This window comes from Hipposideros armiger, unplaced genomic scaffold, assembly GCF_001890085.2.
Source record: "Hipposideros armiger isolate ML-2016 unplaced genomic scaffold, ASM189008v1 scaffold_459, whole genome shotgun sequence".
NCBI lineage: Eukaryota > Metazoa > Chordata > Mammalia > Chiroptera > Hipposideridae > Hipposideros > Hipposideros armiger.
This window is the reverse complement of record NW_017731809.1, coordinates 302,222-446,400: the sequence shown is the minus strand read 5'-3', so window position 1 is coordinate 446,400 and position 144,179 is coordinate 302,222. Positions and strand designations below refer to the sequence as shown.

The 144,179-nt window shown below is 40.6% G+C and overlaps 2 protein-coding genes across 8 annotated transcripts; one reads left to right on the top strand and one right to left on the bottom strand.

The window, feature by feature from the left end:
* Window positions 1–29,057: 29,057 nt before the first annotated feature.
* Window positions 29,058–30,818, bottom strand: POLR1D (RNA polymerase I and III subunit D). Its single transcript, XM_019666071.1, has 2 exons — window positions 30,595–30,818; window positions 29,058–29,626 (listed from the first exon to the last, which is right to left on the bottom strand). The coding sequence occupies exons 1-2, from the start codon at window positions 30,618–30,620 to the stop codon at window positions 29,251–29,253; spliced, it is 402 nt and encodes a 133-aa protein (XP_019521616.1). The 5' UTR covers window positions 30,621–30,818; the 3' UTR covers window positions 29,058–29,250.
* On the top strand, window positions 29,633–99,411 carry LNX2 (ligand of numb-protein X 2). 7 transcript variants are annotated; one of them, XM_019666066.1, is made up of 14 exons: window positions 29,633–30,239; window positions 31,704–31,791; window positions 32,072–32,211; window positions 43,762–43,825; window positions 59,542–59,658; window positions 63,637–64,148; window positions 76,826–77,073; window positions 78,618–78,817; window positions 81,943–82,311; window positions 85,142–85,282; window positions 88,047–88,224; window positions 91,171–91,402; window positions 94,651–94,809; window positions 97,074–99,411. In XM_019666066.1, exons 6-14 carry the CDS (start codon window positions 63,742–63,744, stop codon window positions 97,207–97,209), a joined length of 2,070 nt encoding a protein of 689 aa, XP_019521611.1. In that variant the 5' UTR covers window positions 29,633–30,239; window positions 31,704–31,791; window positions 32,072–32,211; window positions 43,762–43,825; window positions 59,542–59,658; window positions 63,637–63,741; the 3' UTR covers window positions 97,210–99,411. The 7 variants fall into 7 exon arrangements, with proteins under 7 accessions (XP_019521611.1, XP_019521612.1, XP_019521613.1 ...); XM_019666067.1 differs by lacking the exon at window positions 29,633–30,239 and adding an exon at window positions 30,851–30,915; XM_019666068.1 differs by lacking the exon at window positions 29,633–30,239 and having other exon boundaries at window positions 30,894–31,791; window positions 59,542–59,611.
* The last annotated feature ends 44,768 nt before the right edge of the window (window positions 99,412–144,179 follow it).

Sequence of the window (144,179 nt, the reverse complement as noted above, 5' to 3'; positions counted from 1 at the left end):
TCAGGACAGGTTGTTATCATTCGTTTTAACAAACAGGAATTGGTATAGTGGTTTTCAAATTTGTGTGCACTTTAGAATCACCTGGTATCGTTTTAAAACTCCAAAGCTCAGGCCATACGCCAAACTAATAATCTTTGATGGTAGGAACACAGTCACGTATTTGTGAAAGCTCCCCAGATGATTTCCAATGAGCAGATAAGTTTGGGAACCAATGGATTAGTGGTTAAAAGCTTTTATTCTCTCACACACACACATGCATGCACGCACGTTTGCGCCCATCTATTTAAATTGAGAGAAAACCAGGTATTCTCCCAGGATGAGCGTGATGGGAAAGGTGTTCTTTGTCCCAGCACCAGAGAGGAGAAGAAGCAAGTCATGGTTGTCTTTGGGCCACACCTTTCATCTGATAGACTTGGCAGCCATTGATGCTCTTTACCTAGATTCAGTTTGTCATTAGGGATGGTAAAATGGTGACATTCTTTTTTTAAAAAAATCAGGTTTAGAGAGATATAACTTATAAAGAATAAAATTTATCCTTTTAAGTAAATAGTGTTATGAGTCTTGACAAATGTATGAAGTCATGTAATTGTCACAAAAATTTAAGATATAGAACATTTCCACTACCCAAAAATGTCCTGTAATAAATCCCTTCCTTCCACCCCCACCTCCTGGCAACCCAATGATCTGTTTTCTGTCCTTATGGTTTTGGCTTTTAAAAAATGTCATAGATAGCAGAGTTGCGCAGCGGAAGCGTGCTGGGCCCATAAAAAATGTCATATACCGGATCTCCCCATGTATAAGACGCACCTTAATTTTGGGGCCCGAAATTTGAAAAAACATGTATTACTACATAAAGTTATTGAACTCAAGTTTTATTCATCATAAAATTCATACAACTCCTCATCACTGTCTTCATATATTGCCTCGTCCTCAGTTCCATCTATGGCATTTGAAATGCCACACTTCTTAAATGACTTGACAACGATCTACAACCACTGTGTAAGATGCACCCAGTTTTTAGACCCCAAATTTTTCGAAAAAGGGTGAGTCTTATACATGGGGAAATACAGCAAATGGAATTTTACACTGTGTAATGTTTTGTGTTTGGCTTCTTTCACTTAGCACAATGCTTCTGAGATTTATTCATACAGTGAGTACCAGCAGTTCTTTTTCCTATTATTGAGTAATTTTGAATGTGTGGATATAACACAGCTTGTTTATCCACTCATCAATTGATGGATATTTGGATTGTCTCCAGTCGCAAGCTATCATGAGTAAAACTGCTATGAATATTACTGTGCAGATTTTTGTGTGGGCTTAAGTTTTCAATTCTCTGGTAATTGGTTAGAGTAATTCTGTATGTATGCAAGAAACTGTCAACTGTTTTTCATAGTGGTTGTATGATTTCATATTTCCACCAACTAGTTGTTCCACATCTTCATCTTTATTTGGTACTGTCAGTTTTTAGTTTATTTTAAATATTCTAGTGCATGCGTAGTGGTAACTGTGGTTTTAATTTGCATCTTCCTGATAACTAATGATTTTGGCATCTTTTCATATGCTTACCAGCCAATCCCATGTCATTTTTTGATGAAGTGCTTATTCAAACATTTTGTCCATTTTAAATTACATTGTCTTCTTACTGAGTTAAGAATTAAATTATGATAATCTCAATTCTATAATCCCTCAACATGTGATTCTATAAGGAATTTTTCTTTTCTCTATTTTGTAACCTTGCAGTATAATTTGTACAGGGAACAGGATAAATGCTTGATTCTTCTTCAATATTTACCAGTTTTATGAATAATGATTTGGTTCCCTAGCATCACCCAAGAAGGGACCACTAAGTTCCTCATTGTGATTATCATTATGACCTTATGGAGGTTCATATTTTATGTATCTCAATAATTATAGCTTTATTCTTTTTCATGATCATATTATCCAATCTTTGACTAGTGGGAGGTTTTTCAAGTTGGTTCCTGAGTCCTTCACCACATTGACAATAGTCTTTGACAATGTGCTTTCTGGCATAACAAGATTTTTCTGCCTATGTAGTAAACAGTTGGGTCTTGCCCACAGAGAGGTCTGGCCTTTGCCCTCAGCTTCTGGGAGGTAATCTCAATTATGGGAGGCAATGTCATACCTGATAGAAATGTCCTTGTTAGGCATGGATCTTACAGTGGGGCTGGCCACATTTGATAGTTTCACAGGGAGGGCTGGCCATGCCAGAAAAACCAACATGTGATTCAGGGTAGGCGCTTTGGGTCATGTGGTCAACATGGAGACTGAGCTCAGCCATGTGAGTTATCCATCAATCAATCATGCCTATGTAATGACCCCAAGAAAAACTCTGAACACTGAGGTTGGCAATATGCCAAGCAAACTGTAACACACCAATGGGGGTTTGGCAATATGCCAAGTGAACTGTCACACACCAATGGGGGGAAGGCCCACAGGGAGAGCACAATAGAAGCTTCACGTTTGGAACCTTCCTGGACTATGCCCTTTGTATCTCTTATTTTGGCTGATTTTAATATGTATCCTTTCCCTGTAATAAACTGTTACTATTAAGTATAACAGTTTTCTGTGAATTGTATGAGTTCTTCTCACACATTACTGAAACTGAGGGTAGCTTTGGGAACCCCCTGAACTTGCAGTTGGTATAAGAAGTGAGGGCAGTCCTGGAGACTGTGACCTCTAACTTGAAAATCTTGGTATCTATTTACAAATATTTACATATTTGCTTTATCCTACTATGTAGTATTTTCAGAATAACAATATCAATAATATTACTAACAATATGATGACTGAAAACCATTTAAGATTTTTTTTTGTAGTTCTTCTTTTGTCTTTTGGAAATATAGTCAAATTTCAGTTTACCTGAAATAGTTCTTCTCTTTGTAGCTAAGCCATTCACTAAATGGCTTATTTAGGTCCATTTGTTTTATTTTGCTTGATTTTTAGGGATTGCCTTTTCCCTCTATTTACTTAACTTTGATTAAACTTTGTTTTATATAAACCATGTGCATGGTTCTAACAGTCAAATCTATAGAATGAGGCATATGCAGAAGTCCAGCTTCTACTCCAATCCTATTTTTATATTTTACTTTTTTTATGTCCCATAGTACTCCACTGTAGTAAAATTTAAGTTATAGATAAGAGATAAAAAATCAGAATACTTATTGAATGTGAATGCTATTGTTAAAGTAATGCTTAAAAGAGCAGGCTTGATGCTTAAGGTTAAATCTTCCTTTGTTTATATTACTAAGTAGTTTTTAAAAAAATTTTATTGGGGAACAGTGTGTTTTTCCAGGACCCATCAGCTCCAAGTCAAGTAGTTGTTTCAATCTAGTTGTGGAGGGCACAACTCAGTGGCCCATGTGGGAATCGAACCAGCAACCTTTGTGTTATGAGCACTGTGTTCTAACCAACTGAGCTAACCGGCTGCTCCTACATTACTGAGGTTTAACCAGAGCTATTTTGTATAGAAACTGCAAAGGTAAACTTTAGTTCTACATGGCTATGTTGTCACATAATCAAAATACATACAATTAGGATTAAAAAAAAATTATCTTACTAATGACTATAACTAAAACAGAATTCTTAAACAATGAACACTGATATAACAATACTCTCACACAGCTGTCTTTAGGCACAGTGGTATCTAAATATCTCTTGGGGATTTGTGAACCAAAGGGATGATAAAACCATGTCAGATATTCTGCATATATTCCCGCTGCCCATTTCTTCATGTTATTAGAGCTCCTCAACCTTCAGCCCTCAGCCATATCCTTCTCTACAACTTGTCTCGGGTGATTTCCTCTACATTCATGGTTTTACATCCCCTCTATAGCTAAAGAAGACTTTTCTCTTTAATATATTACTTTTAAATGTTACGGAAGATTACTCAAGTACTTACCAACCCATAGCTCCCATTGTTTCTGCTCTTGTTTTCCCACGTTTTGCCTCTTTAAGCAGTTCTTCTATTGCTTTCCTGATGGGAAAAAAGAAGACGTTTGAGAGGTAGTTACCCCACTAAAGTCTGAAAACCAATTATTTCCACATATATGATCTTGGGAAAGGAACAGCTTTTGAAACATAAAATTTCAAAATAGGGGAGAAATTTTAAAAACATTTTTTAAAATGGTTGATAGTTTTAAACACAGAAAAATTGAAAAGAAACTTTTTATAAGAAGGGGAAAAACACTGAAAAGAAAACTAAAAACAATATATATATCCATATTAAAAATGTTCAAATGGACCCACTAAGTGGCGCATTGGTTAAGAGCTGGCTTGGGACGCCATCTCTGAGCAGCAGGGCCCTGGTTTGGGATCCCACATGAGGGCCAGTGACACTGCCCTCTACAGCTAAAATGGTGAACAGCTCAACCTGGAGTTGGGCTGCCCTGAGTCGCCGGCAATGGCGTAGGCTGCAGTGGGGCTGCAATGGGCTGCCATAAGCTACTGTGAGTGGCTGGCAGCCGGCGTGAGCAGCCAAGAGCCGACGTGACTGCAGTCCAGTGGCTGACGACAGATCTGCCTCAGCCGGGAAGAGCGCAATGATAATACCAACATGGACCAGAGAAGCGACATCCTCCACAACTAGACTGAAGAACAAAAGGACGGCAAATTGTCTGTTCCCCTCCCCCAAGTCCCCAATAAAATCTTAAAAAAAAAAAAGGTCAAATGCACCATTATTCTAAGAAATACTGATTCACTAATACAATGATGAACCTATTTTTGCTCATCAGTTGGTGAGGGAGTAGAGAAATGGATATTCTTTTCTCTACTAATGAGGACTGAAGCTGATATTTTGACAACATGATAAAGAGCCTTAAAAATAATGCATACTTGTTGACCTAAACATTCCACTTTATCCTAACAAAATGTTTAAACAAGTATGTAAAAATATACATACAAGGATACTTGTTAACAACTGGAGAAAAAAATAAAAATATGTTTACTAAAAAAGGACTGGTTAAATAAATCATGGCATATCCACATAGCAGAGTAGGCAGTTATTAAAAATGAAGACAAATGAATACTTGGCACAAAAAGACATTTCCAACATATTTAGTATATAAAGCTAGATACAAAACAGTGTGTATAGGATAATTTTACTTTATACACGTGTATATATTGCCCAGGAAAACATTAGGAGGGATGTTATAAAAATGGTAAGATGAGCGTTTGGGTGATTTTTACTTTTTAGTTTGCTTCTCTGTTTTGTCAATTTTTTCTAAAGTGAATCTGCATTATTGGTGTAATTTTTAGACAGAGATTAAAAAACCCAGAAAACTTATTTATCAACCATATTCTGAGACTTTACTATGTCTGAGATACTGTGGCAAGGTGCTGTGTAGTATTAAAGGAAGGTGGTCATCTCTGACTTTAATGTTACTTCTGGCATCTATATAATAAGGCTAAGAAAAAAGAGGTATAAAAGTGCAAACAAATATAGCCCAAAGACAGAACTATAAATCTAATCAGAATTGTTCTGAAACTGGATAACTATATATTGATTCTATATAAAAACACTTAATTATACTGTTATAGTACTACTATAGATACTATTTAAACAATTCTCAAAAGATATTAACATTCCTTTAGTTTATAAGAAAGTTTTATTTTATACTGATTTCTATTTTATCAAAGCATGCACATAGCTTAAAAAGACAAATATTATTTCAATGTTTCTAATAAAATACAGCAGTCTTCCCTATAACAAAAGCATCACCCTTCCCTACCCACCAAAAAAACAATTTTCAACTCTTTATCTCTTTCTCCTGGAATTACTTCCATATTTCTTAAAGTACGCAAACTACCATATTTTGCCATGTATAATGCGCACTTTTTTGCCCAAATTTGTGAAAAAATAAGGATGCATATTATACATGGTAGTACTAATTCCGTATCTATATAAATGTTTTTAATTCTTTTATTTGTGCTTATGAGTTAAAGGTGTAACTCTAGAAATCAGTAACAAAATAATACCCTGGAATACGATAATTGGTTTTGTTGAACTTACGACAAACTTGCAGTGACGAAGAGTTCTTGGCCTTCTATAATGTGTAAATATCGTAAAGTTATTACCAGTACATAAAATTTCTTGTACCTTGTACCTGTTCTTGTGTTTTGTAATTATTTGTTACATAAACTTTCTTGCACCATGATACGTTTTAAAAAATGCTAAAATTCCTTTAATTATACAAAAAAAAGTACCTAAACAAATAAAAATTTGAATTAAAAAATTAAAACGAAAGATTCCTTTCCTAAAAGTTTGGGCCAAAAACTTGGTTGTGCGTTATACATGGGAGCGCATTATACATGGCAAAATACAGTATTTCATCACCCTCTTAATCTCAACACACATATCTGGCTATTTTTCTATAACGTATACATTTTTTTAATAAACTCCTATTAATTGGAAGATCTTTAAAAAATGCCTTTTCAGCTAACTTAGAAGGCTGAACCTTTCTGTTCCATCCTGGGAGGGCCCGCTGACAGGGTCAGTGAAGAACAGAAACATTGAGTAACCTGCGCCTCTTCCCCCTGGACGTGCTCAATCAGATTATGTTTCCCAGCCCGGCCTCACCGTATCATGAATAGATAAGTACACCCGATTACCAAGCATCCTTCTTCCACCTCTTTAAAATAGTAATACATCCTATTGATGGGATCTGAGAGCTTTGTCTCATACATTATTTCATGAAAAATTTATCGTATCCAGCTCCAAAACAGAGATCCTTTTTCAACGTTGTGTACTTCTTAAGTCCAAAAAAACCCAAAAGGTAAAAATATTCCAAATACACCTCCTGCTCATTCCCATCAATTAGTGTGGTGGTTTCCAAATAAATAAATAAAATCATACTTGGATCTATCCATATGCTCTCTCTCCTCCTGACAACAGAAACAGTTAAAAATCATCCGGGAAAATCTTGTTTGGGCAGTTCCCCAATATGAACAAACTACGTATCAGTTACAAATAAACTAGAATCCATTTCCCCATCAAAACTGTGTTAAAATGTTTGGCTACTTTCTAGACCAGCCTACAAAAGCCAGTTTGTGTCATCAGACAGCTGAAATGCTGCACATCTGCAGGAAGCCTGACTGCATGGTCCAGGTACCATCAGGAGCTATGAAGGTTGACACTGATTCTTGTGCAGTTTTGATTTCACTTCAAACTATCTCCAGCACTGTTATTACTTTCAACTGCCACGATTAAGGAGACCTTCTGATATACAACTACAAGGAAGCGAAAAGAAGGTATAGTATGAGAAAAGTTGCCTGGGGTGAAACCAATTCACCACTGTTGAAAGATGGTCAAAGACGCGGCTCAGACTGGGTGGAGATGGCAGTCAGTCAGCTGGGTCTTCTCATGGGTTAAGTCCACAGTAAACATGGGAAGCAGCGCCCCATTTGGATAGATGGGGTTGAACCCAAGCTGCAGATTTGTAATTGGTTTGACTAACTTGCCCAAGGTAATCTTGCTAATGATCAGAGGAGGAACAAAAACAAAAGGACCCATGTTTATGGCTACATATCTTCTGGTCTTTCTATTATACTTCCTATTATACTTCTATATGTATAATATTTCTATATTATACTTCCTATCTCCCCCACAAGCATGTCCTGAAGATCTTTTCTCTTTATCATTGAAAGGCATAAATAAAATAAATGAAAAAAAAAATAAAAAAGGCCTAACAGAGCTGCCACTCATTCAAAGAGAACTGAGTGACACGCTGACCCTGAGGGGCCGAAGGAATGAGGACTGCTCACTGTTCCGTCCTAAGGATGAAGAGAGTTTGCTGCCTCGCACCCCAAGTTCTCCTGCTTAGGCTCCTTCTGCCCGGCTTTACTTCCAAATAGGAAATCAACAATTCCCAGCAATCATGTATTCTCTCCTTGAAATAACAACATCATCTTCAAAATTAGGGGGGAAAAAAGAAAGTCAGGTAGTTTTCCTCACTATCGTAGCGTGGAACTCACGTTAATGAATTCTTGGGTAAGGAGACAGTAAATCCAGTTTTTATTGCACATTATGACAAGAGGATAAATTCTTAAATTAGTAAGATGACAAAACATCAACATCATGAAACAAGATGGTGTTCAATGGGATGATGAAACCGAAGTGCAAACTAAAATGAAAATATAGGAAAAGCAAACAGGAGGATATAATAAGAACTAAGAACACTTAAATATTAGTAGACATAAATTTAGTTCTAGGTACAGTAATTTTTATAGTAAGATCCTTTAAACATCTTGAAGGTTTCTTTGTAAAACAAATTCATTACCCTGGAATATAAAGTTCAATGCAAACAAGAAGTTCAAGAAAGCCATGTCATTAAGCAGATATTTTTCTGGGCACAGGAACAAACTACAATCCAATTTTCAATAATCCATGTGTGTATCATCTACGGCCAATTTTCCATCCCAGCCAGGCTTCCTGAGGCCTGCCTATTTGTTCCATTAGCCAGCTGGTACATGCTTAAGGAATGTAAATGGATCGTAATAGCAACTTAAATAAAACCCAGTGGGAAGGCAAATCTGGTGCAAAATCATCTTGAAATCCAGTCAAACAAATTAGTTTCAAGCTATCTGGCTCTGTGTTTTTTATTCACATAAATCAACTGAGAGTTAACTATATCAGTAATATAGAAAGGGTAGCAGGAAATTTATGTCAACTAAAGTGAAACACCAGAAATTGAAAGGCAAATAAAATAATGAACATAAGAAAATGAGATTTTTCAAAAAATAAAATCAGAGAAGCTAAATATTAAATGATTGCTGAAAAAAGACAGAAAGTTAGATGGATCTATGTATACGTTTTTGAGAAATGACGAAGGAAAGTGTTATGGACTGAATGTTTGTGTCCCCCCAAATTTATATACTGAAATCCTAACCCCCAATATGATGGTGTTAGGAGGTGGGGACTTTTGGGAGTTGCTTAGGTCATGAGGATGGAGCCCTCATGAATGGGATTAGTGCCCTTTTAGAGATCCCAGACAGCTCCCTGGCTTTTTTGGTCATGTGATGACACAGTGAGAAGACGGCTGTCCATGAACCAGGAAACGGGACGTCACCACACACTGAATCTGCTGACACCTTGGTCTCAGACTTCTAGCCTCCTGAACTGTCAGAAATAAATGTTTATTGTTTAAACCACCCAGTCTATGGTATCAGTCTAGCAGCCTGGATGGGCTAAGATAGAGAGCTAGGAACATAAGACTGAACATTAGATGCTTTCCACATTTTTTGCCTCCCTCAGTCTTTAAAAAGTCACCTTTTATCAACTAACTGTGAAATCTAGTATGTGTCACATGAGGGATGGGAAAAGAGGTTCAAATAAGCACTGAGTCGTATGAGGCTACTCTGAAGGTCTTGATGTGCTCAAACAAGCATGACTCGGTGACAAGCACACACACACTGAGAAAGGTGCTGGGGAACAGTGGCCGCTGGGGACTGGGAAGGAGTCTGCCCGGCCCAGTGCATCACCAATGCTGAAGCCACCGGTTCCAAGTACATTGCCCATCAAGGCAATGGGTAGAATTGAAGAGAAACTTTACTATGGCAATCTAAATTTCTTCCCAGAATGGAGTGATAAGGCTTGGAGAGAGAAATAGAACAACTGACTTGATCTTCAGTAAGGATTTGACGTCAGACCATAGGACATTCTGATGAAAAAATAATGGACATATGATTCGGACTGCTGCTGACATCTGCAAACAGCTGTCCAGAGGCTCACGGCCAGTCAGCAGTATTAGTGGTTGTGATGATGAGGACGGAACAAACCACAGGACACGTGTGGGTGCTGGATTGCTTAGTCATTCAAGGATAGGTGCAGATGAAGAAATTCAGGCCATCCTTATTTAATTCCAGAAAATATCAAATTGTCTGGGGCACCTATTAGCTATCAAGAAAGGTAAGAAAATTCAAACTGTGGGAAAGGTTTTTGAAGACAGGTAAGACACATAGGAACATTGAAGTCATTTGGGAAATGAAAAGAATTATTAATAGATAAAATATGGAGGTACAAGGAGTTAATTCTGTAAATTATGTTAAATGTAGTCAAGCATTTGCTCTATAAGGTACGATGATTTATACAGGGCTGTTCCCTGGAGAGGATCGCTATTAGGGATTATATATGTCAAATAAAGACCTGTATATGTGCTCTGGAAACAAATACTGTATTACTGAGGGAAAGTGGGAGGGAGTCCAATATTTCTCCATTTATAAGATAACAAACAGAGGAATTAGGAGACAGTTGCTTAATTTTTATTAAAAAACAACTTATGCAAATAAAACACTGAAGGACAATGGAGGAGCATGAATTTGAATAAAGGATTAAAGAGACTTTTTGATTTCATGCCAAAAGGGACCAAAGAGAAAGACGAAGGTGATATTTTAAGCAAGTCTGGAAAAATAAGTCAAAGATATAGCTTGCTTTTTATTATGATGATAATAACCTCACAGGGTTATGAGGATAAAATATTTGTTTGGATCCAGACATTCTGTATTTTATAGGAAGCACTAGAAACACGATAGGTATTTTTCACATGGTTAAACTGCTAGAGGTCAGGAACTTGTCTCTTTCACCTTAGTTTTTCCTCTGCCTGACATGTGGCAGGTACCAAATGAAGATCTCAGGAATGAACGGGTTCTGGGTGTGAGTGCAACATGACAAAAGTACAAGGATTCAAAAATAAAAACACTGTAGCCAGAAGAGGAGATGATGGAGGAGATGGAAGAGGCAAAAACAAAGAGGTGAAGAAAAAGGAGAAAAAGTAAGTTCATGTGTCACTGGACAAAGAAACGTCATAAAGGAATTGGTGGCCACAGGCTCCTTGCATGGTCTCCTGCAGTGGCCAGATTGGAACAGGAGCATGACAATCACACGCGGGCTCAGAAGCATCAAATATTAGGTCATAGCAGGACACTGCAGACACTGCCTAAAGACACTGAAATAGCTGTCGGAATGAGGCAGAGCTGGAATGTTTCCTGTCAGGATTGAGATCTTTAATCTTTTAGTGCTGCTTGAAAACCGCAGCAAGATTTCATAACTAGAAGATACTTATTCCTTAGTGCACTACCAATCAGAGATGAATGGCCTTTGTTTAGCTTTGAAATATCATTCTTTTGCTTCATTATGCAAATGGATAAAAGCCCACTTCATTCCTGTATGTTCACGTTCTCTAAACTCCATCTCTTAGTGAAGATGCTAATTGTGCTTTGAAATGAAAGTGCTTCAGTGTTGGAGGGGAAGAATGCTAATACAGAGGCCTTGCAATATCACAGTGGGGCCACTGGCCTGTCTCCGCAAAGCCTCAGCGGAAGATATATATGCCCTGTGGATCACCACATTCCCGGGACTTAGAAGCCATTTGGCTAGGACACCCAGCCCCACTGTGGTCCCAAAGCTGCCATTACAGGCATGGTGGAACTTTGCTTAGGCTACACTCTCCGTCCGAATGGCTGTCCCTGCAGCCACATCCTTCTCCTGGACAGAGATCAGATGCCACCTGTTCTACAGGCCTTTCCTGATCTCCCTATTTGTTCCACATCAACAGGTGTAACTGCTCCCTTCTTTCAGGCCCCCAAATGGCAAATAAAGTCCCACATACCATAGTTCTAAGTATTTAAAAGTTATAAGATAAGCTAAAAAATGTTAAATAAAATACATTCCTCCTACCATTACAAATATGCTTTCATTACAACAAAAATAATGTGTAAAGCTATGATTTTTTAAATGATTGAAAGTTAACAAATCAAAGATGACAGAATTAACTTACTGCACACCTTGATTATTCTGTAATGAGTTGGTAATATTTGGATGAATATGGAAATAAAGACACATAATTCATATATTATATATTCCATAAAACTTATTCTCTTAACTTGATTTCAGCAAAATCACCAATTATATTGTTATAATCAAGGTTTTCACATGAATTATGTTTTATGGACTATAGTAACCTAAAGCATTAAAAAAATGTAACTATTCAATGTGGACAAAATTCTAATATATTTGTCAAAATGTAAATTACCTTAAATGTAAAAAATTGAAAATCTAAATTTTATGTTTTAAAATTTCCCTGCAAAATAATAAAATGATTAATGAATCAGTATCAAACATCTTATCCATTCTATATAGACCTACGCATGGAGAAATATATGAATAATATGATTTAACATTGCAAATATCACTCAGCCTCCAAATATAACTATTCCTAATATTGTACTAAGTCATGAGAACCTCCAGAACCATGAACTGAACTCCTAAGACAAACAAGAAAATGGAAGCTTAGCACTACCAGAAAGCAGTATTTTCTTGTGGGACAATCTACTATGTTCATGTGAGGTTTTGTTTCTGCTCTTCTAAATACTTCTGCGGCTCAAATCCTTCCTGTACTCCAAAGCAGTATCTGCTCCAAAGTCAACAGTGGTACAACCCACCAATCTCCACGTATTCAAGTTTCCTTCCATTCAATGATGCAGGTCAAAACATGAGGAAGGTGTTTCCTGGGTTATGAATTGCACTGAGCGCCGGATCCCTAGTGACAGATCTATTCGTGTTTGTAATCTATGTCTGCTTGTGTTTGTATACCTGGGGCTGCCCTCCTTACCCAGGTTCAAGGCCGTTATCCTTTGAATATTGATATAATAAGTACTTAATATGCACCGCTAGGACTATGGTGAAAAATAATGCAACAGTGCCTATATTCCATGTATCTCACACTTAATCCTCACAACTCCTTTATGTAATTACTATTTCACAGATAAAGAGGTAAGGAGAAAAATAAGGAAAAGTCAAGAAATTTACACAGGCCACAATAGCCAGTAAGTGATGGGGCTGGGATGTGAATTCAGGGGTCGAGTCTAGGGCCCAGGATTTTAATTAACCTTTACACTACAGCTGTATTAAAAGGCATGATCCCAACCTTCCAGGAGCTCAGTCTAGTGAGAGAGGCAAGTAAAAGGATGGTAGCAATATTTTACTATGCTTATTTGTATTCATGACAAGAACTGAGTGGTGAAGATAACGCTCTAGTCCCTTCACCTCGACAATGACATTCTCAAATGTCCACGACTACCCTTTCTACGTGACCTCTGAGGGTGGATTTTTCTTATAGAGAGATGACTTCTTCAATTAATAGGTAGTATGTGGGCTGATTCTTACTAGTTTGGTCCTTAGAAGGAAGCTTTCCTTCTCAGTTCATAAGACACCTTGCTGTAGGAATGATCGCATAATGAAATGACCTCATGTTCAAAGTGTTTACTCTTAAATCCTAATTAAGAAGCCACACACAGAAAATACAGCTCATATTTTCAGTTCATATTATAAGATCTCATGAAATGTGTCATGGTAAATTTTATATAAATTATGAAGAAAAGCATCTCTAAAATAGCTTCATGGAGGTTGGGTGGCAAGGGTGGGGAATTAACTTAGAAATAATAAACTCTGAATAGAAAAGCCCATGAATTACACCATACCAGGAACAGCATTATGTTTGATAGGTCAAAATGTAAAGTTGAAAAAAAATAAATAAAAATCAATCAATCAATCAATCAATAAAAAATCCTACTGAAATATTAGTTGGGAGAAATAAACCCAAAGAATATAAGGTCCAAATAACTACTGAGTTCTTTCACTCAATGAAAGCATTTTGTGATCTCCTTAAAAGAACAGATGCTTTAAAGAACTAAAACTGATGAAAAGAAAACTGCAAAGAAAAAAGGGTTTAAAGTCTAGAAAGTCGGGTGTGGAAGGAAGCCAATATCAGAGCAGAGAAAAGCTAATATGGTGGCTGCTCGAATTTAGTAAAAGGCAGGAAAATACGATAGAAAGCCAAAAGAGCAGAAATATAAATTAAATTCAAACTCTCACCAGTCACTCAAAACTCAAAAAGGAAAAACCACCCACAATTGTACCAAAGAAAATAATACAATATGAAGCCTCTAAGTTTGCTTCTACAGCTTTCTTTAATGAGGGTTGAAGTTTGGCATCTTGTCCTTTGATAAACACACCACATACCAGAAAAACCACCGCACCAAAAGCGTGGTCTGTAAACCACTCTCTTACTCCTAAGAGTTTTATTTCATACAAATGATCTGCAGTTCTCTGCAGACTGTCCTAAACAATGCTTCAGAGTTCTTGGACCTCAGCCCCGAGGAATGGCCTATTCAGCACAAAGTCTGTCAGCCCGCTGAAGCTATTTCCTTCAGTTGTGTCAAGGCTGCAGTAATCCGCTAGAAGACAAGCTGTCCACCCTTTGTAGATTCCTCAAATGATTATAAAATATACTTGGACTAAGCACCGAGGAATGTAAAAAATGAAGATAGAATGTTCCAGAATGTGTAGGACTTCCTAATTAATTCATGCTCTTTAAAAGTGTTATTTTAAAACACGCACAGAAACTAGTCTCTTGAAGGTGCTATTTCAAGATCAATAATTTACCTGTCATCACCTGAATTAGGCAATTTTTAACTCATGAAGAAAATGTACTGATATATCTAATTTTTAGAAGTCCAGCAATCCACAATGAGAGGGGAGGAAGAGAGAGCCTGCACCCATAGCCACCAGCACAGCTCCAGTGATCCCTGGGGCTCAGGAGGTGAGAGGACAAAGAGCTCGTGAAACAGAGGGAACGACCCCCTCCGAGCAGTGTGCACCCTCCTGCCCTGTGGACGGCCAGCCCCCAGCCATCTTGACCACCAGCTGTTTTCTCTTTCATGCTCTAGGTTTCAGAGTCCTCTGAAAGGTATGGTAGTTTCCTCTACAAAACTAGCCGGGAGAGTTTGTAAAAAAAATAGCACAGCAACACACAGACAATACTGTCTACATCGGTACAATCAGTAATCAAGTACAAGAATCTACTATATTGAACTCAGTCGGTGAAAGCTTGACTCTTTATAGACCCTCCAGTGTCAAGTTTCAAGTTGTTTTTCGGGTGGTAATTTATATAAGAATGAATTTAAGTAACATAAGGCAATTTTCAACCCTATTTTACAATTTTTAAAAAAATCTTAGTTCATAGACATACAAGTGTCTTGGGAAAAAACTCTTCATTTCTATAATGTAGTAGTTAATGGAATTGAGCAGTTAAATACACACACAAAACTGACTTTGGGCGTAGCGGTCCTTTGGGGAAAACGTTTACAAAAGTTTAAAGTTTTGAACTTGGTTCATTGAACAAGTCAGCAAAAACTGTACAACTGTGCAAATAAGGTTTCACATTTACTTGTAAAGACCCCAGAGAGGCCTCCCCCACAGATGGCAGAAGTCATAGAGCTTGGTGCACTGAAACACATTCTCACAGATGCGGAATCCATGGGCACAGGCGGGACCACAGAGAGGCTGCGGAGATAACCAAAAGGAAGGAACCAGCACATAGGATCTCACTGCTACGGGAAAAAAGCCCAAAGCATGGAAAAGTCCATTACTGATTAATCCAACCCGTAAGTGTGTATCACAGCATACAAACACTGTAATAACTGCCAAAAGAAAGAAACCACCAAGAGTAACATGATTGGTGATTTGGGCATCAGAAACCAGATGCAAGACAGCCAAGATCCAGCAATTTATCATTCAGAGACTTATAAATTATTTACATGCGATGATATAACCAAGAGAGGAAATATAAACGCATGTTCCGGAGCAAATGTTTCACCATTCATTTTACAACATATCAAAAAACTTAAACACAGTCTTGTCCCTGTATTACTGCTATTCTTTAAGTCGCTGCACACGTTAGAAACATGTCACTTACTGCTGAAACACAACCATCCTCTGGGATGGAACGGCAGCTGGAGCAATACTAACGAGAGTTTAAAACTGTGTGAAAAACAGAACAGGAACCCAACTGAGACTGCAGGGGGAAATTCTGGGAGAGCCAGCTCATACTGATTATCCAAACAGCATATGTGGGCTTGCTCCCATGGTCTGACATACTCTTATGCTTCCAAAAAAGGGTACTGTGTTAATACAAATGTTTGGGGCCATACTTTCATAACTCATTTTAAATATCAAGCCCCTAAATTCAGAATTCTCCCTTAACATTTGCTTGACAGAAACTGGGCCATATATAAACTTCTATATTAATCCCTACACACTCAGTGTTTCCAGAGAGGCCCAAATCCAAGTATTTACAAGACTCTTTTTACTATTGTATGCAAAGCCAAAATGAACAGTGATTAACAATATGATATAATTATCTCATTGACCCTCAGAAAAACCCTTGAAGTTATCATTCCCCTTTTATTTGTTAGGTAGCTAAGGCTTAGGGAGGGTGAACCAGTAAGTCAACCAGTAAGTGGTACACCTGATTCTAACGTCTGACTCCTTATCCAGAGTCCTTCCAACTGACACATGCCCTTATTTTATTCTATCTTTGAAGATATTTTCTAACATTTTGAGAATGATAAAGTGCTGCTTTAGTACAATATAGAAAGTTAAAATTTATGTAAAGATAATGACAATGAAGTTTAATAATATGAAAACGGTTATCTTCATGAACCAAGTATTAGTAAACCCACATCTGGGTTCTTAACCAGATACTCTCTAACTCATTGACTCTTTTCATGGTTAAAATGTACAAAAAGCAGCCCCATTTCCAACATGGTTCAGCCTGAACTTACATATAAACAAGGATTACTGGTCAACTGTTTGGTTGACTCTGTGGAGCATATGCTCTGGCAAAGCTGTGGTATCTTCATATGTACCTGAGGCAGGTAACAGGCAAGATTGTGGACATTAAAAGCTGAGCCTATGGAGTCAGGCACTCTTGGGTGTGTGTCTCCTTACAAGCTGTATAACCTTAGGCTGGTTACCTAACTTCTGCAGACCTCCCTCAGTTTCCTTTCCTATAAATTGGAAAAACACCATCTACCTTGAAGGAGGATTAAACTGGTTTACCCACTTGGCTAGGTGAATCCGTCTTCTTATTTTACAGTCACAGCTACGTGTCTGTTAGGCCATCTGCTTTCGGCTAAGAATAAGCCTAGTTGGCTTCCTCATATTCTGGCTTGTTTGGAAGCAGTGCTCTCAGGGACCAACTTATCAGAACAAGAAAATAGAAAGGGAGCTCTTGGCTTGCTTGCTACAAGTCTGGGCAGCAGGCAGGGACACACCTGCAGGCTGATACTTCTAAAGACAGACATTTTCAGCAGAATAGTTCCTAATCATAAGGCCCTAGAATCCCCAATTTTCCCCATCCATTTAAGGACAAAGTGCAATCTTTGCCATGTAAGCAAATAAAACAAACAAAAAAACCCCAGGAAAAAAAATCTGTAGAGCCAAGTCTGGAAGGCTTCGATTACAAGGTCTGATGCAGAACATAATCCAATGCATTTACTTTGACAAAGAACACGATTATTATATGCTTTATTCTTCATCTTCAGGGAATGAAACGGTAATTGACGCTAACATCCCCAATTTTATATTAATTGCTTTTGAATAAAAACCCTGTGAAGTATTCCAAGTACTAGAATTCATGCTTAAGTATGCAGGACAGCCAGTAAACCAGAGTAAGCCAGTAAACCAGGATCCAAATAACTGTAGGCGAGCAATCTCAGTGACGTCTGATCTTAACTTGAAATCTGAGTCCCAATTAAAAGTTATTCTGAGATCCCATATAACTTACCAAATATGGCAGTGAGAAATTAAGAATTGTGGGCCAAATGCTCACAAAGATCTAAGGGAAAACTGGAAGAAATTGATTAGAGCGATAAAGGTGTCATTTGTTCTATTAATGGCAACTTTTGGAAAGCCCCTAGATAACCTAAGTGTGGGGACTGGTTGCCAAGGGAACCAACCAGGTGATAGGTGAGTTGAAACTTCCAGTCCTACGCCCTGACCTGCAGGGAGGGGTGAGGAGCTGGGGATTGAGTTTAATCACTTACGGCCAATGATTTAATCAGGCATGCCTATGTAATGAAGCCTCCACAGAAACCCCCATAGGACAGGGTGCAGAGAGCTTCCAGGTTGGTGAATGCGTGGAGGCTCGGTGAGGGAGGGCATGAAAACTCGATGCCCCGCCCCACGTACCCTGCACTATGCACCTCTTCATCTGGCTGTTTATCTGTATCCTTTATAATAAATTGATAAACCTAAGTAAATGCTTCTCAAGTTCTGTGAGCAGCTCTAGCAAATCAATTGAACCTGAAGAGGGGGTCATGGGAACCTGCAATTTACCTGGTCAGAAGCACAGGTAATTACCTGGTCTTGAAATTGGCATCTGAAGGGGGGTGCACAGTCTGTGGGACTGAACCTATAGACTGTGTTTTGTCTGCGTTATCTCCAGGCAGATCAAGTCACTGCTTGGTAGTGGTTGTGAACACACGCTGGAGACCTTCATGTGCTATCAGGCCATGTAAAGACGGATTTCTGACAATTTTCCACCAGAGCAGGGAAAGTTCATTTTCAAAGGCAAAATAAAGCCTAAGCCACTGCATATCAGTTCATCCTATTAGACTTTATTTTTTGCAGTATTATTGGCCTGTGAACTCCCCAAATCTGAAACTGAGCAGTAGGTATACAAAGTAGAGCAGGTGCTCACAAAACCAACAGTGGCTGCCTTGGGGGTCAGTTCTCTCTAATGTGAGATGTATTCAGGTGAAGCCAAATTTGGCTTTCCAGATCCAAAGTCCTGACCTCTTAGATGCATATAAACAACATGCTCAACTATTGTTATCTCAGGTGACCTCTCTGGATTCACCTACCACCTGGCAGGTCCAAGTGGAAACTCCACTCGGTTCCCACTGTGCCGGCTACTCGGCTGGACTCTATCTTTGCCTCCTCTGGTCATTACCACCTTTTGCCTAAATGAACTCCTAAGTCTGTCTCCTCGCTGACAGTCCCAGCCTGTTGTCATGTACATGTGACAGACTGTGGAGCTAAAGACATACAACCGCAAATTTGTGGTTTTCAACTCAGCTTATAGAATAGTTATTTCAGACTCTCAAATTCAAATCTTAGAATATTCAATGAAAAAAATACAGAGTCCATCTTCTATTCACTTATTGATAAATATTTGTTGAGTGTCTACTATGGGCCAGGCACTACTCCTCCAGGGGCTGTAGATACTACAAGGTAAAGGTGTCTGGGGAGTGGCTACAATTTTAAACAAGGTGAAGCATTAGAAGAAATGACACCTTTCCTTCAGGAGTTCAATAATCTACAGCTCTTCGGTCCAACATGATTGCAAACTCTGTGAAGGAATGAACCAAATGAGATTCATCTTTGCATGCCTAATACCTGGAAAATAGCAGGTACAAAACAGCTACTTAAAAAAAAAAGTACATATTCTTTATTTTTCCAAAGCAATGCTACTTGTAATAAATGGTATCATTTTATCAGACGCTGGTCAGGAAATGAATGTATTATTTGGCACTGATAAAACAGCAAACCTTAGAATCAACCCTTTGAATTCCACTTCATGGTACCCAAAACAATAATCCTACAATTTTTGCCCCACCGGAAATCTGTGGGGATGAGATCCCAAGGATACTCAGTACCACCATTTCATATTGCTGCTGCTGCAAAACAAAAACGGCCTTTTCTCAACTTCAAGAGGGAGCTATGCTACCTTTTATTTTAGACCAATCGGAGCAAAGGTAGTAAATGTAGCACAGGACAAAAGTGATAAGGGATGGCAGTATCAAAGGCGCCTTAGGGACTAGAGGACATGAATGAAATAGATTATAAGATCTAACTGCCTTTACTGAGGCTCTCTATGATGCTTATCCTCCCACTGTGGGAGCTCTTCCTCCCACTGAAGCCACAGGAGAGGCACACTTCCTTGCCTCACTCAAGAAATTTCTTCTCAAAGACAGTCCGAGGAATACAATCAATAATGTTGTATTTCTTAGGGGGCCAGATGGACCCATGTCCTTTTGGGGAGTCCACTTCATAGTTGATGTAGAGGCCTGACCACCGCATTGTATTTCTGAAGCTGATGTTGAATAATACTGTATGTCAACTATAATTATATATACATATAACCTCGGGACATGGAGTAGAGTGCGGGAACGGATTCAATGGAATTGTAATAGATCAGCATGATATCGGGGGTGGGAGGGCAATAATGGGGGGAGGGGGGTTGTTACTTTGTGAGGGTGAAAAGGGTAACTATTGCATTGTTCTGTACACCTGAAACTAACAATAAAAAAAAAAGAAATTTCTTCTCTTCTCAAAGCTTGTTACTGTGGTGGCTGAGTATGCAAGTGTCAGCTGATGAGTGTACAAAATAATATCATTACAAATCACCAGTCCTTCTCTGCAGTTTACCCTCCCTGTTGTGGCAGTCATACCCAGGCACTGACATTCAATCATGCATGCATTCATTCATTCATTGAATACTAATGAAACCCTCCTCTGTGCCTGGCAGTGTTAAGTGCTGGGCACACACAGGCAAACAAGGACAAAGCCCTTGCCCTCAAGGAGCCTATATTTAAATGGAGTCAGACAACAAACAGATAAATACATAATATCATGTTGGTTAATAAGTATTCTACAGGAATGAAGCAAGGTCAGGGATAGAAAATGATGGGTTTGTATGTAGGTGTACATGCTATTTGGAGAAGGCAGTTGTGGTCGGCAGCCTCCAAATGATCTGAAGGACCCCCTCCTGGTATTTGCACCCTTGTAAAAGCTGGACTTACTCACTTCTAACAAACAGAAAAGGGCAGAAGTGATGAGATGTCCTTCTGAGATTAGGGTATAAAAAGACTGTGGCTTCCATCTTGAGCTCTCTCTTTCCTGGATCCCTTGATCTGGGGGAAGCCAGATGCTGTGGCATGGGGCAGTCTCACGTGAGTGAGTTTGGAGGTGAATTATCCCCTATTCAAGCCCTGAAATGACTGCAGCCAAGATGACACCTTGATTGCAGCCTTGTAAGAGACCCTGAATCACAATCATCTACAATAGTTAAGCTTCAACCAGATTTCTGACCCACAGAAACCGAGAAATGGTTTTTGTTTTGTTTTGACAAGCTACTAAGTTTTAGGACAATTTGTTATGCAGCAATGGATAACTAATACAGTGGTCACAGACAGTCTCTCTGAGTAAATGACCTTGGAAAGAGACAAACCATGTGATGATGTAGGGAAGTCTAGGGCAAAAGCCAAGACTCTGAAATGGGAAGAAGCCAGGCATATATGAAAGAAGTGAGAAGGCCAGTGTGGCAGACAGTCACAGGTGATGACATGGACAGACAGACAGGGACCAGTTGGAGCAAGCCAGCCTTGAGGACTACCATGAATAATGAGGCATAACCAGTACTATGAAGGCCACTCTTCCAACCACCACTAACTAATATTTGCGTATTTAAGTGTACAGTATTAGGAACTGTGCTAAGTGCTTTATTCCATTCATTCTTCACACTAACCCTATAAAACGGGTGTTATTAGCCCAATTTTACAGATAAGGAAACTGAGGCTCAGAAAGTCTAAGTCTCTCTCCCACACTCACAAGTTAGGAAGTGGTGGAGCTGAGATTTAAACCAGAGTCTTAACCCTTCACCTTTATACAACACTGACTTGAAAGAGAGACCCTTAAGAAGAAAGCCTCTTTCAACCCTTGAAAAAGAAATAGAAAAAGAAAAAAAAAAACAAAAACCCAACCCCTAATGTTATTTAACCCTCTGCTGGGCACAACTGATCTCACAGGTTGTTTTGAATTTCTGTTGATTTTTATACTGAATTTATGTAATAAACATATATTGTTTTTGCTTTGTGGTAAATTAAAATTTCATTCTGAATAAATAATAAGCATGCTTACATGTTATTTTCATTCATTTTCAATTTAAATAAATAAATCATACACGCATCCAGTAGATGCACTGCGCCCAACGAAGGGTTAAGCCAGCTGGTCCAGTCTCTGTCTGATTAGATGCTCCAGGCAGTTTGATTTCTCTTGGAGCCCTTTTAATAGAATTGGTTGAGGAACTATGTACAATTTTTTTTTTTGAGGTTTAACCCAAGCCAGCATAGTAAACTTAGAAAAGCAAACAAGCAGCTTTTCTTTTTGACATATATTAAGTGCCTGGTAAAACAAATATGGAATTTACTGAGGATTAGTATTAGATAAAATATCAATATATTCTATCTTTGCAACTTTATGCTTCACTGACCTAGCTTGAACCCCACCTTCCTATCAAAATTCAGATATCTGGCACCAAACCAGGTACCCATCTGCTATACAACTTGCTTTTTCTTCCTGCTTAATCTTTGTCTTGAAGCTTGGGGAAGATTATGAATGTTCCATCAAAATTGTAATTTCTTTGTGGAAAAAAACCCCCCACAATCCATTTATCATTTTTTTTTTTTTTTTTAAGATTTTTATTGGGGGAATTGGGGGAATGGGAACAGTGCTGGGGAATTGGGGGAAGGGGAACAGACAAGTTGCTGTCGTCTTGTTCTTCAATCTAGTTGTGGAGGATGTTGCTTCACTGGCCCAAGTTGGCACCATCATTGCGCTCTTCTCTGGCGAGGCAGATCAGTCGCCGGCTTCTGGACAGCCGCTCACTGCGGCTGCTGGCCGCTCACGCTGGCTGCTGGCCGCTCACGCTGGCTGCTGGCTGCACACGGTAGCCCATGGCAACCCACTGCCACAGGGACTGCAGCCTACGCCTTCGCCCGCGACTCAGGGCAGCCCAGCTCCAGGTTGAGCTGTTGTTCAGCATCTTAGCTGTAGAGGGCAGTGTCACTGGCCCTCATATGTGGGATCCGAACCGGGGCCCTCTGGCATCCCAAGCGAGTTCTTAACTATCGCGCCACTCGGCAGGCCCCAATCCATTTATCTTTGATTTTTATCTATATTCTATTAATAGGTATGCTATTTTAAACTATCTTTCTTAAAAGCAATGGCCTTGGAATACAGACAACATTCCAAACTGAGGTTCACAAATTTATGTTAGTGTTGCTTGGGCTAGAGGAGACCCAAGGAAAAAAAAAAAAAAAAAGAGGTTACTAAGGTTTTTTTGTTTTGAAGTTTTCACATAGAAGAAAATGAACAAAACCAGCTTGTTCAACACAATCATTGATATCATAATAATGTTAATAGCTAACACTGATTGACAGCACGCTATGTGGGCCAGATAATACTCTAAGTACTTTGAATATATTATCTAAATTAATAGTTATAACATCCCTATATGGTAGGTATTGTTATCCCAGTCTTACTGATGAAGAAACTGAGGCACAAAGAGGTGAAACAGCTTGTTCAAGGTCACATAGCTAAAAAGTCTAGAGCCAAGACCCAGGCAGTGTGATTCTAAGGGTGCAATATCTTAGCTCCTATGCTACACCGCCTTAGTTATTTAGCTTGAAAATGTGCAGAATCCCTAGCACATCAACTTTTGCTTCTAAGAAAAATATACTTTTCTCAAAAAAGCCCCATTAAAAGCAACTCAACTCCCCTAATACATACATAACTCCTACAATACCCTACTGTCCCACACAATAACTCAATATTCTTTATTGAGTAACAATTATTGGGTAAATACATATACAGATTAAAAATCAGTGATATAAGTTTAGGTACTAATAAAAGCCACACATATACACGATGCTGAAAGTTTGTTCCTTTAAAAAGGTTCATGATTTTGCTTTTTCATTGCTGAATAATCTGAGTTCATCTTTTAGAAAATTCTGGACATATTCTCACTTACCCTTGGTCTCTTTTTCTTTCTCCGTAACGCCACCTCAGGAAGGCCCTCCGTAATGACTCAACCCCTCAGTGCCCTCTCACCCCATCATTCTTTCACTTCCCGTTTATACCGCTACCTTCAATTACATTCTATATTTATGTGTTTATTTTCTATCTCTGCCATTAGAAAATAAACTGCTTGTGGGCATCTTGTTCTTTGCTGTATCCCTAAATGTGCCTGAAAAAGAACTACATGCTCAATAATATTTATGGAATGGATGAACAAATGAGTGAAATGTTCTGTTTCAGGAGAGCAACTTGGTGAAGGCAGACAGCAGCAAAAGCTAGTCAGCTTACTGTCCTGATCTCCTCTCCCCATCTCCAATTTTTACATTTGTAACCCTGGATTCACATGGTGCGAATTCTTCTGACATGGGAGGAGGAAGAAGGCAAGGCTGGGTGCACCCACAGTCTCCTATTAGCAAGGATAAGTTGGAGAGGAGATGGTAAATCCTGCCATACTGGTTTTGGTTGTGAGGGAGTGGTAGGAAAACAAAAGGGTAAAAGACATGGGTATGGGGCCATTTTCAAACCTTCTGCTACCTTTACCCCATACAGAATCTGCCTCCAAGTTATTTTAATTTTTTTAGATTATTTTGGTGTTCATCCTATTACTTCCATTCCTTATATTACACCTGGACTGTTATAAATGACACTTAACTCATCGCTGTCTTCCATGTTTACTTCCACTCATTCATTCTGCACAGGCATGGGATGAAAAAAACAAAAAACTTTTATGGCTCAAGAACCTTTAATGGTTCCTTAACACTGGGTAAGAGCAAACCATTTATCCTAGAACACTAGATCTGTTTTACAGTCTGCCAAAGAGAATGCTCCACAAGTTACTGGAAGGCAGACTATGCCCGTCTTGTTTGCTATCTCTAGTGCCTAGAACAGTGTCTGGCAGAGGGGGTACTCATGAAACAACCACTGCTTCAACAGTGTCTCTCACTAATTTCCATTGTGTTCACCACATTATACTCCACACTGAACATTGGGGAACTTGATGGTAAGTAAAATTTGCTTCCTTTTTCATGGGTACAACTCTCTCCTCTCAGAAACCATGTAAGGCTTTTTAAAAGACAGACCCATACTATATTCTCTTATCTCCACCATCTCTCAGGACTGTGCCACTACTAGGTACATACTTCCTGTATGGAGAGCCAATAATCTAGGTTTGGAAGGAATTTCACTATGGAAAGAAAATGCACACCCAGTAACTGTATTGAGATATAAAGTTTCAAATGGTGAAAGAAAAACCAACATTTGGAATTTGAGCTCTAAAAGGATAGATTTGGGATCTTCGTTAAGCACTTGCAAGCAGACTGGTGGATTCGGGTAAATTTCCTAGGAGCTCAGTTGGAGGGATATTACAAAGTTAGTCTCTGACTCTAAAATTATGCTAACTGAAAATGATGAATTTTATTTAGTGACCTGGAGACTATCTATAATCTTAACATGTTTAAGGTAAACAAAAACAAGGATGGGGAATGGTGGACCAAAGAATTTAATATGCATATTTCCTGAGATGCAAGACACTCTTTGGGTCAAAATGGTATTGAATGGCCTTTTTACGTAGATACCTTTTCATCTTTACAGAGATTATGCAGGCACCTGTGGTGTTATGCCAATTAGAACACTTAGCTGTTATAGCTATATGCAATTTATAATTAGTTTATAAAGTGCTTTGAAAATGGAAAATACTAGGTAAGCACTCAAATTATTAAAAGCCTTTGGTATGTAATTGTTTTATTTAATAACTGGCTTTTAAAAGGCATAGTACTTTACAGCTAAACAGAATTTCTGGCCTTGAAGACTGAAATGCTATCAGAGATACTCATCAAGTTATTTTCAGTTTCTATAAATGAATACTATTCGTATCTACCTCCCTCACCCTTTTATAGGCTAATTCAGCTTTCCTTCAAGTTCCTGCAGACTATGCAAAGATTCCTTCCACGTGTACATGACTCCTGGTTATCCTGCCTGCCGTAGCCTCAGTTTTCCTTTCACCCATCTGCCTTTGGAAGGTGTTTTGTATGAACCTGTGACTACTCTAAACAGATTCAAGATATCATGCCACATGATCAGTGACAACAAATCCGTTTACGAGTAATGAAGCCATGGGATGCGGCAAATCGTCACCACTAGGCGCATTTCCCACATGTACTGTTTATTACTAATCACTTCAGTCTACTATCATCATTCTACACCTCTATGTCCACTAATTGAACTTTGTTTCCATCTCCAGACAGGTCTTGGTTCAGGGGTATTCAACTCCATGCAAATAATGCTATTTATCATGCCCATAGGACTACTCATAGGCAAAATTTTAGGAAAGGCACAGAAGTTTTTGATCCTTTCCCACTTACTCCTTTAGGACTTCCTTACATCTTCAAGGGTGACTCTCCTTACATTGACATTGGCTTTCTATAATCTCTTCCCATCACCCTAGGAGAATACTCTCTATTCTTGCCCTATAACTCTGATCTTTCCTCATTCCCACTGCCACTTAAATTTAGCTCTCCAAAAGTCCTCCAGTATATTTTCCTTACTGGAAAACCCAAACGAAGCCATTCTTCTGTACAGTGCATATTAATGTCTAGTCAGTCTCCTTAGGAACTAAACTAATGTCCACAGAGACCGACCACCGTTAACTCCAATCAACATTTTCCCATCCTCACATTCAACTCATTTGACATCATTCTTCCTCTTTGAAAGCCTTCGTTTCCGCAACTCTAACTTTCTACAGACTTTCATACCACCTGATTGGTTGCTTTTTTTTTTTTTAAAGATTTTATTGGGGAATTGTGGGAGGGGAACAGCGTTGGGGGAATCGGGGAAGGGGAACAGACAAGTTGCTGTCTTTTTGTTCTTCAGTCTAGTTGTGGAGGACGTCGCTTCACTGGCCCATGTTGGTGTTGTGATCATTGCACTATTCCCGGCTGAAGCAGATCAGTTGCCGGCCTCTGGATGGCCGCTCACGGCGGCTCTTGGCATCTCACACCAGCTGCCAGCCACACACGGTAGCTTATGGCAGCCCACTGCAGCAAGGGCTGCAGCCTACGCCATCACTGGCAACTCACAGCAGCCCAGCTCCAGGTCAAGCTGTTGCTCACCATCTTAGCTGTAGAGGGCAGTGTCACTGGCCCTCATGTGGGATCCGAACTGGGGCCCTGCTGCTCAGAGCTGGAGTCCCAAGCCAGCTCTTAACCAATGCGCCACTCAGCTGGCCCTGGTTGCTTTTTTTACCAAAACTTTAAACACGAAACTTGCCCAGGAGTTGGTCTTGGGCCCACTTCCTCACACTCATTTTTATGGATTTACATCACCTTTATGGCAAGAACTCAGTTGCTCTTTAGCTTAGGTAGATCTTTCATGGCATCCAACTCACATATCTACTATTTCTGTTCAATATGGCACTTTTAATTTCAGTCACCTTCTCTACCTCCCAACCGATTTTCCCTCTTAAGTTTCTCATTTCAGTAATTTGGCCCCACACCTAGGTAGGAGTCATCTTTCTGTTTCCTCACCTTCAACTTCCAATTCCGGAGGTCTATCAATTGTATACAAATTTGGTTCAAAAATGTATCTTAAATCCACCTCTTTTCTCCATCACTAGCTTACTGCCCCTCCAGGCCACTTCAACTCATGTTTTTCTGCTTCTACTTTGGCCTCACTACACAATTCATTTCCCTACACTGTAAGCAAAGTATTCAGGTGTCATTCCCATTGTACTTAAAATCCACCTCCTTACCATCCCAGCTCTTCTTCCCATTTAATCAGGATAGGTTCTTGTTCTCCTCCTTGCTTACCATGCCATAGATATGTAAATCTCCTGTCAATACATTTAATTCCTCAATCCACAAGTTTTATGCTTCAGGACCTCTGCACATACTATTCCCTTAAAATGCTTGTTTTTCTTTTTTGCTCAGCTAGCTCCTTCTCTTCCTGTAATCTCTGGAAGATCTTCCCTGACTTCCATACCAAAAGCAGGTTCCACTTGCATGTTTTCTATCTTGACTCTATTTTTTCCCCCACAGAAATACAACTTTAAATTTTTTCACTTATTATAACATATGCTTCATGAGAATAAGACCTATCTATCCTAGGGCCTGGTATATCCCAGGTGCTCAATACAGAATATATTTATCTAAAGAAATTGAGTGTAGAAAATGCAGGCTCTGTGGCAGGCCAGCAGGAGGTCTGATGTGAGTGAATAAAAGGCTACACGCCATAATTACTTACATGGATTAATCTGGTATTTACTAATGATCCACTCACTACCTATCAGGCTTTGTGCTGCAGGTTTAGTACAGTGGGGAGACAACATAAGCACACCAACAATCACATACTAATCCATGACCAGGAAACAAGAGTATAATGAAATTGCATATCCAAACTAGGGTGGGAGTCTAACATGTAAGTCCTTAAATTAGAGTATGGTGGAAGTAAGAGTGCTCTGGGAAGAGGAACTAGCATAAACAAAGGCCCCAAAGCACAGAGCACTGGGGGGTGTGGTACTCAGCTTCAAAGGTTGACAGATATTCAGGGTGAATTAAGAGTCAAGCTGGGGCAGGATAGGGATGAGACAAAGTTGAAGAGGTAAATAGGACAGCTCTTAGATAAGATTCACTTAATTTCACTTAGATGTGAAGCTTTTAGTATTTTAAAGTCCCCCCCCCAAAATAATTTTTCCCACATGGAATTTTCCTTCCCCTGTCCTTACTTTCTCTCAAATATTGCTTCTTTTATGAAACTTTGTTTATACTTAGATAACTACCTAAGGGCTGAAAATGTTATCTAGTCATCCTATAGCTATCCACCTCTATTATATAACTAAACTCTCCTGACCTACTTAGGTCATTTCTGACTAAGTATTTTATAGGTGTCCTGAAACTAAAGCAGTAAGCTGGTATCTAGCCTATAAATAATACCACAAAGATGGAGCCTGATATTACCTAAAATTCTCATGCGAAAACAGAATTCTCACTAATTCTTTTAAATTATTCCTACCCTTGCCATCTACCAATCATAGCAAAGAATGAATTCTCTCATGAATTACTAAAAAACATCCGTCAAGTCCTCCCCCCAACTCCCGCCTTTCTTTCCTTCCTTCTTTTTAAATCAACCAGTTTACCTGGAGTGATACTCTATTGCACCTCTCCTCTCCCCCAATCATAGCCATGAATGCATATTCCTTTTAATTCCCTTGATAGAAGTGCTTGTCTAGGTCCCTGACTTTCTCAATTTCCTCACTTTCAATGCTGACTCAATTAAAAATTAAAAAACAAAAACAAAAAGAAAACCCCTAAAACAGTCAACCTTTAGGACCAAGGAACAAAAACCACTCAAATTAGTTTAAAGAGGGAATTTATTAGAAGAATACAAAGATTCTTGGGGGATTCCAACAGCTATAATGGGTTAATAGCTAGAATCACACCTTTCTGGACAGATCATGTTGTAATCACAAACTTCTACTTCTGGGTTTTGCAAGATCACGAAGAGAATATCCTAGAAGACATTCCTTCCTGTATAGTGATAAGGGACTAGAGTGTGGATTCATTTCTGCATGCTTTCTGGTCCTTATATTCCTTTATGCTGGCCTCAAACTTGTCAAGCACATGTTGGCAGACATTCATGAGCTCATTCAGGCCTCTCTGAAATGGTTCAACAGCTGGAAGAGCACCTCGTGTCTGAATGCGTAAATTAATTTTATTCTCTGAAGGATGGGTTGTAGTGTAACCACAAAATTCCACTTCCGGGTTCTTCATGATCATGTAACGAAGAGAATTTCCTAGAGTATGGTCCTCCTCGTGTAGTACAAATGTTACACAGTGTCTATCTGTTCCAGCTGCCTGGACCATTTCCAGGGCTGTCTTCCTCTCGCCTTCAGCCATTGAAGTCTTCAATCCAGATATTTTTCTACACACATATTTTTTATAAAAATGAGATCATACTGAATATGGTTTTGTAACTAGCTTTTCATTTACTATTTCACAACTGCAACACTTCTAATGCACTTACAATTACATAGAACTATTAGCATTATCCCCTTATTCTCCTGCCTCTACATATTCTATCGATAATTTATTGCCTGCAGTTTCTCCCTACTCCATTTGACCGTCCACATGGCTGGGGAAGTGGAGGGGGGTGGGGGTGGGGTGGAGGTGGTTCTCTTTAAAACGGAAACTTAAATGTTTGCTAAATGTTCTTTTAGTAGAATCCAAAAAAAAGGGTAGTTAAAATAGGCTCTGCTGGAGGATGAAAAGGGAGTTGAAAGGTGTAGAAAAACACTGATTATTATAAAAACAGAGACTACAGATGATCACGTGCAGGCCCAACTACAGCTACCATTTGCAGGAGCTAAGGAAACTAGAACGGAAAGTCTAAGAGTCAATCAATCAGGAAGAAGGAAGAGAACTCAGCGCACAGAGTGGCTTTATTAGCAGTCTAAACAGAGGAGGGACTTGGGCCAGTTACAGGGACTTAGGCCTGACTGAACACACCAATACCATCACTCGGGAACAGTGACTTGGTACGTGATTTTACACGTTAGCTTGATTTACTCTTGCTGTTCTAATCGGGGATGGGCAGTTTGGGGACCTAACTCTGGTTTCACAACTTATCTTCCTTCCTTGGTTATCTAGTATCCTGAGCGTCTCTATTCAAACACATCCTTGTCTCCTCCCTTCTTTTCCAATCGGGGCCCCCTCTTCCGCCCAAGGCGCCCACTTCTCTCTCGTCCCCTGCCCTCCCACTCAGGCCCTCCATGCCAGGCTGGATCGCGGAGACAGGCCCCAGCCGGCGGCGGGCCCCTCGGCTACCGGCTCCGGTTCAGGGCGCGGCCCGCTCCTTCCGCCCGCCCGCCCACCCGCCTCCTCGGCCGTTACCTCTCCAGCTCCTGGTCCTCTTCCATCGCTGGGGGAGCTTCCGGGATTCTCAGGTGGTGCTGGCGGACGGGAGGCTCTGCGCCATATCGCGAAACGTGCGAACTAAGCAGGAAGGAAGGGACTACCGACGGAAGGAGCCGAGGACGGAAGGAGGGAGGAGGAGCCGCAGCGGCGCCGCAAGGCCCGTCCACTGGGCGGGGCGTGGAGGCTCCGCCCGGAGGCCCCGCCCACAAACTCCGCCCCCTGTGCGAGGAGGGCTGTGGCGAGGCCTGGGCCGCTCACCTGGCACTCCCCGAGCTAGTCGCCTTGCAGAGCTAGCGGGTAGATGTGGGGTCGGGCTCCCGCCCCACCCCGAGGCCCCGACGGGCCTGTGGGCGCCTGAGCTCAGCTCTTGGCACCTTACCTCAACCAGGTGGTGGAGGAGGGGGCGGGGCCTTCTCCTGCCTCTGCAAATCACCCTTCTTAGGGCCATAATTGGACCTCTTGACCTGCTGCTAGGCCCATGGGGAACGATGCTGTTCCCAGCAGGGACCCCAACCCTCGGGGGGCTTTTATGGGACGACAGACTTAAACCGTAGTTGATAAATACACCTTTAATTCGCAACTGAATAGGATGGGTTTAAGACGATATTTGTTTCACTGGGGATCTTTGCACATCTCAGCGGGGTCAAAAGACAAACGTTTGTCTTTATCTTTTGCGGGGAGTGAGAGTTTGGAAGGAAACTTTTCCCTCCCATCCTTCCTCTGCTAGGATCTTTTCTATTCCCAGAGTACGTTCTCCCTCGATTTGGACTTCCTTTTCCCTTTACCCTTTTGGCTTCAACTTACTCACCTGCAAAACTTCCCTCTCACCTTTGTTCTCAGGTGTCTCTGCCCCCGCCTCCGCAACCTTTCCACCCAGACTCGCTCTCCGCCCCCTTCTTCCTTTGTACCTCCGCTCTCTCCGTCTCCTCGGGTATTCTTCGCTAATAACTCTTTCTCCCTTCCTCGCTCCCCTGCTCCCCTCACCCCGGTCAACCCTGTCCCTACCACCCTACCCCAGCTGTCCTCTCGCCCAGCACATCTACGTTTCTGCTTTCCTGCCAACTGTTCTCCCCCGATTCCCCTAGGTGTTCACTGCCTCTCCCTTCTGTTCCACGCTCTTGGCGACTCTCGGCGGGGAGCCCAGAGACACTTCTGGAGCCTGTCTTCCGCGGGGTAATCTGGCGAACCCAGCAGAGACCGGGTGGGGGAGGGCAGGCGGCGCAGGGTGGAGTGGGCTCACTCTAACCCGGGAGTGACGGCCCCGGCCAGGCCCGCCCCCTGAGCCCTAGGATAGGCGGAGCCGCCCTCTAGCACGCCCCCTCCCCGCCCTGTGCCACTGCCGATTGGCCCAGGTGCGTGTCGGGTTGGACGGCTGGGCCTTGGCGCTCGCCCCCGGGAAGGCAGCAGGGGCGGTTGAGAAGTGAAGTCTTGGCTAGAGTTTGCTTCTTGCCAGGAAATCCGCGGCGGCGGCGATTCCCGGCGGAGCGGAGGCCGCCTCGCTCCCGGCTTCCTCAGCGGGCCGCAGAGAGAGGAGCTGGCGCTGGACTGCAGCGACGGGTGCCGCTGCACGACCCGGGCAGCCTCTCTTTCCCAGTGAGTAACTTTGTCTGACCCGCCTCGCTCCGCGCCTTCCCGCGGGGTCCGGGGCAGCTGCCTCAGGTGCGGACGTCGGTGGGGTGTGGGGCAGCGTCGAACCCCAGAGGCGGCGGGAGCGGTGCCACAGCCTTGCACCTCGCCTCTTCTCCTCGCTTGTTGGGGGCTGCGGGGGAACGTGAACCCGGGGTGTGGTGGGGCTGGCCGCGCTTGTCCGGGGAGGAAGGGACCCGCTGCTCTGCGCCCAGTGCTCGCCGCCCGGCAGGCGCCTAGGAGAGGCGAGCGGCCCCCGACTGTTACCATTTGGTGGTTCTGGCGGCGGTGTTGCTGATCTTTGCATCGTTTGATATTTTTTTTAGGGAAGGGAGAGGTGAGGATGAGTTGTTTTTATTTCCTGTGTGTATGTTGTCGTGAGAGTGTCACTAGCTGTCTTACGTTGGATCTTGTTCCCCTGGAAAAGAATGGAAACAGATCATACTCTCCATCCCAGCCTGTTGCCTGTATATCTCACTTTTCCCCTTAGACTAGAGACGGTAGGAGAGAGATTTGACTTTTTAGGGGGTGGGGATTTAAAATATGGAGCTTGATTTGGAAGCAGTTGCACACAAAGCACCATTCAGGAAATACATCACTTGCTTTGCGAAGCTTTATGTTATGTTTTAGGCGATGGACTTTTGGCTTATGTGTAGTGTTATTTTTCTGATATTTCAGTTTTACATCTTAAGCTATGAATCAAGACGTCTGTATCTGCCAGGAGCTGCAGTACACTCACACATGGGCTTAACTGTATAGATGTTTCCGTATAGATATTTTTAAATCACATTAAACAGAAACAAAGTTGAGTGAAAAACAGTGGCAGTGCAGGAGGAGACAGTTGTGAGCTCCGTTTTATGGGAACTGTCTTCACTGTAAGAACTTATCATTCTTGCAGCAGTAGTACCTACCAGGTGTGATTAAAAAAAATATGGTGAATGCTTAAATAAAAAAAATTGTTACAATAAAAGACTCAGTGCCATTAATCCCCCTCAAAATACTCCCCTTCACTTTGAACACATCCCATCATTCTTGCCACTTTCTGAAGCAGTTCTGGAAGTCCTCTTTCGTGTCTTTAGTTGCGCTGTTGTGGCTGCCTCTATGCCCTGAATCTATTCAAAATGCTTATCTTTCATGGTCATTTTGACTTTGGGGAAGAGTCGGAAGTCGCAAGGTGCCAGATCCAGGAAATAAGGTGGATGAGGACACACCATAATGTTTTTATTTGACAGAAATTGCCTTACCAGAAGTGATGTGTGACACAGAGCGTTGTCATGATGGAGGATGAAGTAAAGACACTCATGAAAGAGGGTTTCCAGAAAGTGGCAAGAAAGATGGGATAAGTGTGTTTGAAGCAAGGAGGATTATTTTGAGGGGGATTAATGGCAATGTGTCCTTTACTGTAATAAATTTTCTTAATTTAAACATTCACTGTATCTTTTGATCACATCTCGTATTTGTAAATTAGCCTTCATCCTAGGACAGGTATTTTTTTTTCCCCTTGCATTGTACTGACACAGCACTGATGAAGTTGGATCTCAGTAGATCAATTTTATTTATTTTGATAGATTTGATTCCCATCTCCACACCCCTTTGGAAAATGGACTTTGATCTAATATCCTTTTTGGCCTGTCAAAGCTTTGTTGAGCCACGAATAACAAAAGTTTTGCCTTTTTAGTTTGTCCAAGTTACACATGTGAGTTTTCCCATAGGGGTAAAATGTAGGGCAAATTGGAACCAAGATAGACACTACTTTTAATTTGACCCCCTTGTGTGTTAACATTCCTAATTCTGTATCTCATTCCTTTTCTCATCAGGTTAGACATTTTTTATTCTTTATTCATTCAGCAAATGGTAGAGAGCCTATTGCATGCCAGGCATTTCTGGCAGGAGTCAGCTCTTGCCCGGAGTTATCACACTCTCACGGAAGCTGATCCGTACCTCTACTCCACTGGCCACGGCTACTTAAAAGTAATTTGAACAAAGTGCTGTGGGAACTTAAGAGAGGGAGCATTTCTGCCAGGAGTGTGTTAGGAAAGGCCTCACATAGGCACTGACTCCTCAAATTGGTGTGGGATTTTGCCAGGCGCATTCGAAGGAGAGGGACTAGCATGTAGGGTGTTGCATTATGAGATCTGCATATAGTTACTCTGGCTGAAGTACACAGTGTCTGGAGCTGGAGTAATAGTCAGGGGCTGCTGTATTATTCATTTCAGAGCACTTAGCCCTTTGCCTTGCTTACAGTAGCCACTCAAATATTTATCGAACTGACTTGAACAGAAGCATGAAAGATTTTGTAATGCCAAATTAAGAAAATTGGACTTTATTCAGCCAGTGATACAGAGCTGCTAATTTTAATCAGGAGAATGTCATGATAACATTTGCATTCCAAAAAGCTATATGCAGCAGCCTGGAGGATGGTGGGGGTCTGGATGGGAAGTAGGGAAACACGTAGGAGCTGCTGTACTATAGGGGTTAAGTGCTCAGGCTTCTCAATTCACCTTGTTTGTGTTTGAATCTGGTTCTGTCACTCACTATATAACCTCTTTTTTCCTTGGGTTCTTCATTACATAGGGTTTGGGGACTATAACTTGGAAAAACATGTTTTTACTTAGAATAGTGTCTGGCACATAGTAAGGACTTGGTAGATGCAAGTTGTTATTCTGTGTGAAGGCAGTGGAAGTAGAAATGATGTGGTATTTAGGAGTATAATGGGTTGGACTAGGTAAGTGACTAGATATGATTAATGAGAGACGCATGATTCCAGGTTTTTGACTGGAGGCATTGGAGTGTGCTGGTTTTAAGCTCGCTGTGGAGTCAGAACAGGGGTTGAATTTCATCACTTACCCTTAGAATTGCTATCCTGACTGAGCTTTGGCTTCCTAACGTTTAGAAAATGATCACAGTACCTGTCTAGTAGGGTTTGAGGATCAGATGAAATCAGGCACATAATACCCTTGGCAGAGTACCTAGCACGTTACAAGTGCTCAATAAATATTAGTTGTTCCTTTTAGTGGTGACGACATTAAGGAGCTAAAGGAATGTTAGAAGATATGAGAGGGAGCAGTTAAAAACAATTGATGGTAGGAGTGCAGAAGGGAAGATAACTAGTTTTGGAACAACCCAGTAAGGTCCTAATGGATGGTTGAGATGTCTGTGATGAAGTTGTTGGACAGCTGTGCGCAACAGGAGCTGGGGAAAGAATGGAAAAAGAAAAAAAAAAGTTCAACTAGTGCTTCTGTGTGTGTGGTAAACTTTATGGAAGATTTGGAGAATGGGGAGGCAGAGGAGAGGTTTATGCTGTAGCAGTGCCAGGCGTGTTGATGTTGAATATTAGGCATCTCTATCCTTTTTTTTTTTAAAGATTTTATCGGGGAATCATGGAAGGGGAACAGACAAGTTGCTGTCGTTTTGTTCTTCAGTCTAGTTGTGGAGGATGTCACTTCACTGGCCCAAGCTGGCACCATCATTGCGCTCTTCCCAGGCGAGGCAGATCAGTCGCCGGCTTCTGGACGGCCACTCATGGCAGCTGCTGGCTGCTCACGCTGGCTGCCGGCTACACATGGTAGCTTATGGCAGCCCACTGCCACAGGGGCTGCAGCCTACGCCGTCGCCAGCGACTCACAGCAGCCCAGCTCCAGGTCGAGCTGTTGTTCAGCATCTTAGCTGTAGAGGGCAGTGTCACTGGCCCTCATATGTGGGATCCGAACCGGGGCCCTCTGGCATCCCAAGCCAGCTCTTAACCAACGCGCCACTCGGCCGGCCCTAGGCATCTCTATCTTTAAAATGCATTTTGGCCACCATCACAGGGGAAGACCAGGCTCATATAACCTGGTTGGTTCTGTGCCCTTCTCCCTCTCCTCTTTCTCTCCTTTCTGATTGCTGCTCCCTTCCCCCCTCCTGAAATCCAAATCTTTTTTAAATTTTATTATGCAGCTCCATTTAACTTTTCCCTACTTAGTTCACTCCAGGTCCACCTTCCTATATCAGAATCCAACAAGGTTTCTAGAAGAAACAGGTCTCATTTCATAGGTTCCACTCTACTTAGGAAGCAGTGTTGGTTGGGGAAAAAAAATATATAAAATAAAATAAATAAATAAATATATATATATATATATATGTACGTGGATATATATGTATAGTTTTGCGTGTAAAACATATGTATATGTATCTGTATATATGCGTATGTGTTTATACACACACACACATATATATCTTGCATGTAGAATTATAGTTGTAGAAGCTGTGGCCAGGCCTAAAATGACACTGTTTTGGGGCCTGGGATTTTTATCAAATAAATAATTCCCTTTTAGCGTTCCTCTCATATGTCTCTTTCCCTCAGAAAGTACAAAATAATAGAAAAATCTGTGGTTATGTAAGTTTTTGGTTTGTTGGAATTAGAAGAAATGCCTGTTTTGTGTATTAGCCTAATGAAAAGTTATTAAGAGAAATTTTTTAAAAGGCAAGTGCTCATGATATACTTATGATAATTGTCGTCTAGTTAGTATGCTTCTAAAGAGACTTTTAAAGGTATTGTAGGTTCTGTACTTTAGAATTATACGCTTCATAAGAACAGGGGTCATATCTGTTTTGCTCACAGAAGAACCCACAAGTACTTGGAACTATAAATATTAATAGATGCATGAATGAATGAATTGGATCTGCTGGCTTTGATCTGTGTTGTCCCATATGGACTTCTCCAAATCTTTGGAACAGTCGTTCAGAGAGAAGACAAAGACAATTGAGCCAGCAAAGTGCTTAATGTACCTATAGGAGTCTATGGGAGCAGTAACAGAATGGGTGGCTATTATGATTCATTGATTTTAGTGCCGCCTGCTGTAATTATTTGCATGATTCCTTCCTTTCTCACATTTTACTGTGATAGTTTGTGGGGTGTGGTGGGGAGGGACAGACTTGTGTAGGGATAGTGCTTCGTGCAGAGTTAAACTGACAATGGCTGTATTAAAACTTTGTCCCCCCTTGTTTATTAGCCCAACTCCAGCATGCAGAGTCTCTGGATAAGAAAAGCTGAAAAGATAGGCGCAGAAGTATTGTGGGCAGAGAGGGTTTAAGCATACTTTACACCTTTATCTTCCCAGGCTCGAGATTAGGGCTATTACTTCTGACAATCAGAATCTCTCAGTGGAGAATAAAAGTATAACTATATACAATACATACACAAGTATACTATAGTATATATAGTATGCAGAGGGTGCCAAAGAAATGTATACACATTTTAAGGAAGGAAAAACTGTATTAATTTGTAATACTCACTATATACTGATAACAAAAGATGTATACAAGTCAACGTTTGACTTCTGCAATTACAAGAGGTGCTCAGAGTGATTACCATCAGTGTCCAGACACTTCTGATTATGGTGAACTACTGCTTGAGCAATGCTGACCAAAGTGTCCACTTGTATACATTTTTTTGGCACCCTTGGTATATGTGCTTGTATATATGTATATTCTAAACAACCATGTGTCCATTTAAAAGCACTCCCACTTTCATATGTAAAATGAGGTTTTAATTTTTTTCTTCATTGAAAGGGTAATTTTAGAGTTCTTTTAAATAAAAAATTGTCCCAAGGTATCTAATAGGGGCCATTGTAAAAATGTTTATACCCAAGTAATGAGGACCGATATCTCACGTAAAATAAGGTGTACTTGGCTGTAATAAAGCTTCCAAATGCTCTATTGGCCATTACTTTGTTTCATAGATAAAAGTAAAGTCTGGGAAATATTTCCACTCCTTCCTCACCCCTCACCAATCCCCCATTGGGATTTTGGCTGCCAATTTTAAATATTAACCCTTTATCAGCATTCTTACTACTGTTCAGTGAAACTGCATGAATAACTATTGAACAAATCAATTGGAGTCCTTCACTGATATCTTACTTATTTTATTATTTTATTGTGACCACTGCCACTTTTATTTTTCTTTCTTTTTTTTGTTTAGCTGAGCCATCCTGCCATCTGTTGGCTGCTCAGCAGTGGTCCAGCTCGGGCCAGGAATCAAACCGGCGACCCTCTTGCTCAGAGCTCACACTCTTGAGTGAGCTCTTAACCAACTGAGCTACTCAGCTGGCCCTGCCGCTTTTCTTTTACAAAATTTTAATGTTTGAACTTTGACTTTCAACTTACTTATATTTAACAAGTACCTAAGCATTGGTGATATGGTCAGCACCGGGCTGTGTGGAACACAAAAGATTGTCTGTCCTTGTGGAACTTAAAATCTTAAAAGACATTCAGTCAAGGAGTTAATCATTTGTAGCAGGGTGACTAATACCTTGACTTCTTGTATGTTAGCTCCTCAACTCCAATGACCTTCACTTCACTATAGTTTAACATGGCCCAGCATTTTCCACAATAGAAATCTTAAATTTATATATCCTGCTCTCTGACCACAGCTTCCTGTCCTTCCAGCTCCCTCAAATCTACACTCTATATTTCAATGTCCTTCCTCTTGACAGAGACACTTTACCAATCCTTTTGTTCCATCCTACCTCCCATTCCCTGTTGGATTAACATTTATTGGCCTTGAGGTTTTCCCTGTCCAGTTTGGAATCCATCATTAAGCACTTTCACTGGCACCTTTGCCTCTCTTGAACTTGTTTTTGTGCTGTACCTGCCAGAAAACATCCCTTGAATGCTGCTTCTCTCTCTGAGTTGCTTTGGTAATACCATTAAAAGGCCGGTCCTCAATACGAGTAATTGTCTCTCCAACAACCATCCCCCAACCCCCCCTCAGTCAACTACTAAATGTTTATTAGGCATCTACTGGTTGCTCTGGCCCTGAGCTAAGAATATCGGCGTATCCCCATAGCACTTACAACCTAGAGGAGATAGACATTCATCAAATAAGAGCACCTATTGTAGTTGGAAAATATGGTTAGTGCTTTGAAGAAATAGCGTAGGGGGCCGGCCGAGTGGCGCGATGGTTAAGAACTCGCTTGGGATGCCAGAGGGCCCCGGTTCGGATCCCACATATGAGGGCCAGTGACACTGCCCTCCACAGCTAAGATGCTGAACAATAGCTCAACCTGGAGCTGGGCTGCCATGAGTCGCCAGTGACGGCGTGGGCTGCAGTCCCTGTGGCAGTGGGTTGCCATGGGCTACCGTATGTGGCCAGCAGCCAGCGTGAGCAGCCAGCAGCCGCAGTGAGCGGCCATCCAGAAGCCGGCGACTGATCTGCCTCACCCGGGAAGAGCGCAATGATGGTGCCAACTTGGGCCAGTGAAGCAACATCCTCCACAACTAGACTGAAGAACAAAACGACAGCAACTTGTCTGTTCCCCTTTCCCCAATTCCCCAGCACTGTTCCCATCCCCCCAATTCCCCAATAAAAATCTTAAAAAAAAAAAAAGAAATAGCGTAGGGCTGTGTTGTCCAGTACTAGTCACTAGCACATTGTAGTGTGGCCAGTCCTAATTGAGGTGTGCTGTAAGTGACATCAGATTTTGAAGACTTAGTACCCCCAAAAGGTAAAATATCTCATAATTTTCATGTTGATTATATGTTGAAAATATTCTGGATATATTGGGTTAAATAAACTATTAAAAAACATTCACCAGTTTCCTTTTATTTTGTTGAATATGGCTACTAAAACATTTAAAATGCCACATGTGGCTCATATTCTATTTCTATCGGACAGCACTGGCGTAGGGTGTTGTCTGGGGGTACAAGAAGGGGAACAAACCTCGTATCTGGGGAGCGGGTGGCACTGAAGCCTTCCCTGAGGAAGGTGGCTTTGAACAGATACCTGGCTGAGTAGGTGTTACACAGGTGAGCCCTCCTTCGAGGAAGCAGTCAGAGGTGGATGACACTTTGAAGGAGGGTGAGAAGGTGGCGGGAGAGTTTGGTCAGGGATGAGGTCAGGGAGGTAGACAGGGCCAGATCATGTAGGCCTTGGTAGTCCTGATACTGATTATTCCAAACCTTCATCACATACAGGCCCTTTTATCCAACCCTCACTTCTATAGTCTGCAGAGAATCTGGTCACTTCCTGATGGTCTGCTTTGAGTTCTCAGATCTCTGTGCCTCCCCTCCTCAACATCCCCTACATCGGTCTCAGATCTGCTGAAGGCTAACTTTTCCTCATGTGCCCCTGATCTCATTCTTCAAAGCCTCTTTCAGGAGAGGCTGCATTAACTAATGTCCTTCTGTATTCAACCCCATTCTCCCTACTGGCTTTTTCACACCAGCCTATAGATGCGCCAGTCTTAGACCTTATGCAACAAAGCTCCATGGACCCCACATCCCCCTCAAGTTTTGTTTTTGAAGCATATCAAAATATTTTTTGACCTAATGTTATATTTTATTTAGAGCAATATATTCAAAACATATAGTCAATATAAAATTATTAATAAGATATTTGACATTTTTCATATTAAGTTTTAAATCTGGTTACATTTTATACTTATGGCATATGTCAGTGCAGATGCTAAATTTTCAGTGGTTAAAGTAAAAGGAATGTTACCAAAATAATAATAATTTAACAAAAATATTTTACCTTGCTTCAGTTTTTTTTATTGTGCTAAAAACAAAATGTACCATCTTAACCATTCTCCAGTGTACAGTTCAGTGGTGTTATGTGGATTCACATTGCTGTGCAACCGATCTCCACAACTTTTTCTTCCTACAAACCTGAAATCCTACACCTGTTAAACAACAGCTCTTCACTTCCCTCTCCCCAGCCCCTGGCAACTCACATTCTACTTTGTGTTTTTATGGATTTGATTACTTCAGATACCTCGTATAAGTGATGTCATATAGTGTTTGTCTTTTTATGACTGCTTTATTTCACCTTATATAATGGTCTCAAGGTTCATCCATGTTGTAGCATGTGACAGGATTTCCTTTTTAAGGCTGAATAATATCATTGTATGTCTATACCACATTTTGTTTATTCATTCATCCCTCGATGGATGCTTGGGTTGCTTCTACCTCTTGACTCTTGTAAATAGTGCTGCAGTGAATACAGGTGTACAAATCTCTTTGGGACCCTGCTTTAAATTCTTTTGATTATATAGCCAGAAGTGGGGTTGCTGTATCATATGGTGTTCTAGTTTTAATTTATTGAGAACCCCTATACTGTTTTCCACAGCAGCTACATTATTTCATAATCTCTCCAGCGTTACACAAGGGTTCCATTTTTTCCACATCCTCACTAATGCTTGTTATTTTCTGTTTTGTTTTTTTTTAATTTTGGGGTGTTTTGTTTTGTTTTGTTTTGTTTTGTTTTACAGTTAGCCATCCTAACAGGTATGAGGTGATATCACGTTGTGGTTTTGATTTGCATTTCTCTGATGATTAGTGATATTGAGCATCTTTTCATTGTGCTTGTTGACCCTTTGTATATCATCTTTGGAGAATGTCTATTTAAGTCATTGGCCTTTTTTGAAATTGGGTTATTTGATATTTGTTGTTGATTTGTAGCTCTTTATATTGTGTTGTCGGAAAAGTCATGACGCATTTTTGCAACAAAAAACAAAAAATACGTTGTGACCTTTCCGACAACCCAATATATTTCTGGATATGAACCCCTTATCAGATAATATTATTTGCAAGTATTTTCTCCTGTTCTGTACGTTGCCTTTGCACTTTGTTGATTGTATCCCTTTGATGTGCAGAAGTTTTTAAGTTTGATATAGTCCTATTTGTCTATTTTTACTTTTGTTGCCTATGCTTTTGGTGTCATATCCAAGAAGTCTTTGCCAAATCCATTATCATGAAGCTTTTCCCCTATATTTTCTTCTAAGAGTTCTGTAATTTCAGGTCCTATGTTTTAGGTCTTTATCCATTTTGGGTCAGTTTTTTAATATGGTGTAAGAAAAGGGTACAAACAAAGTATTTTGAGCATGTTCTTGAGACCTTATGGAAAGAAGAAGGAAAAGGCTGAAATATATGGAATTGTTTTAATTTGGAGGAATTGATGATAGTTATTAGGCTAGGACGCAGTTCTCAAATGGTGCTTAATAGTATATTCTAGTGTGAATTTTTCTGTCATTTTTGTTTCCTATAGTTGAGAGGTACTGATATGGAAGCAATCAATAGTCTAGGGGTAGCTGAAGCTAAAAAATAAAATGGGAAGAAGCCAGGTATCAGAGTGCATGTGAGTCATCCTGTGCCTCTATTCTAGTATGTAAACCACATACATGATCAGAGTTGCCGAGCATGCCTTTTAAGACCTTCCTGCCAGGGCCATTTAGTAAAGATTTCAGAAGTATCCATAGCAATTAGATCTCATATGAAATATTTATTAACCTCATTAATTTCTCTTATTTTAGTCTTTGGGCTTTCATTATAGATGGGATACATTAATTGCTACTTCAGTAGACTAATTTCAGAGTTTGTTAAAAATAGATATTTTTCTGCCTGTCTGACCTATTCCTTTTCCAGGTGTATGGAGTACCTTTGTCAGCACATTTGAATGATTATACCTTTGACAGTGTGTAATAAATAACATTGAGAAACTTCAGAATTTATTCTGAGAGTCTGTTTTTTTTTAATGGCATGGTAACTATTTACAGAAAGGTCTAACTTTTGTTAATGAATCCATTTTGCAAGATGTAGAAAGATGATAAAGTCTGAGTATCCTTAAACATCAAGTTGATTCAGACAAGTCAACTTTCAACTAATGTATGTTTATTAACTTTTTTTCTTATAAAAGGTTTACATGTTATGAAGTTGCTCAGTATGATTTTGATCTAAGTATAACTGAATTTCCTTTATAGTTTGGGTTTGCCACAGGCTGGCGAGTGCTGGAAGAAAGCAAAATGGACCATTAAGTAGTTCTTAAAATGTTTATTCATAATACAGTATTTTTTATGTCTTCATAAAGAATTACTTTTTTGGTTACTTGAAACTTTTGAAAAGAAAATAAAGAAAATTGTTCTGTTAATAAAAAAACAAGTTATTCTCTCAGTATATACTAGGATTTATAGAAGGATATCTTTCTGGAAGATAAAGCTTAATGTTCTTAAAAATAACATTTAATTCAATTTAAAAATAATTAATATCCCTATATTAAATAATGTTTTTCTATTTGATAACTCCTGAGAAGTAACACATCTATTTGATTTACTTTATTGCATATATTACCAAGTACTTGAGGACATAAAGGTACATGTGGTTTTCTTTTTTATATATAACATTGTATTTTTTTAAATTATAGAAGTACTACATGCTAAATATAGAACATTTAGGAAGTCCTAAACTATGCAAAAAAATTAAAATTCTTAATCCCACCAATTGTAATTTTTAAAAAATAATTCATTTATTCAACAAATATTTGACTACTCTGTACTGTGTATCATTCTAGATATTTGAGATATGAAAGTGAGTTATAGGAGTTCTTTTTCTCAGAAATTGAATCTAGTCAGATTCCAGTTTCATTATAATTGCTATATATAGACACAAATATGATATTTAAGAGGTAGAACTTAAGCATAGAGAGTCTGTGGCAAGGCAAAAGTTAATTATTATTATTATTATTATTATTATTATAAATTACAGGTGAAGAATATCTCAGGTGAAAACAAATTTCATCATTTTTGTGATTGTGCAGGACCAGAGATAGGTAAGTACGTGATTATATATCTTTTTTCCCCATTGGATGTTTATTGATTCCCTACATATTGCTGGGTACAGTTCTAGATGGTGAGAATTATAGCAGCAATGAAGTAGGCGAGAAGGACCCCTGCTCTTAGGGAGTTTACATCCTGCGGGGCAGGAGGAGAAATAAACAATAAACAGGTAAGCAAATTAATGAAAAGTCTAATGACCAATGCTAGGAAGAAAAGAAGACGATGTGGTCAGACCTCAAGTCTGTTAGACTGGTGATTAAATCTACAGCTTGTCCCCAGGTTTCCTTTCAGCTATTAGTTTGTCTTCCCCAGGAAAACGTTAATGCTGCCAAAAAGAAACAAGCAGTGTTGTCTTTGTTTCTTGCCCTTTTGTACATTCTCTTGGAGACTTCTCCAAGAGAAATGGCTAAATAGCAAAAGTAGGAAGGAATTAAGAGAAGCAAGGCACATGGAAAATCCTTTCAGCTTTTCACAAAGCTGGGAGTTTCGAGTTTGTACCAACTTGAGTTTGTACCTGTCAGTATCTCAAAAGTACTTACTGATCGTACATTCTGAATTAAGAAAAATAAAACTCTACCAGTTATTTGGAGAGGGAATAAGGGAAAATAATTTTATCAATCCTTGTGGAAATCCTTGTGGAAGAAGTTTTATTTTGAAGCTTCTCATGTCTCTTCGAAAAACTATCATCTATGTCACCTTATAAAGAACTCTTGACTCGTAACTTAGCTGCTTTGACGGTCTTGACAATTGATGTGTAAGACTTGTGCCCTGCTTTCTTCAGTACATAAGAATTTGGAGTGTGACCCGTGACTCATCAGTTGACGCTATGGAGCATTTTTAGAAACAAAGACTGCAATAGCAGATTTCCCTTAACACAGCGGTAGTGGAAGTAGATTCAAGAAGGCACAGTTGTCCATATCTGTGCTGGTGTCATTACAGCTGTATGTTAGACTGATTCTTAGAAATGTGTTACAACACTGAACATTTCAATGAGTTTGATCACAGTAGGTATAAACCATGTGTGTGTTTTGCAAAAATCCTTATTGTGCAGCAGTAACTGCGTTTCTCCCCTTTTAATGATATGAAGTCACTTTGCTGATAAATGCAATATTTAGGCTTGTGTTTTACTTATTTAGTTTTGAAACACAGAGATGAAGCAGTGAAGAAAAAGCATTTTCTTAGGCATACTACTCCTTTTTTAGTGCTCCATAAATTGTTTCTATTTTTGATGTGGACTTCTTGTTTGCTTTGACTTCTAATTTTAATCACATGTATAGGAACCAAACTTGGCTGCTTTCTACTTCCTACTTTACTTCCTTTTGTCCATGCTCCTGCCATGATATGCTCTCATACACAAAGTCAATCTGTACAATAGATACTTAATAAAAAACAAGCCTCACTCCCACTCCTTTACCCCAGCCACCCAGTTCCTCCAGAGTTGACTGCTGTTAGGAGTTTTTTGTATATATCCTCTAGGCATATTTTGTATATATAAACTCATGTGTATACCTATAGAGAGAGATATTTTTAAACACATTTTAGTTTCTACCTGGACTTAAATTAGCTCAAAATTTGTTTAATTTGCTAGTCTTTTTGATATTTAACTTAGTCACCTTTTAAATCTCACCTGAATTACATTACCTTAAAAAAATGTGTTTATCTCTTGAAAAACATGTAAACATTACCATGCAGAGGTTTCTCTCTGCTGGATATGACTATGGACAAAATAATTATAAAAAACTATAAATCATGGCCCTGTTACTTATTCCTTTTTAAACAATGCTAAACATAATAAAAATTAATTTAGTCATATTTATGATAACTTAAAAGAAAATGGAACATTTACTAGGTTCCTTTGACCTAGCAAATATAGTACCACCATGGAAGAATATCTGTTTCGTACACTTTAAATTTTGCTAAAAAGCTTGGTTATTAGGGAATATTATAATACAAATTGTGCTGAATTAAAAATTGCTTGCTTAACAAGTCCACTTGCTAAGTGAAAATGCCTTGGTGTATTTTACAGTGTTCATCAGTTCTGTAGCTTGTACCTTTACAGTATTAATGTTTGTAGTGGGCACTCTTAGAATGTCTTTCATTTTGAGAAGTGTTGAGTGCATCCATTTTATTCTAAAACAGAGAGGGGAAAGGCAGTCTTTTCCTTGAATTCAATTAGAATATGTTAGATGTGGAGGGGGGAAAGTAAATTGTTTTCACTAATTTACAAGTATCACCCTAGAAGGATTTAACATTTTCACTGTTATACTGCCTTCCTTTGGTTGTGAAATGTAAATGGGCAGAATTGTAGAACTGCCAATATGAATCATTGTAATAACTGCCATTTAAGTGACTACTCCATGGCTGTCACTCTGCTAGGAGCTTCAAGTTTCATTCAGCAATTAGTTGTCACGGTAATCCTGTGAGGTCAGTATTTTGCATTTAAGGAAACTGGAGTTCAAAAAGTTTCAGAGGTAATATACACTTTGGATAAGGTACAGTAATTACCTATGATTGGAAATCAGACCTATTTGATCTAAAAGCCATTACTGCTTACTGAGTTGTTTCTATGAGAATATAAAGTTCTGATAGAATTGTAATTATTTTCTTTCTTCTTATTGAAAAGGACTTTAAAGATCATTTTCGTTTAAACCACATAGTTGACCAACAAAGAGGTAGGTTTCTAATATAAAAGGCAGTCATTGTCTAGGACTCATAGTGAAATGATTTTTCAGAAAAATTCAGTGGGATTGTTTTGTTATAATGCATCTGAATGATTTTACAGAAACCATGGCTTAAAGGGAAAAACTGATTCTTGCTGTATCTATCCCTCTGCCTGCCTACCTACCATCCACCCTCCATGATCTGTCTGTTACACCTGGAAGAAGGAGTAGTTGTATTCTTTATACCCTGCTTCAACTTGTTGTATGTTTAATTTTGGTTAGTGGTCTTAGAGCTTAAGTGATGGAAGGTTTGAAAGGATAAAGGGGCTTAAGAGTACGTGCTTCTTTGTTGCAGAGATGGCACCTGATAAGGTATATGTGCCTTGACTTTTCTTAAGGGCTATCAGCAAGGATTCTGATTTTGTTATCAAACCCTTCTTGTAATGACACTACCTAGTGAGATGTTTACCTGCATGGTTCTGTGTATTTTATCTTCATGGTGTTTTCAGACACGGTAGTGCCCCTCCCTCATTAAAGTTTGATTAAAAAGTGGCATTTCAGGAGCAAGCATAAGAAAATGGGTTGCTGTAAAAAAGATGACAACTTCTTAGCTGAAGAGTTTTTCTTCCTATCTACCCTTTGAGCCTTAGGTTGTTTTTTCTTAAAATTTTTCTTTGTGGAATAATAGAAATTCCACTTTTTTTTTAAGAGGGCCATTTTTTATTTATTTATTTTTATTTTTATTTTTTAGCTGAGCCATCCTGCCACCTGTTGGCAGCTCAGCAGCAGTTCAGCTCGGGCTGGGAATCGAGCCGGCGACCCTGTTGCTCAGAGCTCACACTCCTGAGCGAGCCCTTAACCAACTGAGCCACTCGGCCGGCCCCGAAATTCCATTTTGATATTAGGAAAATAGCTAAACGGTAGAACACTTGATAATAGATATTCATAGAAAACCTGGAAAATAAACAAGCAGGAGTAAAACAAAAATGTGTAATTGCTTCTTTCACACGAACACCTCCTCTCCACCCCACAGTTCCTGCTCCGGTTCAGAACTGTTGGAGGATGCCCTAGTCTGCAGTGAAATTGATGATCAGTGAAATTGGTGATTCCTTTTATTGTGTCAGAGGACTTCCTGTAACCCCTCTTCACTCTCGTGCTTCTTATTCGTTATCCCATTTCCTTGCAGGTATCGCAGCCTGCCCAGTAAAGCTTTCACTTACAGTTTGGGAGCTACTTCGTTTTCAGCACTATTATGTGTACACCTTCTGTAGTCATACAGGTCCGATTGTTACCCTGAGCAGGGAATAAAGGGCAGGAAGAAAGACCAAAGTCGAGAAAACAGTTCATTTTGCAGAACACGTTCCGTTTTGGGTGGCCCTGGCGAGCATGCGCACTGCGTGTTGCTGACCCCGCCCAGTGCTGCTCCTCGGGCTTTGCTTGCGGTCCTCGTCCGGGGGCCAGCGCATAGCATGCAGAGGACAGGTGTTAACTATGATTCTTTTTATGTAAATACATGATTTCTTGGTAAGAAAATTATTTCAGAAAACGTAAAAACAAATTGGTGCTTTGAAGAGTGGTTCTAATAAGATAAGTGTGTGTTAAAATCACAGTCGGGCATCTGCCCTTTGGTGGGGGGTACCATTAGTTGCAGTCGTTTTCTTTCGCTGACTTAAAGTTTATTTATCACTGTAAAGTGTAGTGACATTAGGCTAAGCAGGAAGCATTTCTTAGAACTGTGTGTCCCATCACTGGCATTTGTGTACAAGGACAACTTAAAATAGCTGTGTAGGCGCTGGCTGTCTCTTGGTGTATATGAGCAAGTAAGGGACAGGCCTGAGAAGAGAGGGCCCGTGGTGCCAAAGTGGTTCACCTGTTCAAGCACTGCTGCTGAGTTTGGGAAGCTGCTATTGTTAGTGTTTCTTTGTCATCAGCGGATAAATGGTGGTTTACTAATTTAGATAATCACCTGCTGAGTTGTGTAATGGCATTGATGACATAGGCACACCCTACTGGAAATTGTGAAGGCATATGCAAACAGTGATGTGCTCTCATCACTGGCACAGTTGCACTACTTTTACAAGCTAACTCAGATATTGCAGTTGTACCAAGGTGTGTTTTTGTTTTTATTTTAAGGGATGGTGTCCATTGCTATTCTTGTTCCCCTAGAACTTAACTGAAAGACACTAACTACAATTCCAAAGCAGAATTATGTCGGGGAAGGTGAAGAAATTCTTTTGGTATAGAAAACAGGAATTATATTTTAAAGGGAGACTTTGACAGTATTCTGCTTAACAAATGCTCAGTTCATATTATTGATTCCAAATAATGGATTGTTAAGTGAGCCATAAATTGTCAATGTTATCAAGTAGTAAGAGATGAACAGAAAGAAAAGTTATTATTTTGACAACCAGTTTCTTAAGTAACAGTGCTAATATTTGCCAGCATAATTGTTTCATAAGACACGAAATGAAAGTATGGCTTCAATCATGTGACTTCTAGAAAGTAGAAAAAAAGTTTTATGTAAAAGTTATATATATAATTTATTTATAATATTGTAATGTTTTTAATACTGACCTGTATTTTATGTACCTCTCAGTTGTTGTGCCCAAATAATCTTATAAATAGTTGCACTTCAAAAGTAATTAAAATGTTAATTGATCACCTATAACACAATGGCTAAAGTTAAAAAGACTGACATCAAATGTTAGGGAGGATGTAGAACTTCCAGAACTCGTATATTCTTGGTGGGAACATAAAATGGTACAACCACTTTGGGAAAGCCCTGACAGTTTTTTTATAGAACTAATTAAGCCTATATCTATCCTATGGCTCAACCTTTCCACTCTTCGGTATTTCCTTAAGAGAAGAGAAAACATACGTCATAGAAAGGCATGTACAACCATGTTCATATAAGCTTTGATTCATAATCACCGAGAGCTGGAAACAGCCCAGTTGTCCATCAGTAAGGAGCATGGGATACTGCTGAGCAGTGGACAGAAACAGACTGCTAATACACACACAGCTTGGATGAATCGTTACTCAAATGAGTACACACTCTTTGTTTCCATTTTTATGATATTCTAGAATAGGCAAAACTAATCTGTGACGGAAAAAAATCAGAACAGTGGTTGGAGGGGACGTGCAGTAACTTTTCTGGGGTGATGACTATGTTCTATGCATATGTCTTAATACAGGTTTGTGTTACATAGGTGTATGCATTTGTCAAAAATTCAAAGAATTTACACCTAAGATTTGTATTTGAATTTTGCCTCAAAAGAAAAACGTAAACAAATATTGAACTTTATTAATGATTTGCATTCTGTACTATTTAAAGAGAAGTGTACTGATTGTGCAGTATATTTTGAAGTGCCTGAAAAGAAAAAATGGAGGGAAGGATAGGTAGATATGTGGTAAAGCAAGTATATCAAATGTTAATGGTAGACATGCAAGATACAAGCATTCACTGTAAAAATGCAAAACTTTGAAAATGTTCATAATAAGTTATTGAAAACTGTTAATTGATAATGGAGCTTTTTGTGGCCTGCCTGTTCATGCATGATTTCTTATCTTCTAAACTTTGTTTCTCTTTGCTTCGATGATCTTTATCCTGATTTCACATAGGAACTTGTGGCTGTCTGAGAATTTTTGAGAATTTATCTTTACTGTTCATTAAATCACAGCCTTATTTGAGAAGTCAGAGTGCAGAGAAGTATCATTCTAGCTCATTGGTACACTTGTCTTTCTTTGGGTTGTCATCACAGTTTTTACTTATTTTTTTTACTACGAGTAGGAGTGAATGGCAGTGTCTTCAGACAGATTGTTGAAAATCGTGTATTGCATGTTGCTTAAAATAATGCCTGTTGTGTTTTTTTCTTTAATGATGGGAAAGAGAGAGGGAATGGTGGAAATTTCCCAATTTCGGGTACTACTGAACATGAACTTTGAAACTAGATGGAGCAGATTCCCATGTTTGTCACATACAGCCTACTGTTTTAACCCCTCTGAGCCTCATTTTTCTCATCTATGAAATGGTGATGGTAACAACTTCATAGGGTTTGTTGGAAAGATTAAATGAAATAATGCTTGTAAAGCAATTAGTATAGTGTCTCACATATAGTAATAGTGGGTAAGTAGAATTGGGAGAAAATAGTTACATCATTGGAAATGAACTTGAAGTTTGTTCAGTTTGTTTAGGGAGGAAGTAAAGCAGTAAGGTAATATCCTTAGGTGAAAATAATCCACATGTGTGACTGACTCAGACTGGACACTTAGGACCAGGAACATCTATGGATCTCTCCCTGCAGACATGGGATCAGTAGGCTGCTACAAAATGACCACTGTGATAATGGCTAACACTCGGAGTGGTGCTTGGGAATGAGAAGAAATTAAAGTACCAGACATTTTGTTTGGGGTTCCCAGCAACCATTCACCTCACTTCCAGCCCCTAATTTTCTTTTTTGGGGTATCTGCTTTTTCTCAACTTTTGTCTATGTGCTTCTGGGGAAGTTGACTCAAGTAACCCAGGTATGACCCATTAAAGGATCAGATGGCCCTGGCTAGTGATTGGTTCAGGATGGGTTCGTGACCTAAGTCAAGCATCAGAGCTAGGAAGATATAGTTCTGGGGCTCCTGTTGGCATTATTGTGGGAGTTGAGCAAGGGCCATCGCTATGTGACCCCAAGACTGCTGGGGACTGGCTGCCACGTACAGCCTGAGCATGAGCCCAGTCCAGAGAAAGCAGAGGTGGGAGAAAGAATCCAGAGTCCAGTCACCCCGTCTTGTTTTTTACTTAAGTAAGTTTCAGTCAGGCTTTCTATCGTTTGCAGCTGGTAGAATCCTACACAAAGATACTCACCCATATGTATCTATCAGTATCATTGGTTAAGGGCCTTGTTACTTACTGAGTGATTCTACAATTAGGTTATGCCTCTATGTCACATATAATTTGCTTGTATAATGGTCGTTGTATCTGCTGATTAGGTTGTAAGTTTTTGTGGGGAGGGACTACCTTATTCTTATTAAATACACTTTTCCTCCTCATATAGATAACAATACCTGTGCTGTCCATTGCGGTAGCCACAGGTGTTATGTGGTTTTTGAGCATTTGAAATGTGACTAGTCCCAACTGAGATATGCTATAAGTATAAAATACACACTGACTTCCAAGACTTAGTATGAAATAAAGAATGTGAGATACCGCATTAATAATTTTTAAAATACTGATCACATGGTGCTATATTAATTTTGGATATATTGGATTGAAATATTGAAGTTAATATTACCTGTTTCTTTTTTTTTTAATGTGGCTTTTAGAAGTCTTAAATGATACATGCTGCACATTATGTTTCCCTTGGACAATGTGATCTAGACCCTCAGTTCCTCCCTTTTTTCACCCTGTCATCCAGGCCCCTCTTGCCTCAAACTAGAGAGGCAATCAGTGTGACATAGGGCTTGGAATCAGAGACCTAGCTTAAAGTCTTTCCGTCCTTTATATATGCTGAATAGTTTATCAGTAATTTAGAATTAAGGATTTATTTTAAAATATTATCAATCATCCCCTGCGTGATAGGTAGTGTGCTTGGTGCTAAGGCTGTGATGCTAAGCAGAGCACAGGCCCAGCACTCACCCATCTTCCAGCCTAGTAGGGGAGACAGATATTAAATAATCATGTAAGTAAATAATTGCTGTGATAAATGCTAAGAGGGAAACACATAGGGTGTTCTAAGTCCATTATAACAGAGGACCTGTCCTAGTCCTGGGTGCTATTATGGAAGGTGATTTTGTTGAAGAAATCATAATTTGAAAAATGAGAAAAAGTTAACCTTTGAGAAGCTAGTGGGAAAGAGTATTCCAGGCAGGTGGAATATTTGCAAAGGTCTTGAGTCAAAATGGTGTGACACTTGCAAGGAAGCAGTAGAAAAATCTGTGGAGTGGAGAAGCGAAAGCATGAGGACTGTGGGTAAGAAAACTTGAAGTGTTGAGTCAGAACAAAATTATGCAGAATAAATTGGTAGGACTTCGTAATAGATTAGATATGGGAGGTGAGGAGGAGGACAGTATGAACCATTACTTCTCAGTTTCTGGCTTATGCCCCTATATTGCAGTACTAGTGAGCCATTTGCCAGAGACGGACCAAGTTTTTTTGTTTTGTTTTTTTGTGTTTTTTTTTTAAGCTCAGCCATCCTGCTACCTGTTGGCAGCTCAGTGGCTGCTCAGCTCGGGCTGGACTCGAACTGCTGTTGCTCAGAGCTCAAACTCTTGAGCGAGCTCTTAACCAACTGAGCCACTCGGCTGGCCTGAGAAGGACCAAGTTTTGGTTGAAATCATCTTGGGTTTGATTTTGGACATGTTATGGTATCTTTGAAACAACCAGGTATGTATTTTGTCTAACCAGGTGATGAAGGGAGACCCCTCTCCCCCCACATAGTTTCACATTTGTAGCTCTTTTCTATGACCTCAATTTTGTAAACATAATATAATTTTGGAATCTCTGGTCCTTATCTGCCTAATAATCATTCTGCTCCAGTTTCTATAGCAAAAGATTCAGATGGGCAAGATTAAGATCAAGATAAATAGTATTCATATAGGTTACTCTTGCTGTATTTAAAAATCAGCATTGAATGTTTATGGTTACAAAAATATACATCCTAGAACGTTACTCAAATACACCCTACTTTGACTATTCCTAGTCGTTACCTTAGTTCAGGTTCTTATTACCATTCATCTTGATCATTGCAATGACTTCCTGTTTTGCCCTCCTTCATTATTGCCATACCCCCCTTACCTATCCCAAACATCCTGCCAGAGTGACCTCTGGCAGACCTACTCACATCTTTTCTTGCCTCAGACTCTCTAGTGACGTAGCCAGTCCTGCCAGCCTCTGTCAGTACCACAGTCCATCCCTCAGACCCTCTGTGTCCGTCCGTCCCATGCATCCACCCATAGACAGTGCATCAGCCCTTCTCAGAACACTCTCTTTTCAACCATTTTGAGTTGATCAAAGAAGTTCTCTTGACTATTGGGCTCTTTATTGGGATGGAGAGGATCAAAATAGCATTCTTCAGTCTTCGGGACTTCTTCACAGTGGAATTCCACAGGCTGGTGAGTCCCTGTCTTGTAATGAAGTTAGATCCATCTGAGAGGACTCTTTTTGCACTAGTCTTAGGTACCCAGCTTAATTCTGGACCTCTGCAGTTATTTGTCCTGGGGAGGCATGGAAGAATAGGTCCTGGTCAGATTCACATGCTTGCTGCATTGGGGTGGTGTGCTCTGAGTGTGTGACTTCGGGACAACTCATTCCTCAGACCCCTTCTCTTTTTTACTTATATTCATCTACTCGCCTTTGGTGACCTATGGTTTCCCATACCGTCTATACACTGATGCTTCCTAAGTGTATATCATCAGCCAGTCCTCTCTCCCTTGACCTGCACTTGCATAATTAATTGCCTACTCAGTGTCTCTACTTGGAGGTTAATAGGCATTTCAAATTTATCACATTCAAACTTGAGCATACCCATTCAACCTACTCTCTTACAGACTTTTGCATCTCAATTATATTAATTCCATCTTCCCAGTTCAGACCCAAAACCTTGGAGTCGTCCTTGACTTCTCCCCCTAGCATCAGCTCGTACGCACATTTAATTCATCAGCAAATCATACTGGTCGGCCTTCAAATTATATCTAGAATTGAGCGTCTTTTCCTGTCTCAGCTATGTCCCCCCGGTTAATCTGCCATCACCTCCTGCTTGGAATACTTTAGTAGGCTCCTATTTCTGCTTTTGGCCCTTTAGATTATTCTCGACATAGCAGCCAGAATGACCTTGTTAAGATTCTTACTCAGAGTAAAAGCCAAAGTTCTCTGAGGCCCTACAAGACTTAGTTAGCCCCAGTTACCATTCTCATCCGTTCTCCCTGCTTTGTTCATTTCGTCCATACAGGCCTCTTACTGTTCATGGGATGTGCCAGCCATATTCTCACATCAGGGCCTTTCTACTTATTTCATTCGTCTATAACAAACGTTTTTACACCAGAGACCTGAGTGGCTTTCTAGTTACTTTCTTTTGGTTTTAATGCAAGTGCCACTTTCACAGTGAGTTTTTCCCAGCTCACCCTATTTAAAAAGCCATCCTTCTCCCAAGCACTCTGTCTTCCCTACCTGCTCTCTTTTTCTGTCTAGTACTTTTCGCATCTGAAATTTGTTTTCTTGTGTATTGTCTGTCCTCACTTCCATCCCCACCCAGAATGTCAGGTTCACGAGGGCAGGGGTTGTTGTCTCTGTTCACTGCTGAACTCGTAGCCCTAGAACAGTGCCTGGCACACAGGAGATTCCCAGTAGTGCCTGGATGGATAGATGGGAAGATGGAGTGGAGGGAGGGGATGGATGGATGGAGAGACGGATGGCAGGCAGGCAAACAGGTGGATGGGTGGGAAGGAGAGAGGATAGAGGATGAATAGAAGGTCAGGTTCGAAGGTTAGAAAGAAGAACGATTAGTTTGCTTTTAAATATATTTTGTTTGTAAAAGTTCCCTAGTGGAGATGTCAAAAAAGGCAGGTAGCAACTATATAACATGTAAACCCTAGGATTTTGTTTGAATTAGTTTCTGAAACTAATATACTTTGGAGTGCATTGTTGACCATCCTAATGATTTAATATTACTGGCTTTACAGTACAAATAAATCCAATCATGTAACACTAGGCATTTATATTTTGAAGGGCTATATTATTTGTGCTATATTGGAATCTGGGTAATGAGTTACAGTATAATGAGGATTTCCTTTTAATTTTTCTCAGTATTAGAACTATATGTAACTCAAACAACTCATTTTTAATAAATTAGAAGGACCTCTGGCAGCCCATGAAAATCATTCTGGGTAAACACCACAGCTGACAAGGCTTCAATCCCTTCCCTTGACACCACTATCCGTTTAGACCAGCGGTTCTCAACCTTCGTAATGCCGCGACCCCTTAATACAGTTCCTCATGTTGTGGGGACCCCAAACATAAAATTATTTTCGTTGCTACTCTATAACTGTAATTTTGCTACTGTTATGAATCGTAATGTAAATATCTTTTTGTTTTCCGATGGTCTTAGGCGACCCCTGTGAAAGGGTCATTTGACCCCCAAAGGGGTCACGACCCACAGGTTGAGAACCGCTGGTTTAGACTACTGTGGAGAAAACAGATTGGCCACTCAGTGATGGACTTTTGAGGTTTGGGCCAAAGTCCTTCTTGATCTGATAATTTACATATGCACAGAGGGTGCAAAAAATGCATGCACATTTTAAGAAAGGAAAAAACTGTATTAAAATTGTAATACTCTATATACTGATAACAAAAGAAGAATACAAGTCACATTTGACTTTTGCAATTACAAGAGGTGCTCAATGTGGTTACCATCAATGTAATTTTAATACAGTTATTTCCTTTCTTAAAATGTGTATACATTTTTTGGCACCCTTTGTATGTATGTACACACACACACACACACACACATACGAGTTATAACTGAAGCAAATTGAGCATCTTAAGTAATGCCTGTTCTTTTAATTATTGGTGTCACGCGTTAGCTTGGAAAGCTGCAGCATTTAAATTTCTTATATCTTGCCCATAGTTAAGATAACAAAGCCTGGGAATCTTAATTATTAGTATTACCTCCAGCATAAAACCTATCTGACCGTGGTTTCGTTCTTCATTTATTTTATTGTGTAGATTTGATCACAGAATAGCAATGTCCTGCTGATATCTTTGCATTTATTGAGGGAAATAAGACTGAAAAGTTTGTTGTTTTTCTGTAGTTTTAGATTTTTTTTTAATGGAAAAATATAAGATTGACTGTGGAGCAAAATCTACCATCTAAAACCATCCATTTATACTACTAACAATTACCTGTGCTTGCCTTAAAAATAGAAAAAAGCAAACAAACTAACCATATTAGTCCTTCAGATCTATGCGGTGGTATCCCGTAAATGGCATCTTATCTGGGAACCAGTAAAGAAAGTTGTTTTTGTCTGACAACATTGTAGTATCTTATGTCTTATTACCATAATGAAAATACAGAGATGTCCAGTTATATATCTAGCACTGCTCTGTTGCATATACACTTGTCTGCAAAAATAGAAAAATTACAGGTCGGAATATTTAGAGTGTCCAGTACTGTGAAGATCAAACAAAAACAAAAAATAAACGCTCACACAAAACCCTCCTGATACACTTTGAATTTAGATCATTTTTATAGTAATCAGTGCTGGATAGTAGTAAAGAAAAAAACGTTTGATTTGTTTTGTTTTGTTTTGGTGGGGGAAAGGTGTGGTCAAAACACGTGTCTACAATCATGGAATTTGGGATCTGTAAGGAACTTCTGAGTTGATCTCGTTTGGCCCACTAGTATATAGGTTAAGAAAGTGGAGGGCTAGGGAGGTGACGTGTTGGACCTTGAAAATAAGAATTGATTGATCGCTGGTAAATAGATGTTTTCTAAATTTACTGTGCAAGAAGTTAAACATTTGAAAGATTTCATCCTTTAGAATAAAATGGATAAATTTATGAAAATCAGAGCCCTTGCCTTTGAATGTAATATAAAGACGTTTTAAAATATATCCAGCAGATAAACATCACATGCATAAAACCAAACCAATGGAAAGTGTAGTTCCCCTCACCACCCACACTGTATCTTTATGGATTATGCAACACGTATGAATGTGTGACATTCTCTAAGACATCAGAAATCGCCCCAACTCAAGGCTGTTGAGGAGTGCTGCCGAGAAAACCCCTTGTGCTCTGCAGGAGGGTCTTTCCTGGAATAAAGTTCTTTCCACAAAGGTCTGTTCTCATTGGCCGAGGTGTGTCTGCATATTTAGCTATATAGAAATGTTTAGCATTCCATATGGTGTATTTCCTTTTGGAAATAGTTTTATATCAATTCTGTTTTTAAATTATTCTTAAGTAACATAATTTAGTATAATTTTCAAAGCTGTAACTTGAGTATATCTATCTGAGCCTACAGGAATTGGGCAGGTAATCCAGTTTAGTTTTTGTCTTTATCATTTTGCATTAAAAAAAAAAGCTTTTCAGCTTAGTGGTTCAAAATTAGAACTAAAGGTAGAAGGACATTGGAAATTTGTAAATTCTCTAGTACCTACAACTTCATCTCCTTTTTATAGAATATGTAAGAGATTATTAAAGTTATCAAAAACAGCAGCTGACAGATATTGGGACTAACAGGCAAATCGGACATATCAGTTAAATATTTTTTTGTATATAAAAATGTGTAGAATTATGAGAATTTTAGAGCTAGATTTAAGCTGTGTGTGTGTGTGTGTGTGTGTGTGTGTGTGTGTGTGTTCTCTCGTTCAATTTCTATGAGCAAAGCTGATAGTTCATAGACAGGAAGTGAAGGCACCGGACATATATAATATACTCGCCCGTAGTAGACATTAGATAAACATGTGGTGAAAGAAAGAAATGTGTTGTGTACTGACCTAGTTACCCGGCTGGCAGAGAGCTCAGAGCCTCAGTTGCATAGCTTCTGGCGTTTTTTGCTTAATTAACTAATTTCCTAGGTTATTAAATAGAGTACATCTAACTACAAATACCATCTGAGAATTTAAAAATGGGTTTTCAAATATTTCTGTTTGCTAAAATGGGATAGGAGACAAATAACTAAGTGTGCCGAATTATAATTTTATGTAGAAAATGAGACTTATAAAATATAAAGGTGGAATTGTTGGAAACTGATATTCGAGAGTTTTCCTAGAGACATGCAATAGGAAGTGGTTTTGATCAAGAACTGAATTTCTGTAAGGCTCTCCTATAATACAGTGAAACATCCAGACACGCTTCTCCCAGCAGGAAAGAGCGCTGGAGAAAGATCGTTATTCCAGGAAACACAGGCTCCACCAGTATGGACTCAGCTCAACAGTTTGCCTGTTTCCGTTTCGTCTTTTTTAAAAGTAGTTTTGGTTGTTCCTGGTACTCCTTATGAGAGAAGGGTATTAGGACATTTTAGCGCTCTGCCCCAGCTGCTCTCAAGTGTGACCCAGGATCCCCTATTCTCTTTCATTGGGTCCACAAGGTCAAAACGATTTTCCTAAGATGTTATCTGTGTTTTTCACTCTCATTCTCTCATGAGTGTCCAAGGAGAGTTTTTAGAGGATACTTGACATGTACTCACACAACAGATTGAAAATAGAAGCAGACTTGAGACTCCAGATTTGCTAAAATGTAAAACAATGCTTCTTTTCTCACTGTATTTTTTATTTAAGTTATTTTTCATAAAAATGTGAATATGCGTTTAGAGTGTTATTAACAAATGAATATTTAAAGCATTTTCATTAATATAATTAGTTGTATTGTCATTTCAAGAATGTTATATATACAGAATATTATAGTGTGCACCCTTTTAGAATTGGCGTTTTTTTCACTCAGCATAATTCTCTGGAGATTCGTGCAGGTTGTTATATGTATCCATCATTCATTCCTTTTTATTGCTGAGTAGTAATCCATGGTATGGATGTACCATAGTTCTTTTTAACAATTTACCTGTTGAAGGGCATCTGGGTTGTTTCTAGTTTGGGGCAATTACAAAGAAAGCTGCACAGGTTTTTGTGTGAACATCAGTTTCATTTCTCTGGAGTACATGCTCAGGAGTTTGGTTGCGGGTATTGCATGGTAGTTGCAAGTTACTGTTTAAGAAACTGCCGAGCTTGTCCAGAGTGGATAAAGGGATCCTTAGTTGTAAAAGTTTAACCACCACTGCTTTATGCAAAGGAAGCTATCAAAGCTGATTTGTAACATATAATAAAAATGTTCTTTTGTTGATACCATCAAGTAAAAAAAAAAGAAACTTTGTTTTCAGACTTTCGAAGATTAAAGGGAGTGATATGTTATTCTTTGTAATCATAGGGCAGGGTCCAATATGTTGATTGTGTGGCAGTGCCACAAATAAATGTGCTTGGGTTTCTCTTATATATTTATGTAGTTATATTATACAGTTCAGAATTCTCTACATTTCAGGCTCAAGTATGATCCTGAGAACACATTTTTTTTTTAGTGCATAATATGTGCCAAGAACTGGGACTACAAGAGCTAAAGAAGACACTGTTGTCTTTACCCTCCAAGAGGTGAGAAGATGGCAAGGAAGCATGTGCATGTAATTGCTGCAATGCAGGTGTGTGCAGAGAGTAGCAGGAGCCTGAGGGAAGGGAGGTATGCCTAAAAGTAGGGAGTGGCAGGTAGGATTGGACAGTGGAGGGAGGGAGAGTTTGAGCTGAGACTCAAGGAGTGAATAGGAATTTGCTCAGAGGACGTGAGGAGAGGGTATTCCTAGACTCTTGGCGTTGAGACTCAAAGGATGTTTCCCACCTACTCATACTTGGTGGTAATACTTAGCTCACCATCTTTTTTCCCTGCGCTGAATCTCCTAGGTCAGGGCCAGTGAGGACTCTTTCAATCTGAATAAAAAATAACAGCAAGAGAAATTACCTGAATAATATATAGTTTTGCAGTGAGCAAATAGTGACAACCGTAATTCTTGCTGAGAGTCTCTGATGTACCATAAACCAGGATAGCAAGCATGTTAATCGTAACTGGAGTTAGGTAGTAAAACCATGTCTTGTGACTCCCTTTCCATTGCACTGGCTCTTTTTCAAGATCTTATTTAAAATGTGTTGTAATATTCCCAGCCAATTAAATAGTTTCCACCTCTTTACTATTCCTGGAATGTTAGCTACACAGATAATGTAGTTTGTAAAGATACACCCTATGCTACATTTTATATTTTGGAAAATATTGAGGACTATTATATATTTAACTTGTATTTTAATATTTCAAACTGTGCTCAGAATATCTGAAATCAAAATGCTATAAACATGGGCATATCCTCCCTTTTACACAGATATATTTTTAGTTGCCTAAACTTACCAGAGTGATCAAACATACGGTCACCCATTTGGTCATTCAGCATTTATTGAGCTTCTCCCCCATGGGACATCCAGCTCTCAAAGAGCTCGTAGTTCTGTGAGGAACAAGAGTGTGAGAAGTGGTGCAAGGTGTTACAGAGGACTGTGCACAAAGCGGGAATAAAATCACCTGCCTGGGTCAAGAATAGAGGCGTGGGATTGGGGATTTGAAACACAGGGTCAGGCTACCTCTGCCCATATGAAACTCGCACCCAAGGTTTTAATGAAATCCCTTACCTCTGCCCTATAATTACTTAATTCACTATTGGCTTATTTTGAAGCAAGAAAGAACTGATTTATCTTTCTTTTCTCTTACTAAATAATTATAAGTTGTATGGCTTTGGGCACATCAAAATCTGTCCAAACTTTTGTTTCTTTATCTTTGATAATAGTAATAATAGCTAACACTTATATATAGCACCGGTTGATTATGTGTCAGGCACTGTTTTAAGCTATATGTACACACACACACACACACACATATTCATTCTTTTTATCAACCCTTTGAGATAGGCACTGTGTTTACTCCCATTTCATGTATGAGAAGGAAACTCATTCAGTAAGGTCACAAAGCCAGTGAGTGACAGCAAGGACAGGAACCCTTACAGATGGCTCCGGGTATGGCCTTGCACTTCTTTAATCAGCGTTTATATGCACATGTTAGCGATCTGCCCATGGTAAGTTTTCATCTCATGTTTCGTGGTAACATAGAGGTATTTCAGGGCTGGAGATAATGCAGTTGTTATTTGGTCTTTTAAATGGGAACATGTTGTTTTTCCTCTTGAAAAGATTTTCTGACAAAAATGAAAATAAAACACTAAGAGTTATTTAGAGATTTAGAAAACAGCTAAAACATAATAATCTTAAGACAAATGCTTTCTTAGTCATTATGTGGGAGGCTAGAATTGCAGTTTATTTTCTTGAGGAATGGGAAAATTAGTATAACCACTGTCACAAAGAATAGCCAAGGATTGTGTGTTTTGCTAGCTGAGCGGAAAACAAGCCTTTGTGTTAAAATGCATGGGCTGAAGCAGCATCTGCCTGCAATAGATGGTGTTTCTCCTTAATCTCACATACCTTGCACTGTCCTCCAAAAGGTTACGAAGCTCAGAGGGAAAAGAACAAGCCCCAGGAGTTATAAAATACGAGCAGTGTTTGCTCTTACTGTTGGTACTGACAGGCTGCTCGTATTGTCATTTTATTAAGTAGTTTTTAAAAACACACAGCTTATCTGACATCAGCCATTCCATCTGAATCCTGCCCCACCCCCTCATAATTATGGCCATTCTTGTTAAATCTGTTGCAATGTTAATGTCGTTTTTCTAATAAATACGCCAAATAAATAACATGGCAAATACATACATGTGATTGGAGGAGAATTTTATTACTGAAACAAATGCCAGTAGTGTTAACATGACATGACAATTCTTTCTGTCCTGGCGGCAGGCACACCTGAGTCTTACCATCCCCCTGTCCCGAGTACAGTTTCTTCTCCTCCATGTCTTGCCCTGCTCCGTGATCCCTGACTATGCGTGCACGCTCAGGCCCCTGGGACTTAGCATCCAGATGCCCATCTCTATTTTTCTCTCTGGCCAGTGCTTCCTGCCACAGCTCAGCAGTCCATATTTTTCCCTTTTTGAAAATATTTCCGGCCACAAAGCCAAACTGAGCTAGATGCCAGTTCTCCTCATCTTTCTCTGTGTTCATATAGCATCCTAGCATAACTTTCTCAGAGTACTCATTACATTGTATTTTAATAATGGGCTTTCTTAACTGTCCTCTCCTCCCTCTCCTCTATCCTTGTTCAATGTTGGCACAGACTAGACACTGTAAATATTTACGGGAAAATGAATATAGACAGCTGCTGCCTTCAGAGTTGACTTTTTAACCCCTGGGGCTGCAGCTGCAGGAATCTGGAAACCCTTATCTGAGGGGAGCATTCCTTGGTAGGTCTGCACTAAACTGGGGTGGACCATGGTAAGAGTCTTACGTTGTAGAGGGGACACACACACATACACACACACACACACACACACACACACACACACACACACACACACACCTACACCTGCTTTGAGCGAGCCAGAATACATGAAAGTGTGAAATAATATGATGTGGAATTGAGATCTATAGCATGTCTTATCTGTTTAATTGAAGTACAACAGTTTTTTTCTTTTAATGGCATAAAATAGTATTGTATTTTATGGAGTTTGCACAGATGTTATATATGTTATACATATTTATCTTTCTGTAATCTGCTATATAGAGAGAATATTCAAATCATACATATTTGGAAATCCATTTCTCCCCAAATGTAGTACAGAGCAAAGGTCATTTTTTTTTTAATGAAATTGGGGGGATGGGAACAGAGCTGGGGAATTGGGGGAAGGGTAACAGACAAGTTGCTGTCGTTTTGTTCTTCAGTCTAGTTGTGGAGGACGTTGCTTCACTGGCCCAAGTTGGCACCATCATTGCGCTCTTCCCGNGCTTCTGGACGGCTGCTCACACTGACTGCTGGCCGCTCGTGCTGGCTGCTGGCTACACACGGTAGCCCATGGCAACCTACTGCAGCAGGGGCTGCAGCCTACGCTGTCGCCAGCGACTCATGGCAGCCCAGCTCCAGGTTGAGCTGTTGTCTAGCATCTTAGCTGTGGAGGGCAGTGTCACTGGCCCAAAGGTCATTTTTTTAACAAACACCAAATTACCCTTGAGACTACATTTCGAAGACACAGCCTTTGGTTTACCCCTATCTGTGTAAATTCAGCCAGAAGCAAAGAACCATGACTAGGATTTCCAATGCTCCAATGTATTAGGTACTGTACCTCAAATTGCATTATTAGCATACTGTGTAGATTAATTGGCTTTAAAACAATCATTGAGTATTGAACTATGTGCGGATTTCAGTCAGTAAAACAAACTGATTGTTTCTTATGTCACGCCATATACTACATGGCATCTTTCCTTTTAATCACAATTTCTTTTTTTACCATGAACTTGGCAGTGTACATCATTCTTAGCCAACTAGCAAGTTATTTAATTTCATTTTTATGTTTTTATGACTAATTTATTACGTGATCTAAATTTTAATAAGAAGGAAGTTAACTAGTCATGTTATGATGATACGTTTAGCCTATCTTGAGGACACTAATTATTTTTTTTATTTTTATTTTTTGGTTCTGTTTATCTAGAAAAGCCTTGGTTTTTATCAAATGCATAACTGTCTATTAAAGGAAACCAAACTGCAGTGGAAGTCTAACGTATGAAAATACAGAAACTGCTTTGGTTGATTCAAAATGGGAACAACAGGTGATGAGATGGTGTCTGTGGAACACACTTCCTCCTCCTCCTTCAACCCTCTGTGTTTTGAATGTGGCCAGCAGCACTGGACGAGAGAAAACCACTTGTACAATTACCAGGACGAGGTGGACGACGACCTGGTCTGCCATATTTGCCTTCAGCCCCTGCTGCAGCCGCTCGATACCCCCTGTGGACACACATTCTGCTGCAAGTGCCTCAGAAACTTCCTACAGGAGAAAGATTTCTGCCCATTGGACCGCAAAAGACTTCACTTTAAGTTGTGTAAGAAGTCTAGTATTCTAGTTCATAAACTGCTGGACAAATTATTAGTGTCATGTCCATTTTCTTCCGTGTGCCAAGATGTAATGCAACGCTGTGACCTGGAGGCACATCTTAAAAACAGGTAAGCAAAGACTTTGAAAGAGAGAGACGGAACTGGGTTTATGAAAAGGTGTTCAAACAAAAACTTGATATATAATAAATAACAAAGCTGCATGGGATAGTATTGAACATTATTAATCAAAAAGCATGAATACAGAAACATGGGTAGCAGGAGATAACGATAGACTCTTTTTGCAAGGCAGTTTGGCAGTGTGTTTTAAAAATTATAAATGTAAATATCCTTTTATCTAGCTTATTATCCTAAGAAAATAATCCAAAAAGGAAAAATTGTATATAAAGATGTTCATTGCAATTGTAATAGATATGTATGATATTGGGGGGAAGTGGGGCGGCGGATTGGGGGAGGAGGGTTGTCACCTCGAGGGGTAAAAAGTGTAACTATTGCACTGTGTTGTACAGCTGCAACTAATTCTAAAAAATGTGTATTTCACAATAAAAAATAATTTAAAAAAAAGAAATGTAATGTAGAAATAAGAGAGAAGGCTGTACATGTCATAGGAGTTGGGATATATTCAATCAATGAGAAATGAATACAGTGTCCTAAAGCCAAAAAAAAAAAAGATGTTCATTGCAACACTGTACATAGTTCAGTAAATTGGAGTCAATTGAATTAACAGTAGGGCAAGAGTTAAAAATACAATATTATATCAACTCAATAGGCTATTTTCCAGCCAATAAAAATAATAATTCTGTTGTAACATGGAAAATGAGTGTATATGATTTTATTTGCTAAGATCTTAGAAAGATTCTGTGTTCAGGGACTAGACTAAATAAGAACAAGGGGTTGGGAACTTTAAAACATTTAGTGGTTATTTTTGTTCTGATAAAAGCTTTTTAAAAGCTTAAGTAATTTAGTTTGCTGATTGTTCAGTGAGTTATGTAATTTGACTTTGGTCAAATTCTTGATCTTTAAAATTATTGATACCCTTAGGAAGGGTTAAAATACATCTCATGTCATAAGTAGGTAGAGTCACATAAAATAACAGAAATAAATGTATTAATGTCTAAATTTCCAAGTTAAGCCAGCTATGCAGTGCGAAATTCCAGTAATTTTGCATATGTTGTCAGGTTGGCTCAAATAAGCTCTTATAAAAATTCTCCTTAAAAAAGCTGTGGTAATTTTGATTGCTATGAAGCAATGCATAGTATAATATATTGGATTTAGAAATAACACTAACTTTATTATACTTAAATGTATTAATGACAAGGTATAGAACAGCTTGTCATTATACACATAGAATTAGAGGAGATTAATCCTCTCACTTTACAAACCAGGAAACTGAATCACAAAGATTTAGAGCTAGTTAATGGTGTAGAGTTAAACTTCAATATCCTTATTTAGCATTCTAATATATCATGCTGACTTTACCACAGATTGAATCATATTCTCCACTGCCATGTGATAGTGTCATATACACATGGGTGTACATGTTATAACACTAAGTATTAGTATTATAAAATGAGTGTACTCATTAGAAATAATTAAGATACGTGAGAAAGAACAAGATGCTATTAAAGTATCAGAAACATGAAGATTTACAGAGATATTGCTTAAATCTAAGCTGTATTATCTAAAAATAGGAGCTAAGAAAAAGTATAGGATAGCAATATAGACTTTTGAAAATGCCTGTAGCCTTAGATTTTTGTGAATCTTCTGTCACCAGCAGGTGTAGAATCTGAACATGGCAGCAGAGACCTCTTGGAAATTAAAAAAAAATTTTTTTTTAAAGATTTTATTGGGGAATAAAATCTTATTTTATTTGATTAAATAAATCGAGCGGAACGGACAAGTTGCTGTCCTTTTGTTCTTCAGTCTAGTTGTGGAGGACGTTGCTTCACTGGCCCATGTTGGTATTATCATTGCGCCCTTCCCGGGTGAGGCAGTCACTCGCCAGCCACAGGACGGCTGCTCACGGCAGCTCACAAAAGCTCATGCTGGCTGCCCGCCAGCCCCACTGCAGCCCACACCAACGCTGGTGATTCACGGCAACCCAGCTCCAGGTTGAGCTGTTGTTCAGCATCCCAGCTATAAAGGGTGCAGCATCACTGGCCCGCATGTGGGATCTGAACCGGGGCCCTGCTGCTCAGAGCTGGCGTCCCAAGTCAACTCCTGACCAACGCACCACTTGGCCGGCCCGAGACCTCCCAGAAATTGATAGCAAAAGTTTGAATATGCTGGTCTGGTCAGGCCTAGTTACATGAGATTGAAGAATATTTTAGGCTTCTCTTATTTCTCTCAGAACTATTCTTTTTAGGGGATAAGTTTCTTTTGTGACTCTTTTATAAATATCAGTTATGGGATGTTAAAGGAACTGAACAAAGTCTTAATTCAGTTGCTAATTATTTTGATAGCAACTGAATTTCACAAATTTTTAGGAATATTCACTTAACTAAAATGCAAACAAGAATTTAATAAGGCACATCTTGTTTTGTTGGCTTTGCTTTAGTGTGTTTCACAGATGTTTTGTTTTTTGGTTTTGTTTTTGTTTTTATAAATTGAAGACAAGACTCCATCAGCAAAAAGATTACAACTTGCTTTATTGTGAGACTCGCTTTATTGCAGTGGGCTGGACCTGAACCCACAATATCCCTGAGTTCTGCTTATGTGTTGAAGTATCAGTGTTTTCTATCAAGATATTTATGTTGATGATGTAAAAACTTGGGAATTTCAAACCTTCCTTTCCTTATATGTTGATAAAGGCTAAGCAGTTATGTCTAGTTGAAAGTTCCATTTTCCAAATGTGCTTATTAACATTTGAACTAATTTAATCATTTCAAAAGTGTCTTAGGCCTATATTGTGAAAGATACATTGAAAAATGTGAATGATTTGAGAAGGTGGGTGACTTGATTGATACAGACAGCTAAGAGTAACTACTGATTCATAAAAATGAAAAGGCAAATTATAAAACAGAATTTTTACGTCCCATTTGAACAGATGTATGATGAACAGCCTGACCTTTTTGTAGTCTCTCAATTAAAAATGTTGAAATTCAGGTAGAAATGTTTATGCTCCAACAGACAGCCTTAAATAATATGTAGTTCATTTGTTCATTCGGCAAATGTTATTATCTACTACGTGCCCGATACCGTTCCAGTTGTCAAGTGCTCTGCAAGCTGATAGCACCTTAGAATCTGCTGTTGGGTTATAAATTCCTTTAGGGCTTGAACCACGTATTTACTCACTTTTGTGTTCTCTTGCCCACAGTTGACACTCAGCTAATGTTTATTCAATTAAATTGTTAACCTATGTTCTGGTTATCCATTGCTGAGAAACTAACCACCCCAAATATAGTGACATAAAACAATCGTTTGATTCTGTTCATGGATCCTGCGAGTCCAGGATTCAGACAGGGCACAGCAGGGATGGCTTGTCTCTGTTAGGGGACATCTGGGCCACAGCTCGGAAGGCCCGAAACCCAGGGACTGCAACAGTCGGAACTGGAGAAGCTACTCCCAAGATGGCGTCTGTCTGTATTTGTATGTCTGGCACCTTGATGGAGAAAACCAGAGGTGTAGGCTCAGCTGGGACTTGGGCTGGAGAGCCTAAACATAGTCTTTCCAGCATGGCGGCTTCAGGGTATAAGGTTCTTCCATGTCACTCAGTGTCGCTGTGACTAAGGCAAGAAGCTGCATGGTCTCGTATCATCTAGCCTTTACAGCACGCACCATGCCTTACACGGTTACTCTTTTTGAAGCAGTCCACCCAGAGGCTTCACTTTGTGATGGGAGGAGGTGAAAATATTTGCAGCCATGTTTTAAAACCAACATGAACTAGCAACAAAAGTGATGTCATGAGACACAAAATATGGTTTATACAATTGTGGCATCTCTGTACACAGTCTCATTCATCTGTTAGAAATTGGTATGTTTCATTGAAATGCATAGAATTTCAGCACCAGCAACAATGATTCAGTGTATAAAAGTAATATGACTGTTGTGCCTTTGTTCTTGAATTTTTAGGATTTCGAAATCCTATTCGTTATTAGTAGAAATGCAGCATTAGGAGTAGTGTGCATAAATCTGGTAATTTTGAGTTTAAAATTACCTCCCCTATTTGAATTAAATTCTACTCTTAAGAAATCTGGTTCAGTTTGAGAACAGTTGACATTTTCTCCTGTAGCTAAAAATAGAACGTTTATGAAAGATGAATGTTTTTAAATAAAATTACTAGCTACTAACTGATTATATAATAGTAAAACAATGAAGAATTTTAAAAGACATGGGAAAGTGCCCATCTTTGAAAGGAAAAATAAAGCTTTTAAAAAAAATTCTATATATTGTACTAAGCATGTAACATTTTAGTAGTTACTTTGTGAAATTCTGCCAAACACCATCAACTATAAAGCATGGCTGCTCTAGCCCTCATCCCTGCCTCACCCTCAACAATTTAAAGCTTAGGGAATTGTAAATGTTTTTGTTGTTGTTAAATTGAACATTTGTGTCCTAGCTTATTTATGGCAAGGATCAAAATCATTTTTCTCTTCCCTCTAAAAACCTTACTGTTTAGCAGTATTGTAAAAGGTTTGTACAATATGGAGAAAACCTTTAGAGAAGTCTTTTTCCATGCCGAGAGCTTTTCTAGTTCATCAAACGGTTTTGAAACCTTCAGGGGTCAGGGTAGGCTGGGGCAAGGTTGCTCTTTGAAATGGACATTTTAGCTTGGAGGGAAGTGTGTGTTTGGCACGTTCTTGCCAGCTTTCTTTTCTCATATATAATGTAAAAAGATATATATTTGCAAATCATGTACCTGATAATAGTCTAGTATCCAGAATATATACAGAATTCTTATAACTCAATAAAAAGTCAAGTAATCCAATTTTAAGGGTGCAGAGGATTGGAATAGATGATTTCTACAAAGAAGATACTGAAATGGCCAATAAACATGTGAACAGATGCTCAGCATCACTAGTCCATTTTTATACTGGATTGTTTGTCATTTTGGAAGTAGTGAACATCCTATATACATTCTGCATACTAGACCCTCATTAAATATATGATTTGCAGATATTTTCTCTCATTTTATACATTGTCTTTTCACTTTCCTGTGTCCTTTGAAGGACAAACAAGTTGGCTTTCTATGAAGTCCAGTTTATCTATTTTTTTTTGTTTGTTTGCTTGTGCTTTTGGTGTCATATCGAAGAAACCATTGCCTAATTCAAAGTCACAAAGATTTACACCCATGTTTTCTTCTAAGACTTTTATAGTTTTAGCTCTTACATTTGGGTCTTTGATCCATTTTTAATTAATTGTGATTGGAGAGCATGCTGTATATAACTCAGTCCTTTCAATTTTATTGAGGCTTTTTTTATGGCCAAGCACATGGTCTGTCCTGGGAAATGCTTCATATGCACTCGAGAACAGTGTGTTTTCTGCCGTTGATGGGTAGAGTGAGTGTTCTATAGATGTCTGCTAGGTCTAGTTCAGGGATTGACAAACTGCAGCTTGCGAGCCACATGCGACTCTTTGGGTACATTCCGTCTCAAAAGTTTGCCTACCCCTGGAAGAGCCAATCTTGTCCCTCACAACAATTTAAAAATTATTTGAGAGCAATAAATATATTTTTACATTATCACCATTATGTGAATAATATCCTTTAAAAATTTTATAAATGAAACTATGATAGTTTTATTTTCATTTTCAATTTTACTTCAGAGCCACAGTTTACGAGCTGCAGTTTGCTGACCCCTGGCGGCTCTTCCGTCTCAAAAGTTTTCCAACCCCTGGTCTAGTTTGTTTATGGTGTTCTTTAAGTCTCTTTTCTTGTTCTTATGTCCAGTTCTATCCATTATTGAAGTCTTACACTACTATTGTTGAATTGTCTATTTTTCCCTTTAATTCTGTAATTTTTGCTTCGTGTACTTTGATGGTGTGTTGTTAGTTGTATTTATGTTTGTAATAGTTATAGCTCCCTTACAGATCGAAACTTTCATCATTGTAAAATGTTCTTCTTTGTCACTAGAAACAGTTTTTTGTCCTAAAGTCTATTGTATCTGAAGTTAGTATACCCACTTAGTTCTGTTGAAGTTACTATTTGTATGGTATATCTTCTCTCCTTTTAATTTTGACTTATTTGTGTCTTTGAACCTGAAGTGTGTCTTATAGACAGCATATAGTTGGATCATGTTTTCTTTTTAATCAGTTATGCCAATCACTGACTTTCGGAGTGTTTAATTCATTTATATTTGATATAATTACTGATAAAGTAGGATTTATTTATTTTTATTATTTTTTATTTTTTTAAAGATTTTATTGAGGAATTGGGGAAGGGGAACAGTCAAGTTGTTGTCCTTGAATCTTAGCTGTGGAGGGCGCAGCTAGCTCAGCTCCAAGTCCATTTGCCACTCGGCCGCCCATCAGCAGCTCACGGCCGCTCAGCTGAAGGCACCATGTTCAATCTTAGTTGCGGGAGGGCATAGCCCACCATCCCATGCCGGAGTCCAACCAGTGGTGGTTAGGAGCACAGTGCTCTCACCAGCTGAGCCATCCTGCCACTTGTTGGCAGCTCAGCAACAGCTCAGCTCAGGTGCAGCTCACTGGCCCATGTGGGAATCCAGCCAGTGACCCTGTTGCTCAGAGCTCTCACTCTTAACCAACTGAGTCACTCGGCCAACTCATTAAGTAAGATTTATGTCTGACATTTTGCTGTTTGTTTCTATATGTTATTTCTTTTTTGTTTCTCTGTTCCTTTGTTTCTTCCTTCTTTTGTGTTAAATAGATATTTTCCAGTATGCCATTTTAATTCCTTTGTCATTTCTGTTCATATATGTTTTTTGAATTATTTTCTTAGTGGTTGTGCTGGGGATTACAATTAACATCATAATTTATATCATAGTTTAGATTAATACCAATTTAATTTCACTGGTATACAAACACTTAGCTCATATATAGCTCCATTCCTTCCCCCTCATCTCTGCTTTTATAGTTATACAAATTACATCTTTGTGCATTATATGCCCATCAAAACAGAATTATAATTATTACTTTGTGTGGTTGTCTTTTAAATCAGATAGGACAAAAATGGAGTTATAAACCAAAAAATACTTCTATATTGTTTTTTATATTTACCTATGTAGTTACCTTTACCAGTGCTTTTTCTTTCTTCATTTGAGTTACTAAGGTCCTTTCAGATCATCCTGAAAGACTTCTTTTTGGATTTCTTGTTGGGCAGGTCTGCTAAAAACAAACTCTTTGTTTTTGTTGATCTGGGAATGTCTTCAGTTCTGTTTTTGAAGGATAGTTTTGCTAGCTATAGGTTTCTTGGTTGAGTCTTTTTTTCTAGCTACCAATCTTATTGAGGATCACTTCCATGTGATGAGATGCTTCTCTCTTGCTGCTTTCAAGATTCATCAAACTGGGGAAGATATTGGTCGTTTTGTCTTCAAATATTCTTTCTGCCCCCTCCTCCCTGGCTATTTGTAGGACTCCCATTCTGCATATGTAATACGCTTGATAGAGCCCCACAGGTACTTGAGGTTCTATCCATTTTTTTAATTATTCTTTTTCTTTCTGTCCCTCAGACTCACAATCTCAATTGACCTGTCTTCAAGTTTACTGATTTTTTTCTTCTTCCTCTCCTGTGAATTCTTCATTTTATTCATTGTGCTTTTTACATCCAGAATTTCCATTTGGTTCTTTAGTTCTTTAATGATATTTTTATTTGGTAAAACATCATTTTTGTATTTTCCTTTAGTTCTTTAGACATGGTTTCCTGTTTCTTGAACACATTTATAATACCTGATTTAAGTCATTGTCTGGTGGTAAGGCCAATGTTTGGGCTTCCTCAGGGACAGTTTCTGTTGACAGCTGTTTTTTCTGCATATGGGACATACTCATTTATTTCTTTGCATGTTTTAAAATTTCATAATGAACACTGGACATTTTAAATAATATAATGTGGCAACTCTGGGAATCAGATTCTTCTCCTTCTCCAGGATTTGTTGTTGTTTGTTCAGTGACATTCATTTGTAAACTAATTCTGCAAAACCTCTGCTCAGCTTACTGGTCAGCTAATGACTGGACAGAGAATTCCTTCAATGCCTGTAACCAATAAATTTCCCAGTCTCCCCAAGGGACTCTGTGCATGGTGGGGTACACCTTCAGTACTCAGACACTTGACAGTTCCTCCTTAGCCTTCATTTCCTGCTTTCACAGAGTGTCAGTGTTAGCCAGAAGTGAGAGCTCAGTGCCTTCTCAGTTGTTCCCTGCATGCACACAGCCTGGACATATCAGAAGCTCTACGGACCTTTCTTTCCTTAGGTTTTCCTTTTAAACTTTTTGGTTAGCCTTTTGTTTATTTGCCCAGCTCAGACAGTCACAATCTTAAACAATTGCCTCTGATTTTTTTTTTCAACAAATGGCCACAGTAAAAAGGCTGTTTACACTAGGTGAGCTCCAAGTCAGGTTAGATAAAGATATCCTTGCGAGTGGGGTCTACCAGGGAACCAACAGGTCTAGGAATGGGGCTGTGAAGGCACTGCAGTCTCCCCCACCAATGGTTGCCAGACTCATTTCCACTGAATCGATTCAACACGTTTACCTTTCATGGTCATTTTGACTTTGGGGAAGAGCCAGAAGTCACACAGTGCCAGATCCAGTGAATAAGGTGGATGAGAACACACCAGAATGTTTTTATTTGACAGAAATCGCCATACCAGAAGCCATGTGTGACACAGAGACTTTCGTTGTGATTACAAAATACACTGAATGCTGCTGCTGAGTGCCATCCAGCGGAAAGGAAGAGATCTTCAACCCAGGAAGCAGCATCTTTAACCTTAGTAACGTGTGTGACAAGTTTCAACTTGTTCGGTGCAGTCGGGTGTGAGCTACGGTTGAGAGAAGGTGTCTTTTAAAGTGTGCCATAAATTATCTTCCATCATGACAACATTCCATGTCACACATCGCTTCTGGTATGGCAGTTTCTGTCAAATGAAAACATGGTGTGTCCTCATCCACCTTATTCACTGGATCTGGCACCATGGGACTTTTGGCTCTTCCCCAAAGTAAAAATGTTTCAGGACATCGAGGCAGCCACAACAGCGCAACTAAAGACACTCAGGAAAGAGGACTTCCAGAACTGCTTCAGAAAGTGGCAAGAACGATGGGATAAGTGTGTTTGAAGCAAGGGCTAGTATTTTGAGGGTAATTAATGGTAATGTGTCTTTAACTGTAATAATTTATTTTTTTATTTAAACATTCACCATATTGTTTGACCGCACCTGGTATGTTTCCTATCGTGAATCATTGTGGTAGCAGGGAATGATGCCACAGTATCATAAATTCAGTTAGGCCACGTGTAATTATTCCTCCATAAGGACAGCCAGAATAGTGGGAATGGAAAGAAGTATAACCTTCTGCAGGAAAGGAAAAGTCCTTTGGTTTGGCCCTGGCTGCTGCAAGAGCCTTTGGTTTTAGTTAAGAAAATTAAAAAGCACACCTGCTTATAGAGCTCCCTCCCTAGGGAGGGACAGCCCTCCACTGCCTCCAGTGTCCTTTTTCAGGGCAGCCCACTGTCCTCAGCGCCACTTCCCCTGCACTATCTGGGTGCATGCTTACCCTGATCTACTTAAACGTTGTGTGCATTTCATTTCTGTTATTATTCATTTTTAATGTCCTCTACACTGGCCTCCTGCTACATGGAGTTAACTGCTTGAATAATCCAAGTTATATCCCCTGATGGAAACTGTAATTTGTGTTATTGTTAAATATTCCATTTAATAAGATATGTAGGTTTTTGTTGTTTGTGATTTTGATCACTCAGGCCTTTTTCGTTCAAACATTCTATGATTGTTTCTAGGTACACGTTTCTGGAATAAATTCAACTTATGTTGTTGTAAGGCCTAGAAAAAGAACTCCATAAGAATGAATTTAGTATGACACAGTGGAAAGAGCGGACGTCTTTGAAATCTGATCTGAGTTTGTTTGGACTTTGGCTCTGCAATGTAGCAGCTACGTGATGTCGCCTTAGTTAAGTTTCAAGTTTCCCATTTGTAAAATGGGAATAATAGAGTGGTTGTGAGGATTCAGTGAAATACTATATATAAAGGTTTTTACACAGTGACTGGCACAAAGTACACACTCAACAAATGTTGGTTTCTTCCCTTTTTCTTTCAGTTCCAAGTGTTTACAAACAAGGAATGACAGCTTTGAGCTGTCTGGTCATGAGTTTTTCTCTGCCCAAGCCTGCTCTGATCTACTCATTTCCTATAGTCCTTTTTTTTTTAATAGGTTTTCGAGCTATATTTCACCTACCATAAAACTCACCTATTTTTAAAGTATACAATTTTGTGATTTTTAGTGTAGTCACAGAAATGTGCAACCGTTACTACAATCTAATTTTTAGAATATTTTCAGCACCCCATAGGAAACCCCATCCCAGTCAGCAGCCATTTCCCAGAACCAGAGGCACAGTTTTGGAATGGTCTTTCCCAATCCTCTTTTTTCCTCAAGCCCTGTGATTTTTAGTGTGCAGTTTTTGCCACTGCTTATGTTGCGTTAGCAGAAATGCTGGTACTAGTCAGGCTTTTGCCCTCATCACCAAAAGTGTTCTTTCTAAGATCACCATAACCTTTTCATTGCCTAATCAAAGTAATGCTTTTTTGTCCTTATCTTATTTTCCCCTTGTGTGGCATTTGCATTATTGGCCACTTTTTTTTTTTGGTGACACTCTTGTCTCCCTGGGTTACTTTGAAGCCTTTCTCTTATCATCTCCTCTTGTCTAGTTGTTCTATCTCAATCTACTCATCTGGTCCATCTTGTTTAAATAAAGGTCCTCCCTATAACCTTCCTCTAATGCTGCCTAAGATCATTCTTTGATGTTTTCACATGATATCATTTTAAAATATTTTTATTTTGTTCCTGTTAGCAACTTGTCCCATTGGGAATTTAAGTGTACCTGTTTCTTTACCTCTCTAACAGCTTTAAGCTTTCTTTTCAAAATTTATTTTTGCACATTTAACAGTTGCAGGACAGGCTTTGTAATTATTTGTTTTGTTGGATTTTTCAGTTGGTAGCTAGGCTAATTCCCAGGTATTCACAGTCTGTATTTCCTCTTCATTTCCTGCTCCTAGTCCATGTTTTCTGTTGCAGACTACCTATTGCCCATGTAGATATTTGTGTATGCTATATATTTGGGGAATTAAATCTTTACTTACATGTTTAGTCACAAATATTTTTTATGATCCAGTTTTGTCTCATTTTTTATTGAATAAAATATTTTTAAAACATATTCTAATTAAATCTGCTTACCTGACAAAAGTAATTTTTTCAGTGATATAGTTCTCAAACTTATTTGTCAGGCCCTTGTAGGAATATCCCCTGGAGTGCTGCACAACAGTACAGAAAGGAAAGTCAGTTGTCCCCTTCTTCGCAAAAGGAAGAGAAAACAAGTAGAATAAAACCTTGGATTGCGAGTAACTTGGTTTGCAAGTGTTCTGTAAGATGAGCAAACATTTCTAATACATTTTAACTTGGTAAACAAGCAAAGTCTTGCAATATGAGTAGTTTATTTCCGGAACGAATTATGTTCTCAAACCAAGCTATTACTGTAGTAAGAAAAAGTTGAATAAAGGAACTTCATAACGATCCTCATCAAGAACTTGAAATCCGGGACTTGAATCTTTAGTTCATGAGGAAACATTTGTAACTTTTATAATTAAGGGATAGCTTTCCATTTTAGTTGAATTTAATCCTATACTTAATTTTTATTGAAATTTTACATTAAGAAAGTGTCATTGAATGAAGATCTGCAACCCTAGACATAAGGCTGTCGCCCATCCTGCCCAGCCTTTCTGTCCCTTCTTACACCATCGTGAAAGTGCGTGGTGCCTGAGTCATGTGGGGCTCTAGGAATGTGTGTCTGCCTCTCCTTTCCTAATCCCCTCTTCTCGTCCTGCTCTGCAAACCGGGCATTGGTCACGTTGTCCAGTCAAGGTGTCAGATGGAAAAGAGCTGGCCCCTTGATATCATTTCTAATATGTGTATAAAAAATTCATTTAAATATTTAAACAAGCACCTATTCTGCTCTTTCTGTTGGCTTCAATAAGTAAAAGCAAGCAAGTTAACAGTTCTTATTTCTTGGTGGTTCTGTAAGTTTCCCAAGTACTTGGAATATATTCTTCAATCTACGTAGGGTACCTGTAGTTCACTATTATAAATCTAAGCTTCAAGTATATTGCTCCCCACTAATGAATAAGTGTAACATTGGCCATGACAATGTAGAGGCAGAGTGGCACTTAAGGTCTAAGTCAGGACCCAAGGGCTTGTCCAGGAAGAAGACTGCTGAGTTCCACTCCTGTGGTGAAGCCATTCAACTTGTAAAAAAGGGTCATGTAATCAGGATTTCAGAATAATTCTTGCCAGATAGAGACAACCTTACTGGTGTACTTACTAGTGTATGTATCTAATACTAGTACATACCCAAATACAATTTTTATTGAAGTATTCTTTGAGATATGTACCCAACCAGTGTTAGTGATGATGCCTTGTTTTAAATTTGCTATACGGAGTGGGAAGAACTTATTTCAAGTAGAGAGTAAAATCAGAATTATGTACTGCTCATGGGTACGTCTAGGTGCTTTTTGCATAGAAGCCAATGCCATTCTTTTGTTGTGGTACAAGCTATGAGTCACTTTTTTTTCCCTTTCATATCACCTGGAAACCACCGGATGCTCACTTTCTAGGTGTCCTGGAGCTTCTCAGCGGAGAGCTGCCCTAGAGAGGAGGAAAACTAGTAAAACTCAGACAGAGCTTGAAAGTGAAAATGGAACCACCATAATAGATCTTCCTGGTACTTTATCACCGGAAACAGACTGTTCAGAGACAGGCACAGCGCCCCCTGAGCGGAACTTGACCTCAGCATCTCTTCCTGCATGGACTGAGGAGCCTGGCCTGGACAACCCTGCCTTCGAGGAGAGCGCTGTGGCCGACGGTATGTCATGTCGTTCTTTTGTTTGTCATCTCTGTTACTCTGTACTAGTTTCCCAACATGCAGTTCCGCCCCCCCCCCTTTTTTTTAAAGATTTTATTGGGGAATTGGGGGAGGGGAACAGCATTGGGGAATCGGGGAAGGGGAACAGACAAGTTGCTGTCCTTTTGTTCTTCAGTCTAGTTGTGGAGGACGTCACTTCACTGGCCCATATTGGTGTTATCATTGCGCTCTTCCTGGCTGAGGCAGTCGGTCGCCAGCCATTTGATGGCGGCTCACGGCAGCTCATGAAAGCTCACACCTGCTGCTGGCCAGCCCCACTGCAGCCTACGCCATCGCGGGCGACTCATGGCAGCCCAGCTCCAGGTCGAGCTGTTGTTCACCATCTTAGCTGGTAGAGGGTGCAGCGTCAGTGGCCCTAATGTGGGATCCAAACCGGGGCCCTGCTGCTCAGAGCTGGCATCCCAAGCCAACGTCTAACAAACGCGCCACTCGGCCGAGCCCAGTTTTTTCTCTTTAAAGAAATAATTTTATTGAGTTACAGTCCACACGATGTAATTCACCCTTTTAGGTGTCCCATCCTAACAGTTTAGAAACAGCACGGGAATCTTACCCCAGAGGAAGGTGGCCCCTCCTCACCCCGCTTCTGTTGTAGTCCATGAATTCTTAGTCAGTAGCATGCTTCTTGGTTGCTTGTGTGTTCAGAAGCTTGATGCTTCTTGACTAAGAAGTCAGTATCAAGAACAACAAAAATAATACCTCAGATTAACTACTTACTTTGTGTCAGGCTCTGTGCCAAGCACTTTACATACATTAACTGATTAAATGCTTGTAACAATATTACAAGATTTTTTTTTTTAATGGTGATAAAACTGAGTCTTGAGAGATTAATTGGCCATGCTCGTACAGCCAGGAAATGGCTGAGTATATGTCTGTCTCCAGGGCCACGCTTCTGACTGTTGCGCTCATCTGGTGGCAGCCTCTAGTCTGACGGTGCAACCCACCAGGGACAAACAGAAAGCCTGTAGTCCTAGATCTTGGACATATCTTGATAGTTGGCCTCAGGTATCACTTTTAACTATGATTCCTCTTAGAAATTCCATATTTTACTATGAATTTCAAATTTTTCCTGCCACAGTTATAGCATTTTTTCGTCTCCTAAGGTTCAAGACCCACCTGTTCTTAGAGCTTGATGTGATTAGTCGTTCAACACCTATAGCGATTACATACCACAGAGTTAGCCTTTTCTTTAGACGGCCTTGCACTGTTTACAGTTGTTTCGTGGTTCAGACTTTCTCTTATCAGTTAGGACAAGATGACATTCTCTTAATATTTCTTTATCAGGTCATTGTGTTGTCCCCAGCGATCTGATACATAGTAGCTATTTGTTGGTCATCTACTGATTACCTTTGGAAGAGGAAATATTTAGATAATCTTAACATAGAGATATTTTTTGACATTCAGTTTTTCTTATTGAGTGACATTGCTTAGTTCTACATCAAAATGTAAAACATTGATTTTCTTTCCATCTATTTTTCTCTCGGCAGCCACACAGCAGCCACCCAGTTTACCAGAAGGCGAAATTACCACGATTGAAATTCGCCGTTCAAATCCTTACATTCAGTTAGGAATTAGCATTGTGGGTGGCAATGAAACGCCTCTGATTAACATCGTTATCCAGGAAGTCTATCGGGATGGGATAATCGCCAGAGATGGAAGACTCCTTGCTGGAGACCAGATTCTTCAGGTATCAGTTTTAATTATTCTTTTAATTTGAGCCCTCTTGTTCTTATTCATAAATTTACCACTTAGAAATTTGTGGTACTTTGGAACCCGAGTTATATATAGGTAAGTTTTATTGTTTTTATATGCAAAGCAGATCAGAATTTATCTTTAATTTCTCCTATTTCCCCATACACATGGAATGTATTTTTTTTTTCTCCCTAACTTAATTTCAATCCCACATGTGACTCAGCACACAATGCTTGGGCTCATTGAGCCAGCTAGACTCCTCCTGTCCTGGACCTCATGGTTGGCTGTCTTTAGGGCCATGCTGAAATTCTCTTATTCCATTGGTTTTATCCCTAGTCCAGTTTTACCATCCATCTATCACCTTCATTGTCTGATTTATCTTTCGCTACACTGATTACTAAAATCTGGAAAAGGCAGACCATGTGGCATTAGTTATTTACAATTTATACCATAGAATTTTAGGTAGAATTCAGAAATCATAGCCATCTCTTGTTGGCTCTCTAATGCATTCTCTTTCACAAACAGTCTAACTCTTCCTTAATCCTTGATACTACCCTTACTTTCTTCTCTTTCAGAAAATGATCTTTAAGAAGAAATAGCTATTTCCAAAAAAGAACTAGCTTGGGACTAGATGCTACTTTATTAGAGGGTATGTTGAGACAGGGGATGAGGATGGTAAGAGCTCTACTGTATAGGACTGGAGTTTATGTGAATACTGGCCTAGATATTTGAATCATACAAGGGTAAATGATAGTTGAAGCTAAAAGAGTAGATAACTTCTAGAAGAAGAAAGAAGAAACTTTTGTGAATTTTAAAAAAATGTCTTAGGGACTCAAATATGGAGAAGTATTTTTGGTCATTAAAAAGTCAACACTTGGAAAGAAGTCTGCTTGGTACCTAGTTATCTTCAACTTTGTATAAGCTGCATCAATAATACAGTGAGCCAATTTGAAAGTATCTAAGCGTCCTTAAGATGGTTTATTTACCCCAAAGAGCTAGCTAACCTATGCTTTTATTTTACCAAACCATATACAGTAACAGTGTATGGCTTTGCCTTTCCCACATCTTCATATAGTATATATACTTGTGTGTTGGGGGGGGGGTCGTATATATGTATACATCTATATCTATATGGTATGTGTGTGTGTATACACACTCACATATACATACATACGTATATGTATGTATATTCTATTAAGTAGCCTCTTTGAAAAGGAGACCACATACCCAGGACCTTTTGCTTTGCACCCTTTTGAGCAGTTGAAAAAAAAAAATACTGCTGTTATAAATTACATCAATATCATTATTAGAAATAGCATAATAAAACTTTTAGAACATTATTAAGAATAGGTAATTTAAGTTTGATATGAATCATCAATGATTTAGGCATTTTGGTTTTGAAAGAAAATAATTACAGTCATGTGTTGATTGCATTGGTACAAAACATATTTATCCAAAAATGTGATAGAGTTAGCTGGCGTTATTTTTACAGAATCTAGAAACAGTATTTTATTTGGTCTCTGCTTTCTCTGAATTTCACTGGCAATCACACATTCATGAAGGAAAAATCTTTTTCTAACTGTGGAATATTCCACAACCTACTTCACGCAGATGCCGTGAGGCTACGTATTTGCACATGGCTGCTGGAATTCAGCCAGCCGTTTCGCAAAGTCATTTGTGATATTTTTTAATATAAGATGGAAAAATGTGAACCTAGAGATAGGTAGCTCTTTAGCTAAATAGCCATAAATGATGATTTGTAATTAATGATTTCACATCAGGCTGGTTTTTTTAGAAGCTGCCTTGAAGTTCCATTCTTGATTCTGTATTATTCCAACATTTTATCAAGGACTTGAATGGCTACCAAGTGCACGGAAGAGCAAGTTTGTGTGTGACATCTATGAATTTGATGACTGAATTTTAAAAGATGTTAACGGGCCAAAATCAATAAAATTCAAGTTAGTAGTGTTCAAAACTATCAACCCTAGATAAATAGGAAGAGAGAGGGCTTGCTTAACAAAGATTCGTGTGGAAAAAAATATAAGGATTTTAGGTGATCACAGACACATAACCCAGAGCCTGTCACGTAACCAACGTGCAGAGAATGGTGCTTTGTCCCTTGCTTTCATCTCAGATTAGAAGAAGAATTCTAATTGTGATAAATACTGAGAATTGTGCTAATGTCTTTCTTTAACTAGGTGAACTAAAGCTGGGTATGTTTTCTTAGTGATGTCACATGACCAAGGATCCCTCACCATACTTATTTCAAGTTTATAAAATTTAGTAAATAAATACATAAGACACACCCTTTTTCGAAAAATTTGGGGTCTAAAAACTGGGTGCGTCTTATACAGTGCTTGTAGATTTTTTTTACTTGCATTTCCCACTTTTTTTGCACTTGTTTTTGCGCTCATACAACCACTGTATAAGACGCACCCAGTTTTTAGACCCCAAATTTTTCGAAAAAGGGTGCATCTTATACATGGGGAAATACAGTAAATTACATTTATTGTATTAGATACCTATTACACTTATGGCTAAAGAATTAGTGTGAAATTATGAGAATCTGCTTTTGTTTAAAGTAGAAGTCACTAATCTAACATAAGGTGGTTTACCTGAAATATGCCACTTTCCTCAAAGGAAAACTGAGTTTATTTCCTCAAGCTTAAGTATTTCAGTTGGGAAAGCCTATCTATATAATCCGGCGGAACTGCAGTTTCTGTTTACGAAAACTAGGATTTCATTAGCACGCCCACAGGCTGATGTTGTCTGTCCATCTCTTCCTGATTCTATGAAGTAGGTAGTAACACACTTGACACATGAGGAAACATACTCAGCAGCTTCCGTCATTTGCCCGAGGTCATTCAGCTATTAGTTGGTGCAAATGTAATTGCGGTTTTTGCAAGGATGCTCATCCGAGACTATCATTAAAACCTGTGCTCCTAATTACTGTTCACTACGTAAGTTAATTTTAGGAACCCTGTATTTTAAAATGTCTTTATCATTTTCATGATACATGTTTACATCGATGTAAATTTTCTTGGGAATGTTATGTAAACATTTCTACAAACTGGGAAACTAAAACACTGTCACACTTTGGTCATAATTGTTTTATTCTAGGTCAACAACTACGATATCAGCAATGTGCCCCACAACTACGCCAGAGCTGTGCTCTTGCAGCCCTGCGGCACCCTCTTGCTCACTGTGCTTCGCGAGAGGCGCTTTGGTAACCGCGCGCACAGCAACTCTGACGGGACCTCCCCACGAGAAGATGTCTTCCACGTGGCGCTTCATAAACGTGACTCCGGTGAACAGCTCGGCATTAAGCTCGTGCGAAGGACGGATGAGCCAGGCGTTTTTATTCTTGACCTGTTGGAAGGGGGGCTGGCAGCGCAGGATGGGAGGCTCAGCAGCAGTGACCGCGTGCTCGCCATCAATGGGCACGACCTGAAGCACGGGACTCCCGAGCTGGCCGCCCAGATCATCCAGGTGACTACACTCCAGAGGCTCAGCCTTCCTGCCCGTGTATCCATATTTGTTTCCATTGGCTGGTGACATAAGAATCCAGGGCATACTTGGCATTTTGCTGGGAAATCAAGCATGACTATCTAAATTCTTCAAAGTCCACAGTGGTGTAATCACATTATAGGTAGAATCTTTCAAAAGTTCACTGGGATACATGAACTTTGAGGCTGGCTGTTTATGAGGTAAAGTCTGTGCAGCTTGTCACGCATTTCTCATTTGCTCCCTGGGCTCCATCTCTTACCAGACATAACAGGTGCTGGAGTCCACATTTAACAAGTGAGAAAAATGAGGCTCAAAGGGTCTGTGGTGACCGAGGTTGTGATGTACCAGGTCTCTTAACTTTCCTTCTTCACTTCAGGATCCATAAAAATAGAGGGAAGGTCATTTTTTAATTAAGAGGCACTTGTATCTCTACAGTGCCCTTTTTTTTTCTTTTTAAGGAATTCAGAGCATTTCAAACATATCATAACATCTGCCCTGCCAGTGTCCATGTGAAATAAGTAAGGATATGTATTAGAGAAAAATCATGTTTTCAGACAAGCATTAAAACAGAGAAATTAGAAAAACATCCAGAGAAGATGGTCAGGTTCTTCAACATGCCGTGGCAGTTAACCCGCCATAGGTATCTCCCACAGTGATCAGGTTGAATCAAAACTGTTGTGCTTTTCTTTAAGTAAGCACAACAAAGCACTCTAAAGGAAGCCAAGCATTAATATAATTGAGCATCAGGAATTTAGGTTGATAGTCACTAAAAAATGTGTATTCTACACAAACTCAAATAACAATGAAAATTTAAGACTATAAGAAAACCCAAGTCTCAATCCTCTTTAACTTACTCTTTTTTTTTTAAAGTTTTTGGTTCAATGTAGCCTTAAGAAAATACATACACACACACACACACACACACACACACACACACACACACACACACACACACACACACACACACACACACGGCCAGGTTGCATTGAGAAGACATTCAGTAATTGGTGTCAGTTCATAGAGTTGAGGTTTAAAGAAATTGGATGCCTCAAAATTCCTTGAAACCAGAGGCAGAATTCAGATCTTTATCTGTGGACACTAGCCAGCTGCTGCACCAGTAAAAACAAGTTCATCCTGTTAGAGTTGGGATTTGTGGGAGGGGGGGAAGAAGAAGATAGTTAACCTGGTTACGGGATTTGTTAAAGGAAACAGGAGAGTTGAGATGACTTTACGAAGTGAGAAGTGAGGTCAGTGAGGTAGAAATAGATTGACTATACATACCTTAGGCAACGTTAAAATACTCTGTTTCCTAAATAGATGATTCTGACTATTATAAATTTCTAACCAAAATGTAGGAAATAGATAGATAACATAGATAGAAAATACATTCAAAATATTTTATGATAATATATTGTATATTTGAATTTTTATAATCCAAATAGTTAAATAGTTGCATCATTTTTTGTGCTGTAATTTCCCCAAAATTATGGAAAACAAGTTGCTCAATTTAAATTTCTTTGTGAAAAAAAATAAAAGCCTTACGGCTTTAGGATTTTAAAAATAACACATACTCCATGTCTAAAAATGAGAATCATGAAGACAAGGGATCAACTTGCCACCTCGAACCATGTGATATAATAGTCTGAAGTGTCACAATTGTAAATATTGCATTTTGAATATTCTGCTTTGGTATTTACCCTTTAGATCAAGTCCCCACACACTGCTCTGGAAGCCTGATCGTATATTCACTGTTGTTCTTTCAGTTATTTTAAAGAACTTGTCTGAAACTATTTAGTTTAATAAAATGCTTGAATAACCAAATGATTGTTAGTAGGGCCTTAAAATTGATTGTCACTCATTTCCAATTTAAGAACTAAAAATAGAATGATTTAACATTGATTACAGTTACGGAGGAAGTCCCCTCTTTCTACCACAATTCCTTGAAAGCAGGCTGTCATATTTTCCCATAGGAATAATAATAAAATTCAGAATAGTGGTCATACCAAGAGTCAGCATCAAATAAATCAGGCCCATACATTAAAAGCAAAGATAAAATAACTTAAATATTAAATATGATAAATTATTTTTAAAGTACACTAGATGTGAATCAATGTCTAAAATATATATGGATAATGGACCTCTGAATTTAAAATGTTAGTCATAAACCTCTAAAATAATTTACCATAACACTTAAGGATGTGTGTGTGACACACACACACACAGTATGTATATGTATAAATATTAATCTCATTACATAGGATCTCTATAATCATTCTTTTCAGGACTATTGAAGCTGACGTCCTATTTTGACTCAAACCTACTAAAAGCAGAAACAAAGCTATGCATAGTTTCATTGATTATTACTTCCAAAGTAGCCACTGTGAAATTTATTTCAAAAGTCACAGTAGATCTTAATCACGTTTTGAATCTGTTCTTCCTTTCTGTCTCCTTTCCTTTGCTCTCTCCCTCGCAATACCAAGGCCAGCCTTGAAGAGGCAAAAAAGAATTAAAGGACATCACCCTTCAAGAAGTTATGGGGGCTGAGAGCACAGACAGCTCCACTACTTTGTCTTGGTTATATGGAGGTGGGGTTTGGGAGGGCATGTTCCAGAGCTGTGTGTGTGCATGTTTCAGCTGCAGAAGTTTTAAAGTATTATCTCATAAAATGAGCTCCGTTCCTCCCACCACCGGCCGCTCGCAGGCACTGCCCCTGCGATGCTCTGGTACAATAAGTGCATTGGAAATTGCACTGCCTACGAGTTCCACACTGAGGAATACCGTTGGTGACCGTGCTAATGTATGTTTTCTCCAGGCTAGTGGAGAAAGGGTGAATTTAACAATTGCTAGACCTGGGAAACCCCCGCTGGGAAACGCTATCCGAGAGGCAGGAACCCAGAGCAGCAGCCAACAGCCAGCACAGCCACTGTGTTACAGCAGACCCAGCTCACACAAGGTGAGGTGTTTCTTTTGTATTTTAACTCACCCTCCCTCAAAGGGTCACGATTATAAGCTGGTAAAATTTAGATGACAGCTGTTATTCTGTTGGAGAAGGCCAGCATGGGAGTTTGGGATATGAAATGTGTGTGTTTTGCTGCCTTGGAGAGTGAGTGATTACCTCAGTTCCTCAGCCAATGGAGATGGTTCCTTAGTGGGGCTGGTCCCTGAGCCAGGTGATTCACAAGAAGTGTTTGATCTTCCAGAAGAATCTTCTATTTGTTTAGTCCTGCTTGAAAGTGGGATTTGTCTTGGGTTGCTCATTGAAAGGCAGCGGTTGGTTATATGATTGAAAAGGCTTAACGAAGGCAGTGATTGGCAAGTCTATGCTTAGCAACTGGGCAAGTTGCCTACCAGAGCAGAATTAGATATGTGATTATAAAACATATAAATCATAGATTTTGACAGGTACTTGTATGGCATATTTCTTTTTATATTATAGCTTATAGGAATACGACTCTAAATCATTTGAAATCCCCATGTGTTGAGCTTTTTTACAGTTTCTTCAATATTTCACTGGTTTTGTAAGATATTCCTTGGTCATTTATCTGTACTGAGAATGTTGATACAGTCTAACTTTAATTGCAGGAATTGAAAAAGGGTAGTATTTTACTGCTTTCCTTATTATTTACTTCATTTGATCCTTCACTTGAATTCAACCTCTGGTAGGCCAGGCATTTTTAAACAATGATGTTTATCCAGCTATATGAAAATAGAAGTTAAATAAATGTGAGCTTCCAAAGTCATTCTCCTTAAGTAAAATTAAATTGCTTTACCAAACAAAAACTTACATATTGGTCTCCTTAAAACCTATGTGCTAAAATGGCTTCTTAAAGTAAGTACAGGATTTGAGAAAGTAATTATCTTTGGAATGTCACAGGTACCCTAAGAAAGCATTGCTTAAAGACACAGCATTTTTGGCCCATCAGGTTTATCTAGTTTTCTGAGCTTTAAGTACAGACTTGTCACTGGTCTTTGGATTAGTTGATACTTATAAGAAATTATAACCACAGACTTTGTTCTCATTTCTGAACAAAACCCAAAATGTATGAAGGAAACCTATAATTTTGCCTTTATAATGATGACTATAAAAAAGAGTTAGTGTTTTGAATAGGAATTTTGAATAGGAGTTCTTTCATATAGCCCGTCCTTGCTTTACAAGATATATATAGATATATATTCCTAAAGAATTGTAGTATAAGGCAAAAGTTGATGTTGAATCTTTTTTGTAATTGAATTATACAATAATTTGAGATATTGTTGTCTATGGCAACATAATTTTAAGATAGTTTTTATAAACTGTACTTAATCATTTCAATATTCATATAGAGAACTCTGCGTATTTCATTTTTTGTTTTGGGCACATATATTTTTCTTTTAACTGCTAATTCTTATTGAATTATTAATATCCAATTATTAACCAATAATTAATATCAATAAGTATTGATTCAATTGTTATTGAATTATGATTATTAATGAATTAATGTAATTCATATATTTCTATTGCTATTGTTAATAATGTTAATATAATTATCTACACATTCTGTTATAGTTTATAAATGTGTGAAACTTTTTGAGACATTAGCTGCCACTGTTAAACTTAATGGGATAGTACCCGTGTGGTGTGGGTGCATATAAACAATAGATATACATAGTGCATCATACTATATGTACATATACAAAACACACGTGTGTGTGTGTGTGTGTGTGTGTGTGTGTATGGTTGTTGTTTTTTAACTCTCATGAGTTCAATTCTCACTTATAGTTGTATGATTTAGGGCAAGTTACATGACCTCTCTAAGATTGTTCCCTCATCCGTAAATGGGGCCAATAATAGTATTTACTTTCAGGAACATCATGAAGATGAAAAATAATACATGTAAAGCCATTAGCTTTGCACATAATAAGCCCTCAATAAATGTTAGTTACTGTTATTTTTCTAATATTATTGCATGTATCCATTGTTTTTTACTGAATTCTAATTCAGAAGAAACACGATGTTTTAAATTCTTCTTTTCTTACTTCCAGGCGTGTCTCAGTAATAAGTAGCAGTAATAAATATCAGTAAAAATTGCTTTGCCCTGAGAATATATGAATAGTTTGTTTTTTGGGAATTTATCTCCCTATTATTAACTTCTTCAAAAATTCAGTTACTTAATATCGTTCTAGTTTTTCATGAAGGTTTTGAAGGTAGATGTGCACCTGCTTCATAATTGAGTATTCTGATGATCCTTGTTTGTAAGAATCAGAAGATAGGTCTGTAGCTTTTTTCTAGTGGTTAGCACAATCTACATTTTACTTCTGTACTATTCTGTCACCTTTTCTTTCAAAGAATAGGCGAGAAAGATGGAAGAAAAATCAATTGGCCCATCTTCAGAATCTTAAAACTCAAATGCATTATTTACTTTTATAGAATCCATTACTCTTGGAGCTCAAGGTAATTAAACAACTGATGTGTTTATTTTACTTTGACCTCCACGTGTCAACAGTCCTGAGATGTTTCCCATAGTCATATGAGAATGCGGTAGTCCAGAGTTTGGCATTGTGACCCACAGTGTTCAGTGTTGTGTTTGGAACTTTGTGTTACTTTCAGTTCCATAGTAAGTGATTAAAAAAATGACTTATAATTGCCACATAAGCTTTTACTTTAATTTAAACTGTCTTCACCGTGTATTATTCATTCCAGTGAATACATCCAATAGATTTTTCCTCTCATGATTTAGGATCTTACCCAGTGTGTTACATGCCAAGAAAAACACATTATTGTAAAGAAGGAACCACACGAGTCCCTTGGAATGACAGTAGCCGGGGGCAGGGGAAGTAAGAGTGGTGAGCTGCCCATCTTTGTGACCAGTGTGCCACCCCATGGCTGCCTTGCACGCGATGGCAGAATCAAGAGAGGTAAGAAAGGCTCCTGAACTATTTCACCACATCTTCTCCCTGAATTCAACTCACATTTAAAAAAATAAAGAATATATACAACGTTTTCTGTGGAACCTGATTTTTTCTAATCCTTTAAAATGTTCCTTGCATATGTAAGCATAAAACCTCTTTATAAGGTTAGAAAAGTGTCTAATGTAAAGGAAAATTGCTGAAGCTTGGTATTTTCTGACAATTATTTAGACTTTTGGATTATTTTATGTTAGAAAAGACGCTAAGAAAATTATGCTTCCCAAATTATGACAGGCTAGATTCTCTGAATGAACATCTCTAAAGAACAGTTGTTGCTTATAATAAAGTGTTTGTGTGGGAGGAAGCTCACAGAGGAGGTGGAGTAGAAGACAAATGTAAAAAGGTAGTGGGTTTAGGAATTAACTCATTTATAATTTTACATTCCCCATCAGTACTATGTAATTTGTATGCATGGGAGTGGGAGTGGTAAAAACAGCATTCTCCTTACACTTGGTTTGTTCATATGGAAAAGCGAGTCTTAAAAGCTGTTTTTCCAAGAATAAAGTTGGATCCCTATCTCATACCACATACAAAAGTTAACTTAATATGGATCCAGGACCTAAATGTAAGATCTAAAACTTTCAGGAAAAACACAAGTGTAAATACTCGTGACCTTTAAGTATATAATGGTTTTCTTAGATCTGACATCAAAAATATAATCAACAACAATAACAAAATAAACTGGACTTCATCAAAATTACAAATTTAATGAAGGACACCACCAAGAAAGTAAAGAGATAACCCACAGAATGGGAGAAAATATCTGTGAGTCATATACCTGATGAAGAACTTGTTTCAAGAGTACATAAAGAATTCTTATAACTCAATAGTAAAAAAGGTGAATAACCCAATTTAAAAATAGGCAAAGGATCCAAATAGACTTTTCTCCAAAGAAAATATATAAATGACCAGTAACCACAGGAAAAGATGCTCAGTGTCATTAATTAGTAGGGGGATGTAAATCAAAACCACTTCACACCCACAGGATTAGTATAATAAAAAGACAAATAATAACAAACATAGCAATGATGTAAAGAAATTGAAACTCATACATTGCCAGTGGGAATGTAAAATGGTACAACCATTTTTGGAAAACAGTAGCAGTTCCTCAAAAGTTAAATGTTAGAGTTATCATATTCCTGGAGAAATGAAAAGATATGGCCACACAAAAATTTATACATGAAGAGCCATAGCAATATTTTTCATAATAGCCAGAAAGCAGAAACAACCCAAAAGTCTATCAGCTAATGAGTGAATCATGCTATGGGATATTATTTGTCCATAAAAAGGAATGAAGTACTGACACAAGCTACAATATAGCTGGACCTTGAAAACATTATGCCTGCGGAAAGAAACCAATCACAAAAAAACCACATATGATTCCATTTATATGGAATACCCAGAACAGGCCTACCTATAGAGTCAGAAAGTAGATCAGCGACTGGTTAGGAGGGGGAAAGGAAGTGACTGCTGATGGGTACAGAGTTTTTTTGGATGATCTAAAAATGAGGTGTAATGGTTGCACACCCTGTGACTATACTAAAAACCATAAAATTGTAACTTTAAATTAGTGAATTGAATGTTATATGAGTTATATCTTAAGAAGGCTGCTTGCTATGTTTTTGTTTTTTTTAAGTTATATGTCCAAGTGTAGAATTGGGGGTAATTTTATTTCCTTCTTATTTATTTTGTTTTCTAAATTTTCTGCAACGAGAATGCTTTAATAATCTGAAAAATAAATGCTAAATTGGGAGAGGAGGATTTTCTGTAGGCTTTCTTGGTACAGGTGTGTGTTTCCTATAAAAGTAATTCTTTCCTTCCTAACCTTTTATTTAATCCTCATTGCCCTTTTTTATTATATTACCTGACAGAGGAACAAACACTTTTTTTTCCTCAAGCAAGAGAAGATGTTGAAATCATAAGTTATATTTCTTTGTGTAGGCCCAAGGATATAGTCTCTTTACATATTCTGATATGGGCTGTCTTTATGTACAAAACCATGTAAATATGAAACAGTATATTAAAAATTCATTTCTGGGCCGGCCGAGTGGCGCGATGGTTAAGAACTGGCTTGGGACGCCAGAGGGCCCCGGTTCGGATCCCACATATGAGGGCCAGTGACACTGCCCTCCACAGCTAAGATGCTGAACAACAGCTCAACCTGGAGCTGGGCTGCGGTGAGTCGCTGGCGATGGCTTAGGCTGCAGCCCCTGTGGCAGTGGGTTGCCATGGGCTACCGTGTGTAGCCAGCAGCCAGCGTGAGCGGCCCTCAAGCCACAGTGAGCAGCCGTCCAGAAGCCGGCGACAGATCTGCCTCGCCTGGGAAGAGCGCAATGATGGTGCCAACTTGGGCAGTGAAGCAACGTCCTCCACAACTAGACTGAAGAACAAAAGGACAGCAACTTGTCTGCTCCCCTTCCCCCAATTCCCCAGCACTGTTCCCATCCCTCCAATTCCCCAATAAAAATCTTAAAAAATAATAATAAAATAAAAAAATAAAAAATTCATTTCCAGGAGCAAAGGATCAAATAATTTTTGAATTGGAAAGAACAGTAGAAATCATTGAAGCTCAAAGAAAGAGAAACGAACTTGCCAGGGCCTGACCCAGTTAAATGAGAGCTAATGAAATTCCAGTAGAATCCACGGGGCCTCAAGCCACACTGTTTCCTATATACTATGAAATTATTTTAAAGTTTTGAACTGGTTTGAAATGTTTTTCATGAATGGTATTTTTTTCTCAGTATTATAAACATTACAAAGAAGTAAAAAATGGCCTTTTACCTAGTCTGAGTCATTGGAACTAACTTTTGTTGATTAGTTTACAAATAGCCGAATTTATAGGGAAATAATCACTTGGCCGCTCAGCTCATGTTTCTTGTCTTGTCATTTGAACAGGTGATGTATTGTTGAATATCAATGGCATTGATTTGACCAATCTGAGCCACAGCGAGGCTGTGGCTATGCTGAAAGCCAGTGCTGCGTCCCCCACCGTCGACCTCAGGGCACTTGAGGTCCAGGTGGCTGAGGAGGCCACCCAGGCCACAGATGGGCTGCCAAGCACGTTCAGTGAGAATGAGTATGATGCCAGTTGGTCCCCATCGTGGGTCATGTGGCTGGGGCTTCCAAGGTACTGACAGTTTTTCCGTGGTCTTATGAAATAATCGTAATGTCATCTTTTTTTTAGTGCGTAACCCAGTAAATTCACTCACTGGGGAAAAAAAGGGCTTTTGTTCGATCAAAGTAGCAACATTAAATCAAGTAACCAAAAAAAAAAATGGTAATTTTTCTTAGGTTATTATATTTTAAAAGGTAAATTTACTAATAAGAACCAAACCAAAAAGGCACATCTGTTTATAAAAATGAATAAAGCCATCTGTGCATTTCTGGGAAGGCTTGTAAGTGGACGAGCCTGAGATTGCACGCTCAGCCTCTTCTCGGGAAGGCTGCCACTTACAGCGTCCATTCTGATACATGTGCGTGGGATCACAGCGTGGGACCTTGTCCTATCCCAGAAACCTTTCTAAAAGCCCTTTTTTCTTAATCCTTTTAACTCTCCTAAAAAGGCAGGGTGGACATACGCATCTTTAAGCCAAACCATTGGCATTCGGGAGTAGCTGCTCCTAACAGCCTTTCTGAAGGTTTCTGCTTCGTGACTGACCTATCAGCCAGGCATTCGGAGCTGGTTGCTGTCCCGTCAGGAGAGCATTGGACCTCCACATGGTTGTTGCATTATCCGATATTGTAGTAGGAAGAAGGTTTCCAGATCAGTTTGGGTTCCTAATATATAAAAGTATCCTAAAACTGAACTATGATGAACCATTCTGACTCTTAATTCTTTAAAATGAAAAGAGCATCTCGGTTTATTTGGACTAAATTTGTAATAATCACTAGAATTTGTATAGCACTGGATGGTTTATAAAGTACTTTCACAAAGAATAACAGAAGAAGCAAGGATATTATTGGATTATTGGATATTATTGGATTATCCAGTTGGATTGTTTGCTGATAATCTTAACTTGCTGACTTGTCTTCTTGGTTAAAAAAAAACCAGAAAGGCCTAAAGCTAATAGAATTCATGTCTCAAGGACCTGTAAGGACCTTGTACGTGTATGTGGACCTGATGGAGAAAGATTTTTTTTATGACAGCGATGATTTAACTCCCTCATATCTGTCTATTCCATGCACCAAAACTGATTGATTTTTTTTCTCACTGAAAAGTCAGCATAGACTTAAGTGGCTGCTATTACACGCCTACAGACATGCAATCTAAATTGTGAAGTTGAAGCCATTAGTGGGAACCTCGCTGATCTTGTTAAATATAAATATTCAGCCCGATGCTATGACCAGTCAGTTTAAACCTAGAATGTCCAAAAGGGCCCTTCATACACTAAGGGGTGAGACATCGTCTCCTCGTGCTGTGCTGAGCTAAGCAGGTCCCACCACTGCTGATGGACAGACAGCCCAGTGATGTCCTAGAGAGATGCTCTCACATTGGGGCTGCCATTAGTTTTCCTTATCTGTTATTCCAGTCTAGTTTGGGGGTTCGCATCCTTACCCCTAGTGTGTAGAGCATTTTCTGGTGTGCCAGGAAGAATGACAACAGTTTTAGATGAGAAATACACAGTTTAGTACAATCTATTTTTGATCCCCTGTAGGGAAAGAACACCTGTCAATAAAAGGTCACTATTCAGAGGTCTGTATTGTGTGCAAACCTGTGTTCAACAACCAGGTGTCAAAAGGGCAGCTGCTCTGTGGGTGCAGATGGCCCTTGAAGCCGGCTTCACACCACACAGGACACCAGCTCTGCTTTCCTGGAAAGGGAGGTTCTTCCTTTTTTTTTTTTTTTTTTTCTTTGCTGGGGATGTACCAGACAACCGTTTGTTTGGTTTGATTTGTTTTTCTTTTGCAGAAGATTTGAATACTGAAAATAATCTACACTTTCCCTAAAACACCAGGCCAATGCCTGACACCCTGCTCCCTACCAGAAGCCCCTTTGAAGGCTTTTCTCATCAGCAAGTCTAAGAAACCAGACCAGATTAGAAGTTCTAGCATACTGAGTATCACTTCATGGAACTGACTTTATTAAGAAATCTTTTTAATACATTAAAACAAGAAACCTTGCCTTGGGTGCCTCTTTAGCCAATTTCACCTAAAAATGAAAGCTATTCCTCAGAGATATATTTTTCTGTATCATTCGGGGTTCTTTGTTGTTCTTTCTATTTTTACTCATACTTTTAAGTTTTCTATGGATTTGTTCCCAAATCCATAGAGCTATGGATGTGTAAATAAAATTTTTTTTCTCCCTCCCTGAACAGCGTCCTCCAAACTGGCAGTAGCATTTTAACTGTAGCATCTCAGTGTCCCTTATATTAAAAGTGGGGGGATAGATTTTTTTGTTAGTGTTTTCCAGATTGAGTTCCCTATTTTGTCAGTTGGAGTCTCCTTTTAAATGAAAGCATTTTAATTGAAAGAGGAAAGAAGAAATTTTAATCCCCTGTGTAGAGATGGTGATCTTACTTGCTTTGGAAGCTGCCATACTGCTCATTTTCTTCTTTCATCTGAGTGCTGAGATCCGCAGGACTAGACCCCTTTGTACCACTTTTTTGTAGATGTAGATTTTTTTTTCACTAGTGTCAGGTGTACAAAAGAACATAGTGATTAGACATTTACACACCTTACAAAGTGATCACCCCAATAAATCTATTACCCATCTGACACTGTACACAGTTATTACAACATTATTGACTATATTCCCTATGCTGTACTTTATATCCCTGTGACTATTTTTAAAATTATAGTTGACATTCAGTATTTTATATTAGTTTCAGGTATACAGAATAGTGGTTAGACATTTATATAATTTATGAAGTGATCCCCGTTAAGTTTGGTACCCACATGGCACTATTGGGTTGTCGGAAAAGTCATGATGTATTTTTTCTGTTTTTCGTTGCAAAAATGTGCCATGACTTTTCTGACAACCCAATAGTTTTGTAGGTACAAATTTTAAAGTTACAAAGTTTGAAGATACAAGTACATATCAGAATGGAGGACCTTGTTGACAGTGCAGTGAACAAATGTAGACCCAGACCATTTTATACAAATTTCTGAGGTATGACTTATCACCAAGTTTATTTAAGCTCTGTGTGCACACGTGCATGTGCACTTGGAAAGACAAGACTGAAAAACATTAAAGAACTTGGAGTCTCCCCAGGACTGCATCTGTGCTAGTAAATGGGTCATCAAAACAATATATTCAGAAGGCAATAAAGTTTTCCCAACGGTGGTGAGTATAACATGGGATGAAGTTATAACAAAGATGAACAGACTATAAAAGCCTCCACATTAATTGTTTCTGATTTTTGTGTTTGTTTATAGTTCCCTTCATAGCTGCCATGATATAGTTTTACGAAGAAGCCACTTGGGAAGTTGGGGCTTTAGTATTGTTGGTGGATATGAAGAGAACCACACCAATCAGCCTTTCTTCATTAAAACCATTGTCCTGGGAACTCCTGCTTATTATGATGGAAGACTAAAGTGAGTCTTGTTACATTTACTGCTATGATTCATGCTTGTTGTGAGGGACACGCCCTAGACCCGGAGTCAGCTCCAAATTCAGCCTGTTGTCTGCTCCTGTTAATAAAGTTTTATTGGAACATGGCCACACTCCCTCATTTCCATGTTGTCCGAGGCTACTTCTGAGCTCTAGTGGCAGAGTTTTGTGACTGAAACCAGATGATCTACTAAGACTAAAATATTTATTTACCATCTGGCCCTTTACAGAAAAAAATTTGCCAACCCTGATCTAGACGGAAGCATCACCTTTCCCACCATGCCATTCATAGTTGTAGTTTGCTAATCTAATGACAGGACTGAACCTGAGTCATCTGATTGAATACACACATTGTGATGTGACAAGTTTGGAGCAGTGTTCCACACTGCCCACTCAGGTCCAGTCCTGTCATTAGATGACCCTGCTTTATTTTTCCCCATAGCACTTATGTCTACCTAACATTGTATTTATGCCAGTTCCATGTGGAAGGACTTTCGTTGCATTTATTGTTATGCCCCTGGCAGCTAGAACACGGCCTTGCATATATAGTAAGGTCTCAATAAATGTTTGACATTGAGCGTGTGATAGTTTACAGTGTGCCAGGCACAGCATGGCGTGCTTGTGATTGTATTATTGAATCTCCTCAACAACCCTATGAGGTGCTTTTGGTGGTGTTATTCCTGGCTTATAAATGAGATAACTAAGGCTTAGAAAGGTTAAGAAACTTGTCCACGATCAGATAGCTGTGAGTGGTTGACCGCCATTCACACCCAGAGCTGCCTGGTTCCATAGCCTTCCCCATTACTCCTCTGCCAGGTATCACCCCTGGGCAGAAAGTACTCGCTCAGCCTACGTGCAGTCTCTCTCCTTTTTCAAAGCTCAGGCATGGGGAGAAGGAAAGGGTGTTTATATCAAGAGTTTCTACAGAAAGGAGACGGGTGATTCTAAGTTCTTAGTGCCTAGTTTTTGATGAAAGAACCAGCTCTTTTGTCATGTTGACATCCTAGACAGATGGCTGCACAAATGCAGAGTTTACACAGAGTTTGCAAACAGGAAATGACATCGAAATCATATTGTGAAAAGCTGATCAGGGTTAGTATGCTCCAGATCGGTCTTTTATTAGATTATTTAATAAGATGGAAAGATTTGTTTTACAAAGAAAGAGTAGGGGGAAATGAATTAACTGTTCTCTTAGCTAAATTACTCGGTCAGTTTAGGTCTCGGTTAATTAGTTTATAATTTGCGTTCCACCTATTTCCAAAAAGAAATTGAGGTAGCTAGCAATAAAATAGTATATTCATATATTTTTTAAAGATTTTATTGATGAGTTGGGGAGTTGGGGAAGGGGAACAGTATTGAGGAATTTGGGGAGGGGAACAGCCAAGTTGTTGTTCTTCAGTCTTAGTTGTGAAGGGCACAGCTAGCTCAGCTCCAAGACCAGTCGCCATCTGGCCACCCATCGGCAGCTCGCTGCCTCTCAGCTCAAGGTGCCATGTTCAGTCTTAGTTGCAGGTGGGCACAGCCACCATCCCATGTGGGAGTCGAACTGGCAACCTTGTTGTTAGGAGCACATGCTCTCACCAGCTGAGCGTGTTGCCACCCGTTGGCAGCTCTGCGGCAGCTCAGTTCGGGTACAGCTCACTGGCCCATGTGGGAATTGAACCAGCGACCCTGTTGCTCAGAGCTCATGCTCTTAACCAACTGAGCCACTTGGCCAGCCCCACGCATATTCATATTACAAACTAAAAACCAAAAATCATAAAAGATAGACAGATCTTCAGGTTCATTTTCCATTTGTGATAATCTTGCTCGGAGGACAGTGAGCATCAACCGCTGACTGAAGAGGAGGTATGGGTCTTGTTCCCAATTTCACTGAGTCCTCAACTGAGTGAGCTCTAAAAGTGAAAAGAGAACTAACAGTCAAAATAGTAAGCAACCCCCCTCCTAATGCATTATCTGGTGTTTATAAAAGAGGCAACAGATTTCTTCACCCAATCCTATTTTGCTTAAGCTTTTATGACAATTATTCTGTTGACCCTTGAAATCATCACCAGCTACAGGAGACGTTGGCACAGGGGTATACTTGATTGGCCGATAAGGCTTAAAAAATCGCCCCAGATGTTCCCCATAGTCATTGACAGTTGGTGGTGAAGTGACACTGTGATTTCATGCTGAACACATCTCAGAATACTGTTTTTGATACTGTGAAAATAGTACAGCCTGTGTGTTTCTGTCTGTCTTTGTCCAGATGTGGAGACATGATCGTGGCCGTGAACGGCCTGTCGACTGTGGGCATGAGCCATTCCGCTTTGGTCCCCATGCTGAAGGAGCAGAGGAACAAGGTCACCCTGACGGTCATTTGCTGGCCTGGCAGCCTGGTGTAGATTTTGAAACTGGTTATGAGTCCACCATCTTCCCTTTTCAGGTTCTACAAAGAAAGCCCTTTAGTTGTATAGTGTTTCTGGTTGTTAGGAGCTGGTCTGTGCAGGGCCCAAAACCACTAAGATTGTCCTTCTGTTATTATTTCAGTGGTTTTCCACAAGCGAGCCACATTTCTTTCAGCTGGGAACCAGTCTTCTGCTAATCCTGTGAGTTCATATTTTCAAAATGTGACCTATAATCATGAATGAAGTCTGCCCAAACTGTGACCCAACCAGCTGGGCTCGAGGGTTTCTGGTGGCTGTTTGTTTTCACGGACTGAGTCATAAAATGAGCTACACATGCCCCAGGACCAGTACCAGTGACAACAGTTGCTGTAGCGTTTACTGTCTCTGTTGCCACCAGTGCCATGAGTGGATACATTTTAAATTTGGATGGTAACCCTTTCCCGTTTTTTCATCGGTGCCAACATTTCAACACATCGTGCTGTTTATAAGGTGATTTTTCTGGCTATTTTATTTCTAGTTTAATCTCTCAGTACCTATAAATGATGAAAGCATGAGTTTGACACTACTAAAAAATAATGTACTGTTATTAGAATAGCAGAGAATAAATGCTAATGTTATCCAGTGACGCAGGAATTTGGGAGATAATTATAGTTTAGTGCTGGAGATGGTAAAAGCTGCGTTTACTTGAACACGTCCAAAAGCATTAAAGATTCTTTTCCAAAGGAATGTTTTGTTATGTAGGAAAATTTTGAAGCAGTTTTTGCTGAAAATCATTTTCTAGAGTTTATAATGTCCTATCAGCAAACTCAGCTGGTAACGTTTTTGTGATTTATGTAGTTAAACTAGATGGTAAAGACAAAACCATATTGCAATTAAATACACACTCATATTACAGCTAAGTAGGAGAAGGTAGGCCTTTTTATTTTATTCTTATAAGACTCTTGAGTGTTTTAGAAACCCTTATTTTTCCCATTATTTCTTTAATTATGAACTTAATTATCTCAAGAAAAAGTCTGAAAAGTTCTGTGTGTGTGTGTGTGTGTGTGTGTGTGTGTGTGTGTGGTCTTGTTTCTTTTTTTGTTTTTCTGTTTGTTTTTTGTTTTCTTTTTGTCTGAAACAGCAGGTTTTAGATGTTAATATCTATCAATTAGTTTTTGGTCAGTAGACAATTTCATATTTTTTGAAATGTTTTGAAAACTATGACCAGCCCATTTTGTTTGTCCCTTCTTCAACATGGTTGTCCTTTGGAAGAACATATAAAGAAGTGAATAAGATAAAAAATATCTTTACCTTATTAATGTTGTGCATACTTGAAAAAAGTTTCATTAGAAACCTAGTTCAGAATCTGAGCTAATTTACATATGACCTCTGTAATAAATGGTATTGATGATCAGAGAATGTATTTCAGAATACTACAGTATATTATGAAGCATGACCACTTTATTTTCAAACTTAGCAATTGCATTGCTGGGGTGTATTGTATCTGCAGCATGTCACTGATTATTCCAGTTAGTTTTATAATGATTTTTTAAAAACATATCTCTTTTGAATAAATAAGAAATGGCAACAATAATTGTTGCTAACTTGTTCAACCCCTTAGCCACACTGTATGGTCAACAGATAACCAAGATACAGTGGAATGCCCCATACAGTATATTACTGTTATGTAATGATTGGTATTGGAAGCAATTTGATACTGAAATGCTTTGATATGCTAATTGACATGGAACAAGTTTTTTTCCTGCTCCCCAAATAGAATTTTGTAACCTACTTTGCTGTTTTTAAAAACATTTTGTAAGAATGCGTCATTTTGGGGGGAATGGCCATCCATCAACAAATATCCTAACTGCTACTTTGTTATATGAGTATATAAAATACTTTCATTGAATTCAGTTGTATAATGAGTATTTTGAAAGAAATTTTTTTCAATATTATTTTTATCATGGAAATATTGAAATCAACTTAAGCTAATTCAGTTTTATTACAAAGGACTATAGCTTTTGGTCAGAATGCTATTTGGTGATGGAAACTTGTTCATAATTTATTGTTACTGTTGAAATATTTTAATTTTGTCATTTGAAGCTCAAATAGTGAAATCTTTCCATTTGTTCTGTGCCTTCAGTTTAAATTATTTCAGGATTTTTCAGATATGTTTAAACAATCATTCTGGATGGAAATAAATGTCATCCTTTCCATACAGCGACGTTGTGTCTTTTCTGGAGTGTGTGATCCTTTTGTCTGTGGCACCACTGTCATTGTTACAGTGTCCCAAGCGTGACCCCTCAGGTCACAAGTCCACCTTTTAGTTCTCATTCCTGTAGGCAGAGCACATGTGATCCCTGGTGACTCTCAGGGTTTTGCTGACACAGGACCTCTAGACGTGTGGCTAGTACCTGAAATGTGACCAGTGCTACGTGTTGAAATGAGAATTCCTAGGATATATTGGATTATATAAAATAGATTATTAAAATTAATTTCACCCATTTCTTTTTACTTTTTTAAATTGGTTACAGGAAAATTTTGAATTGCTTGTAGGGCTCACCTTGTATTTCTATTGAGCAGCGGTGCTGGTCTCCTCACCTTTTCATTGTCACAGCACTTACCAGGCCAGGCGGTCCTGACATGGTTTCTATTCTTCTAGAGCTATGATCATTTGCTGCATTAAAAAAAAAAAATTGTTTTTAATTAGAAGAGAGTTGTCTCTTGATTTTCTAGTAAATCAAGTTCAAGTCAAGGCCTCTGTGTCTGACCCCAGTCTGGTTTTCCAGAGTCCTGTTTCCCCTCCATACTCCAGCAGGCTCCCTCCCCACCAGGTGCTGCCCCACACATGCTTACCGTGTCGCTTCCCCGCAATGCTCTCCCTCTCGGCATGTCACATGACCCTCCTGGGATGCACCTCCGCCAGCCTTTATATTTGTGTTTACTGTGGCTCTCACCACTTCCTACCTAATTACTATCAGTTTTAAGTACCATCTTTCATGGCCACCTTGCGATGTTGAGGACCACTAATACCCTAAGTCTGTAGCTCCCACAGTCTGGAGACTGGATAGCCTGTTGCTTTAAGGTACCTAATCTCAGTCCCCCAGAATGAAACTTTGTGTCCCCAAACATTGGCCTACTTCCACTCTATCTTCCAATCCAAACTCTTATCAGAGTAACTTTTCAAAACCCTAACTTTGATCATCGCTTTCATCATATCCTCTCTCGGTTTAAAATTCTTCAGTAGTTCTCCGCTGCCTACAGGAAGGTGTCAGGATGGCTTGGCACAGCATGAAAGGCCCTTCGTGACCTGGCCCCTGCCTATTCTCTAATCGGACCTCCCACCCTTACCTACCTCAGATCTAAACCTCCACCCTGCCCTCCCATGTCTACAAGGGCTGACTTGGCTTAAGTGACATCGCCTCTCACGGCAAATATTTACCAACCTCTTAGAGGCAAGTTTTCTCTTAGAAGGTTATATTAAATTATATTTTTACAGTCATGGGTATGCATTAGGGGGAAGGAAACAGGAACTTGTCAGGTAGGGGCTTGATGACCACTGTCTGCAGCAGTTTTTAAAATTGGACATTAACTATCAGAGACTCTGTACCTTCTGAGAGCCCAAGGTATTCCCAAGGAGAATCTAGGCCTAGCCTCCATTTCCTGCCCCAGGACCGTTGGCCATGCCCTTCTTCAAGTTCCCTTGTTTGCGAGGCTCTGGACGGTGTTGAAGAGTGTCGGGGGATGCTGTAGGAGGTCCTCCACTGGAGTTTGTCTGCAGGTCTTTCTCACGATGAGACGGGTTATGGGATTTGAGGAGGAAGAATGCCAAGGCGAAGCGCCCTTTTCCTCATGTCACATTGAGTCTATACTGGCGTATGATTTATGACTTGATTTTGACCATGGTCATCTGTCTTAAATAGTGTTGGTCAGGTTTTTCCCCAGTAAAGTTACTCTTCCTTCTACCACTCTCCCCCAATACTGGACTCCTTGGACAGAAGTCACTCTGCACAGCCCACATGTGGAGTGGGGGGTTCTGTTCTCCCTGCTTTTAGTTTTGAGCTGTCAGGGGAATGAGGGGCCCTGGTGCTGTGTAGGGAGGGCCTTGCCTGCGGGTGGAAGGAGGGAAGTAAAATCCTTGCTAATATTAGGCGTTTATGTCTTTCTTTAAAAACCCTCCCTTGACTCTGCTGGTTGTCTCCGTTTCATGCTTTTTCACTATTTTTGAAATTATAACAGTTTTCCCAACACAAAAAAATTGTAAAAATTACAATGAATACTTGTCTACTCACTACCAGCCACTGCTATCGATGTTCCTTCTCCACTTGAACCTGCTTGCTTCTGGCCTTCCCGTATATCTTCTCATAATTACACTGCATATTTCGCCTTCAAATATAGTTTTGTTGTGCATTCTTTTAAACTATATAAATGAGGCCATGGTTATGTGGTGTTCTGCAACTAACTGCTTTTCCTCCAACAAGATTCACTCATGTTTGCTGTATGCAGTTCAAGTTCATTTTCACTGTTATATATTCAATGATAATTTTATACCTGTTCTTTGGTTGATGGACATTTAAGTTATTTCCTTTTTTATTTTTTATTTTTTGCCATCATTAATGGTGCTGCTGTGACCACTCAAAAACAAGTCTCCTTGTGCACCTGGGGGAGTTTCTTTAGGGCAGTAGGGTATTCGACATTAGCTCCCCAAAAGAATCACTTAGAGAACCTTTAGAAAACACTAATGCTAATTTCGTTGATCTGGGGTGGGACATGGGTATCAGTTTTGTTTTGTTTTGCAGCTCCTCGGGTGAATAATGTGCAGCCATGGTTGAAACCTACTGGCCTAGGAGTGCACTGCCAGATCTTAGGGTAGATACATCTTAGAGTAATTCACCTCCCCAATGGCTGTTCCAATGTCCATTTCTACTAGTGATGTGGGCGGGTTTTGTTGTCCCACATTCTTGCCAACATTTGGTTTTATCAAAATGAAGAGGGTGAAATGGCATCTAATCGTGGTTTCGATTTGCATTTCCTTGATTACTGGTGAAATCCAGTATCTTCTCACATGTTCACTAGCCATTCAGTATCCTCTTTGGTGAATAATCTGTTTGACCATTTTCTAATAAGCTGTTTGCTTTTTTCTTACTGATTTATAGATTTTTTTTATTCTGGATATTAATTCTGAGTGGATTATATGTGGTGCAAGCATCTTCTAACTTGTGACTTTTCAACTTTGTAATGATGCAATAAACTGAAGTTCATCATTTTAATGTAGACAAATGTATAAAGAGTAAGTTCCGTTTTTATCTGCTTCTGAAATTTCTTTTGCCAAGTGTCCATTTATATTGTTTTGATTATTGTATTTTTTTTCTTCCATCGTATGTTGTGCTTTCAACTTAACCTGCTACTTTGTGCTTTATGTTCTACTGAATTATAAATCTGTTTCTATTCATTTAGTGGTTACCCTTGGATTTTTCTTTGTGCGTATTTACAAAAGTCTTAAGTTGGTCAGTCAATAGCCTTGTCCTCCCTCTGCACCATTTGGGGACCTTAAACTCCAGCCATGCTACAGTCAACATTGGCTAGTATTGTAGTTCCTCCATGTTTTTTTTTCTCCAATTAGTCATTATTATTATCATTGTTTTAAACAGTTAAGATTTGTTTAGATTTAGTTTCTGAACTGTATAAAATGCAGAAAAACTAATATAAACACAGTTCGTGGTAGTTCTTAACATTACAATACTATCCCACAAAGAACGTGTGGGAAACAGAAGGCCAGTGAGGGATTAATGGGTTGAAGCTGGAGTCCAGATGTAAAGGAAGATTCGTAAAAGCTTGGGATGCAGCGTCATCACCATCATGTTGCCAGCTTCCAAGCTGTTTGGAGTCACTAAAGCAATCGCTCATTTTCCAGTCGGGGGAGAAAACGCAGGCCAGCAGAGATTACTGTCACCAACTTTTCTAGAACAGACACAACTTATGTTATAAATCCAGACATGTTTTATGGGAAAAGTTGGAAGGCAGATTTAGAGTGTTCCTTTTCTCAAGATACGTGCTGTGCAATATGAGCAGGTTTTCAGCCAACAGGGTCCTCGTACCCCATCATAGCTATTACACTCTTCTCACTAAAAGACCATGGGGTCTGTGAATTCCATTGCTACAACTTCTGAACTTGATTTTCATTCTTTTGTCTATTAAAGTAGGCTGTGGCTTTATGGTTCCTCCAATACTTGAAGCTTTAGTGAGATAAATGGATGGTTAAAATTGCATTTGAAGTTAACCAACCTGAATTTCAGCTTCTAAGGGTAAGACACCCAGTTCATCATGCCTAAAGCTCCACTATGATGGTAGAGCAAAGCCCCATTAATTCAGACTTAACTAATTGGGATTTTGAATGCTAGACAGAGTAGAAGTTAACTTGGCACTTCATATAAAGAACGGGTATCTTGAATGAACATACTGACAAATGGAGGGTGGGGTATTTAAGCTGCACGCTGAAGTGTACTGTCTTCGCGTTGCCTTAAGCACTTGAGGAATACGCATGCACCTTCACCTGAATGATACGTTTCTTTCCTGTGTGGTCATTTAAATAAGAATTTAGCCAGCACTGACTATGTGCCTAACATATTGATGGGCTCTGAATCACTTTATAACACCTAACTTTATCTTCATAACTCAGACTTCCATTTGTCACATTTGGTGATAAGCAAAACTGTATAGTTACACCAACCTAGTAAGCTGCTGCCCGGTCACTGCCTAGGAATTCATAATTGAGCTTTTCTCTGCCTGCTGAAGGAAGGGCTTCCGCACCTCAGGGTCCTAATCCAAAAGCTCTTCGCCATTTAATAGTGCGAATCTATTCCATTTATGCTACCAATTAATTTCTTTGGCAACACCAAAGCTCTTTAGAAGTAAAGTTGTACATGTAAGCACAGTGCCTACTGGCTGTGAAGTGCCTAAGGTAGGAGATGCTAAAACATAATCACACACAGGAATAAGCGACCAGCCCTTCCAGACCTGACAGCACCCAGCTCATGACTCCCACAAGGAGGAGGCAGCTGTGGCCCCAGTGGCTGCGTGCCAGGCACTTAAAGATTTCCATCTGAGCTCTATTCACTCACCTGCAAGTAATGCTTTGAAGCTGGGCTATTTCTCAAACTTCTATCAGCAATCACCTCTTTACCTCAGTAGTTTTCAGTTTCAGGGTGAACCCAACTGCAATCCTTCCTTGGATTGCCTGCAGACTGACCACTATTTTAAGAAGTCACATTAGAAAGATCTACTGCTTAGGCTCTGATGGACTGGAAGTAGCAAGTGTCCAGTGTCAAGGTTCTGAGAGTGGAGGCAGCTGTTAAAAATAGTTTTTCTTTACTTTGCCTAGATTGTATTAAAAAGTCTTCTCTCTTGGGCTGGCCGAGTGGCACGTTGGTTAAGAGTTGGCTTGGGACGCCAGCTCTGAGCAGCAGGGCCCCGGTTTGGATCCCACATTAGGGCCAGTGACGCTGCACCCTCTCTAGCTAAGATGGTGAACAACAGCTCAACCTGGAGCTGGGCTGCCTTGAGTCGCCAGCGACGGTGTAGGCTGCAGTGGGCTGTCATGAACTACCGTGAGTGGCTGGTAACCAGCATGAGCAGCTGGCAGCCAGTGTGAGCTGCCAAGAGCCACCATAAGCGACTGTCCAGTGGCCGGCGACCGATCTGCCTCCCCAGGGAAGAGCGCAATGATAATACCAACATGGGCCAGTGAAGCAAAGTCCTCCACAACTAGACTGAAGAACAAAAGGAGAGCAACTTGTCTGTTCCCCTTCCCCGATTCCCCAATGCTGTTCCCCTCGCCCAATTCCCCAATAAAAATCTTTTAAAAACCCCACAAAACTTCTCTCACCCACAGCTCTAGAACCAATCCAAGAAGCCCTTAGTTTCTGGGATGTGTTGAGGTCACATCCCCATGATGGTGACCCTCACCCCCCAGCAGACTCCCCAGACAAGTGGTGCCCCAGAATTGTTGTGTGGCTTTGCCCCTCTCTCTGCCTGTTCCTTCCTCCGTGCTGCAGGCCTCCAAGGATGGAGTCTGGGCGCTCCCCTGGCCCGACAGCCAGGGCTACACTCCTGCTCCTGGGGTCCCAGCCAGAACTGATGTAGGGGGGAACGCCTGTGGAGAGTGGCCAGTGCTCACAGCAGCAAAGCTTACCCTGTGGGTAATTAGTAAATGTCTAAGGAAAATGAGTTCTTGTGTCCTCTCATAAGTCATTCCAAAGGATATGGTGTTCTTGTGCCAGCCAGGTCCCCACACCCTGCATTGTCTTTCCCCCGTTGTCCCGAAATCATTGACTCTTAGAATTGTGGTTCCTTCCTTATCTATATTTCTGGTATAAGAATCACTTCTATAACATTTTATCTAGCTCCTGCATGAATGCTTCCATGACAGGGACCTCACTACTTCATTTTACACTTTTGCAAGTTGGGTAAGTCTAATTATAAGTGATTGCTTTTTTAGTAATAGTTCATCCCTCTCTCTCTTCCCACCAGGAGCGTGGAAACTGTAGGAGGAAAAAGATCTCTTCACTGATTACTTTTAATATTTAAATGAGTATTAAGTGAGCACAGTACACCAAACACTTACTGATTAATCTTTTCCTTTCACCCAACAAATATTTAGCATCTACGACTATGTGCCAGGCACTGTTCTAGGTGCTCAGAGTCCATCAGTTACCAAGACTAAGTTGCCCGCTGTCTCTGAGCTCACATTCTAAAGGGGGAATAACAATAAAATAAGTGATATAATTTTAGATGGTGACAAATGCTATGAAGAAAATAAAGCCAAGTAGAAGAACATGTAATGGAAATAAAGTGTGTGAGAGAGGTGGTGAGGGAAGGCCTCTCCAAGGAGGCATCGTAGCTAGGGTCATGTTGGATGTTGCAAGATTGTTTAATGGCTTTGGGAAGCTTTCATCCCGTTCAGTGGTGATCACTCTAGGACAGCTGTGCCGATATGACAGGCTCTGGGCTCATGGCACTGTAACTGCAGAACCAGCTCAAGCTGGCCCTATCCTGTTTCTTACAAGATACTGAGTTGTTTTTCAGAGACAACAGAACAAAACTGCAAGTCATGCAGCCAAAGCCTGTACAGAGAAAATGTTGTAAATTACACCCGGAACCAAAGTGTCTCCCCCCATACGGAACCAACGGACGGGGACATGACTGGAACCTGAACACCCAAACCCTTTCAGAAGCGAAGGATTTGCTGTCCAGGAAGATCCAGTGCTGAAACCCTGAATGGGAGAGACAGACAAGTCTTGTCTCCTGTCTCCTTGCCAGTTGACTTCACAGTAAAGCTTCTTCCTTTTATCAAAAGATGATGCCGCAGTATCGGCTTCTGTGCATGTTGGGCAGTGAGTCCTTTCTGGGTAACAGCATGCTAGCTGGACCCCTACTCCTTTTTCCTTCTGCTCTGTAGCAAAAACACTGAGAAATGCTGGTAGACACATGATACTATTTTAGAGGGAGGGCAGCTGTGTGGAACAGTGGATAAAGACAGATGGGCCTAGATCTGCTCCTGCCACTTACTGGCCTAAAAGAGCTGGGATAGTTCATTTAACCAATCTGATCCTCAGTGTCCTCATCTGTAAAATGAGAAGAAGAATACCTCACTAGGTAGTTGCAGGTTTTAGAGACTGTGCAGATAAAGTGGTTGACACACGGTGTTAAATAGGTGATAGCTGTAGTTATGTGTAGACACAAAGAGATACTGACTACAATTACCCCTGGGAATTATCAAGAATCATGCTACAAGTGAGTTACCTGCTTTTACAGTTTCCTCTGAACTCTGCACTTTTGTTTACTCTCAATATTGTGCACACACTCCTAAACACAATGCACTAATCAGCATGTTCTCCCACACATCTCAGTCACATAAGTGAGTCACCTGCCCCAGACATGGCTGATGGCCAGGCTTCTGCTCATGCTGTTCCACCCCTTCCAGGCGCCTGATCCCAGCCTTTCAAGCCCTGTTCGTCCTTCCAAGCCCAGCCCAAGTGCCAGCTGCCAGGCTTCCCAGCACTGCTGATCACAGTTCTTCCCTCCCCAACTCCCAGCCGCAGCCTTTGCTTCCTCTGAGCTTGTGTTCCATCCCCAAGCGCTCTGACTGCAGGCCTCACTGCTGTGCCCCTCAATGGCCATGAACTCCAAGGTCTGGGTATGCAGCCACCACACACCTAACAGTGCCTGGCACATGGCGTTTGTGCAACGCTCACTGCTTTAAATTCAACAGTGTCAGAAACTGCAGAGAAGCTGAGGATGAGAACTGAGAAAGGGCCTCTGGATTACATCCTTGATGATTAAAAGAATAGATTGCACAGTGGGGTGGAGCTGGGAAGACTAATGGCAAAGGGTTAAGGAGTGGAGGCAGAGGCAGCTGAGGCGTTCGCAGGCTGCTTTCGCAAGAAGATGGGTAGAAGGTGCAAGTATTTGTGGATGAAATGACATGGTGTGTGGGATCTGCTTTCAAACACTCCAGCAAACCAAGAAGAAAAAAATGAAATAAGGGAATAGAAGAGAGTAAGGGAATGTTTGAAATTGTCCATTGTATAAAGAGCGCAACAACAACAAACCAAGAAATAAGTTTGGAAGTGAGAAAAAAGGCTGTCATTATCCAGACCGCTGTAGTTTGAAATTGGTACAATGAGTCTGTACAAGAAACACAAGTAAGTGATTGATTGATTGATTGATTGATTGATTTTTGCCTCATTTCTAGGCAAATTTGCTGGTTTTTATCTTCTCTACAAGTTCAAGTAGCACAAGTGACAAATGTCTGACATAATGACCCCAACATTTGTCTCATTCAATACACTAAACAGTTTTACTTTCAGACTTTTTGCATTTGTGACAGATTTTTCATTTGATTCACGTATCTTTATGATGTATGTATGGCATAGATTCTTCCCATTTGATAAATGCAGAAAACTGAGGTTAATTGACTTATTTGCACTTAACTGGCAAATGGAAAAACACACTGGAAACCAGAACCCCCACCCAACCTCCCCTCCCCTCTGCCCATTGCAAGATTCCACCTCACTGCATTTTGCTAGTACCCTGGTAACACTGCACTTCCTGAAAATAGTACGGGAAAGAAATGCTTGCCACCTCTTCTCACATCTGCCTTTCCCCTGTCCCATGCTGAGTGCTTCGCTACAGTCAACATCCATTCAACAAACATGAAAATGAGTAGGGCAGCCCTGCCATTTGGGACGTTCACAGTGTAAGTAGCCAAGTCAAATGAAATGTAATATTCCACTCTGCCAGACTGTTGGAGAGGCCAGGAGTTAAAATTCTACTGAGTAGGAATTTTGCAAAGTCGTAAACTGTGCTCACTCTATGTTCTGATTTACTCTTATCCTTGACTTTGAACAAGATTGGCGTTCTTCATTCCTAGTGTCAGACCAGCTTATTTCAGTCCATCCTTTCTATTTTCCAATTGTCTATTTTAATTTCTAAACAAGGGAGGTTTGTTGGAGGTCTTCGCAATTCCTGCTCTTGGCTCTCACGTACCTTAGCAGAAATTCTCAAGGGCACTCCAAGATTCAGAGGCTGCATACGTTGAGAACTTGACATTGCAAATTCAGTAAAAGATTTGGAGAACTCCAAAAATGCAGCATCTCTACCTGAAAAAAATGTCCTTGGTTTCCATGGTTAATCGAAATGACAGCTACTAACAGCTATCAAAAGTTGATTATATGCCAAGCTGTGTTCACGTGCATTTATTTATTTGCTCCTCATGAGCTCCCAACTATATACTGCAATTATCCCAATTCTACAGGCAGAGGAAACTAAGGCACTCAGAGGTTAGCTCCTAGGTCTTGGAACCCCCTATGCTACATTCTGTCCCACGTTCACGGGAGGGCCAGCCGGATCCCACACCAGATAAGGGCTCCATCCCTTTAACTGTGTGTGAGCACTGACCCGGATCAGAAATCTACATTCTAACCTGCCTTTGCCTTTATCTTCCTGCCTGACATTTGCCTCCCTATTGTCACAATTCTCTTGTCACCATCTGATGTGGCAAGGCAGCAAGGGGAAGATAGAAACAGTGCCCCAGTGGGCCAGCCCCTGAAGCGGGACCAGCCCCCTCCCTGGACGGTTCCTGCCACCTGGACAGAACTTGTGATCCGCCCCAATTCTAATTTATTTCCTGCTGCTTCGTGATAAGAACAATATTCAGTGCACAATTGTTTTCATGTGGTCTTGTAGATGGGATTGCTTATTTTCAAGAAGTAAATGTGAGGAAGGGCTTAGAAACACCACATTTAGTTGACAAAATGCCGGTTCTCCCAATGTGCAGCCTGTGGTCCTCCCCTAAGGTCAGGTTACACTGGCCTGGGGCCAGCGGGACTCTTCAAGAACACTGGCTTTCTGGGGCAAGATTTAGAATTATCCCACCAGCAGCAGGTAGACCCTCTGCTCAGCCCACTCATGTAAACACATGGTCAGGGGCAGAATCTGTCTTGGTCACGCCGTACCCACAAGGCTTTGCATGGTGGGTTTCGGATGACCAAGGGAGTGACTGACAGACCAGCCTAAATGAAACGCCCGGGTTGTGAGAAAGCCCTCACCCGGCTTCCCCCACCCCGGGCGCCCCAGTGTCGCCCTCTCCTCTCTGTTTTGTGCCTGTCCCTCGTGCCCTCCCCTTGCCTCCTTTTGCTCTTTTTCTTGTTTCTGCCGGCCTGAAAGCTACACTGCTTTTAACTACACTTCTTTATATCTTTTATCTTTTTCCCACAGCTCTTTTCTGTTGCTTGGCTGGGTTTTCAAGGTGTCTGTGGCTGAATTTCAAGTGTCTGGCTGTTCTCACACCCCAGGGACACGGGAGCCCTCGGTTCTAGAGGGCCGAGCCTTCATTTCTGTTCTCTCTCTTCTCTTTCTTCTCATACGATCCCTCGGCCCCAGCCTCGCCAGCCACACACTTAGCCAAATGCTCCTCTTACAGCCCCCACCCCCTTTCCTCTCGCCAGCTCTCCGCTCCTCGGACGCCCCAGCCAACAGGGCGTCTCATGACCTGAGCTTTGGTGTGGGCCTCTCCCAGGTTCCGTTTTCATTTTATTTTTTTGTACTGCACCTTGTCTCATGGGGAAGCCATACCTTGGCAAAAGTGTTCTAAGCTCCCTGAAGACAAGCACCAGGTTTTTGCTGTTTCCTTCAGTCCCCCAAGATGCTGCCACAGAGAAGGTACCAAATCAATGCCCACCCTTTACAGATGTGCCAGCTGGAAACGGCTTATGGCCCTGGTCCTCATACCCAGCCTTGGGCCTCCCTGCCCTTCCCGCCCCCCTTCCCATCATCCCCCCTGTCGTTCTGTCTTGTGTTGAGTTGAGGGGATGGTGACAAAGGTCTCATCCCTCATTGTCATGTGTGTCCTACTAGGCTTCCTGCCTCTTCCCAGCCCATCTCTGTTCCCAAAACAATCTTCTTCATTCTAAAAGGCAGAGAGGGTCCGATGGGCATGCCCAGAGAGAAGTCAGAAATGACACAAACTATGCTGTTCATCAAAGCCGGTTTCTTCAAACTTTTGAGATTGTGTACCCACTCAGTAAAGAATTACGAGCACTCACTCCTTGATATATGAATATTAATTTATTAATTATATATATGACTTTCTTAATATATAATTATTATAAAACAAAATATGCAAGTAACATAAATAAGAAAAGATGCAATAAACAATATTTTAAATGGTTTTAGTTTATTAAAAGTATGAAAATGTTTTCTCTCACTGAAGTATTTAAAACTTTTAGGTAGAGCAATCTGATTGGATATACACCATTCTTTTTTTAAATCTTTATTTTGCATTTTGTAATACAGTATCTTGAAGGACTGGTTCTAGAATTTAGTTTACTTTGATACTTGGCTGTCACAGACCAATAAGATACCTCTCCGAGACTGGCTGATCCCCATGGGAGAAGGGTGCTGCTGGCTAGGCTTACACACTCACTTCTGTGCCCATCCACCAATCACACAGCTTGTTGTTAAAGTTGAGCTAGTAAATTTTCAGCTTCTCTGATGTCAGTTTTGCATGTGAATCAAAAGTTCTTGCAATTTTACTTTTGTTTTGGTGGGGGGGGGCCGAGGGAGGGAACAGTGTTGGGGAATCAGGGAAGGGGAACAGACAAGTTGCTGTCCTTTTGTTCTTCAGTCACTTCACTGTCCATGTTGGTATTGTTGTGGAGGACGTCACTTCACTGGTCCATATTGGTATTGTGATCATTGTGCTCTTTCCGGGTGAGGCAGTCAGTCACCGGCCATTGGACGGCTGCTCACGGTGGCTCTTTGGCAGCTCACACTGGCTGCCAGCCACTCATGGTAGCTTATGGCAGCCCACTGCAGCCTACGCCATTGCTGACGACTCACGGCAGCCCAGCTACAGGTCAAGCTGTTGTTCACCCTCTTAACTGTAAAGGGCGCAGCATCACTGGCCCATGTGGGATCCGAACTGGGGCCCTGCTGCTCAGAGCTGGTGTCCCAAGCCAACTCTTAACCAACGAGCTGCTCAGCTGGCCTCAATTTTACATTTTTGACAAAAGGTTTTGAAACACTGTAAGGAGATTTGGCAGATTTTCATATAATTAGAAAATTCTGTTTCAACTTCATGTGCGTATATGAGAGTTTTTATAGGTTACAACTATAAATCTAACTTTTTGACAACAAAAATGGCATAACAAATAAGAAATTTCCAAACATTCCATTTCCAAACTGCTCTCCCAATAGCATACATTTCCTCAGGGGAAAAAAAATACATTCTCATTTGTTAAAGCCTCTTTTCTTGAAATGCTGGGCTTGTTGGCTTTTCTAAAATAAATGTTGGCGGCCTAAGTCTGTCAGATTTCTTTAGACCCTCACTGTTCTCCCTTGTTGCGTGGTTGATGAAGGGTTCTTCCTTGGAGTAGCAGAGGTGTCAACTCAGTCATTTTCTCTGTGTTCCCTTTTACTTTTTACTAATATTGTCAATCTGCTGTTTCTTTGCAGTGATCTTTTTAAAAGCCCCATAGCCATTTTTTCAAGGTTTAATTAACACTGAATAATAAAATCCTTAAACCCACCTAAGCAGATGCATGCAGACTACAATAAGCCCCACAACATGTTGAAAACGAATGGAGATGTGAAGGTTCCCTCTGACATCCATCTTTGGTGACCACCCTCTCTTTTTAATGGCGTATCTCACCTACCACACAATGTGTGACTTTGACAATCAGAGTGAATGAGGGTGCTAGCATCAATCTATATTTTTTAACTCTGTAATTTTTTTTTCGTTTTTAGGAAAAATAAATAAATAGAATTCTAATATTTTCTTTCCATCACTGAGGATGGTCCCCCAGGAACCATGTGGGAGAAAGGAGGGCAGGCGGGTAAGTGTTTGCTTCACTATCTGCCCCACCATGATAAAACTGCCCCCTTCTCCCCATCCAGCTACAGCGACAGCAAAGGCCCAGGGAAGACCTGGTAAATTACACATCTGACCACGTGGCGCTCCAGCACTTAAACCACTGCTGGTTCCTCATAGCAGCTGAATAAAGTCCAGATTCCTTAGCCTGACTTACTTGTACATCTACAGAGGGTCCATCAGCCACTGGCCCCAACCTGCCTTAGGTGCTTCACCCCAACCTCCAGCTCCTCCTGGGACTTGTTCCTGGGCCTCTCACTTTTGCTCCTGCTGTTCTCGTGTCTCCCTCCACCCTGGACCTGCCAGAGCTAGTTCACTGCCCACTGCCCCGTCTCCACCTGCTCCAGTCAGAAACAATGGTTCCCTCGTCTCTGCTCCCATAGCACATCAATCGTCAATTGTGTCCCTCCATAAAGGTGTCAATGCTGAATTGGGACAGGGCTGACACACCTGTCCTGTGGGGTCCACGCCTCCATTGTCCCTGCGTCCCCTTGCTGAGCAGCTGTCTGTCTGCTGTGCTTGTGAAATGGATTGCAGTTTTGAATGAAAGCGGTCATGTTCTCTCCTGCGGTCGTTTCTCACCATCTCCGGGCCACCTGTTGGAGTGGTGGTGCTGACACCTGGGGCCCAGGTGGCTCACTGTGGCTGCTCAGGGTCACTCCCCTTTCCTCTCTTCCTGCACTTCCTCCTTTGGGGCTCCGTCCTCATGGAATTGTGACCAATTCGGATGCCAGCCCTGAAACGCTTGAGGCTGTTGTGTAGTCTGGAAGAAGGTAGCAATGGAGGAACTGGTTCGTTTTTTTTCTGGGGTGCTGGGTATCAGAACCCCAGGAGCTAGCTCCTGGAGAGACGTGGAAACTGGACGCCTTCTCGCGCCACCTGGTGGCCGGAGGGCGTGCCCACCCTCACGCGCTCCCCAATGTCAGCAGCCCCTTTCCCCGGACCTGAAAGGCAGGTGTGGGCGAGGCCCAAGCAGGAAGGGCGGACTCTCTGAGTACACAAAAATCTTACATGTACAAGGGGAGTGGAGACACTCCCTCCAAGTGTATGAAAAGCTCACATCATTGGCATAAAGTAGAAAAGCAAGGTGTGCAAACATTGCCCGCCTTCCCCATGGGCACTTCTCCACCCTGTCTAAGACAGCAATTTGGTTTGTCCACAGCATGCGAGTTTAGCATCTATGGTATAGAGCTCTTTGAATGTCAATGTTATTGAGGTTTTCATAATTATGGACCTTCAAAAGATGTTCAATGTAATTCTGATCATACTCCTCTAACAATGCCTCAGATTAAAAGCTTTTGCTGGCTCTTTAGACCGTGGGCCTGCAATTATAGAAAATGAACTGCATTTTAGCTTTCCATTGAAATTAATAACAACGGTTCCCCAGTTGACTCTGTGAATAGTTAATGGAACAAACAAGATACTTCAGTACAATATGGGTTGGAAAGCCATTTGAGCAAGATTCTGGGTTTCAAATGGGAAAATAATTCATACAGTGCAAACCTTCTTCATACACACTCTGTGCAGTAGGTGTTTCTCCAAAATAAAAACCGAACTGTTTAACACATGATTAACCATACCTCCATCTGCGCGTTACTCTGATGAAAACTGAACTCAGGTAAAAACTGATCTCGCACCTGGTATTTAGCCCCGCAAGAGACCTTAGAGGACATATAGACAGATCTCCTTAGTGACAATGAAGAAACTCAAGTTCAGTGAGGTGGAGAGTTTTCTACAGACACTAAGCTGGGAAGAAACAGAGACAAAAGTGGATTCCAGTCTACTGACCCGGAGCAAAGCAAACCCTGTAAAGTATTGTCATTCCTGTTTTATAGATGTAGAAATTAAGTAAAGTACCTTGCACAATGTAGCTCCTTGGCCAGCCGGCTGGTCAAGCAGCCCCTCCCCGTTAGAGATACCTGGAGTGGAACTTGCTGGCAGGCTCAGGATGGGGTCTCCGCCCTTCTCCCATCAGTTGGCACCGCTCACACCTGCTCCCAAGTGCCCTGGATCTGGTCCCATAGCTGGGGCAGGGTGGCAGTTGAGGAGTACTTTAGGAAAGCTTTGGCTCAGGACATTCCATTTTGACTCCTTCCCCCACCAAATCCAAATTGCCTGCTTTTGGGGGGACTTCATCTTTATAGGGTCTAGGCATAAGGGAGGAGTTTCAAATTGTGTTAGACAAGTGCTGATGGTTAAAAGAAACCTAAGAGGGATGAAGATTAAAAGCGTTTCAGTGATGTAAAGATGATGGCATAAGAGGAGGAATCTCTCCCCAGCCACTACTCACTTAGAAGCTCAATTGTGTCGGGCGCCTTTTGGTGACTTCTGAGGCTGCATCTTTCCACAGGCATCTACCCTTTATTTCACTCTCGCATGTAACACTAAGAAGAGGGTGAGTGACATAGAAACATTACACTCAGACATAGGAGATTCTGGAGAAATTAGTGAGAGGCTATTATGGACTTCTCAAAGGTTTGACTGGAGTGGGCATTTGGCTCAGTGCATAACTTTAGTAAGAATAACACTCCTTATGGAAGGCCAACAGGTGCATGAAAAGATGCTCAACATCCCTAATTCTCACGGAAATGCAAATCAATACCACAATGAGATATCACCTCACACCTGTCAGAATGGCTCTATCAAAAAGACAAGCAATAAGAAGTGTTGGCGAGGATGTGGAAAAAAGGGAACCTTTGTGCACTGTTGGTGGGAATGTAAATTGATGCAGCCACTATAGAAAATACCAACTTCAAAAGATATCTGCACCCCCATGTTCATTTCAGCATTATTTATAATTGCCAAGACATGGAATCAACCTAAGTGTCCATATATATAATGGAATGTTACTCAGCCATAAGAAAGAATAATTGTGCCATTTGTGACAACATGGATGAACCTTGAAGGTGTTGTGCTAATTATACTAGGTGAAAAAAGTCAAAGAAAGAAAGATAAATACCATGTGATCTCATTTACATGTGGAATCTAAAAACAAAACAAAACAAAAAAACAACAGAAAGCCATAGATATAGAGAACAGATTGGTGGTTGCCAGAGGCAAGGGGTGGGGATGGGAGAAATGCGTGAAAGGGGTCAAAAGGTACAAACTTCCGGTTATAAAGTAAATAAGTCCTGGGGATGTAATAATGTACAGCATCGTGACTGTAGTTAATAATAATGCTGTATTGCGTATTTGAAAGTTGCTAAGAGACTACGTCTTAGTCCTTGTCACAAGAAACAAATGTGTAACTATATATGGGGACAGACATTAACAAGACTTATTATGGTGATCACTTTGCAATATATACAAATACCAAATCATTACATTGTACACCTGAAACTAATATAATGTTATATGTCAATTATATCTCAAAAACTAATAATAATGAATAACACTCTGGCCTGTCTGAACTGGGGATGAAATGACCTGAAAGCACAGTCTCCATGGTGAAAGTGATTTAAAAAAAAAAAAAAGGTTTCTGAGATGTGAAATGGATGTTATTATACTCAGAGCTATTAAGATAGGTTGAAAAGGATATTAACTCATTTTCAATGCTTCAGAGTCAACTGAGAAGAGACTGTAATGTCACGGGTCAGAGCTCTGTCCTTGGAGGTTCGCCTAGGTACTTTTACCACAAAATGACATAAAGCTAGGTGGGAGAGTAAAAAGGTTAGATGAACAAATATTCAGACTCAAAATGATCTTAATAAACTGAAACTGAAAGGATGAGCTTTTAAAAGGTAAAATGCTTCATTTAGGTTCAAATAATTAATTGAATAACTACGAGATGGGGGGAAAGTTAGAAATTCTAGATAGCCCCCAATTCAGTATGAATTAACATGTAACCTGGCTGCTGGTGCTGTTTTCAGTTATATGAACACAGTTGGAACATAGCGCCTCCAGGAAGGGAGGAAGGAGCCGCCATTGTCCTTTGTTCTGAGCACATCACATCCAGTCCTTGTGGGCACTTCTAGAGGTGGACATGGGAATCTGGATGGTGTCCAGAGGGAGCTCTGGAGACCTTGTCATGTGCGGTATGATTGAGGAAACAGCGGGTGTTTACCCTGAAATAACCCAGGTCACATACCTGCTGTCACCGTAAGTTTGCAGCTGTTGTGTGGAATAGAGAGGACATCTCCACAGAGGGCTGAGCTGGTGCTGAGTCGGGAATTGTAGGGAGGCAGATCGGGCTCAGAGCAAGAAGCCACTTCTTGACAGTTCCAGACATGTCAGCATGCCCCCAGATCTCCGGAAGTTTCATGTCGAGACCCTTGGCGGTGGACCTGTGTCCCTCCCATCCGGGCGTCCTCCAGAGCACCAGTGGCTCAGCACCCACCTTTTTTAGCGAAGGTTTGTTGAGAGGCTGAACAGCACTTTCATATTAATCCACCCACCATGCCCTCTCAATAAATTGACTAAGATCAGCAGTCTTTTCTACATTCTCGGCATAAATTCCAGCTGAGAAGACATGTGGATGCTTCCATTGTCTCCTGAAGACTTTTAAAAGATTCCATTTTCCTCTAGAAACACTAGAGTTTTTTAAAAATACAACCCTCTAAAAAATTTTGGATACTTGCTCCGCCCATTGCTTGTTTTTTTAAAATTATCTTTAAATTTTTAAAATTCTGTAACATTTAACAGATACAAAATAATCCATGTAATACAAGGCATAATAATAAAATGAATACCGTGAACCCACCACCTGACCCGAAAACAAGAATGTCACCAAGGCCACTAAAAGTAGTTGAGTGTCCCTCCCTGAACCCATCCCCCTGCCTCATCTTTAATCCTGGGGTAACCACTATCCTAAATGTTGTGTTTATCAAGTCCTTATTATTTATTTGCAGTTTTATAATATGAAGTCTAATTGTGCTTGCTTTTGAACTTCATAAAATATTATACTATATGTTGGCTCTTCTGAGACTTTTTTTGATTCAACATTGTTTTGAAGATTCATCCTTCCTTTTGCATGTTGCTGACAGTCAACCATTTTCACTGCTGTATAACATTTCATCGTGTGAGCACACCATAATTTACTTATCCATTCTCCTATTGATGACATTTCAGTCATTTTTAGTTTTTGTCTATTATGGGCAGTGCTGCTGCAAACATTTTTCCAGATGACTCTATGACACATACTTAGAAAAGGGATTGTCGGGCCTCTAAATTGTTTCCTGAGTGACTGTACCATTTTACATTCCAACCAGCGGTTTATAAGAGGATTGTTGAGATTGGATGGCATTGTTGCGTTAATTTACAGTTGTCTGCTTATTAAGATGAGATTGTCATCTTGCCTTAAGTTCATTTGCCATTTACTTTTGCTCTTCTGAAAAATATCTGTGCATAACTTTTGCCCATTTTATTGTTGGATGGCATGACATTTTCTTGTTGATTTTTTTGTAGTTATTTAAAATTAATCTTTTATTGATTAAGGATTTTTATAAAAATCGATTCCCAGATTGTGAATAAACTTTTTATTTTGGAATAATTTTAAATTTACAGAATCGTTGCACAGATAGTACAGAGAATTACCATTTACTCCTCACCCAAGTTCCCCTACTGTTCACTTCTTAAATTACCAAGGTGTATTTGCCACAACTAAGAAACCAACACTGAAATATGCTACTATTAACTAAACTTCTAGACTTCATTCGGATTTTAGCAGTTTTTCCAGCAACACCCTTTTGCTATTTCAATCCGGAGTACCAACCACTATGCATTTCACCTGAATTGTCTTTTAATTCCCTCTATGTTGTCTTTTGATGAATGGAGTTCTCAGTTTTAAAGTAGTTGCATTTACCAATCTTTTCATTCATAATTAGTACTTTTGGGAACTGGTTTAAGAAATTCTTCCTATGCCTGTGTCATTGTGATACTCTCCTATATTTAGGTTTTACCTTTCACATTTACATCTTTCTTCCATCAGAATTTATCTTTGTGCATGGTGTCACAAAGGAGTCCAATTTTATTTTTTTCCCTATGATAATAGCTGTATAATGAGACTTTATGTTTGCTTTAGAGTCCCTCTGCCTTTTTCTTCTTCAGGGATTCTTTGTCTACTCTTGGTTCTTTACTCTCACATAAATATTAGATTCAGTTTGCTAAGTTCCTTGAAAAAGCCTGTTTGCATTTTGATTGGAATTGCTTTGAGATCATTCAGAGAGCACTGACATCTTCACAATCTCACATTTACAATATCGATGTCTTCTATCCCTGAACTTCATTTTTCCAACATTTGTTTTGGTCTTTTCAATGTGTTGAAAGTCTTCCCTTTTGTGGTCATCGCTGATGTGCCAGCCGCCAAAATGAAGTTCAAGCCCTTTGTGACTTGTGACCAGAGCAAGACCATAAAAGGCATTTCATTGCCTTTTGCCATGTTCACAGGAAGATCATGTCCCTTTTCTCTGAAGAACAGAGAAACAAGAACAGGGTTCCATCCTTGCCCGTCTGAAAGGATGATTGGAGTTCAGGTTGTGTGAGGACACCAGAAAGGTCAGCAGACAGGCAAAGTCGTCAGGGTTACAAGAAAAACTATGTCATTTACACTGAACAAGCAGGAGGAGGCGAATGACACAGCGTCTCTTTGGCATTTGCCCCAGGAGGGTGGTTATCACTAGATTAACACTGGACAAACACTACAAAAAAAAAATCTTTGAACACAAAGCAAATTTGTCAAGAGGAAAAGAAAAGGGTAAACATAAGAAAGAAACAATTGAGAAAATGCAGGAATAAAGTAATCTTATATACAACTTTCATTAAAAACTGCTAAAATAAAAAATAAATTGTTGCAATGCCTTTTCATCTTTTTCTGTAAGAATTTGTTTTTGTTACATTTATTCCTACTATTTTATGCTTTTGCTGATATTATAAACAATATGTTTTTAGATTGTATTTTCTAAGTTTATTGCTGATATACAGAAATTCAATTGCTTTTTAATTCTTCAAATTGAGAAAATTCACAGATCATGAAGTCGCCCTTTTAAGGCGTTTGGTTTAGTGTATTCACAAAGTTATATAACCATCATCACTATTGGATTCCAGAACTTTTTCATCACCCCCAAAAGAACTCCATAGCCATCAATGTCCCATCCTCCTTCCCCTGGCAATAACTAATTTACTTTCTTTCTCTATGGGTTCACCTATTGTGAACATGTCCTATAAATAGAATCGTAAATGTGCGGTCTCTTATGACTGGCTTCTCCCACTTAGCATTATATTTTTAAGGTTCATCTATGTTGTGGCATGTATCAGTACTTCATTCCTTTTTATGGTCCAATACTGTATTTTGCCGTGTATAATGCACTCCCGTGTATAATGCGCACCCACGTTTTTAGCCCAAACTTTCAGGGAAAGAAATCTTTCATTTTAATTTTTTAATTCAAATTTTTATTTGTTTACATTTAGATACTTCTTTTTTGTGTTATAAAGGAATTTTAGCAATTATTTTTTAACATATTATGGTACAAGAAATTTTATGTAACAAATAATTACAAAACACAAGAACAGATACAAGGTACAAGAAATTATATGTACCGGTAACAAATTTACGATATTTACACATCGTAGAAGGCCAATAACTCTTCGTCGTTGCAAGTTCTTTGTAAGTTCAACAAAACTGATTGTCATGTTCCAGGGTATTATTTTGCATATGAATATTGTTATTGATTTCTAGAGTTACATTTTTAACTCATAAGCATAAATAAAAGAACTAAAAACATTTATATAGATACGGAGTTAGTACCCATATATAATGTGCATCCTTATTTTTCCTTCACAAATTTGGACAAAAAAATGTGCATTATACATGACAAAATATGGTAATATTCCAATTGTATAGATAGCCCACATTTTGTTTATATCTATTCATCAGTTGATGAATGTTTGGGTTTCCATTTTTTGGCTATTATGAATAATGCTGCAATGAAATTCATGTACACATTTTTGTGTGGATATGTGTTTCAATTCTCTTGGGTATACACGTAGGAGTGTAATTGCTGGGTCATATGTAACTCCATGTCTCACTGTTTTGAGGAACTGCCAAACTGTTTTCCAAAACAGCTGCACTATTTTTCATTCCCACCAGCAAGATATGAGTGTTCCAATTTTCCACATCTTTCCCAACTTTTGTTATTGTCTGTCTTTTATTATAGCCATCCTAATGGGTTTGATGTGGATTTCACTGTGGTTTCTATTTGGATTATTTTAATGACTACTAATGTTGAGCATCTTTTCATGTGCTTATTGGCCATTTGTATATCTTTTTCAGAGAAACACTTATTCAAATCCATCGGGTTATCTGTCTTTTTCTTGTTAAGTTGTAAGAGTTCTTTATATATTCTGGATACCAGTCCCTTGTCAGATGTATGATTTGTAAATATTTGTCCCTTTTTCTATGGGTTGTCTTTTTACTTTCCTGATAGTGAAGCACAAAAGTTTTTAACTATGAAAAAGTTCAATTTATTATTATTTTTTCTTTTGTCATTTGTGCTTTTTAATGGTAATGGATCAGATGCATCTCCCTTAAAATCAGGAACATGACAAGGGTGTTTGTTTGATTTAAAGACCCCATCTTTCACTGGGCCAATTCTATTAGTCCATCTCCCTTGACCACAGTGATTGCTTCAGGAAAGGACATGACCCAAGCCAGGCCCATCAGTCTTCCTCAGTGAGATATGTCAAACTGAATATGGGAGAGAATAACCCATTCTCTCCTCTTTAATTGGAAAACTGTAAGAATTCAACAAGAAATAATAACACCCCATGTTCCCTGCAGAATGAAGAGCCTATTTGCAGGAACAGTAAAGTATACTGCTGCTTCTTTATCTATCTATCTATCTATCTATCTATCTATCTATCTATCTATCTATCATCTATCTATCCTAATTTTCTCTCTCTCTCTCTCTCTCTCTCTCTCTCTCTCTCTCTCTCTCTCTCTCTCTCTCTCTCCTCTCTTCTCCCTAAACCTCAGTTTTCTTGCTGGGAAAATTAGAATAATTTTTACCTCATGAAGTGCTATGGATATTTTTTAAATGATGATTACAAAGTGTTTAGCACACAGACACACTAAATACCACTGGTTAATTTTGTTGTTACTGTTATAACAAGATTATAGTACACTTGCAGCTTTGCGCCCTCCTTTCACTCAACCCCACCCTCTCCCCACTGTAGATCATGGAAGGACTGACTTTCCCTTCAACTTGCTAACTTACAAAAGGAGAAAATATGACTCCCTTTATTACATATCAGAAGGTGTAAAATTTGTATAACTAAACACTTGTTAGTGGCTTTAAGCATTCCATTTTTCTAATGCATAGCATACGTTTTGTTGCACTAACTCCTATCTGCTAAGGATGTGTTTCCAGAATGCCAGCTCCAGCTTGTATGATTTAAAAAAATATATTATTATTATTTTTTTCTTTTTTAAAAACTTTTTATTTTTTAATTACAGCTGACAGTCAATATTAGTTTATATTACTTTCTGGTATACAGCACAGTGGTAAGACATTTATATAATTTATGATGTGATCCCCCTGATTAGTCTAATACCCACCTGGCACTATTATATTATTTTTTTAATTGTAGTAAAATACACATAAAATTTACCATCTTGAGCATTTTTAAGTACACATTCAGTGGCATTAAGTACCTTCTTATTGTGCAACCATCACCACCATCCATCTCAGAACTCTTTTCATCCTGCAACACTGAAACTCTGAACCCATTAAATAATAACTCCCCATCCTGTTCCCCTGCCCCTGCCCCTGGCCCTTGACAATCATGATTCTACTTTCTGTTTCTATGAATCCGACTACTTTAGGTACCTCATGTAAGTGGGATCACACAGTATTTGCCATTTTGTGATTGGCTTATTTCACTTAGCATCATGTCCTCAAGGGTCACCAACTTTATAGCATGTGTCAGATTTTCCTTCCTTTTTAAGGTTGAATAATCTGAATAATATTCCATCATATGTATGTACCACACTTTGTTTAGCCATTCATCCATGGCAATTACAGTGGGAAGGCAGAAGACGGTGACAGTGGGAAGAATGCATATTTATCAGATGAGGTTGAATGGGTTTGGGTGATAGATTAGATGTGGAGTGTGAGAGAGAGGTGGAAAGTGAGAAGGCCTCTAACATTTCAGGCTGGGGTGCCTGGGTGATGTCGCATTGCTTTTGAGGCACTTGTGGGAGGGACATCCTGAGAGGGTGGCAGCAGATAGCAAGGGTCACTCAGGTCTGGAACTACAGAGGACCCTTCTTTGTATCCAGAGCCAAGCATGGGACCAGACATATGGTAGACACTGAAAAATATTGGAAGGGGGAAGAAGGGAAGGAAGAAAATGCTGGAAGGGAGAGGCTGAGAGAAATGGGATCTGTTCATAGGCCTGAAAGTCATCAGCAGACAGGTGACAGTTGAAGTGGACAAGATGGCCAGTGATGAACATGTAGCATTGAGGCCACAGGACAAAGACCTGGAGGAAGCCATGTTTTCAAGGGCTAGAGGAGGAGGAAGAGGAATCTGTGTAGGTGTCCACGGGCTCATGGGGGAGACACAAGGAAGCGCTGTGGGGAGGCTGAAGGAGGAGACTTGGGAGAGGAGGACACAGGCAGCAGCATCCACTGCTGTGATGATGGGTTGAAGACAGTGGACCTGGAGGAAGCAGGTAGTCAGTGACTCCAGAAAAAGCAGATCCTGCCTAGTACTGGGCATGCCTAGGGTTGAAGGGTGACAGAAAGGGAAGGAGTGGGAACAGAACAATACTGGATTCTCTCAGAAAAGGTAATGAGAGGTAGGAGATAAGAAAGTTATAGCAGGGCCGGCCATGTGGCGCATTGGTTGGGAGTTGGCTTGGGACACCAGCTCTGAGCAGCAGGGCCCCGGTTCAGATCCCACTTGAGGGCCCGTGATGCTGCGCCCTCTACAGCTAGGATGGTGAACAACTGGAGCTGGGCTGCTGTGAGTGGCTGGAGCCGGTGTAGGCTGCAGTGGGCTGCCATAAGCTACCGTGAGTGGCTGGCAGCCAGCATGAGCTGCCAAAGAACCGCTGTGAGTAGCCATCCAATGGTTGGTGAGCGACTGCCTCACCCGGGAAGAGCGCAATGATAATACCAACATGGGCCAGTGAAGCAATGTCCTCCACAACTAGACGGAAGCACAAAAGGACAGCAACTTGTCTGTTCCCTTTCCCCGATTCCCCATTAAAATCTTTAAAAGAAAAGAAAAGAAAAAGAAAGTTACGGCAGTACCTGTGGGACCAACAGATTGGTTGAAAGGCTGTTTTTTGAGGAATTCTTTTTTTAGGATTTGGTAGACTGACCATATCTGTAAGCTGACATGAAGGAGTTGGGGGAAGAGATGGTTGGAGACAGAGGTCAGAAATGGCGACAGTACAAGAATTTGGAGGCAGCAGGAGAGACCGAGCCCCAGCAGCAGGTGAGAGAAGGCTCAGGAGAGGAGCAGGGAGGAGGCAGGCTAAACGAAGATGGAGGTAACTTGGGATGTCGGCATGTCTCTGTACTGAACAGGAACTTAAGAGTTATTGACTCATTTGGGGAGACTCTGAGCAAAGTTATGAATAAAGCAAATGCTTGGACAGCAATGTGGCCGCCTTGGCCTCCGAGCAAACTGTGAGCAGGACTTGCTCTCTGGATCCACAGGTTGTCACACCCCAGCCCCCAGCGACATCTCCTCGGGAGCCTCTGTCCCTTGGTATGTCCACCAGGGCAGGGATTTCCTCCTGGAGACTGTGCACATGTGACCAGCACATCTGTTGTGCCAGGACCTTGATCTGTGTAGGCCAAGCAAAACCTGCTGCCCCAGGGCCTCTGTGGGGGCAGACCTGAGCCTGAGTCCTGCCATGTCATTGGTTACCAGCCGTCCAATTAGAGCAGATACCTGAGCCTTCTAAAGTCTCACTCTCCTCTCTAAATAAAATAGAGCCAATGTGACCTCATCCGAATGTGTATGGTGTATTAGATATGTATGTGTTTAATCAATGAAAGCTTCATGAACTTGTGTGAACTTCCTGTAAATAGTGAGGGCCATAACGAGCATGTGTACGTTTAGAGTTCACAGTGCACTCAGACGTACTGTCTCTCACCTAATCCCCAGAACCCTTTGCGGTGGCGGTTATCAGCTCCGCCAACACCGAGAGAACCAGGGCTTAAAGACATTCAGTGACTCACCCAAGGTCACCTAGCTAATAAAAGGCCAAGCCCCACGCCAGGGGGTTTTGCTTTTCCCTCTATACGTAGTCACATATTTAATAAAAACCTTCTTTCCTTCCGGCAATGGTTTTCAGAATACAGTTAGATGCTGTTGAATTAAAACATTTGAATGTTTGTGCAGGTTTTACTGGGCATGGATGTGCTTAGATGCCAGAGGCCCTCCGGGAACACTGAGGGCGCCTCCACAGTACCCCCGTGCTGCAAACAGCCCTATCCTCCAGCTTGATGTCACCCCAGTATACACAGAGTTCCTTGAGATTGGACCCTGAGTTTCATCCTTGCCTTCCTATCACTTAGCATAGCCTGGCACATTGCAGCTGCTCGATAAATACTTATTGAGTAAAAAATGCATTCTGGGTTTCTTAGCAATGACCCAGAGACTTCATTCTCTTCTCATAATGGATCTGTAGAAAGCTGCACCTATTCTTCTTTTGTCTTCTTGTCTTGTCAAAGGTGTCAAGGTTGCCTTGTCTAACCTTGTCAAAGGTGGTGCCACCTTTATTTGAGATTTGTCTTTTCTTGTTTTTCACTGAATTCGGTAAAGGTCATAATAATTGGTTTGTTCGTTAATCAGATAGTGTTGAGCAGCCCTTGTGTGCCAGGTACTGTGCTAAGTGCTGGAGATGTGGCCCTCTAAGGGTGTCTGAGCCCAGTTGTGTAGGTTGCATACTGCACAATCCCAGGGTACATCATTCATAGGACAGGGTTTCCCTAAGGCATCTCTGAGTGTTCCAAGGCTGAGGACAGAGGAACAGGTCAGACTGTGCCCTCTCCAGGGACATATTTAATTCCATCAAATCTGGTTGGGAGACTTAGGTGGGGGAAGGGGGCCGGGCTCAAGTCCCTCTAGCATGGCTCCTAAGTCACCCAACATAGGCTTTGGGTACCAGGATGCTCCTGGGGAGATTCTTTCCCCTTCCTTCCCCACTGGGCACTAACTTTCAGCACCAGCCAAATTTCCCCAGATGGATTTCTAACCATTGAAAGGGAGGTTTCTAATGGAAGCCCCCACACCCTTTACTTAGAGCCGTGCTGGTGGGCAGTACTCTAATTATTCAATTGCGTAATTCCATTTGTCTTTCATGATCCATTATGCGCCACTGACAGGCTGCGTCTTCCTCCGCAGATACATAACCTAGTCTAATGGACTCTGGGTGAAACCAACCACACTGACTAAGGGATTTAGCTGGTACCTAATTCCCCTAAACTATTATTTTATAAATGAACAAGGCAGACAGCCACATTTTCTGCTTTAGGATAAATATTTTATGAATTGCCCCTCTGATACATCACATTATTAGTACATTATCTTTCATCCCTCCCCAAGGTTTTCAGGGCCTGGGCATACACTCGAGAGCACATTTGGTGATCTTATTGAACAGACTGCTTTTAAAATCTGTTTGTATCAGTGGAAAACAGGAATCATTCTGTCTCATGAACACAAGAAGTTCTTTAAACGATGATTTGCTATTTCAGTGTGAAAGTCATCATTTTGGGGACTTTTGGGTTGACAGAAATGTCCAGAGTCCCATTAAAAAAAATTCAGTGCTCCTTTCTTCCTCAACACCCCCCAATGGGACCACCGGAACAAGTTTAGCAGTTACAGAAAAAGAATCACCCTCATCTTGAGACAAAGCATCATTAAGAAAGTCAATATTTCCTTTTTGTTAAGTTTACATTTTAAAAAGACTCAGTTTATAATATAAAAGCATATTCTAATTATGCTTATGTTTTCACTGGACCCCACATGGGTATTTTAACCTGGGGTGACGGTGATAGTGAGGTAGCTTGTGGCACTCAGGCTAAGAACTTGTGTCTGTAAGCGCTGACCTCTCAACATCCGTTCTGCCCAAGTTGTAAAAAGAAACTGGCTTTGCATTCCAATGTCTTTCCATTGTCCAGAATAATGGCTGCACATTTTTTTTCATGTTCAGTAGCCAAAATGTGAGCATTATTAAAATGATAAAAAAAAAGCTCTAATCAGCCTCTTTGTTATTCAGTAGCCTTCATGTCACAACATGAAAGAAGAGGAGATGTACTTGGAAAATGCTGGAAGACCAATGCAACTGAGTCCGGGGTCTTTCCCAGACCTATACACACAAAGATTTGGAACTGAGAGTGAATAAATGCAATTCTAGGAGTTTTTCTGGTGATAAACAAATAGCCTTCATGTTTGTACCAGGTATTAAGTCAACATATCTGTTTATACAAATGAAACTAGTCAATTAATTAGAAACTAGGGATTAATTAGAAAAGGATTGATAGGGAATGGTGTGTACTCATCTTTGATGAAACGCCATGTGACGTTAGAACAGGAGTGATATGCAGAGGGAGGAGTGAGGGCTATTAATGCGTTTACACTGTCTTCGACTCTCCCTTGAGTATGTTTTACCTTTGCCATAAAATGAAAACATTTAAATTTCTTTAAAATTACATTTGATTTAATTATACCCAGGCCCTGATACCAGCCGGCCCCCCATTTTGCCTGTTTTCCTGTCATGCACAGCGGCCAGGCTCATCATTTCATCAGGAGTCATTTCTCTGGGAGGCTCGCTATGTGCAGAATGTTAATAGCTGGCTGAATATGAATAGACTCTGTGGCTCCACTTGAAATACAGAAAAATGGCCCAGACATTAAAAAAGATAAAAGGGAAAAGGGCAGTAATGAATTTAGAGGAAAATGAACATTAATGGTACTAGCATTACTCATCCTCCACATAACAAATTATTGGAAATCTGTCAAGCACACCAAATTATCTACTCGTCGGCTGCTGCAGGGCCCTCTGCAGCCATCCAAAACCAGCAAAAGCAAGACAATTTAAGCTAATTTTACTATTTATAACAATAGAACAGGCCATTAAGATAAATTAATGTCATTATCAAGTTTCTATGAAAATGACAAATACCACTATTTCGAGCAGCTTAGAGGCTGTTGACTATAATGAAATCCGCTGCACAGGTACTAAAGAGAAACACTCCAGGTAATTATTTTCTAGTAGTCTGTTTGTTTCCTGACCATTCATTTGCTTTCACCACAATTAGTTCTGTACACAATATGGTGGTAACTAAACAGTCAACACCACGCAGCATTAGGACTAATTGGGCCATTAGGACGCAGTTTCCAGGCTTTTCCTCCCTAAGGAGAGTGGGGGGTCAACAGACCAGAGGTAACAATGAGAGTACCATGCTGGCATGGATTGTCTACATTTAAAGGAGCTCCAAACAGGATAATAAGCCCCACAGGTGAAAAGCTTCTGCAGAAAACACCCCTGAACTTGCTGGATGATCACCAACTGGACAGCGCTGGAGTGCGTCCCAGTGCCTCCTGGGGGAATGCCACGCTGGGGAAGTCTTCTCAGCATCTTTGGGCTTGGAGCAGTGCCATCCAGAGGTGTTAGGAGTGCCCTGTGGTCTGAACCTGGAAATTATTCTCCCACTGGTTGAAGCCATGATTCCTGAGTTGCTCAAAGCCACCCCATGGAAAGTGTCTCCCTAATGGGCCATGCCACCGATACCTTCTGGGTCATTGTTTTAGGACCAAATTACCCAGACCGTTCATAGCACAGGTCTACTTTTTCTAACTGACATCGATGAAGGCATTGCCCCTAACAATGCAGTGAATGACATATTGAGAAGAAACAGTCGCACATTATGCTCGATTGAGCTCCTCATTACATGAGGTAAGTTTAAAAATTTTGCATTGGGCAGCAGCCCAACTGGGAGTGGTGTCCACTCAATTAATAATGAGGGGTCGGGGGACTCATGAGGCCTCTCAGAGTAGCATAGGGGGCTCCCAAGGCATGTTCCCTTTTAGTACATGGCATGTGAGCAGACAGCTCTGTGGATACCACTCAGAGGCTGCCCATAGGCCAGTCCCACCGTCTTTCCCCCTAAGTGCTGGTTTCAGTACTATCTCAGGGAGCCCCCTAAGGGGGGCTCAGTAGATATGACACATCTGTGAGATCTCCAAGGGACTTGGAGTCCGTAAGAAGTTCAGGCAACAACAGAACTACTAAGAAGAGGCAAAAAAAAAAAAAAAGAGGACCCAGAGGGGAACAGGTGCAGCCTGCACAGTTTGTGAGCTGGAGGCACCTCACAAACCACAGTACATGAGACCTTCGATTTGCACCAGCTTCATAACATGATATCCGCAAGGCACCTAAAGTATGGAATCAGCCAGAAGGGACCTTTGTGCTAAACTCTTCTCGCGGTCAGCTGAGACACAGAGGCCAAGTGGCAGAGGTGAGAGCCCATGGCTGGTGTCTCAGGCCCCACACCTGTATCCTTCCCACAGGGCCCCTTTGCCCCTCCACACCCGGGCAGGCACCCACATGGTGTGTGTGCGCGCGCATATAGTCCTCACGCCTCTCCCCGAGAGCATCCCCTGCCCTCTTACATCCACCACCCACAAACCACAGCCATGGGTAGACTTACTGGGCACTGCGACTGCAAAATCAGTTCTCCTCCAAGAAAAGCCATGGCTCCTGCCTTAGGGAGCCGCCAAGACCCCGAAAGAAGCCAAGTGTCCCTCAGCATCCCCCTCAAATCCACACCATAGTCACCACAGTTTCCCTCCCTCCCCATCTCCCTCCTCAGATGGCCTGCGTCCTCCTCCTCTGCAATCACAGCTATAATCAACTCTGACAGGCAGAGAGAACACCTGGCTTCCTTTCTGTCTTGCGCAGCACCTGGGACGGAGCTAGCCCCTGATACATAAGAGCTCTTTCAAAGATCACCAAGGTGGGCTTTCTGACTGCAGTCACATGGGATGAGGCAACATGTAGGTGGGCCACGGACCTGGAAGGCGGAGAGAAGGGGGCTTCCTGAGAAGGCGATGCCATCTGGCTCTTGACAGCTTAGAAAGAGCTGTTTCGATTCTGGGGTCTGTATCACTGTGGCATTTACTGACTTGGGAGCAAAGGACCCCCGAGGAGGTGGTTTGACCCCACTGTGCCCCTGGGATGCTCAGAGACTCCCATCCAGGACCCTCCAGTCTCCTGGCTGGCAGCTGACCAGGCTGGGGCCATTCCATTTGTAACATTACAAATAATGATTTTCAAAGACATGGTTCTTGGGCAAAATATCCGGTGAGTTCATTATAGCCAGTGATGATGATTATCACAATCTTAACCCTGAGACTTCAGCATGCTCTAAATAATTATATGAATGATTCTCAATGCTTCCCCAAAGGGTGGGCCACTTCATTACCTCCGCTTCCAGGTGAGGGAACAGGTGATCTGAAGGTGGAAATCCAGCGGATGGACTGGAAGCCGTTGGTCCATGAGATGTCCACCTGTCCGCTTGGGCCTGTGCTGCGCCAACTGAAGTCCCATGGCGAGGTCGTCAGGGGAAGCTGGAGAAGGCTCTGGGGACTTGTTCCTTCTCCCTTAATTAGGCCAAGGCACAGGTACTGGGTGAAGCACCTTGCTGCATTTTCCTTTTAATCTTCCCCACTGCTCTGTGAAGCAAGGTTACTCACGTGAGGAAACTAAAGTCACGCACATCAGAACAAGGTACAAGAACGTGCCCAAGACTGCGTGGCTAGTGGGTGCAGACGTGGGATTGGAACCCAGATGTGTCTGTTTGAGAGGCTCTGTGCTCTCCCCAGAGGCTTTTCCTCTCTAGGCTCCCCCACTCTTAGTGGGGTTCAGCAGAGTCCGGGCACCACCATCTCCTTCCCCTTTGACTTCAGACAGGCTTTGTAAATGGCCTGAACCTCAGCTTCCTCATCCATAAAATGGGGTCCATGGAGACCCCATCTGATGACTGGGACTATTGATAAAGTATTGGGTTGTCGGAACAGTCATGACGCATTTTCGCAAAGAAAAACAGAGAAAAAATACATCATGACTTTTTCGACAACCCAATAGTTCACATTTCATACCAGGCACAGAGCCCTGCTCCCACTCTCGCACCCCGCTCCCCAAAAAAAAGCTCTAATCAGCCTCTTTGTTATTCAGTAGCCTTCATGTCACAACATGAAAGAAGAGGAGATGTACTTGGAAAATGCTGGAAGACCAATGCAACTGAGTCCGGGGTCTTTCCCAGACCTATACACACAAAGATTTGGAACTGAGAGTGAATAAATGCAATTCTAGGAGTTTTTCTGGTGATAAACAAATAGCCTTCATGTTTGTACCAGGTATTAAGTCAACATATCTGTTTATACAAATGAAACTAGTCAATTAATTAGAAACTAGGGATTAATTAGAAAAGGATTGATAGGGAATGGTGTGTACTCATCTTTGATGAAACGCCATGTGACGTTAGAACAGGAGTGATATGCAGAGGGAGGAGTGAGGGCTATTAATGCGTTTACACTGTCTTCGACTCTCCCTTGAGTATGTTTTACCTTTGCCATAAAATGAAAACATTTAAATTTCTTTAAAATTACATTTGATTTAATTATACCCAGGCCCTGATACCAGCCGGCCCCCCATTTTGCCTGTTTTCCTGTCATGCACAGCGGCCAGGCTCATCATTTCATCAGGAGTCATTTCTCTGGGAGGCTCGCTATGTGCAGAATGTTAATAGCTGGCTGAATATGAATAGACTCTGTGGCTCCACTTGAAATACAGAAAAATGGCCCAGACATTAAAAAAGATAAAAGGGAAAAGGGCAGTAATGAATTTAGAGGAAAATGAACATTAATGGTACTAGCATTACTCATCCTCCACATAACAAATTATTGGAAATCTGTCAAGCACACCAAATTATCTACTCGTCGGCTGCTGCAGGGCCCTCTGCAGCCATCCAAAACCAGCAAAAGCAAGACAATTTAAGCTAATTTTACTATTTATAACAATAGAACAGGCCATTAAGATAAATTAATGTCATTATCAAGTTTCTATGAAAATGACAAATACCACTATTTCGAGCAGCTTAGAGGCTGTTGACTATAATGAAATCCGCTGCACAGGTACTAAAGAGAAACACTCCAGGTAATTATTTTCTAGTAGTCTGTTTGTTTCCTGACCATTCATTTGCTTTCACCACAATTAGTTCTGTACACAATATGGTGGTAACTAAACAGTCAACACCACGCAGCATTAGGACTAATTGGGCCATTAGGACGCAGTTTCCAGGCTTTTCCTCCCTAAGGAGAGTGGGGGGTCAACAGACCAGAGGTAACAATGAGAGTACCATGCTGGCATGGATTGTCTACATTTAAAGGAGCTCCAAACAGGATAATAAGCCCCACAGGTGAAAAGCTTCTGCAGAAAACACCCCTGAACTTGCTGGATGATCACCAACTGGACAGCGCTGGAGTGCGTCCCAGTGCCTCCTGGGGGAATGCCACGCTGGGGAAGTCTTCTCAGCATCTTTGGGCTTGGAGCAGTGCCATCCAGAGGTGTTAGGAGTGCCCTGTGGTCTGAACCTGGAAATTATTCTCCCACTGGTTGAAGCCATGATTCCTGAGTTGCTCAAAGCCACCCCATGGAAAGTGTCTCCCTAATGGGCCATGCCACCGATACCTTCTGGGTCATTGTTTTAGGACCAAATTACCCAGACCGTTCATAGCACAGGTCTACTTTTTCTAACTGACATCGATGAAGGCATTGCCCCTAACAATGCAGTGAATGACATATTGAGAAGAAACAGTCGCACATTATGCTCGATTGAGCTCCTCATTACATGAGGTAAGTTTAAAAATTTTGCATTGGGCAGCAGCCCAACTGGGAGTGGTGTCCACTCAATTAATAATGAGGGGTCGGGGGACTCATGAGGCCTCTCAGAGTAGCANGTAGCAACGAAAATAATTTTATGGTTGGGGGTCACCACAATGTGAGGAACTGTATTAAGGGGTCGCGGCATTAGGAAGGTTGAGAACCACTGACTTAAGAGATTAACATCTCCGACTGAGCACACCTGTGGAGGGTGTACAGGATCTATGCAATTTCTCCGCTACTTTTGAACACTGCCCCAGAAGTGGCTCCGTAAACGGTCCCCATCTCAGAGCCACGTGTGCTGGTGGGCTTTTCAGACTAGACCATGAAGCGCATGATACAGCCCCAGCCATGGAGGCTGACTTTCAGTGGTCCGTGCTTTCTCTTAACAGAGAAGATGGGCTCACCTGGCTTGAGTCGGAGCCTCAGACCAGAGTCCAGGGAGGTTGATGTGCTGCTCGCCCTTCACACATTCTATCTTCTAACTCTTAGCCAGAATTTCCTAAGCTGTTGTTTTTGATCATCTAATTCCCAATAAGCAATATGATGGGAGGGAATCAGGTCTGCATTCCTCTTCTCAGCTTGCTTATAAAATGAGACATGGGGCCAGCCGAGTGGCTAGTTGGTTAAGAGTTGGCTTGGGAGCGTGAACTCTGAGCACCAGGGCCACCAGTTCGGATCCCACATGGGCAAGTGATGCTGCGCCCTCTACAGCTAAGGTGGTGAACAACAGCTCAACCTGGTGCTGGGCTGCCGTGAGCAGCCGTCCAATGGCCAGAGACCAATTGCCTCAGCCGGGAAAGAGCACAATGATCACAATACCAACATGGGCTAGTAAAGCTATGTCCTCCACAACTAGACTGAAGAACGAAAGATCAGCAACTTGTCTGTTCCCCTTCCTCATTCCCCAATAAAAAAAAATCTTTAAAAATAAAATAAAATGAGACATGGATAGCTGCCCTCCTGCCCTCCAGGATCCATGAATCAGGATGGTGTCTCCAAGAGACACATAATTATATCTGGTAGAGTTGCTGTGTGTGCTGATGTGACCATGTTGGTTTCTTCACTTTGCTAAATCTGCTACATTTGTCTAAATTTAGCAGCCTATTTATTCCCAAGACTAGAATCCCTCCAAGCCCACAGTGATGATGGCCTGGTCCCTGAAGATATGCACACTGAGGGGTTGGCAAGAAAAAAGCCAGCAGGCAGATCTCAGCTTCCACTTGGGTCATGGAGACCAGAGCTCTCATCTGTAGATTGGGAGCTGGGTCTGTTCATCCAAGGGCTTTGAGCAAGTCCCCCCATCCCTCCAGGCCTCGCTTTGCTCACCTGGGCTATGAACACTCGATAGCCCAGGTTCCATTCTGGTTCTTAGAAAAACCCTGTGATTCCAGGACGACACAGATTCTGTGATTGTACTGGACTCTTGTGTGCTGAATTCAGAATCTATTTATCAGAATGTAATGTCTGATTAACTTTGTTTGCTACTCATTGTGGATTGAAGGGAAAAATATTCTGCCTCATGTACATAAAAGTGTCCCTAGGGTGTGGCACTTTACCTCCCCTTTAGGATGCATCAAAGACAAGTGGGTGGGGTCTGTCCCAAGGCTCTTGCAGTCCCCTCAGTCACCTCCTGAATATCAGTGCTGGTGCATGGGGTACACGATGGTGACTGGCGGTCTCTAGCGAGTGTGGGAAACACCCAGTGAAATAGGAGTTTGCTGAAGGTACAAACAGCTGGCTTGTCATTCATCTCTTCTTCCTAAGCAATAACAATCATCATGGAGCACTGCCCCATTTTGACTCTTAAAATGACAAGTCATTTCCATTTAACTGGATTTTCCAATTTGTTTGAGTCTAGCTCATAGAAGATTTGTTAAACTGAGGTTTTGTTGTCCAGATAGGGGTCATAATGGATTTTGACATATCATAATAGAGAAGAACCTTCTCTAAAACAGTGCCAGTGATCTCGCCTGGACCACATCCTGGCTCTTGAGAGTTTTCAGCAAGAGAAGATAAAGACCCCGGGCCGGCTTCGGGATCAGAAATGGGCAGAGAAAGCCCACAGATGGGGAAGGCCAGGCCCCCAGCAAGGAGAGAGGTGTCTTCCCATTTAGGACAACAGGAGCAACAAAAATCCTTAGGACACTATGGGGAAGGGGTGAGGATGGAGTTCTCAGCCTGTGAGATGAATAATACATTGGAAAGCAAACATGAGCATTATTTCTCTTCTAATCAGGATCATGAAGCATTTTACAAATTAACCACTTTCCTCAGACACTTACCACATTGAGTGGCTCTAGGTAGAGCCATCAGGGCGGGCTCGGCCATCTGCATTTAGAAAATTGCCTATACATTTATTAAAGTGAAATTCACCCATTAATTAATGCTGTCCTCCCTGAAGACTCTCATTAGCACATTGAGCTAATTACTGAAACCACAAGCTAAAGGGTTGGGTTCCCCCCACCCCATTACAGTAAAATTTGCTCCCGCTTTACCTTTATAGGATTTAAAACGAGAAAATGGCAGATTCAGAATAACCTTTGCGTGCAGGAACTGAATAAACTTTCAGACCACTCATCATGCTGGCTGTCTTTTCCTTCTCTGTGGGAGGCATATGCAGCTGCTCTTTCAGCAAGAAATACTTCCAGTATAAGAGAGGCCCAAATGTCTAGCCAGCACAGTAAGTAGTCTTCTCATAGCTCAGCTGCTGGGCTGGGTGAGTTCGGAAATAAATTTAGAATGATAGACAGGCCAGTGTCTGCTTGGTGTCTCCTCTAATGCACGTGTTTCCTCTTCTTTGCCCCACTGTCCATGTGGCACCTACTTGTCCTCTTCATCCAGCAGGAAGCAAAGGGATTGCAAATGATATCAAAGGGTTAGGCATACTTCCGGGAGTATTTATTTCTGTTTTTTACAAGTTTTTTATTTTTCAACTACAGTTGACATACAATATTATATTAGTTTCAAGTGTACAGCATAGTGGTTAGACATTTATATAACTTACAAATTGACCACCCTGATGAATCTAGTACCATTCTGACACCATCCACAGTTATTACAATATTATTGCTTATATTTCCTGTGCTGTACTTTACATCCCTGTGACTGTTTTTAGAACTGGCAATTTGTATTTTTTAATCCCTTCCCCTTTTTCACTCATCCCCCAACACCCCTCCCATCTGGCAACCATCAGTTTGTTCTCTGTATCGATGAGTTTGTTTCTTAGATTCCACATATAAGTGAAATCATATGGCATTTGTCTCTCTCTGACTTATTTTGCTTAACATGATACTCTCTAGACCCATTCATGTTGTAACAAATGGCAAGATTTCATTCTTTTTCATGGCTGAGTAATATTCCATTGTGTATATGTACCATCTCTTCTCTATCCAATCGTCTATCGATGGACACTTAGGTAGCTTCCATATCTTGGCTATTAAAAATAATGCTGCAATGAACAGGAGTTCATATATCTTTTTGAATTGGTGTTTTGGATTTCTTTGGATAAATACCCAGGAGTGGAATTGCTGAGTCGGATGTCAGCTCTAGTTTCAATTTTTTGAGGAACCTCCATACCATTTTCCATAGTGGCTGCACCAATTTGCAATTACCCAACAGTGTGTGAGGGTTCCCTTTTCTCTACATCCTCACTAATACTTGCTATTTGTTGATTTATTGATGATAGCCATTCTGAGAGGTATGAGGTGGTATCTCATTGTGGTTTTAATTTGCTTTTCTATGATGATTAGTGACATTGAGCATTTTTTTCATATGTCTATTGGTCATCTGTATGTCTTCTTTGAAGAAATTAGATGTATTTCTAAAGCTGTCAATAGAAAGCACCTAAAACTGTCCTGGGGGCATGGCATGGGAGGGCTAGTGCCCTAATGTTGACTTTGAGGGAGGAATGGTGACAGAGGTCTTGCCCAGGATATGGGGTGCAGTCCTTTTGCACCCTGTGAATCTCAGTGGTCCCTGGTGTTTTAAAGAAGTCTCTTACCCTCTTTACATTAAAGAATAATTTAAAATAGGTTCTTGGTTACAACGATGAATACTTTAAAATATATGTTATATTAAGTGAAATAAGCAGAACAAAAAATTGTATTCACCCTCTACTGTAATTACATGAATGTATGTCTCTGCTGAGCCCAGGGCAGGAGGGAAAATGGGAAAAGTCAAAGGCGTTGATGTGTTCAAGTGTCAGTCAGATGGTTTGTCTCTTCTATACTTTTACAAATAATATTTTGAAGTTTACAATTCCAATTGAGTTATTTACTTGGCCTGCTGACCCTGACCCTTGGCCCACTCACGCTGGATCCATGAGTGAATGCTGGGTGGGGTTGGCTGAATAATGGCCCCCCAAGGTGTCCACTGAATCCTGCAAAGGTGACCTTACATGGCAAAAGGGACTTGGCAGATGTGGCTAAGGTGAAGACCTTGCTATGGGAAGAGTACACAAGTGGACCCTAAATATAATCACAAGTATCCTATGAAGGAGGCAAGAAGGTCACGGTCAGCAGTGGGAGACACTATGGCAGAAGCAGGGGTTGATGGGAGGAAGGGGTCTCCAGATGCTGGAAAGGCCAGGAAACAGATTCTCCCCCGAAGGAACCAGTCCTGCCCACAGCTAAATTTTAGCCCAGGGAAACTGACTTTTGGTTTCTGGCCTCTATAATTGTAACAGAAAAAAATGTTTATGGTCCTAATCCACTTGGTTTGTATTCATTTGTTACAGCAGCCAGAGGCCATGAATCTACCAGGTCTCCCTGAGTGGACAGTAAGGGAGACACCCTGACCTGTCAGCGTGTGTGGAAGGCACTCTCAGAGCTTGACTTTCTTTCCTCTGGCGGGCTGTGGGATGGCATTTTTGGCATCCACAGCAGTAGCTGCAATGTAATGGTAACTGAGCTCAGGCACAAGAAGGATTTTGTCACCTCAATAGCACTGAGGGCTTTGGCCCTGAGTCACTGGGTATTAGGTGTCTTAAGTGAGTTAGTGTATTTATTACCTCCAAGCACAACCATACTCCAAGCCTCTGTTTTCCCCTCTGTAAATGGAAATATCTGTATAATTCTCACTGATATTATTTGTGTAGGTAAAATGAAATAATGGACATCAAACCTGTAGCACATAGCACCTCGTGCACATTAAGTAGGCAATGGATTCTGCGTCCACCTGCTGGAGAGCTTTCCTTAAATACCCCCGGGAGCAGCCTCCATCGCCCCTGTGTGAGGCCCAGCCCCAGAGGCTGGGGATGTTTTGCTGGGTCTAGAAGCACCCACAAGCTTCTCCATGCACACCACACTCGGCCGCCTTGCTCTCAGACATCAGTGCATTCATTCAACACTCAATGTGATCTACGTAGGTTGCAATCTAAGTAAAAACAAATTCTGCCTCCAGACAAAGTCTCGAAACCCTTTTCTGGGTAGAAATTCTGGAACCACCCTTAGTGATGAGAAGTACAAGGCATCAAGGAAGCATTTTCTCACTGTGACAATGTCACATGTTGTAATTAGAAGTAGGTCACCATCTGTTATGGCTGATCTGGAAGCTTCACCACTCAGGAGGAATTCATCAAGAAACCTTAAAATTTTGTAACTTTGTATGGTGACGGATGGTGAATGGACTTATTGTGGTGATCATTTCGCGGCATATACAAATATCAAATCATTAGGTTGTACACCTGAAACTAATATAATGTCAATTATACTGCAATATAAAAAAAGCAATCCAGTTGACAAATAAACGTCTGGAGTAGAATCCATTATAAATTGAGTTCTGCCTACAATACACTTATTTTTTGAAAAGTTGATAGACTGTTATGACCATAATTTACTGGCTTAACTCTTCTGTTAATTTATTCATTCAGCAAACATTTGGTAAGCACCAACTATCAGCAGGGCTTTGTGCGAGGGGCTGGGCACACAGGGGGTGACCATTTCCTCTTCCAGGAGCCTAAAGACTGCAAATTGCAAAGGCAGGGTCCACAGTGTGTTGGAGGTGGAGCCTGCACCTGGACCTCTGCCAGTCACCCAGACCTCACAGTTAGAGGCCCAGGCCCCTTTCCGTGATGCCAGAGGCAGCAAGGGGCTGCCGGCCAAGCCCTCTTCTGGAGAAAAACCTCAGAGAGAGGAGATGCTAACTAAAGACCCAGTTGGAAATGGAATAAAAAAATGAAATCTTGGGCCTGCTGAGTGGCTCAGTTGGTTAAGAGCTTGCTCAAGAGTGCGAGCTCTGAGCGACAGGGTCGCCGGTTCGATTCCCACATGGGCCAGTGAGCTGCACCCAAGCTGAGCTGCCACTGAGCTGCCAACAGGTGGCAGGATGGCTCAGCTGGTGAGAGCATGTGCTTCTAACAAAATGGTTGCCTGTTTGAGATGGTGGGCTACACCAGCCCGCAACTAAAGACTGAACTCAGCACCTTGAGCTGAGCTGCCACCCGGGTGGCTCAGGGGATAGAGCATGTGCTCTTAACAACGAGGCTGCTGGTTCAACTCCCACATGGGATGGTGGCTACGCCCACCTGCAACTAGTTGACCATAGCACGTTGAGCTGAGCAGCGTGACTAAACTTGGAGCTGAGCTAGCTGTGCCCTCCACAACTAAGACTGAAGGACAACAACTTGGCTGATCCCCCTCCCCAATTCCTCAACACTGTTCTCCTCCCCCAATTCCCCAATAAATTCTTAAAAAATAAAAATGAAATCTTAACCATTTGCAACAACAAGTCTTACTATTTTGATGGCCCTAGAGGGTATTATGCTAAGTGAAATAAGTCAGACTGAGAATGACAAATACCATATGATCTCACTGATATGTGGACTCTAAAGAACAAAATAAATAAACAAAACAGAAATAGACCCATAGATACAGAGAACAAACTGACAGTTGCCAGATGGAAGGGGAGTTGGGAAACAGGGTGAAAAAGTGAAGAGAATAAGAAGTACATATTGGCAGTTACAAAACAGTCATGGGGATGTAAAGTAAAGCACAGGGAATATAGTCAATAATATGGTAATAACGATATATTGTGCCAGTTGGGTACCAGACTGGTCAGGGGGATCACAGCATAAATTATATAAATGTCTAACCACTATGCTGTACACCTGAAACTAATATAAAGTAATATTGAATGTCAACTGTAATTGAAAAATAAAAATAATAAATAAATAAATGAATAAAAATTATTTTTCACCTTCCCAAAACAAGATTGGAATGAAAGAGATAAAAGAAAATACTGAATTTCTTTGTAACTTAGAAAAACTCAACATATAATATAAACACAATAAAGACAATAATGAACCTCATGTTCCCGCCAACCAGCTCCAACAATTAGCCTAGTTCTGCTATTCTTGTTTCGTCTGTGTCTCTCCCTCACTCTCCCCCACTCAGTCACTGTGGTCAGCTGTACGTATGCTGGGATGAACACAGCTTTGCAGTACAATTCTGACAAATAATAGACCCTCCTAACCCACACTTATCACAAAGCAGAACATTTCCCTGTTCCCAGAAAGCCTCCTCGTGTCCCCGGCCAGGTAATCCCCTCATTCCTCAGCAGTAACCATTGATCTTTTTCCACCTTGAAATCTTTTTGCTTATTCTAAATCTTCATGGACTTGGAATCACGCAGTATGTATCCTTTGGCATCTGTCTTCTTTCACTTAGCACAGCGTCACCTGCGACATTCATCCGTGTTGTTCCACATATCCGTAATTGGTCTTTTTTATTGCTGGCTAGTATCCCATAAAAAACCACATATTTTTTAAAATATCCACTTAGTCTCCCTTTGGGCAGGCCACGCTGGACGGCAGGACCTGTGCTGCCCTCAGGAAGCTTGGTCCACCTGTAAGAAAAAGGCATTAAGGAAGGGGACTCATAACCCTGAAGGGGTGATTGAGGTGCTGTTGGTTACCTACCCAGTAACCATTCCTCTTTTTCTTGTTTGTGGAACACCATTTGTCTGGTCAATGGCGTGCTCAGTCGTGAGGGTTGACTTGTCATTAGTCTAGTGCCACTCTCACCAGTGTCCTCTCCTCTTTGCCACTGCTTAATCTAAGGCTGTGCATGTGGCAGTGAGACGTGTGGGGAAATACAGTGGGAGTTCCTTCTTTAAATAAGAGAGCGAGGAAGAGAAAACCTCTGTATAGCCCTACCCCCTCTCCCTCTACCCCTCCCCCCACCACCACCACTAATGGCTTCCTCACACTTTGGACGTTATAACAAGAAGCTGATGCTGTGTCCACACACAAAAAAAGACACACCCAACCTACTGAGGATGGCAGAAAAGAGTCTGGTCCTTGATGACGCTGAGTTGCCAAACCAACCTCCCGTGCTGCCCACCTTTTGACTTCTTATTGAGGAAACGGTGCTCATATTTCTGATGTAAGAACCATGTCACAAATACTCTTGATATCTGCAGCCAAAGGCGAATATCAGCCAGGCACCCAGATAGTTCAAAGGTGTGTCAGGAAACACCCCTCTAGTTATGGCGAAGGCAGCTCTGGGAGCATCTCTTTCCTCTCGCCACGCTGTGCCTCAGCTACCAGGAGAAAGCCCAAAGCTGGGGACTTGAGTACCCTGGCTTGGGCAAGGAAAATGGTGTGGCAGTAGGTGCGGGAGCTTGCTAAAGGGTGGAGGACTCTGGAAGTCCCCCAGAATGAGAGTCCTGGGAAGATAACACAGCCAGGCACTTCCCAACCAGCTCCCCCATCCAGCCCTTGCCCTGCTGCAGTGTGGACAGGATGGCAAGGGATCTGTATTCCCCTCTCCCCTCAGTTCCCCTGAAGGAGCTCTGGGGCTGAACCCTTGGGGGTTTTTGGAGCTGAACTCCAGTTTTGTGAGGGCAGCCACAGCCACGTGGCCCAACCTCTGAGTGCACTACCCACATCAGAAGCCTGCTGTGCTTGGTGAAGGGTACCTGCTAGTGGCCCTGGCACAGTGGCCCTTCAGCTCCTCACCCCACCCTCGCCACCATCCCATGACCAGCCTACACTTGGGCTCAGCTGGGGAAATGCATCCAGTGGGGCGAGCCCTCCTCGTCTTTCCCTGCGTGCAACAGAAGGCTGAGCAAGGCTCGGTTTTCCCTCTGCTTTATAGCTTCCACCTGTCCATCTCACAGGGTTGCTGTGTGTATTCAATGACTTGGTGCCTGTATTAAATGACATGATGCATGTATTAAATGACATGATGCATGTATTAAATGACTTGGTGCATGTATTAAGGCATTGCACCATAATGGGAATGTAGTGAATCCACATAGCTATTATTGTGATTATCATCACACCAGAATGTCTCAAGATTTCTTTTCTATCCATGGCATATTTCCCAGTCTCGAGTTCTGCCATACATTTTCCCCTATTGTTTCCTTTTGTTGTTGTTGTTTGTCTCGATAACATATTGGGAGGAAGTGGAGACAAAGACATGACAACCGGCCATATTTAAACCTGAAGTCAACATTATTTATTATAGTTTTTAAAATATGTCACAACTCAAAGGCCAGCAATAGGGCAATAAGTAGGTCACAGGGAGCTTGGAGGTGAGACTTTAATTTAGAAAGACATTTCAGGACAGGTATAGAAAATCGCACTGAAGCAGACTTTCAAGCTGCAAAAAAATGTGTCAACTGTCTCCTATAAACATAGGGCAAGGAGGCAGCCATTTTCCTGAAGAAAGGAAGACATAAAACACTTTTTCTGAATGGTTTAGCAAAAGCCAACATACTTGATTTGCAGAGTTTTTGCCTGGGGAGGAAGTGGATTGGTTTGTCTAAGAATCCCAGAATCAACAGTCCAACCGCTGCTCTTCCAAATTTGAATTCAGAAAGGTCTATCAGGGGAGCTCACGTCTAGTGGCAGAGAAATGAACAAGACCCTGAAATAAAGTTATCCTGTAAGAAAGACTCAAGGCTCATGTTCCAAGTTCATAACAGGGGCCTAAGAATTGGTAGTGGAATTGATTTCAGGACTGTATGTGACTGATCTTGGAAGTGCCCCAAGTCTTTCCTAGTGGTTGTGTTTTAGAGCACAATGGCTGAGAGTGGAAATGTAAACCACAAAGGGCTGGACTAGCGAGGACCTCCTAGGATAGATGAGGATGGTTACTGCCAGGTGGGATGAGCCGGACTACTCTTCAACAGTGACACCTTGTGGCAGCCAGAGGGAACTGCAGTGCTGGAAATCTGGGTCTCCACTTTCGTTAGCTTGCTCTCTGGATGCAGTCTTTCTCTTGGGATGAGGAAGAATCAAGTGTTCTTGGAGAATTTGGGTGGGAGGTGGACAGGCAGGGAATCGTGAAGGAACAAAATGTACTTTCTGCCCAAAAGGCCTATTCCAGAAAAGGTGTTCCAGAAATTAATTTAAAAAAAGAGTATAGAAGAGGTGTGACTGACTGTATTTTTACTCTGTGTAGAGAAAGTCCTACAATTACATCCACATTTTTGAGCAACCATTCAATGGGCTGCTATAAACCTATTCATATTAAGATTTAAAAATTTATAATATAGTGTTAATTTTTAAGAGCAGAATATAAAACTGTACATGTGTATGATCAGTTTTATTACATTTACCTATCAAAAATAGGATCCTATAAGAAACTGGAAAGAAATATAAGTAAGAGGCTAATTAAAGATTATCTCTCAGTTGTAGAGGTTCCCCTACTCAATATATTCCACCTGGACCTTGGCTTTTTTTTCACCCATGACTTCAACTTCAAGGCTGAGGCAGCCCCCCAAATATATACCATGTTATCTGCACAGTTTAAGGTAAGGGTGGAGGAGACACCCTTCCTCTTTCTTTTCTGTAATTCTTGCTCTGGCTTATAAGACAAAATCTCCTATGCTTCACCTGTTTTCTCCCCCACAAGAGAGAAGTACTAATCTGATTGGCGAGACCCTCGACCAAGTCTGGGTTAGGTCGCTGTGCCCTAGAGCAAAACCAGACCCCAGCCTTCCTCTCTTGTTCCTTGGATCTGTTTGCCTGGGGGGGGTGTCTTGGTTTCCTGCCCCCATGTACCGCCTCCTAGGTTGGAAGCCTGCCGTTCCTCTGCTCCTCCATCTGATGCAAGGTGGGGACATTAGGTTTGGGACTTGGGGAAAGGGAAGGGAAACCTTCGTTCTGTCAAGGCAAGGACTAGTTTCAAGGCAGGTCCAGTGTCATAAAGCTCACCCTCCCATCCTCTGGCTCCATGGCCACTCCCTGTGGGGTGAACGTGGAAGTGAGAGCCATGAGGGACGGGCACCCTGAAACCACAGTGCCCTCGTGTACAAAAACATCTCGGAGTTCCTTTTAAACAAGCTTAATGTTTTCTTCTGCAATTTAGCAGGTTATATAGACTAGAAAATAATTACCTGGTATGATTCAAGCAGTCCTGCTAACAGGTGGGGAATTGGGGAGAGAGGGGCCGGTAGCACAGTTCCTTTGGCCCAGGGGCGAACAGTGTGTCAGTCTGCACCTGTCTGCCCTCAGGTCCCTCCCCTTTTCCCCCCTCGGCTCCATGTCACAGGGACTGAACCCCACGGGCTTCAGGCTCAGCTGCTTCCAGCAGGGCTTGGCACAGGAGGTGCAGGTGGAAGACTAGAGGGAGGAAAGGAGAAGCCAGGCCTTTCCATCCCTGTCCTCTGTGCTCCTCCCTGGCCCTGGGTCCACCGGAAGGCCTAGCTC

Bases quoted from the DNA above. Each gene is read 5' to 3' on its own strand.
- POLR1D (XM_019666071.1), bottom strand. From the start codon at position 30,620: ATGGAAGAGGACCAGGAGCTGGAGAG. The intron at 29,627-30,594 runs GTAACGGCCGAG...ATATGTGTGTAG, and splicing joins GAGGACCAGGAGCTGGAGAG to AAAAATATCTGGATTGAAGA.
- LNX2 (XM_019666066.1), top strand. From the start codon at position 63,742: ATGGGAACAACAGGTGATGAGATGGTGTCTGTGGAACACACTTCCTCC. The intron at 85,283-88,046 runs GTGAGGTGTTTC...CTCATGATTTAG, and splicing joins GCAGACCCAGCTCACACAAG to GATCTTACCCAGTGTGTTAC. The intron at 91,403-94,650 runs GTACTGACAGTT...GTTTGTTTATAG, and splicing joins ATGTGGCTGGGGCTTCCAAG to TTCCCTTCATAGCTGCCATG.